The 116538-nt window shown below is 41.1% G+C and overlaps 1 protein-coding gene and 2 non-coding genes across 6 annotated transcripts; 2 read left to right on the top strand and 1 right to left on the bottom strand.

The window, feature by feature from the left end:
- Positions 1–8826: 8826 nt before the first annotated feature.
- Positions 8827–100658, bottom strand: SGMS2 (sphingomyelin synthase 2). Of its 4 annotated transcripts, none has more exons than XM_043438273.1 (7): positions 100404–100658; positions 62183–62272; positions 33261–33960; positions 29646–29763; positions 20521–20674; positions 15358–15524; positions 8827–13603 (listed from the first exon to the last, which is right to left on the bottom strand). In XM_043438273.1, exons 3-7 carry the CDS (start codon positions 33713–33715, stop codon positions 13400–13402), a joined length of 1098 nt encoding a protein of 365 aa, XP_043294208.1. In that variant the 5' UTR covers positions 33716–33960; positions 62183–62272; positions 100404–100658; the 3' UTR covers positions 8827–13399. The 4 variants fall into 4 exon arrangements, with proteins under 4 accessions (XP_043294208.1, XP_043294209.1, XP_043294207.1 ...); XM_043438274.1 differs by lacking the exon at positions 100404–100658 and adding an exon at positions 99916–100044; XM_043438272.1 differs by lacking the exons at positions 62183–62272; positions 100404–100658 and adding an exon at positions 34773–34981.
- On the top strand, positions 47536–47608 carry TRNAG-CCC. Its single transcript has one exon. It is a non-coding gene; the product is annotated as a tRNA-Gly (tRNA).
- Positions 76897–76968, top strand: TRNAC-ACA. Its single transcript has one exon. It is a non-coding gene; the product is annotated as a tRNA-Cys (tRNA).
- Positions 100659–116538: the final 15880 nt, after the last annotated feature.

Below are 116538 nucleotides of genomic sequence, written 5' to 3'. Positions count from 1 at the left end.
GGTGATGGAGTAAAGCGCTTAGAACTTGCGGTAGACAGTGGTAACATCTCTTTTGTGCGGAAAGTGAAAGCTCAGCGTGCTTTTCAGCGTGTGGCCGAGGTAAAGCACGAGACCTAATCCAGAAATTTGCTTGGAGGGTTTAAGTAGCTAACAATATAAACAGCAAATTGGGCGAGGAGTTGTGACAGTATCGTTCTCGCTATGACACCGAACCAGAAATGCTGAGGTTGACATATTAAGAATTGTGTAATGCTTTCGAAGTCTGTCTTTAATTTTCCGTAATTATGGCTCCTCCCTTTTCTCTGACATCACACAGGATATAATTGCATTCACGTTGTTTTCCTAAGTAAGTCTCTTGTTTCTGTGATGCAGATAGGAAGTATTATGGGCTGAATTGTGTTCACCTGAAATTCATGTATTGAAGTCGTAGCCCCGAGTACCTCAGAATGTGACTGTATTTGGAGACAGGGTCTTTAAAAAGGTAGAGTAAGATGAGGTCATGTAAGTGGACCCTAACCCGGTGGAAGAAGAAGAGGTTAGGACAGCGACAGACACAGAGGGAAGACCATGGGAAAACACAGGAGGAAGATGGCCATCTACAAGACAGGGAGAAAGGACTCAGATCAACCCTACCAACACCTTGATTCTTAGATTTCTAACCTCCAGAACTTGAAGGAAATAAGTCTGGAGTACTTTGTTATGGCAGCCCTTGCAAACCAATTCAGAAAGGCACCTTGTTCATAATATATACTATGGATAAATTATTTTAACATGAAACATAGCTCACCCAGTGCTTCTTAAGGATGAATTTTCCCAAATGATATTCAGGCCTTTCTTGTCAGAAAAAGGAATACTTTCTGCATCATCCATCCTATTTTAAATAGAGGAATAATATAATAATCAGTGGCAGTAAAGGAAAGGAATACCAAAAGATCTTTGGGGGTGGGGAGAGAGGGAAAGGAAGAGGAGAGTATTAAGGGAAACACTTTTAAGTAGAATCCCCAAAGATCATTTAAACCACTCACCTTCCCACTGGAATCCTTCTTGCTGGATTTCAGCCAGAATTGTTGGTAACAGTATATCCAAAATATCTAAGTACTATTATTTTGTTATCAAGAGTGGCGTTAAATCTTTAAAAGAGAGGTGTTAAATTACTCTATTTGTAAAACTACAATTGTCCAGCTGGTTTGTAATTCCCTGGGAGGTAAATGCTACACTGGATACCCATCCAGAGTCAGTGAGCATGAACAGAGAGAGCTTATGGCTTACGAAGAGTTTGCAAAATGCTAATGAAAGGAAAAGTTGAAATGCTAATTATATTATTTAGTTGCACAACTCTACTAGCCATTTAAAAATTAATTCCTTCATTTCCTTTAAGTTCCTATGATTTGCTTCATATATACTCCTTCATGCATACTTCCACATATAGTATATAGGTACTTCTGTGCACATTCTCTGAGCATCCATTTGCCCTACAGGAAACTGGGTTAACCAATGTGCCTACATCGAGTGCAAGGATTACATGAAGTAATTAGCACAATGTCTAGCTTTTAGTTCAGTCTCAATGAGTACAAGCTGTAATAGTAATAATTATCTCTGGGCCCTGACTCTACAGGTTAGTGGTATTGCCTTCCTTTTTCACGTCTTGCAACTTTACCTGCCTTTTTCAAAATTAGATTGTGAGACTGGCCAGTATATTAACTTGTTTTCTATATTCAGCCTTTCAGACTTGTATGATGAATAAATAAACTGGCCCATCTTCAATATTACCTGTATCATTCTTCTTTAGTTGAATGTATTATGCTTTTCCTGGAGAGGAGATGAGGGGAGGGAGGACCCTGAAAGGTATTGATAGAAGGCAGAATCTCAATAGTAACAAAATCCAATTCTCAAAACTTTTTAAAGTAGGATCGGAGCATATATTTTTGTTTAATGCCCAAACCGGTCCAGATGTCCAGATGTCCTTCAACAGAAGAGGGGCGGGGGGGATTCCATCTCTTTGTAAAATAGACTACTGTACTTAGTTGCTCAGTCGTGTCTGACTCTTTGCAACCCCTTGGACTGTAGCCCACCAGGCTCCTCCGTCCATGGGATTCTCCAGGCAAGAATGCTGGAGTGGGTAGCCAAGGGATCTTCCTGGCCCAGAGAGCGAACCTGGGTCTCCTGCATTGCAGGTAGATGCTTTATCATCTGAGCCACCAGGGAAGCCCAAAATAGACTACTACTCATCAGTAAAAAGGAATAACCTATGGTACACCCCACAGCATGATGATTCTAAAAAAAAAAAAAAATACTATTCTGAGTGAAAGAGCCAGACATAAAAGACTACATACTGAAAGAACTCATTTATAACAAGTTCTAGAAAGGCACACCTAACTCATGGTGATATAAATCAGGGCAGAGGGCAGGACTGACTGAGAAAGGGACATGAAACATTTTTCCAGGGGGTGAGGTAGAAATGTTTTATGTCTCGATTGGGGTATTGGTTACCTTGGGCATACACATTTGTCAAAACTGAACTGTACATTTCACTGAAGGTAAATTTTGTCTCAGTAAAACAAATTTTAAAAAAAAATGAAATCCAGTATCTTGGAAAGGAAAGACACAGGTGAAGTAAGAAGACTTATCTACCTATTGTGAAATGCATGCCCAAGAAACGTTATGTGATGTATTGTTATAACAAGAGTGACCAGTACTTTAGTATGTAAATAGAGATAGGAAAGAAAGTGGTTAAATAGTAACATTCCTCTTAAAAAATAAACATAACCTTAATTTAATTAGCCTGGCCATATGGTTACAGACTGTGGACTTTGACTTTTATGTAAGCCAAAGCAAGCTGGAATCCCTGTTCCTCTTTTCTCCCTCATTTACTTCCATTTATCTTGCAGAACTCAGCATAGAGTCTGCCTAGATCTAAACGGGCTGCGTGGACAACTTGTTAACCTTTCTGACTTCTTCACTGTAAAATGAGGGAGCTTAATCCAAGGCTCTAAAATGCCTCTGGTCCCTAAGATTCGCCCTCTTAAGTAGATTGTCAGGACCTTGAATTTGGCCCTTGATTAATGACATGTTTAGTTAATAAAACCTGAAAAAAATAAAGTGCATTCCCAAGGTCAAGTATAAGCCCTTTGCCTCAACACAGCATAGGGCTTTTACTTCCCGGTGGCAGTCAGCATGCTTTGGCTAATAATGAAGCCTCTAAGTTTCTAAGTCTCGTGTAGAATCATGTTTTAGGAGGGACACGAGTGGGTAAAGAATCCACCTGCAATGTGGGAAACCTAGGTTCAATCTCTGGGTTGGAAGATCCCCTGGAGAAGGGAACGGCTACCCACTCCAGTATTCTGGCCTGGAGAATTCCACGGACTATACAGCCCATGGGGTCGCGAAGAGTCGGACATGACTGAGCAACTTTCACTTGAAAGGTTACCTACTCTTTCCTTTAAGCAAGAACATACTTACAGCAAATCAGATATTTGAAAGTCGATAGTTTCATTCTGATTTTAAAAATGGCAAAACATCGTTTTGTATAAAATTTGAAAATGCAAGAAACTGTAAAGGAGAAAATAATAATCTTTTTATTTTTTCCACCGAGGGTTAATTTATTATATTTCTGTATGTATCCTTCCAGTCTTTTAATTCATATATCTATGATATTTTTAATCTTTATAAATAAATATGTATATGTCATTAACATTTTTCATGTTCTCCCACAAATTATTTTTAATTACTCTCTTCTAGCCCAAGGATTCAGCAACGCTTTCCTGTAAAGGGCCAAACAGTAAATGTTTTTGGTTTTGTTGGCAATTTGATCTCTGTCACAACTCTACAGTTGTGCTGTGGGAGCTGGCTAGTAGCCATAGGCAATAAATAAATGGTCATGGCCATATTTCAGTAAAACAGGCAACCAGCTGGACTTATTCTGCAGGCCATTATCTGCTGACTTCTGGACTTTTAAAAATCTTGTTCATTGTTTAGGAATTTTTCAAAATTTATCTGACCAATATCCTATTGTCAACATAAGCTATTTTCAATTTTTTTGCTATTATGAACAATAATGTGATATATATACCTATGATTATTTCAGTAAGATAAATACCAAGAAATAGATTGGTACTAAGACCAAAGTACCGATAGAACAAAGTACATACACACATATACACACACATACACCCATGCACTTTGTCCTTCTACCACTGAGAGAGAATCTCTGTGAAAAGTGGGATGTATTTCCTCTGGGATTACTTATATGCTTACATAGATTCCCCCTGCTGCCCCATCAATGGCATCATACTGTGTTTTTGGTTTACTAATCTGCTCTTACTTAACACTGATGTTTTAATAGAATCATTTTGACTGTTCTCTAAAGGGGCAGAGATGAACAAGACTACAGGTATGTCACAATGTTAGTCCAATCCTCTGTTAAGAAATACCTAGTTTATTTCCGATTTCTATTAAAATTATACCGGAATAAATACGGGGGGGCTTGTTTTTATCTAGTGTGGTAAATGTGGGGAAGGTAGGTGGAGTGGGGACTTTAGAAATATAAGCTCAAGCATCTGACATTGTTCTCAACTGAAATCCAAAAAGCATGTACAGCATGACAAACATCTGTATCTTGTATTAAGCAGAAAATTATTAAATCTCTGCAATTTAAAAATTCTAAAACTTCCAATAAAATTTTAAAATTCCATGGTTTATTTTCTAATTAGGCATTATTATATATGTCTAATATATAATAGATGTATATAATCAGGCAGTATCTACTGCTTTACATTACTTCCAATCTGCAACATGATGTTAGAAGGTAGAAAAATATCATTCAACAAATACTTGCTGTGGTAAGAACTTTATTAGACACTGGGATGAATACTAAGACAATTCTTTCTCTGAAGGAACTTTAATTTGATATATTAACAGGGCTTGTCTTTTAAGATCTTAAACCAGTGAGTGTATCTCACATTTTGACAATTTTTTTGTATGTATCTTTTAGGGAGGGATTCAGATTCAGAGAAGTAAGGCAAAGCTTTCAGGAGACGAGACTTCTGCTGAACTTTCAGGACAAGCAAGATCTGGATATACACGAATAATTTCAGAGCTAGAACTACTGTACCTAAAAGATTTAGCTGCATCTGGCTAACACTGAATGTGTACCTTGTAACAACCTCTTTCATTTCTTTCAACAGTTCTGAGAGACAGGGACTGTTATGATTTCCATCCCACAGATAAAGAAACCGAGGCGCAGAGGTTTCTTGTTTCAGGTCTTCACCTCAGCCAGTGCTGGAAGCAGCGATTCAAACCCAGGGAGCACAGGGCCACCGTGTCCCCTGCCTTCTTCTGCAGACAGGTGACAGGCTGTCTGGGGAAGCACCAGTTGGATGGGGCGCTGCAGCGCAGCAGACCAGGATGAGAGCAGCCTGGCCAGGACAGAGGGCGCTGCTCCCTGAAGCAGCGGAGAAGTGCCCTGCATCCATCAACAGGCTCACAGATCAGAGACTCGGAGCCCAAAGAGCTTCAGAGCTTATAAAAAGTGCACGTTGCTTTCAAAAAATGTATTTGTATAAAATCAAGAAACCCAGATGTTATCGACTACATGTTTGTGTCCCCCCCGCCCACCAAAAAAAAAAAAAAAATCCATCATGTTGAAATATTAACCTCTAGAGGACCGTATTCAAAGGTGTGGTCTTTGGGAGGTTATTGGGTTTAGAGGAGGTCAGAAGGGTAACGAAAGGAGGGTCCTTAGAAGAAGAAAAGAGATCAGAGCTCTCTCTACGTGCCACGTCCCATGTGAGAGGAAACAGGGAAGTCGGGCCTCACCAGAAACTGACCACGCTGGCACCCTGGCCTCCGACTTCCCAACCTCCGAAACCAGGAGTTGTGTTTGTTGTTTAAGCTACTCAGTTTATGGTATTTTGTTAAAACAGCTTAAATGACTAGGACATCAGGGAAATGTCTTTCCCCTGGTGTCAAATGTAAACATTCCCTTCAAACCATGGACTAGGAAATTGACCAGATGTAATACAAAGTATGTTCAAAAAGTATCGCTTCCTCCCTGCCAAGCCCTGTGTGCCTGGGGACCCTGGGGTGTGTGCTCTGGGGGTGAGTCTCCTTGCAGACCCCGGGCTCCTGCCATCTGCCGGAGGCAGGTGTGTGATGAGGGGAGAGGGAAGATGCTATCATTGCACATCGGTTACAGGGCAGGGGGTTATAAATAGGAAAAGAACATATAGATGAAAGGAATAGAGTTAACGTGGAGACAGGACATCTGCAGAATGTGGGTCATAGCATCTTACAGAGCTAAAGGTCACACACTCCTTTACTTTGCTCTCAACAACACAAAACTTGGTTGTCAAAAGATTTCTGCAAGAGGCCATTCTTCTTCATTCCTCCCACATGGGGTGGTTCTTCCATCCCACTGGTGCAATGGGAAAATTACAGGCTTTGGGCAGTCATGTGCCAATCAGCAGGGCTCCTTGCCCCATTTATCTCTCTAAGTCAGAATTCCTTCAAGCGTAAAAGGAGCATAATGAGATTTGCCTGGTGTTAAACAAGAGGACACCAACTTGCAATGCCTGATCCATGGTAGCTTAAAGGCACTTAGGTAGAGAAAGAGGTAACTTCTTGGATACAAGAACTGTGGTAAAGTGTGCTCAGACACTTGGTCAGATGCAAGCACATGTGTTGGACAGATTTTTAGTACGGAGAACTCACCAGTTCACACTAGGGCCAAACAATCCTATGGCTTCACTTTGGTCCCTTGGGGAGTCCAGAATCAACCCAGACTACTATGTGTCCCAAGACTCCGTTCCATTTCCTCAGAGCTTTGCTGTCCTTTGAAAGCAGGTCACTGTATCGCTTCCTCCTTTTGATTTCCCCTAGAGACTAATCCCTGAGAGTCATATTTAGAGATAAAGCCTTATGCACTCCCCAACCAACCCCCCCCCCCAACCCCGCAACCTGTGTAAGGCTAAGGTGCATGACAGTAATTATGTTCTATTGGAGGAAATGGCAACGCACTCCAATGTTTTTGCCTGGAGAATCCCGTGGACAGCGGAGCCTGGTGGGCTATAGTCCATGGGATCGCAGAGTTGGACACAACTGAAGTGATTTAGCTTTAGCATCCTATAAGGGATACTTGTAATAACTGTTCTATTGTAACAAATTGGTAAGCTCAAACCCAGCGATTCCTTTGTTTTCAAGGCCATTTTGCACCAGAAGAGTTGACTCTTCTCCCCTTCTGAAGTGTAGTAAATCCAAACTATGAGAAAAATCAGCAGCATCTGACAAAGAACTTGTTCCAAGGATCAGTTTCCCTCTCAACAAACTAATTGGCTAATAAGAGAATAAACTTTTCTAAAAACAAGCAACAACAACTACAAAAACAAAACCTCTGAACAGTGATGGTAACCATAGTAATTATCACAGGGAGGCAGAAAAACAGAAACCAAGATTCAGTTTCCAGCTGTAACACTTCTTAGCTCTTTCATCTCACAAAACGAGGTCACCAACTCTTTGCTTGTCTACCTTGTGGGATTTTGTTAACGATTCAAGAATGTATGTCAAGCATAAAAACTGTAAAATGAGATGCATTCTACATCTGCCACATATAAATCAAATATGCTTTAGGCACACAGTACTGCATAATCCACTATTCTAACACGCATTATTCCTCATGATTTGGTGAGTAATCTAGTATTATGTTTCCGATAGTCTTATATATTTTATTAGAAGAAAATGAAATGTAAGGACTTTTCTGGTGGTCCAGGGTTGAGAGTCCTCCTGCCAACGCAGAGGACATGGGTTCAATTCCTGGTCCAGGAAGATCCCACATGCCACAGGGCAACTGGGCCGGTGGGCCACGGCTACTGAGCCCTCAGCCTGGAGCTCGTGGTCAGCAAGAGGAGAAGCCACAGTGCAATCAGAGGCCTGTGTGCCACAAGAGCAGCCTCTGCTCTCTGCAACCGGAGAAAAGCCACGTGCGGCCAAAAACAAAAAATGTTTTAAGGAAAAGTTAGGTGTCAAGGTTTGTCAAACATCACATTAGTTCCTTGTATAATGCATTCTAGATTTTAAAAAAGGCAATCTTTGAGGCTCTGGCCAGCAAAATCAGCAAGCCAATATTTCAAACAGAAGGATGAAACAAAGTTTTTCACCCAAAACTGGGGTGGAGGTGACAAAAGACTACTGTGATTTAGACTCACTCTATCATCTCCAGATAATCCAAAGAAACCTGAATTATCCAACAATTTGATCTTTGAACCATATTATCTTAACCCTTGTCCCCTCATCCCACTGAGGTACTTTGAGGGTCATGCCTTCATCTTTTATCAGGGGGCCCAAAAACAACTTAAAGCAAACCACTGTTGCAGTGACTACTGAACTCTGGCTAAGGACTTTACCCTGGGGCTCACTTTGTGAAAGAAGAGGGTGATAATTTCAGAACTGAGCAACAGAAAGGACTCTGCTTTTCTTGAAGAATTAATGATTTATCATCTTGTTATTTTTTACTCTGTGAACAATGAGAGTCTGAATTATGATTTTGTTCCTCTGTGAACAATGAGAATCTGAACTATGGAGCAGGGAACTGATTTTATACCTCTCCACAAATGACCTTATACTGTTGTAAATCATTTCTCACCTTAAATCCAAGGGCAGGAAAATAACACACCCCAGTTTAATTAGTATGCTGTTATCAGCTTATTTTAAAAATAGTGCTTGAAGAAAATAACCCCCCCTGTGGTTTTAATAACTACTTAAAACTAAATAATTTTTACAAACATTTAAAGAAAGCAATAATCTGTTTTAATTGAAGAAAACCCATAATACTAATTTTGAAAAGACTGTTGATGTCACGGTGGTTTATTGGGTAAATACAAAGTATAGGCTCTTGCTTTTTTTTTTTAAGCAAAGCCAAAGAGATTAGAAACCAAGTAGACACATTCTTTTTAAGAGTAGAAACATAAATTAGTTTTAACTAACAATTAGGCACTTAAAATGTAAATGTAAAACGGCATTTTGAAGTACAAACTATAGTTAACATGCCCAAATTCCTCCTGAAATGTTTTTACAAACACAAAAGCACAAGCCTGGAAAACATATTTCTAATCTAAGAGAATTTCCCCTTTTGAAAAAAAGAACCTGAATTCAAATCTGTATGACAGACCAATGATTAAGGTACCAGTGGGTAGGAGAAAAGAGTTTCTGAAATTTACATATTTAATTAAAACGTAAGCATTTAATAAATCTATTACAATAATATACAGTATATATCATAATGAAAAATATATGTCAGGAAAATAATGAATTCTAGACTTAGAATTTTGCTTTACAACAAGGCACTTAACACATTGAAACAGTACAGTAAATTTCCAAAAGATGCAACTGGCTACCTCTCAAACCTTGTAATAATATTTCTTTTGTGAATATAGTATAACATAACCATACATTTTGCAGCATTAATCATTGCATAGGAGGTAAACTAAATAATGAATTCCAACTTGGCAATTAGATTAGCTTATAGCTTCTTCTTTTTCTTTTAAAGGACAGTTTTAAATAAATCCACAATAAAGAACTATTCTTACTCATGATTCATTCAGAACACAACATAGTTAGATTAATGAGTAACAAAATCAATCAGAACTTACAAGGTGTGTATCTGTATAAAAACTTATCTTTGGGTACCTTTCGACATGATTTTCAGTGTTTAGGTATTGAAGTCAAGAGCACTTCTTAATAGAAGAAATATTTTTAGCAAGTAAGTCAAAGGAGTTAAATTATTGCAACACAATGACATTAAAAAAGGACTCTTTATACATACAAATAGAAAAGCCTTCAACATATGGCATATTAATTATAATATGTCCAATTTAAACATGTAAACTCATTTATTAAGAAATTCCTTCTCACACTTCCTTACACTACAGGAGTGAGTGTGTTAAGACTGGCTTATATTTGAAATCAGCTTTACAGCGCAAAACAAAGTCAACAATATAAAAGAATTTTAAGAGAACTATTCAAAATATTCAAGGAACAAGATGTTAACCCTCAAAAAAGTAACTGCATGAATTTTAGCATGTAAAAAAAAAAAAATACACGAGAAAGATGGCCAACTTGGTGTTTCAAGGTAAGCAAAATATAGGGAATTATAAAGGGAGACATTAATGATTGTGATAGTGAGAGGTAAAAATGGTTTGCAAATTTTCTTTGATCAGATGGATAAAAGACTAGAATTATAATCCCTGTGATCTAAGCACATTTTCCCTTTGGAAAAGGCTTAAAATGCCTTTAAAATAATTCTTTTTGAAAAAGATAATTACTTTTGCATGATGCTTTCATATTACTGGTAAAAATAATTTTTAAATGCCTTTAAAACCTTGGAAATGCACTTGTGTCTATTTTGTGTTCCAAGTCATATAACATATTTCCACAAGGGGGCACTGCGGTACAGCAAAGAACCCCATGCACTGTCATCCATCAACCAGCTCATCACAACCGCCTTCCCACCTTCCTTCCATAGCAAAACTTGTTTCCCAAGATGCCAGGAAATTAAATACCAAATTCCAAATTACCTTGGGTGGAACTGAGTGGGTAAGAAGACTTTATTTTCAGAGCTAGTGTAGGAACTCAAAAAAAAAAAATCTGAAAGGAACTCATTTTCACTTGAAAGATCTTTTAAAAAATGTGGCATCATTCATAGAAATTATATATTAGAGAAATATTGCACCAAGGACTTAATTACAGAAAAAGCTTCAAACCAGAGCACTGGCTTACAAAAACAAGGATAATAGACAAGATCTTATGTTGTTTCAAAAGGCAAGCTTGTAATTACGTTTTTTTCCAATCGAGGTATAATTGACATAAAACATTATATTAATTTTAGGTTTACAATGTAATGATTTATTTGTACATATTGTGAAATTATCACCACAGTAAGTCTAATAATTGTTTACGTTTTATATCCCCAAGTGGCATATTGGGTTGGACCTCAAGTTTGCTTTCCTAAATGTAAATGGGTTTTGCTATTTCTCTTATTTTCCCATCTAGAAACTCTGATGGGACTACAAACTCTAGAAACTCTCCCTTTATTTTCATACCGCATGCTTCCACAGCATTTTTTAAAGAGCAATGGCATATACATGTAAACAGCATCGGGGCAGTAGTGTCCATACATGGGGTCAGAGATGTTTTTAAAGTTCTTCAAAAGGTGATGGTATTTAAAAAAAAAAACAAAAAAACTGGATTATTTGACTAAAATGCAAAGTTTATACTGTTTTCAAGGTTGTCCAATAATCAATACACCATAATTTTTAAAGCTTAAAACCTTTCCTCAGTTAATTTGAAAAAGAGTGGATTATACCAGATGTAGTTGAATGAGGCTCTAAGGTATAACAGGTTGTTTTATTTGAATTCGAGGCTCAAGGAATATATCAGTGTTAGGAGAACAAAGCTCAAGTTTCCATGTCAGACACTTTTCCTCACAATTAGACAGGAGAAATTTAAAATCAGTATTTTCAAGTAGAATACATTGTCTTATCGCAAGCATCAATATTTAACAAATGAAAATAAGTGAAAATTATGTAGAATTATAGCTAAATACACCACATAAGCTGTACATATGGTTCTTATTGACTTAATAATAAATACTGGAAAGACTTCTTGCATTTCAAAACCTGCCAAGGATGTACAGGGTTTCAATTTGTGTTTTAAATAAGTAGGTTAGTCTTTTTGCCTTCTGATTCAACCTTTAGTGTTTCTCTTTTACAGAAAGAATCATACTGAAACATACACAGAATTTTAGCACCAAAGGATGATGACCCTTCTGAACAGAATTGTTTTGTGCTTCTCTTAGACAAGTTAAAGTCCAATTTTGTGTACCGAGTCAAGGCTGACTCATTTACAATGACAAACTTAGGGATGGTTTTCATTCTAAGTGGGGAGAAATCTTCACCATCAATATAAATGTAACTGCCTCCTGCTACCCATACTGACTTCTCCCCTCTCTGACTAGTGTGGATGATTTTGTAACCTTAAATTTTTTTCCATAATTACTAGAAGTTTAAAGAAATCAAGCCAAGAATTATCCAAAAGATTCAACAGCATTAAACAATGCACTGAATCTGGCCGGATTTTTAAAAAATCCATCTTGTTTTTTTCTTTTTTTTTTACATCACCTGAAAGAACTTCAGAAACAACTACCCCGCTTTACTGAGTAGCCGTCATCATCTAACACACCCATTCCAACCGTAGATTACAGTGCAGCACCGTGGTATAATTTCAGGGTCAAGGTAAAATTACTCAACTGCGGTATGTGTCCTTAGGACCAGTACATAAGAAACGAGTCTCTTGCTAAAAGGCAAGGATGCGATAAACTTTTGGACTCCATCTTGGTTTTTCCATAAAGCACAATGGAACTTAGGAAGAAATGGTTTTCAGTGACATGTGACCAATTGGATTTCTGAGTTCCAATTCACAGCTCTATGACAGATTCTCACCCAGGGTGTGTGTGACCTGGGCGAAGAACACAGGCTTGTTCCCCACAGGGCCGGAGTGTGAGTTCACACAACCTGTGTGTGTTCAGCCTGTGCTACACCGCTGACTGCCTTGGGGGGCACAGGGGCGAATTTACCAGGTGGAGAACAAGCCCCCCTCATCCGCATACACAGCCCCATGTCTCCTGGATGTCCATCATAGGGAAGCTCAAAATGAAATATTTACACACATGTGAAATCTGTGGGGTGTCTCAAATACGTCTATACTGACTTAGTTCACTTTTTAAGTTATAAAATTATCAGTTAAAAAAAAAAATAAAGTGAAAGTGACACGTGGTACGTTGGCCGGTAGCAGCAGCATGTATTCCCGGGCCTGACCCTGACCTCCCCTCAGGCAGGGCAGAAACTAGGTTCTCCCAGAGTTCACTCACAACCCACGGCTGGGAAGCCTAATGCTAAAAACCACTCTCAACATTTGGAGATTTTATTTACACAGTAGCTGTCTATATCCAGATATTTTTATTTATTTAAAACTTTAACAAATTCTTTTGACCTTGGAGGGAAAAAAAAAAAAATCCTGAAAACATTCTGAAGTAGAGAGCTTTCCTGGAGAAAGAATAAGGAAGTAGTAGTATGTTCTTTGGCACCTCTTTAACAAGCTCATTAGTAAAATCCCAGTTGGAGGGCTTGTCACCAATGAATGAAGAGCCGAAGGAGAATATAACTCTCAGGATGAATAAAAAAAAAAAAACCAGTCAAAGGGTAATACTTCGTTCATCTTTCTAATCACTTGCACAAAACTTGGTCCGCTTCTTCCTTTAGTGATCAGTTCTCCTAAAATAAAAATCAAAACTATACCTTTGGTTACAGCGATAACTCTTTTGGTGTAAGAGCCGATGCCTCTGCTCTGCTCCTCAGGTAGATTTCTCATTATCTTCCCCGATCTTCTGAACCCGTGAGTACTTCTTGCAAGATGATTTGAAGCAGCCAGGAGGCCAGGACAGAGGCCAGGAGAAGCAGCAAGGGATCGAGCCTTGTACATTTTTCTCAAAAAAATAAAAGATGGGGAACCACCACGCTCGAGACAAGAAATTAGTCTGTGAAGAGACCTTCAAGTTCTGTAAAAGGTAAAGAACAGGAAAACGGGACATATTTTTCACGATTTGCATCCTGCTTTGCTTCTTGATTAAGCTGTCATTTGCTATAGCTGAACAGGGAAAGCAGCAGAATCTGGATCACAAGACAACAGTCATCTTTGCTCCTTTCCCCAACTCTGATAGGGCTTTCCAGGTGGTGCTAGTGATAAAGAACCTGCCTGCCAATGAAGGAGACATAAGAAACACAGGTTCGATCCTTGGGTTGGGAAGATCCCCTGGAGAAGGGCATGGCAACCCACTCCAGTATTTTTGCCTGGAGAATCCCCATGGACAGAGGAGCCTGGCAGGCCACAGTCCATGGGGTCGCAAAGAGTTGGACATAACTGAAGTGACTTAGCACGCATGCATCAACTCTGACAAGGCTCTGGCTCCACCCTCGAACCCCTCCCCTCTTGGTGGCTCAGGCAAATCTGCCTGTGATTCCAGGAAGAATGGAGACTCAGGAATGGCTATGAGAGATCTCCAGCGGGAAAAATTTTCAGGATGTGTGAGTGGTCAGATCTATGGCTCAAGGAAGGTGGAAGAATGAAAGGAGAGCTCATAAGGTTAACAGTCTTTAAGGGGAAAGATGAAGATTTCGGTTCAGTGGTGTCAGTAGATATCTAGATGGGACGGGAAGAAGGAAGATGGAAGTAGGAAACAGGGCCACAAGGTAATCCGTGGAAAGGGCATTTATTAGTGGGCACAACACTAGCTGAGAACTGGAGCTAGATCCGTGGGGAATAGCATATTTCATTGTTCACAAACTCTCGCAACACTGTAGGCATCAGACAATATGGACAACATGGTATCAGACAATAATCAGACTATCCCAGGATAAGTGGGCTTTGCTGGAGGCTCAAACAGTAAAGAATCTGCCTGCAAAGCAGGAGACCCAGGTTCAACCCCTGGGTTAGGAAGATTCCCTGGAGAAGGGAATGGCTACGCACTCCAGTATTCTTGCCTGGAGAATTCCATGGACAGAGGAGCCTGGTGGGCTACAGTCCGTGGTATCACAGAGTCAGACACGACTGAGTGACTAACACTTTCACTTTTTTTCTCACATCCCCAGATAAGTAAGTCATGGCACGCAGACTAACTCTATTAACACCAAGGACATACACTAAGGCTAGGAAGACACAGTGAAGGAATCATTCTATCTTGAGACTAGGGGCAGAGAGCAGGAGATAGGCAAGGCTTCTCAGAAGAGATGACATCTGAGCCACCTCTTTCAGAATGAAAGGGAGAAGAAAAAACAGTCATCTGGGAACAAGAGGCAGCAGAAATAAGGAAGGAAAGATAAGGGAAGTCGGAGAGCACAGTATCACAAAAAGATGTACGAAGTCCAGTTATTCATTAGTTACTCATTTTTGCCTGACTTTAAAACAGTTGGTGTCTTTTCCTCAAAATAAGTTCTCTGAGTGCAAGCAGTCTCACCTAGCTGCACAACAAAGCTTCTACAGAGAAGGCTCCTAAATTTTTATTCAATTTTAATTCTCCTATACATTACCTGATGAGTAAAACACTGTGTTCTACAATTACACAGGATTTTACCCTTGTCATTTATATTTGCGACATTCTTTAAGAGGCAGTCATTCCTATCAGTCAATTGACCTCAACCACACATTTAGGTGGCAACAGCAGTTACTCCCATTAAGCTACATGAAACCCCGCTGTGTGAAAAGGGGTCCCCTGCCTTTAAAGATGTTATCCGAGGATAATTTCACTGCTCTCACCTTTTCGTTGGCCATGGAATGGTACCACCAGAAGAGCCGAGTTGTGATGTAATAGGCAACGATCACGTCGACGGTGTAGTGTTCGTGTGCTACCAGAATGCAGATGATCCCAGCAGCGCTCAACAGCCAGCAGATTAAGTGATACCACCAGAAGTGGCGGGGCGAATCTGCACAACAGGAAAGTGGCAGAGGTAAGCAGCATTCCCCGAGATGAATTGAATGATGACAGTCTACCCCGACGACCTGAGAAAAGTCTTTCTAAGGCCAAGAAGTCACTGGAGGAGAACATGGATCACCCAAAGTTATCAGTCACTGTGAACCGCCCAGGATTGGCGCAGGTTGGGGGTGGGGGGAGCAGGGGAGGCTGCTGGAAGCAGGTCTAATAGTCATTTCCCTGCGCAGGTTGGTGACACTGCTCTAGGTTTTGCTCACACAGTTTAATAATAACGAAGAGAACAGAAATATTTCACATTAGGTTGGGACTGGCTCCTACTGGCTCCCGTAGGGACCCCACTGGAAAGAAAAAGGGTAGAGGTCAAAAGAAAAAGGTATTGTCTATGAAAACGAGGAATGAGAAAGCAAGAGTGATTTTAGCTCTTAGACATAAACTTATTTTCATTTCTGCAGGGAGAGAAAAATGGCATTGGTGCCTAGAAATATTGTGATTCTCAGAAATTTTATACTGTTACTGTCAATAGCAACTACAAGACAGTCCCTATGTAAAGCTTGGGCTTCCCAGGTGGCTCAGTGGTGAAGAATCCACCTGCAATGAAGAAGATGTGGGTTCGATCCCAGGGCTGGGAAAATACCCTGGAGAAGAAAATGGCAACCCACTCCAGCATTCTTGCCTGGGAAATCTCATGGACAGAGGAGCCTGGTGGGGCACAGTCCGTGGGGTTGTAAAAGAGTCAGACATGACTTAGGGACTAAACAGCAACAGCAAAGTAAAAGCTAAGGATTCTTGCTAATTCACTGATGGGTTGGAGCCTTACCTTGTGAGGCCACTAAGTTCATTACACTGATCAGCTTTAAGAGAGAACTGAAGCCCTTCGCAGGTTAAACATGATCCTGCGCCCCCAACCTTCCCACACAGGCGGCAATGACACAGGTATAAAGGGAACCAGCACTCATTTCTAATAAGTCTTCTTTCTCTAGAATAACTTTTTTTTTCTATTTTAAAGCTTTATTAGCTCACAAAGATAATAATACTGAAATTTATTTCATATTTAACTGTGATTATTTTTATAGTGATATTTACTTTCAAGTGTGGAAGAATGGTTGAATAGCAAAAAGATCCATTTCCACAACTTTACATGGCACATCAAATCAGGCATGGTTCAAATAAAAAATAAAATAGCTACTGCTCTTTAGGTCCAATGTGGAACAGTAAGATGATAAACCTGTATTTGTATTTGAAAGTCTGATTTTCTACTTCTGAATGTGCAACTCATTAATTCTTACTTGCTTCATCCTGCCACTAGGTTTCAGCCAATAGCTCAAGGAATCCGAGAATTTTATAGCTGGGAGAAGCCTTACTTCCATAATGTGGGGGGCCAGATCCAGTCCCCATAACTGTTCTGTTAGGCTCTGAATGTTAAAAACTGAAGTAACGTTCAGAAACCTGGAGCTTTCACTAAACATGCATTCTCCAGCACCACAGCCCTTACCCTTCCCTGAAATCTCACACCAGCCTTGCTTCCTTCCCATCCTCACGGGTAACCTGCTATTTACATTAAAAGTTCAAAATGCTTGAGCAAACCAGAATTACTTTGTGTTGGTTTATTCACAAGAGGGGCTTCCCCGGTGGCTTAGACGGTAAGGAATTTGCCTGCTAATGCAGGAGACCCTGGTTCCAGCCCTGGATCAGGAAGATCGCTTGGAGGAGGAAATGGCAACCTACTCCAGTATTCTTGCCTGGAAAATCCCACGGACAGAGGAACCTGGTGGGCTACAGTCCATGGGGTTGCAAAGAGTCGGACATGACTGAGCAATTAATACTTATCCACAAGAAGCAAAGCTGAAGGAGGTAGGGAGTAAAGAGGTGGCCCAAATGATCATTTTACTACTCATAGAATTGAAAATCAGGCTTTAGGAATATCTGGATGCCCTAGCACCTCTCTCCCATAAAAATGTATTCCCTACTAGCTCCTACACTGGAACCTCTGCTCATTAATTGAGAACACTTGTTGACCCAAATAAAAAATTTAAAATAAGCTATTTTCAAACAGAAATGGCAATCCTCTCTGCTCTCTCATTCTACCGCCAGGGATAACCTTGAGCTGAGAGATGATGACACAATTCTTAATGAACTCCACTGTCCGTGGTGGGATCCGATCCCTGCTTGTCAATGACTACCAGGGACAATGGACTTTGTGTAGTAGCAAGGTGAAAAAGAAAAAGAAAGAAGAAGTTTTCTCAACTAGTAAGACATTTGGTACTAAGAGCTAGGTGGATTTCTCCAGGCTAACTTTATAAGGAAGGAACCTAGGTCCCAATGATAATCCACTCATGACAACAGAATGTCAAAGAAGGAGTGCCCAAAACAATCAAAAGTCAGGAAAGCAAAAATATACAAATGATGCATCTAACTCTAGAGGCGAAATGGTCAAAGAAACCTCTGGAACCACTGCTTACTCATAACAACAACACATGGTATAATTTAGAAGGTGGCTGTTTCCTCTAATTGCATAGGAAGCGGACTTAAACAGGGGATACTTGGTTTACATACAGAACGGATCCTAAAGTTGGGTTCGTATCCAGTATTACAGATTTGCCCTTTTGTTTCTCACCAAAGCTTAGAGAAAGCAGAATGTAATTCTTTCCTTGGTATATGTAAACTTACACAAGTTTAAAGATCTCAAGCCCAAACCATACCTGGGGAAGAAAATGTGTCTACGTACTGCACTTGCCTTTATTAAAGTAGAGAAGTTGCCCTATTGCTCTGAGGTAAAAGAACAACAATAAGCCAACATCCAGGCTATTTCTTAGCAATTCTACCAGATCAGACAACTTGGGTTTCCAAAAATTCTAAACAGAGCCAAGAAACTGATAGTGGAACTGCTGAAGTTAGCCTCCAATTACTAATTGTGGACTGTGGCTAATTCACTCACTTTTCTTATGCTTAAATTTCCTCTGAAAAAATGGGGGAAAACATTCCCTCCTGGGGTGGTTCCAAGGATTAAATAAGCCAATCTGCACCAAGGGCTTAGAATAGTGCCCAGCACAGAGTAAGTATTCTGTCCCTTCGTTGTTATTGGTAATGTCATTTGGTCTTCAGTTATCAAACTGACCCTCAGTTTCCTGGGGTATTTTCTCTTCATTACCTTGTTTTCCACCCACAGTAGCTTCACTCCTAACTTGTAACTCCTCCCTGCCATCATCCTCACCTTCTATGTTTTTATGATACACAGATTACAGAGAAGATTCTACCACCCAAATGAACCTCTAAACTGGAAAGTGACTGGCCTTACACAGAGATGGGACCTTTCTAGAGCAGAAGTTACAGTGAGAACCACACACAGCATAAATTGCTCTGCCCGCCACCCAGAACCCACAACTAGGTATTAGAAATTTCTGAAGACTGAAGTTGAATGAGATATTGGTGCACAGACAAAGCTAGGTCCCTGTCTTCCACCATTTCCCCAACAGTGTAAGAATATAAAGAGGAGGGGAAAGGTGCCCAAGGCCCTCTGCCTTCAAGACAGACAGTATGACAAAGGTCCAACACTTAATAGACTGTTCACCCTACTCAAGGCTTGTATGCAGCAGTTAGAAAGAAAACAATTCAGAAGATATACAATTGCCATCAAAAAACAAAAAGACTTCATCTACTACAGAGACTCTCATCTCTTTGTCATAATGCCCTCAAAGCAGAATTAAAACCTATATGTCCCAGGCAATCTAGGGGCAAGAATTCTCCTCTGCTCCACTGGAAGATAAACCTTGATGGGTCTAAACCTGTTTGGATTGATGATGGCTAAAAGAAGAAGGGAGAGAACTGAATAAAGGGGACAGAAAGGAGGTCTCCTTCTCCTGCTTTCTGCCCAAAGACCCTTATGATATGCTTTGCGAGTGAACAGAATTGAGATAAGGCCCCAAAAGAACACTGGCATGGGGATGGGGTATCTTGCAACTGAAGATGAAGGGTAATACTGACCAGCTGGTAAAAATGGAGGAAAAAGCATCACTACTTCAAAAGAATTTTGAGATAATGGGCCCAAATACACAAAGCCTCAGAAATCTACAAGAGGACGTGCTGGCAGCTAAAATCAAATACAATCCCCACCCCTCCCTCCAATGAACAAGGCATTATCCTAGACCCCCTTCCCCACAAAGTTATTGGAATACACAAGAATTTTGTATAATGAGAATTAAGCATATACATATGAAAAGATATTTCACATTCTCATCTCCATGTTTCTTTTTAAGAAGAAAATGGTCAGAATTGGCAAAATGTTTCATGAAGATGCCTATTAAAGCATAGAAAGCTACTGGAAGTGACAAAATTAGAATAAAGTGGGACAAGGAAAAGTTAAAAAAGAGGAAAACATTAACTAAAGTATTGGGGATGATGAAATGAATCCGTAAAATGGAAATTTCACTCAAAATTCCTTCCCATTTGGCTCTGGAGCACATTGATTTCTTTTTGCAATAAACTAACAACAATTCCTCTTAATTCCAACATTAAAACAGCCTTTCATACCTTGGTAGCACTAGTGGTAAAGAATCCACCTGCCAAAACAAGAGACTATAAGAGACTCTGGTTTGGTCCCTAGGTTAGGAAGAGCCCCTGGAGTAGGAAATGGCAAGCCACTCCAGTATTCTTGCCTGGAAAACCCCAGAGACAGAGGAGTCTGGCGAGCTACAGTCCATAGGGTTGCAAAGTCGGACACAACTCAAGTGACTTAGCACGCGTGCACCTTAAGAAGTACTAACCAAGGAGGGAGACATTTTGGAGGCATGCTGAATGTTAGCAAGAAGGCAGGGCTAAGATTTAACCCTTCAGTGTTCATGACTGGTTGAAATGATTTTTAATACACACACACACACACCCCCCTCCTCCCATGGCTCTCAATTTCAATAGAATAAGCGCTCATCAGTCTTAGGGCCCAGGGATCCCGCTTGCTGCAACAATCAACAAAGCAGGAATGAGTTGTCACTTACATTCTTTGATGAACAAATAAGTAAGTGTCAGCACAACTGTGTGGCCGCTGAAGAGGAAGTCCCCGCACAAGATGTGTGACCCCGTTATGGACAATCCGCCGCCGGAAATCAGCCGCAGAATCCGCTGTACTTTGGCCTGAGAGTCTCCGTTGAGCTGAAGGCACAAGAAGATCAGGAAGAAAATTCACAAGTTGATAAATCAAGTTTTAGCCTAATTTATGTGACATTTACAAAGGTCATCAGTTGTGATTTTTTTTCCTTTTTAACTTAAGTCAAAAAGAATCCAAGGGGGAAGCTCCTCAAACTGGGTTTTATTCATTGCATTGGCCAGTTTTAGTGACACATTTTAAATTATTCAGTATGTTACTAATAATACGTCTTGGTGGTGGTGTGTCCTTGGACAAAGCTTTTAAAAATATTAATAACCAATGACTTCACCACAGTTACGCACTGAAAAGACCAAAGCTCCTCTCTTTCCTCTTTGCAGGGGAAGTCGGGGTTTCGGATAGTTAATATTTGATTCGGCTGCCCTCCACATTACTGATACTCTATAGAGTATTCCTACCTTGTGTTAAGTGGGCAGCCTAGAGGGTGCATGTAGTTGTATTAATGTCTGACCCAAACATCTGCAGTTAAAAAGAGCTGCAATATGTTAAATAATTTAAATAGGTTTGAAAATGATGGATTAGGGATGTACTGGTTGCTTTAAAAGAGTGGCTTGATCAGGAAAAACATCCTCAGAGCAATAACCTGTGTGCCGTGGCAGGGGGTGAGTGAAGGGCTCCCCTGGGCGAGGGTGGAGAAGCCCAGAAAAGCCATAATGATGACACAGGAGACAATGGGTTTGATACAATAGTCAAAGGTTTATAACCCATTAAAATGACATCAGATAGAGATCTCTTACATGTAGAATCTACTGCAAAATGCAACAAACTAGTGAATATAACAAAAAAAGCAGCAGACTTACAGATATACAGAACAAACTAGTGGTTACCAATGAGAAGACAGAGGTGGGGAGAGGCAACACGGGTTGGAAAGTGAGAGGTACGAAGTCCTGGGTGTAAGAAACGGAGACGCACTTGTGGACACAAGCCATCATCAATCCAAAGGTTGAGACCCATCGAGTTTTATCTTTCAGGGGAGCACAAGTGATGAATTCTTGCCCCTGGATTGCCCAGGGTTACAGGTTTTACTGACGGACTTGCGGACACAGCGGGGCTAGGAGAGGATAGGGTGAATTGAGAAAGTAGTGGGAAGCTGCTATATAACATGGGGAGAGCAGCGGGTGCTCTGTGATGATCTAGAGGGGTGGGGACGAGAGAGGGGAGGGAGGTTCAAGACGGAGGGCGTTTACATATAATTTTGTCTGATTCCCATTGTTGTATGGCAGAAATCAATACAACATTGTAAAGCAATTATCCTCCAATTAAAAAAAAGTCTCAAGGATGTATTATACAACACAGGGAATACAACCAATATTTCATAATAACTGTAAATGGAGTGTAACCTTTAAAATTGTACTAAAAACCAACAACAAAACCCAAACCTTAGGTATACAGGAAGGAATAGTGGATTGAGTGGGAATACATAAGAAATTGGAATACTGAAATGCTGGGCCACCAGCTGGAAGACTTCGGATCAGCCTAATATCAAGTGAATAGGTTTAGAAAATCAAAGAATGAGACTCAGAAATAAAACGAAGTAAGAGTAGACAGGAGAAGAAAAATACAGAAAGACCATCAGTGACTATTCACTTGGGGCCTGCGGGCACAGCTATGTGATATGCTGCCTTTCATACTCAGTGACGATCCTTCTAGGCAGCTGGCCCCGGAAACGCAGCCAGGCCAATCGTGGTGGTGGCTCAAGTCTTTGGCAGTGTAGACAGGCATTGTCTAGTCCAAGTAGACGTGCGATGGTGAAAGAAGGTAAGATGTGTACAGACGGGTGAGAAGACAGTCCAGTCTCCAAAGCAGGTGGAAAACCATCCTGTTCAGTACCATAGGAACTGGGGCAGGAATCTTTGTCTAAAAATTTTCCAGTGAAAAGCATCTTATGGATCTGCAAAGATTTCTGGTACTCAGATGACCCCTGTAAAAAGGCAAACACACTATGCTGGGGTGATAGTTAAGCGTAGGGCTCTGCGGCACAAGATGATGGGAAATAGGATTAGAGGTCAAGGTAAGAAACTGGAGGTTTCGAGGAAACTTAACCTCCTTCCAAAATTGGCTCAGGCCAAGCCCAGGAGGCAGATCCGAGAGAACATACAGGTTTCATTGAGTTGACAGTCCTTCAAATAAACATGCTACGTAACAGGTGACCCTGCCTTGAAAAGATAGATCTAGAAGGCAGTAAAGGATCCACAGGGGATTCCCAAGGAGTGCTAGTGATAAAGAACCTGCCTGCCAATGCAGGAGACACAAGAGACACAGGTTCAATCCCTGGTTTGGGAAGATCTGCTGGTGAAGGGCATGGTAACCCACTTCAGTATTCTTGCCTGGAGAATTCCATGGACAGAGGAGCCTGGTGGGCTACAGTCCATGGGGTTGCAAAGAGTCGGACACAACTGAATTACTAACACTTTCACTACTTTCTCGCTTTTCAAAGGATGCAAACCCGGGGAAGAGAAGGACTGTTGACAGAGTTGCAGGACTCACTGCAAACCACATGAAATGCTGTGGAAGCCCTTGATGTGCAGGATAGAATCTAGCATGCGCTTTATCAGATCTGAGGTAGACCTTCAGGAATTTCTGGTTGTGCGGTTGGTACAAACTGTCAACACTGAGATCAAATAAAAAGGTATGTACACTCCACCCGACCATTGTGTTCTCAGTTTTAAGAACACATTATTCTTCACTTCAAAACCATAATAATTTTTTTTTAAATCCACTCACCCACCCCAACTCAATGCTTGGATTTTCTAAGCACAAAAACACTTAATCCAAAAGTATAACCAAACCAGGAGCTAAAATAGTACTGCCGCCCGTTCTCTTCTCCCCCCTCCTTTCAGCAGCATATTGAGGTATGGAGATTTCCAACAGCATTTCACAGAACAGAGGAAGGACTCTCTTCCGCTCCTCCCGTACTTTCTCAGCTCTTAATCTCTCAGTCCTGTCACTGCTATCTTAGATGTCAGAACATGCTTAGCATAAATGCCAAATAGAATTTCAAGAAAGGAAATTTAAAAAGAGGGTGGAAAGAAAACAGGGGAAGGGGTGGGTAACCGAGTTGAGATTAATGGATTATTTCCTGTGTGTGTGCATCCTCAGTCACTTGAGTCATGTTGGATTCTTTGCGACCCCATGGACTGTAGCCTGCCAGGCTCCTCTGTCCACGGGATTCTCCAGCCAGGAATACTAGAGTGGGAAGCCACTCCCTCCTCCAGGAGATCTTCCTGACCTAGGGATCGAACCTAGGTCTCCTGCATTGCAGGCAGATAATTTACCTTCTGAGTCACCAGGGAAGCCCTAGATCTGTTCTCTTTCGTTGGGACCTCCATCATACACCACTTAAAACTCTAGTTCCTCTTAATTTCCTCATTTTTTATACCATTCTATGCTATTTCTGGATATAGAGTTGAAGATGTAAAAAAACAGAAAGAGAAGCATTGATCATAATAGCCAAAACAGACAAAACTCAGTGTTCTCAAGGGTTCCTCCAACTGTGACCTCCACACATCATCTCCCACAAAAATAACAGGTACAAAAGAGATCAACTTGGCTGCTGCCAAACCAGAAACGTTCCCATCCATACATTCCCTTCAATTTAAAAGAGAAGAGGTTCTCTGGACCTCTACAGCGAGGATGAGAGGGCAGCTTTCTCGGGAAAAGGAAAGCAGCTGTTTAAGCCCAACATTCCTGTGGAAAAAGGGATTTGAAAACCTAAAGCATCTGATGCGAGTCCTGATAACTAGGCCAACATTCATCTAAACACAATGGTCAGAACTCAGATTTTGTGCCTGCAAACCAAAGCCTGGGTGGGTGGGATGAAGAAAATCATAACCTAAGGACTTAAACCCCAAGATGGAAAAGGAAGGAAGGCAACCAGAAAACTTCAAGTCAATGATTCTACCAAAGGCCTTTCAATGCAACGGCTTCTGGGATCACACCCAGTGAGTAACAAGTGACATCAGGCATCAGTGACCAGTCAGACTTTCTCCCAGAGCAAGTGGTTTCAGTACACACAGTTCTGTCATTGCTCTCAGTCACTAAGGGCATTCTACAGAGTCAGCAACAAAGGAGACAGGTATATTATCTAACAGTTTTATAACCACAAATCTAAGGAGCGCTGGAAGCCAGAGGCTGGACCACATTTAAAATACAATTCTGCTTCCTGTTCTGTCAAACCACGTCATCTCTAGTCAAACAAACTGATGTGTGTTTGCTTTACTGAGCCACTGTCTAGGCACCCACAGCCTGCTGATGCTTCAGAAAGAGGTTCTGGGTCTTGACAACTGAACACAGGGGCTGATTAGCAAGGATGTCCCTAGACCTTCCTCGTGAGTCTCTGCACCTCAGCTATTCAGCAGTACATTTGCTCTTGTGGCTTCTGAAAATTGTATGTTTTCCATAGAAGAGAATCTCTAATTTACTTCTTTCTGTAATCATAGCAATTCATCCCTGTAAATCAAACCTTTTGCTAGGATGGGCTTGCCTTCTCTCCTGTAGCCATTTCCTCATTTAGCCTACCACAATAACCCCTTAGAAGTGTTTATTATGCTTCTGAACTTCTCCCATGCCTTAAATTAGTTTCACTAGAAATCAGCCAATGTTTAAACTCAATATGTACACTGTTTTAATTATACACACTTTCTGCCTTGATGGCTTTAGAAAATTAGAGCTTCTCAAACCACACCTATATTTGGTGAAGGAGACTGTTGGCTTCTTTAGAACAACTCTATTTTTTTCCCTCCACCTTGGACATCTGCTTAGTGTTCAGTAAAAAAATGTTAGGCTTTACTCCCTTGTCCAAAGCACATGATTTGCACGTTTCCTTTTTTATAAACCAGGGCACACTGTAGTCTAAGATGATTAACAGCTCTCTTGAGAAATGACTCTACCTGGAGAAACTATAAATCCTGCTTACAACAGTCTCAGTATCCATTCTCACACTCTGTCTCAGCAAATGGGTGAATTAACTCAGATGACCATTATATCTACTACTGTAGGCAAGAATCCTGCAGAAGAAATGGGAGTTGCCCTCTTAGTGAACAGAAGAGTCCAAATTGCAGTAAGTAAGTAAGTGTTAATCACTCAGTCATGCCCGACTCTTTGCGACCCCTTGGGCTGCAGCCCACCAGGCTCCTCCGTCCATGGGATTTTCCAGGCAAGGATACTGGAGTGGGTTGCCATTTCCTTCTCCAGGGGATCTTCCCAACCCAGGGATTGAACCTGGGTCTCCTGTACTGCAGGCAGATTCTTTACCGACTGAGCTACAATACTTGGGTACAATCTCAAAAATAACAGAATGATCTCTGATCATTTCCAAGGCAAATCATTCAATGTAACAGTAATCCAAGTCTATGCCCCAACCACTGAGGCCAAAGAAGCTAAAGTTGAATGATTCTATGAAGACCTACAAGACCTTCTAGAACACCAAAAAAATACATGTCCTTTTCATCACAGGGGATTCAAATGCAAAAGTAGAAAGTAAAGAGATACTTGGAGTAACAAGCAAGTTTGGCCTTGGAGTATGAAATGAAGCAGGGCAAAGGCTAACAGAGTTCTGTCAAGAGAACAACACACTAGTCATAACAAACACCTTTTGTCCAACGACACAAGAGACGACTCTCCACATGGACATCACCAGATGATAAATATAGATATCAGACTGATTATATTCTTTGTGGCCAAAGATGGAGAAACACTACACAGTCAGCAAAAACAAGACCTGGAGCTAACTGTGGCTCAGAACATCAGTTCCTTATTGCAAAATTCAGACTTAAATGGAAGAAAGTAGGGAAAACCACTAGGCCATTCAGGTAGGACCTAAATCAAATCCCTTGTGATTATCCAGTGGAGGTGACAAATAGATTCAAGGGATTAGATCTGGTAGACAGAATGACTGAAGTTTGTAACACTGTATAGGAGGTGGTGACCAAAACTATCCCAGAGAAAAAGAAACGTAAGAAGGCAAAGTGGTTGTCTGAGGAGAATTTAAAAATAGCTGAGGAAAGAAGAGAACCAAAAGGTAAGGGAGAAAGGGAAAGACATACCCAACTGAATGCAAAGTTCCAGAGAATAGCAAGGAGAGAGAAGGCTTTCTTCAATGAACAATGCAAGGAAATAGAGGAAAACAACAGAATGGCAAAGGCTAGAGATCTCTTCACGAAAACTGGAGATAACAAAGGAATATTTAATGCAAGGGTAGGCACAATAAAGGACAGAAATGGTAAAGACCTAACAGAAGCAGAAGAGATTAAGAAAAAGTGGCAAGAATACACAGAAGGACTATACAAAAAACATCTTAATGACCCAGATAACCACAATGGTGTGATTCACTAACCTAGAGCCAAACATCCTGGAGCGTGAAGTCAAGGGGGCCTTAGGAAGCATTACTACCAACAAAGCTAGTGGACATGACGGAATTCCATCTGGGCTATTTAAAATACTAAAAGATGATGCTGTTAAAATGCTGCACTCAGTATGTAGCAAATCTGGAAAACCGAGCAGGGGCACAGGACTGGGAAAGGTCCGTTTTCAGGCCAATCTCGAAGAAAGGTGATGGCAAGGGGTGTTCCAACGACCGCACAACTGCACTCATTCCACACACCAGCAATGCAATGGTTCAAATCCTCCAAGCTAGGCTTCAGCAGTACGTGAACCAAGAACTTCCAGAAATACAAGCTGGGTTTAGAAGGAAAAGGCAGAGGAACCAGAGATCAAATTGCCAACATTTGCTGGATCACAGAGAAAGCAAGGGAATTCCAGAAAAACATCTACTTCTGCTTCATTGACAATGATAAAGCTTTTGACTGTGTGGATCAAAACAAACTGTGGAAAATTGTTAAAGATATGGAAATACCAGACCACCTTACTTATCTTATCTGTTTCCTGAGAAACCTGTATGCTGGTCAAGAAGCAACAGTTAGAACCAGACATAAAACAATGGACAGCTTCAAAATTGGGAAAGGAGTAGGTCAGGCTGTATATTGTCACCCTGCTTACTTAACTTATATGCAAAGCACATTATGTAAAATGCCAGGCTGGATGAATCACAAGCTAGAATCAAGGCTGCTGGGAAAAATACCAACAACCTCAGATACGTAGATGATAACACTCTAATGGAAGAAAGTGAAGCGGGATTAAAGACCCTCTTGATGAGGGTGAAAGAGGAGAATGAAAAAACTGCCTTAAAACTCAACATTCAAAAAACTAAGATCATGGCATCTGGTCCCACCACTTCATGGCAAATAGAAGCAGAAAAAGTGGAAGCAGTGACATTTTACTTTCTTGGGCTCCAAAATTACTGCACACAGTGACTATGGCAATGAAATTAAAACACACTTGCTCCTTGGAAGGAAAGTTGTTACAAATCTAGACAGTGTGTTAAAAAGCAGAGACATCACTTTGTCGACAAAGGTCTGTATAGTCAAAACTATGGTTTTTCTAGTAGTCAGATAAAGATGTGAGAGTTGGGTCATAAAGAAGGCTGAGTAGGAAAGAAATGATGCTTTTGAACTGTGGTGTTGGAGAAGACTCTTGAGATTCTTTTGGACTGTAAACAGATCAAACCAGTCAATCCTAAAGGAAATCAACTCTGAATATTCATTGGAAGGACTGATGCTGAAGCTGAAGCTCCAATACTTTGGCCACTTGATGTGAAGAGCTGACTTGTTGGAAAAGACACAGATGCTGGAAAAGACTGAAGGTAGGAGGAGAAGTGGGTGACGGAGGATGAGATGGTTGGATGGCATCACTAACTCGATGGACATGAGTTTGAGCAAGCTCTGGGAGATGGTGAAGGACAGGGAAGCCTGGTGTGCTGTAGTCCATGGGGTCACAAAGAGGTAGATATGACTTAGTGAATGAACAACAACAACAATCTGTTGTTCAAAAGGCCAGTCTATCTTTCTAGTTATAAAAACTTTGAGTTCACCCTTGATTTCTTTCTCTTAAACCCATGTCCAACTTATTAGCATATACTGTTTGCTCTGCCTTCAAAATACATCCCAAATGGAATGACTTCTCACTTCCACAGTCACCACCAAGGTTCAACGGGCTAAAGGTCCTGTGAAATCTGTGGCTGCGTCATCTCAACTTTTCACAACTCTGTTCAGCCACACAGGTCTTCCTGCTTTTCTGGAATGCACCATGACTGTTATTTCCTTGTCCTGGAGTTCTCACCCCATCCACATGGCTCACTCCCTAATCCTGGTTGTCTAAAAGCTTTCTTATTGAAGAAGTTTTCCTGGCCACTCTATAAAATAGTGTTGTTGTCTTTTAGTTGCTCAGTCATGTCTGACTCTTTGTGATCTTATGGACTGTAGCCCACCAGGCTCCTCTGTCCATGGGATTTCCCAGGCAAGAATGCTGGAGTGAGTACCCATTTCCTTCTTCCCGGGATCTTCCCAACCCAGGGATGGAACCTGCATCTCCTGCATTAGCAGGCAGATTCTAAACCACTGAGCCCTGGGGGAAGCCTATATAAAATAGTACCTACCCTCATAGTCCCTTTCACCCTTACTCAGCTTTATTGTTCTCCAACTGACTTGACCTACCAACATATAACAAGTTATAACTTTATTTATTTATTGCCATCCTTCCATAAGAATATACATTCTCAGAGGAGGAGAACTTCATTTTGGTCACTGCTATTATACAGTGCCTGGGATACAATAGGAACTTAATACTTTCAAAATGAACGGATGAATGAGAAAATGAGAAGGCAAAAAAAGCAGAGTCCAAAATCCGGCAGTAAGTTCCGGATAGGAGAAAATAAAAGTTTTATGCACAAAGACATACATTTTATGACTACATTTTCATTTCTCCCCCCAAAATCTAAAGCAAAGCAGAAAATGTTGTAGATTTCAGTTGACACATATGAACGTGTGTAGGAGAATGAACAACAGAGAGTAGGTGCTCAGTCACTGCTTAACGTCTTCTAAAGCGTAATTCGGAGGGGCTTACCTTTGGAGCACACTGGAAATGCATTCCAGGCACCGGGAGGGTAGTAACATACATCGTGATACAGCGATACAGGTATAAAGTTCCAATGATAAAAAAGAATCTGCGCCCCACTATTGACCTAAGGGAAAAATAGGGATGGGAAAAAATAGGTTTACTGGGGCTTTTTGATCCTAAAGGCAATAGAAAATAATGTTTAACAGAATAAAAAAATATCTGCAGTTTTCTGAACTAAAGATTCACATACTGTGATCAATCGAGGTGCGCTGGGCCCCAAAGGTGTGATGCGTCTCTGGTGAGTTAAAGTAGTTTAAAGGTTAAATAACCACCACCCGTTAAAAGAGCACTCTTTGCCAGAGAATTCAATGAACCTCTCTACATTGTCAGTCAACCCACTGCATTAATAAAGCCCTCTCTCGGGAATACAGCAGAGGTATAAGCGAGCCAGGGTCACAGAGGAATTTAGTAATGAGCTAAGGTGATACTACATAATTGGGCACACAGGGAAATGGGACAACTCATTTAACCTAAGTTATATAAGCAAGGGTTATTTGGGGACCATCCAAAAATATTCTGACAACTTCGGCATGAACTATTTTGTCTATGACTACACAGATTTTCAGAGAATTATATTTTGAAGACGGTCAAAGGGTCCTCGTGCATTTCAGGATATTTAAGAGTGAAGCTGTAAATTTCACCCTTATTTTATGCATTCTTGATCAAAAGAGGCAAAAAAATAAAAAAATCCACAAGTCCTTTTTCACTTTGTCTGTTTTGTTGGAGACAGCTGTCTTGACTAACATTAGTCCTGTCCTTTGCCCTCTGAGTCCTTAGTCTAAGGCAGTGGTCCCTAGCAGCTGGCTCTGAGCACAATGTCTCCAAAGGGAAAGGTTTTGCCTGTCTGCACCACTGCCTCATGGGTTCCTGAATGGGCATGCGAAGCTCTGAAGATAGGACTTCTCTAACGGTCCAGGGACTAAGACTGCTTGCTCCCAATGCAGAGGGCCTGGGTTCGATCCCTGAACTAGATCCCACATGCTGCAACTAAAAATCCTGCATGCCACAACTAAGACCCAGGACAGCCAAATAAATACTTTTTAAAAAAATAAAAAAAGAGTTCTGAAGATGGCCCTGCTATGCAGTCAGAGATGGGTCTATAAACTCTGGGCTCTGGGGATTAAGACATGGGTGAGACCCACAAAGCCCTTAGAATTACTAGTTGTAACTTTCCTAGTACATAAAATATATTACTCCAGGTCCCCCATTTTCAGAGCTCTCAAACTTCCCAAACCAGTACTGATCAAAGATCTCTGGAAAAACAGACAGTTCCAGGCATGTGGCATATTTTAAGTTTTCTCTGAGACTGCAGTCTGCTGTGGATCAAGGTCTAATTCAGGTAACTGTTGGGACTTCTAATTTAAAGAATTATGTACAAATATAATTTTAGCTGTCTGTCTCCAAGAGCTATTTTAAGAAGATTTCAGGGTTTCTGGGGTCAAAATATAGAGAGAAAAACCACCTTGACTAGTTGATGAAAGCATTTATTTATTGCAAGGCATTGCTTTCAAAGGCTTACTATTCTAGCATTGCCTTTTCCAATACTGAAAAGGAACAGGTGCTAAACATTGCTGACTGTCTCCATCTGGTTAAGTGAAAAACTATTCTCCCTCTGATTCAACCCCAGGCTGAAAAGGAGTGCTGAACTGTGCTCCACTCTGTTAGACAAGGTGAAGTAATAAGCAGGAATTATGATGAGTTGATTATATTCACTCCAGTATTCACAGTTCAGCAGTACTCAGAACAGAAAATTAACTTAAGAGGTGAAATATGCACTCTGCAGTCTTATTGAGTTTGAGAACCACTGCCAATTATTTTTTCCCCCATCGCTTTGAAGGTGCTCTTAAGTGAGAGAGAGTACAAAGAGAATTTTTATTCAGTTGGAATGTGCAAAACAAGTTATAAAAACTACTCCACCGGTTACTAAAATGTGAGACCCAAATCTACCTGAAAAAGGATGCAATTTCCCCCAACAAGTTTTTGCTGGTGGACTGTGACCAAAACAGTGGATGCTATTAAAATGCATAGGTGGCTTGTGTGACTACAAGTTTTGATGTGGTAAAACCGAAGATGGCCATGGAGAGGCAAACAATCCTCTGGGTGAACATTCAAACACACCAAGACGGTACTTCAGGCTGGAAGCCAGCTGCTTACCAAACCCTGGAAAATTTCTATTTTCACGGACATATACGAATAACACTTTGCTCTAAAATAAAAGAGAGCAAATACCTTTGGCCTGAGCAGTCTCTCTTTATTGTGTCAATTCCAGACACTGAAAAGGAAAATGCTAAAAGTTTTTTAGCTTTCAGCATGAAGCGTGTCATAACTAACACCTTCTGTAAAAAGTTCTAAGACAATTGACAGCTATGTGATTCACTTATACATAATGAAAGAGAGATTTTATTCACAAGAAAATGCTCAGGAATGACTTCAGTTTGTGGAACAAGTTTTCAAAATTGCAAACTTGACATGGAACTCTTCAGCAAAGATAGATTGAACTCTTCAAATCTCAAAGCAACAACCAATTGAGAAAATAATACAGCAAAAATTCCCTCTTCAAAAAATGATCTTGTGGCATTAACACTGAAATCCTATTTGACTCCAAAGTGTATTGAATACATTAGCATATATTATACTTTCAAAAGCCCTATTTGTGGGCAATGTTTTGATCAAATTTATATTCGTGACTTAATTACTAGAATCTTAGCAGAGAAAAAAAAATCTGAATGCTGGCTGAGAAGAAAAGAGGAACTGAGCCCCCCTCCCTTTTTTTAATGGGCTAGCAATCTGAATTCACAGGGAAACAGAAATAACCACTTCAGAGCTATGTCCTATTTTTAAGTTTCTTCAAAGCAAAAGTACCTGGCTTACTACACTTCCTGATTTCTGCTATTCTAAAAAGGGAAGACTGAAGCCAGTGAACTAGATGCTCCTTTGTGATGGCGTGAGGAAACTAGAAGGCATGTTCACTACAGGTATGTAAAACCCAAACTGCATGGACCCAGGTCTAAATGCAGTTTATTAAGCAAACTCTTGTGGTTGAATTGCTAATAGGCAAATGGAAAAGAAATGTAAAATCTGAGAACTCTTGGAGAGAGGCAAACCTCAAAGCCTGCTGTGATTGACTGTAGACCAATATAGTCATCACATTCTGAGTAACAGCCGACTACTTTCCCCACCTGTCAAGAGCCTGGAATAACACAAGCATGATGAAGTGAATGTATTCCTTTCCAAGCCTCTTAATGTATCATGCAAATACCATAGTGCCAAGTTGCTTGAAATCAGAACTGCACCTTAAATGTACAAGCTTTGAGTCATTCACCACAGCACTTCTGCACCTTCACACACACCTGCCACTTTCATACAGTTGCTCAATAAACGCTGATGGAATAATGACTAGATTTACTCAAGGTTGTAGATCTTTCTTTCTCTTTTTTTTATCAAGTGCCTGGATAAGACTGAATTTATCAGATAAAACCAAGACAGATCATTTTGATCACACATCTACTCACTTAAATAAACTCATGGCAAACCCCCCAAAACATGTTAGACCTTACTTACTTGTATCTCAAAAACAGCCACTGGGTGATCCATAATCCAACTAATATAATCCCATTTATTTCTGATACAGAAAATGCCCATTTCACCCGATCTATGTAATCAAAAAACTTGTCTGGGAGTGGAGGGCTGAGTTCCTTGGGAGGGACCCTCTCGTGCACAACCGTGATCATGACGGTTGTCAGGACGAGGTTGAAAAGCGCGTACACGAAAGCAATGCCCGTTTTCCACCACTCGAGGGGAAATTTGTTCCTCGATTCTGTGGGCATAGCAATTTGGATATAGTCCGGGTACTTTTTGGTGCCCTTCCGCAACCCATTGGATAAGCTCTTAGCTTTACTGTTGCCATTTTTGTTCTCTTCTTCAACAGGCTCAGCAGGTCTTGTGTAAGTGTTTGCAGGATCATTGGTTTGGTTTTCCATATGTTCCTCGAGTTTTGCTGTCTCTATGATATCCATTGTCCCCTGGTCTTCAGGTCAAAAAGGAGATGGTAAAGTTCTTGCTCTTTGTGGAAACTCGACTTTTTTTAATCCTTCTATTTCCAAGATCAACATGGACTCTTCAGACTTATCTTGTTTCCTAGTACAAAACATAGACGGTCTCCATCTCTCTAGGGTTCCTCCTGGGCCACCGTCTGCTATACGTTTACCACTTTCAGGAAAGGAAGCCAATTTTCTTTCCCCCAAAGATGTTACTATCCCACCTGGAAAAACAAAACAGAACTCTGTTCAGAAACCGTGCTTGTCCACTTGTCAACCATCCAAAACAAAAACAGTATCAAAATAAGGAAATAAATACCAAAGCCATTTGCTTTATAAATATATCATCAGAACATAGTTAAAAGCTGCTGAGATGGAGTTTATTTATAAAACACTGAACTGTTTCATCTCGGAATTCTTCTCTTTTTGAGCTGATTTCAGTATAAATAGGAACATTCTAATAAACAATTCCTTTTAAATTTCTTTAAATAAAAGTCAGCACCCAGCATTGCAAACACTTCAGCAGACACTATCACTTGTTGCTAACCATGAAGTCATAATAAGCCAGAACCTCCCCAGAGATCATATCATTCCTTCCTAAGACTGCATCTTCTCTATGAATCTTAAAGAATAAAAAACTGTGATGAGTTGCTTACATGTATGGAATAATTGTTACTCTCTGAATCTGCCAACTTTCTATTTTCATAGTAAAAAACTAGAATCTTTAAGTGACTACTTTTCAGAACATATTCAAGATATTTTAAACGGTACTAACTCTGTTTATCCTTTTACAGTCAGAGATTCACACCATACAGAAGGAACGCTGACAGCCTACAAAATAACACAGTGAAAAGATACCAAAGCCTTACTAGCTATCTCTCATTTAGGGAGCAAATTCTACTGGTTTCTGGAAGAAGAAAATAATTTACTACAACCAACATGGTGAATTAGTAACCGAGAACATTTCCACGCAGCCACCACAATTTCTATCGGACAACAGAAGCAGGCACCCAGAGGACCAGCTCAGAGAACTTACCCACCAGGACATCCGGGACGAAAGGTGCCCTCTGCTTGAAGCTCCACAGGCTCCAAAGAGCAGAGACCTCTCCCCAGCACAGAGTACCAGCACCAACTCTTTTATACGGGCCAGCAATACAGCCCCAGCTGTTCTCAATTTAGGAAAGCAGTATTTTCGTCCTGCTGTAGATCCCAGCCACCTGAAGAGGTTTCCAAACCTCATAATTAGTCCCCACGCAGAGGACACTGCACAACTTAAGCACAATCCTTTGCATTTTAAAGACCTCCCTTTCAGAGTAACCTCAGGGGGTGGAAACTGGGAGGAGGAAGAACTCAAAGTGATGACAGCCAAGCCTTTATTTAACAAAAGGACAAGGAAAGAAAGTTAAAATGGCACAGACAGTATGGACAGGCAATATTTGTTGACAGTTGTGAATGGCAAACAGATCAACCAGAAATGTTTATTGTGCATCTAAATGTCCCGACACTGAGGGATGTGTAGGGGCAAATAAAAAGAAGTTAAAACAAAAAAAAATACATGCCAACCAGAATGCCACCCAAAGAGCTCAAAGTCTAACTGAAGAGGCAGAACCGAAGTGATGAAACTTTGAAGACGGACTGACATATTGGAAGAAGAAGAATGAGGTGGATGGCTAGCTCAGAATGTAGCTCTAGTTGTGTCCCCAAAGATGTGTCCACAGAAAGGCACTGTCCGTTTCCGAGGAAGTGAAAGCAAGAGGAAAGTTAGCCTAGCAGGGCTAGGAGGTTCACTAAGAGATGGAGATCCGCTAAGAGCTATTAGCTAAAGTTTCGGGCCCCTCACCTTTCTCCTGGCCCTGGGAAAAGCCTCCAGATACTCAGGCATCAGAGCAGAGTGAGAAAGGACCTGGACCCCTCTCTGTAAAATAGGTCTGACAGAGACTCTCTGCAGCGCCCTGGCTCAGTATTGTGGGAAGGGTAGGTCTAACGAAGAGGTGACTCAGTAAGGTATTTTCCAAAACAAACCATCAACACCATAGGCAGCTACTTCTAATGGAGGTACCAAAGCACTAAGTCAGCCATCACTTGTTTCTTTCTGCCAGCTTCAGGCTGCACCGCTCATAGCATCTTGCCAAACTATCATCCAAATTCCATCCAACTTCACTACTCCACAACTGCTCTGAGTTTGGTGTTTGTGGGTGAAAGCAGCTTGTAATTTTGAAACCCAGGTCCACTCTAGTAGACATACAGATGGTCTTTAAAAGGTAGCTACCTAATTCTGGAACATGGAATGTAGAACAGAAGAAAATAGTTGCCTTTTTTTTAATTTTAAAGAGGAAGCATTCAGCTATCTACCTACTGGGACAAGTGTTAGAATGACTGAAATAATTAATCATAAAGAGCTTTGTGCTCCTGGGAGGAAGAGCACTCTGTGAGCACAAAGCCCATTTATTGTCATTAGTGGCAGGATTGATGTTTTCCTTGGGGTTTCATTAAGAAGATTAAACATACCAAGCACATCATCATGTGTCAACCAATCTTGGGACGCAACGTTCATCATCACGATGATCATTACAACATACTCATTCCCACGGTGAGACTTTCCTACAAGCAAGTATCTGGAAAATGGCAAAAGCCACAGCAGTTCCTTCTGAGGCTGGCAACCCCATTAGGTCATTTGTTTAGGGTATGTTCTGCCAGAGCACAAGCAGATGAAAAGCTTCCCAGGTCTTCTTACGTTGCAAAATACTGGAAGTTAGTCTAGATAATATTTTAAAAGTTTAAGATCCCTATAGACTAATCTTGCTTTTGAAGACAAGTGCAAAATTCAGAAACTGTTAATACAGTAACACTGCTTTGCTAGGGCTTTTTTTTTTTTTCTTTTTCTCTTTAAGAACAAAGAATGATTTACTACAGAAATACAAGCTTGCAAATTAGGAAATGACTATAATTTGTATTTTACTAAATACAAAGAAATGTAAACCAAAAAGATATGATCACCTTGAGTGATGTTTAAAAGGCATTGATAAAATTCAGTATCCACTTTATTTGGGGGAGAGAAAGCACTCAACAGTAGGAACGAAAGTATATATATATATATATACAGCTATGCTCTTTCAATGCCAATATCACAATTTTAGCTGTGTAATATGTGTTCTAATGTCTAGTGGGAAAAAAAATCCTATACTTTTCATCCCTAAGGGAACTTTAGGATCTTTCTGTCAAATTACAAGAAAATACATAATTTTGCTTATGTTTTATTTTACTTCTGTTACACCATAAAGGGTTTGATCTTACCATGTTAATATACATTAATCACTTTCTCTTAATAATCCCAATAGTATTTTTACTGTAATTTGACAAAATGCTCCTACGGTTCATCAAGGAGTAAAAATGGGAGCAGCAGAAGCTTTGTACCAGTAGACAGTGCATCACACAACTTATATTGAGGCAATGGCACCCAGTTACGCAATTTTGGGAATTTATCCCAAGGAAATAAGGATGTACATAAAATATTTCTACAAGTATGCTTTCAATACATTTATAAGCAGAAATTGGAAGCACTCTAATATCCAACAATAGGGAATTAAATAAATTACAGCCATCATAATACACTTAATGTACTGTATTTGGATACAGTAACTAGAAAACTGTGAGACAAGTATATAAATACCATATAAGAAGGATGCAGTATCAAATTAAGTGCAGGTTTAGATCTGGATAAGTGTAGAGGGCTTCCCTGGTAGTTCAGATGGTAAAGAATCTGCCTATAATGCAGGAGACCCCAGTCGGATTCCTAGGCTGGGAAGATCCCCTGGAGAAGGGATAGGCTACCCACTCCAGAATTACTGAGGTTCCCTAGTGGCTCAGATGGTAAAGAATCTGCCTGCAATGCGGGAGACCTGGGTTCGATCCCTGGAATGGAAGATCCCCTGGGGGAGAGCGTGGCAACCCACTCCAGTATTCTTGCCTCAGTAATTGCTATCAGAGGTTATGGTCTACCAAAAATGGAAAAGGAGTAATGTGACAGAGGCTCAAGGCTTGAAGAAAGGTGCAAGTGTGAGGCTCATGACTCACCCCCAGTTCTGATCTGAGGCTTGTGGCCAGCATTCCCACAGAGGAGACTAAGCGCAGACATGAGCTCCAGTCAACAGGCTAAGAAGCACTTTGCTTGTTAAAGTTGTATGTTGACCTGGTTGTACATTTGGAGTGGTTAAAAAGATAAGATGTATTAAATGTGTAAATATAGTTTAAAAATTAAGGAAACTTACTGAAGTCTATATGTGGGTTTCAATGTTTAAAAAGATGTAATCTGTTGACGATCGATGTTAAACACTGACCAAAGAGAATGTGTTGCTAACATCCACAACTGCAATTATGAATGAGATTTAGACGTTGCTTTTTAAAGGCTTAAGAAAAACAAGGTCCTGAAACAGAGTTGAATGACCAATGGAAACAAAAGAGCTGATGACCCTACTAAATGACTATGTGACTCTAATGACTAAATGACTCAATGACTCTACTGATGACTACTAAAGCTTTACCAGCCCTTAAAAAAGAAAACCCAGGGGCTTTCCTGGTGGTTCAGGGTAAAGAGGCTGCCTTCCAATATAGGAGACACAGGTTCGATCCCTGATCCTGGAAAATCCTACATGCTGCAGAGCAACTAAGGCCCTGCCCCACAATTACTGAGCTTGTACTCTGGAGCCTGGGAGCTGCAACTACTGAGCTCACATGGGCAACTACTGAAGCCTATGCACCCTAGAGCCTGCATTCCACAACAGTGAGAAGCCCAAACACAACAATTAGAGAGTAGCCCGTGCAGCAACCAAAACCTGGCATGGAAATCAATCAATCGATAAAATCAAAAAAAGAAAAAGAAACCCAACTGTCACAATAAAGCCATGAAAAAGCCAAGTTGTAGAATAAAGTGGACACAACATAATAGTTCCCAAATATGTGTCAGGTACTCTGCTTTGTCTATTATATAATTAACCCTTAGGACAACATTAGGAAATACTTTCAAATGTTTATTTATTTAGCTGTGTCGGGCCTGAGCCGGGGCACACAGCTCTCCCTTGCATCACTCGGGATCTCTCAGCACCGCACACGGACTCTCCAGTGAGGGCAGGCGGGCTCAGGGGCTGCGGCCAGCGGCTCCAGTGAGCACAGGCAGCATCCGGGCTTAGTTGCTCCAGGCCACGTGGGATCTTAGTTCCCCGACCAGAGAGCGAACCTACCGAACCTACCCTGCATTGCAAGGCGGTTTTCTCAACCACGGCACCACCAGGGAAATCCCAGGAAATATTTTAAAGAGAAGAAATTGAGATCATGGGAAATGCTCAAGGCCAGACAGGTAGGAAGCGGCAGAGCTCAGATCTGAACCAGGAATTTGATCGCAGGAGTCCCTGTTCTGTCATAGAGGTCAACAATATAGTCAGTGAAAAAGATCGAGACCATCAACTACAAGTTCTTTTAAAGAAAAGGAGAGATGCATAAACACATAGAAAAGTCTCCAGATAATATAGGCATTTTAAAATCTTTATAATTTTGAAAAAACTAATATAAACTTAGAAAAAAATTTAATATATAAATCACCTCTCTTGAGGGGAAAGGGGAGGAGCCGGTAAAGTATTTCCCTGTTACCCATATTTCCCTTTTAATTATAATTACTGTAACACACCATTATATTAAATTTATAATATAGATATATTGCTATGTTAACAGGATCCCAGTTTAGCTAAGAAATTTTACGCCTATAAAAGTTTTTTCAGAGACCAAGACATCTTAGCTTTTCCTTACTAACTTTCTTAGAGCTTAATTTACTTGTAAAAATCCTCCTGCCTAAAATGGATAGGTGTTAGTTGGTATGATTACAGAAACAAGGGTGCCTTATGAGTCATGGCATTCTATTCCAGAAATGCCCATAAAATTTGCTAAATAGTTTCACTAACAAGTTCTTGAAAACTGAAAAGAAGACCCACTATTTAATTAAAAAAAAAAAAGATCATGTATATTTGTGAAATACTTCCCCGACAAAAGTTACATGGAAAAACATCCTTGCCAGACCCTTACAGGTCCCAGATCTGTGTAAGTGTGACAGATTTAAATCAGGGAAAGAGGCAGGCCTGGAAGGTAGCTTTGTGACACTATTCTGAGAATGGACTGGGAAAAAAGACTTAATTTAAAAGACAAGAACTGAAAAAGCAGCTACTGTGATGACTGTAATTCTGAACTCGGGGAGTGTGATACTTGGGTAGAGAATAAACATTTTGATTTCTGGTACTAATTTGCTATCCCACACTAAGATAGACTAGTTACTTTAGTTCTGTAACTAGTTATTATAAGAGGAAGACTCAGCCTATCAATAGTGGTTGCTGGTGGGAATGGAGAGAGACTGCAAATAGGCTGCCATTTTCTTTTTGGGGTGATGGAAATGTTCTAAAATTATATCATGATGGTGGTTGCACAATTCTGTAAATTTACTAAAAATCATTGAATTATATGCTTAAAACACATAAATTTTATAGGATGAAAGTCATAACTCAATTAAGCTTTACTTTAAAAAAAAAAAAGCTATAGCCCATCAAGACACATAGTTTCTAAAGAATTAGAAACCAAAGACTAACCCATGTTCTGTTATTATATATTCCAGGCTCACTTATCCCTTTAAAGTGTTGTTATTTACCAGCTGAGCACTTCCTTAGTATGAAATAACATACATTTTAAAGTTTTCTACAGACAGGATCAAGAACCAGCAAATAAAATGAAAACTGTTTAACAAAATCTGTGTAAATTGTGCTCCAAAAATAAACTTGTAAGTAAATAAGATGAAGTGACAAAAAACAGATGGGTTTTCTAACAGAACTCATCAAAATTTACTATGAGTTGGATCTCAAGGGGAAAAAGTGAGGGTCTGTTTTCTTTCTCACTGTTTAAAAAAAATCGGTCACTTTAACTGGCGAGGTAGTTTAATACTTGTTGAAATGAATATTTATTGACACAGAGCAAATATTAGCTGTGCAAATTTGAAAACAATTTGGACTCGGAGTATTTCACAAGAAGTGATCATCTGGGGTCTGTCCACAGGGCGGCGCCGCACTCGGCCAGCAGTGACTGTTTCTGATGTCACCAAGTTTGATAAAGTACCTTCGCTAAAATCTGCTGTGCAGAGTGTTCCATAGGATGTTTTCAGTCTTGTCTTCTAGTCCTTGTTCATCTGGAGAATTCCAAAGATTAGCTCCAATTTCAGGGGAGGAATCTTAAAGAGAGGTGGAGTCCCAGGGAAAGACAATTTTAACAATCCCTGGTACCATGTAGAACATGTGGTAACAAGGCAAATGAACGAACAAATGCATAAATAACGGAATGAGCAAGTAGATGGACAGATTAGATAAGTAATCAGACAGACAGACAGATGAGACCCTGAAGATAGAAGAGGGCTATAAAACAAGGTCCGAAGCTAGGGAACATTTTAAATAATCCTTTACGTTTCTTGGGGACATACTCTAAAGCAGAGGTTCTCAGAGTTAAGGGGTAGAGTGGGGGAACACAGGTTTCTCCCAGATACTGGATGATGTCTGCCCCAAGCCCCTTTCCCCGCCTCCATTCCTGACACATCTAGGAGTTGAGAGAATTTCTGGAGGGTGAGGAGGGGTGGGCTTTCCAGGTGGTTCCTCCCTCCTTTGCCTGCATGTTTGCAGGGTTTAGAAGAAAGACCAAGGCAGGAAACTTCTACCTCCCACCCCTCTATGTATTTACAGCCAGCATGATAAACCCACGACCCTGGAGAAGAAGTAAAGAGGGTGGAAGTCTGGTATTTCTGGTAAAATGCTTACATCCACTGCAGCAGGCAAGCAAAAGACTTTCCTGATAATTTAAACAGACGTTTGTACCTTTAACAACCTGAACTGTGATTCTATTAATTTCCAAGCAACCCTGTCCAAGAGGTGTTTGGTCAGAGAATTATTCCGCGCTAACTGGTACCACCTGCTCCCTGTTTAATGGTCAAACAAAAGTCGCAGGTTTAGCAGAAACACCCTGGGGGCTGTATCAGAAAGGTTAACTCTAACAGCCTAACTGAACAACAGTGGTAATTATCTGCTTCTTCATCTCTAGCTTCCGTATATACCCCAAAGATTTACACACCTAGAAACTGATTCCCGTAGGTTTTAATAATTATTACTCTGTAGTAGGAGTCTGCACAGATTACCTACTCAAGTGAGAGGTTTTTAAAAACCATAAAAAACCACATTTCATTTAATATTTTCAAAAGATAGTGGAACTTACAGTTTCTTCTAACAGTGGCTGGTCTGAAAGCAAAGCAGAAGCTGTATCTAACAGCTTAACATTATACTCTCTAAAACATATATTTTCTAAACCATATTAGAGATCTCATTCTAAATAAATAAATAGATCACAAAGTCAACAGCATATTTCTTCGTCAACATCAACAACAAAGTTTCTAGATTTGGGAGCGTAGTCTCTTACTCTAGGAAAACCATGAGAAAGAAAAAAAGAAGTTTCTTCAAAATAATTTCATAACTCTTTCCTTTAATAAAGCTCCTTTACTACATGCCTTCAGATTATTTTAAAATATACCTTTTGATTTCTCCCTTTACCATGTTGTCACCAAACTTGGTGTCTGTTTTATACAATTTCAAAAAGTTTGCATAAAATAATATTAACAGGCTATTTAAATGAGTATTCAAAAAAGTGACATCTTGGAACTTTGCTTGATGTTTACAAGTACATTAGAAGAAAGTCCTAGCAATCAGAGATTTGAGTGAAGTCATCTTTAAGCAAGAATCTACAGGAAGGAGTTAAATAATCCTGCTCTAGGGTGGAGGCAAAGGCGAAACTTCAGGACAAACATTTAACCTGGGGCTGTGGTTAGCACATTTTATAGTCGTAAACAGAGGCAAATGCCTAAGAACAGGAAGCTTACTCAATCCCCAGGGCTGCTGTAGGAACGGCACCTAGGTACACCTGAACACAATTTCCTTGTACAGGTCTAAAGTCTAGAATCAGACATTTCAATATGTATTTAAAATACAATGGGTTCCTTGTTACTATATTTCTGCTTACTGCACTGTGTCAACAAAACAAGAAATAGCTTAAAACCACCTCAGAGACGAAGGGGAACACTTCCTGTTAGCAAGAATTAAAACACTGAAAAATGAAGGAAAAGGGAGGTTCTGGAGTCTGCACCCTCAGCAGGTTAGTCCCATCTGCTTGCTGCATTTGAGGTGTGTGTTCTCCAGGCTTTGGCAGAGGGCAAAGAGAGCAGGAAGGCTAGACAGCTCTTCAAGTCGTGTGCTGCAGCCCATCTGGCATCCTCAAGGCAGAGCACAGTTTCATATAAGGGAAGGAAAAAGTAGGAGCGGAAAGGAGGCATGGAAGAGCCAAGAGAAGCCTGTATAAAGCCTCCATTTCTCATTCTCTTATGCCAACCACAAAAAGGTTCTTTTGCATGACTGGCTGAATAAGCCACTGCTTTCAAATGGTATGAGGCTATAAAAAGGAATACTTTCTCCAAAGCCATTAAGGTCACTACACTTGGCTTCCAGAACTTAAACTACTATGTTGTATTTCAATAAATTATTTCTTGCTCAAAAGCACTTATTTGACCAATGTTTCCAACCTTGGCTTTGGCTTCTGCAAATAACTCCAACACAAGGAATGGCACACATAGAGAAAAGGCAGCAAGAATAACTTAAGAGATGGAAATCCTGAGTCTAACAACGCCACTTTCAACAAGTTTGAGGGATACGAGTGAATGTTAAAATTGGAATTTGAAACAGATCTCTAAAGTATTTACCTATTGAATTTTTACTTATCCTAATAAATGAAGGAAAAGAAGAGACTGTCACAAAATATTTATTTCTTTTTCACCAGAAAGTTTGCATATTTAAAAAAAAAAACTCACTTGAAGAAAATAAAAAGACCTTTGGTTTATACATCTTAGCATTTAAATACTATTTTAGGAAATATTAGTAAATACTTGGATATTCAGAATAACTGCCAACAGACATGATCTGCTAAGGAAAATGAGGCTGTTCAGAGGTAAACCTCAATGTCTTTAGCAAGAACAAACGATCCAGGAATCTTCAGCTGTTGTCAAAACGTTTTGAACCACTTCTCTCTCAAGACAGAGAGAGTAGGCTCCCTCAAGAGTTTAATTTCCTTTTGTGACCAACTGTGCTGGTTCACAAAGTTGCGAAGTCTCAACAAATGTGTCTTTTGTTGCCTGTTCTACTAAATATTCCCTGTATGGAGCTTGAACCCTCTACCACAAAGCATAAGTGGCTGTTGGTATGATAAAGACCATATCTGACTGACTATCTACACACCTTTGGTTTTGCAGTGATCCTTAACCCTTAGCCAACTGCCTGTTCCCCTTAAACAAAAATCCAGAACAGAATACACAGTTCTATTTTGTCTTTCTCTTAGAAATACCATAACATGGGAAATTTTGTTCTATGCCCAAGCTATCCCTCCAGGAGATAATTAGAAAAAGAGAGAAAAGAGTTTGGAAAGAAAGATACAAGAAAATGAGTCAGAGTTTTTACAAGGAGCCCTGAAAAGAGAAAGCCAATGTAGAAAAGTATAGACATCAGAGCTGATTCAAATGGCTTCTAGGGGCCCAGAGTGTGTCCCATAAAAGGGCACTTACAGATCGGGGAGTGCAGAGGGGCCCTGGAGGTAGTGAGCATCAGTCCTTTTCATCAAAACCAGGAGAGCTCCAAGGAGGTGGACAGAAAACCAAAGAAGTGTGGTAGGGATGGGGGTGAAGGGGGCGTTGACACTGTTAAACAGTAACATAACTTTGAAAGCATGGGGACTGCCTTTACTGAAACATTTCTATCTGAGCAATAGTAAAGAAAGAAAAGTGAAAGTGTTAGTCGCCCAGTCGAATTCAACTCTTCGCAACCCCACCGACTACAACCGGCCAGGCTCCTCCATCCATGGAATCCTCCAGATGAGAATACTGGAGGGTGTTGCCCTGCTCTCCTCCAGGGGATCTTCCCAACCCGGGGATTTAACCTGGGTCTCCTGCATTGCAGGCAGGTTCCTTACCATCTGAGCCACCTGGGAGTGAGTGAGTGAAGGTCGCTCAGTCGTGTCCGACTCTTTGTGACCCCACGGACTATACAGTCCATGGGATTCTCCAGGCCAGAATACTGGAGTGGGTAACCTTTCCCTTCTCCAGGGGATCTTCCCAACCCGGGGATTTAACCTGGGTCTCCTGCATTGCAGGCAGGTTCCTTACCATCTGAGCCACCTGGGAGTGAGTGAGTGAAGGTCGCTCAGTCGTGTCCGACTCTTTGTGACCCCACGGACTATACAGTCCATGGGATTCTCCAGGCCAGAATACTGGAGTGGGTAACCTTTCCCTTCTCCAGGGGATCTTCCCAACCCGGGGATTTAACCTGGGTCTCCTGCATTGCAGGCAGGTTCCTTACCATCTGAGCCACCTGGGAGTGAGTGAGTGAAGGTCGCTCAGTCGTGTCCGACTCTTTGTGACCCCACGGACTATACAGTCCATGGGATTCTCCAGGCCAGAATACTGGAGTGGGTAACCTTTCCCTTCTCCAGGGGATCTTCCCAACCCAGGGATCGAACCCAGGTCTCCCACATTGCAGGCGGATTCTTTACCAGCTGAGCCACAGGGAAGCCCTGAGCAATAGTAGATACAACCACAATTGAGTCAGCATATGAAACAATCAGATAGTCTATTTAGCAGAAATGGTTAGTTATCATATGCAAATAAACAAAAATATATCATTTAGCATGTATTTATATGATCTATATTGTGTCTATATCTGGCTATATGATTCATTATAGACAGACTCACTACAAGTGACATGTAAAATCCTTCAATTATGATGATCTATTTAATCAAGGCTTTCACGTAGGGCCTTGGCTTTCATCTTTCTTTCTTTGCATATTAAATCGGCTTTTCATTTCCACAATCTTTGCAGTAAGGGCAGGTGATTTGATGAACCCAACCCCTAAAATACACCCTCAAAAGCCACTAGAAGAACTTGGAAAGAGACAAGAGAAAAGGAGAATGATTTCTGCTGGTTTATCCATGCAGTGAGTGAAGAATGATCAGGAAAGGAAACAGGAGTCGAAGATAAAATTCTGAGGCTCCATCTCATAGCCAGAGTTCATTTCCTTATCTTCTACACCTCCTCTGACAAATCCTAAGAAAAGAATTCCTATGACTAAGTGTCTCCCAATTACTAATAACAAAAATTTCCTACAGAATGTCTCACTGACAGATTTAAATACACAAGTTTCTACTCTATTGTAACGTGTGGATAAGAACACCGGAAAGTTACCTTGAAACAAAGCCTATTAAAATGTAATTTAAGCTGTAATTGGAAAGAAGAATAAAAAATACAAGGATCATAAACTGTACAATTTTTATGAAAATCTCTCTTTTTAAGCACATGAGTTTTAAAAATGCTTACGCTACTTGACATATTAACTACTACTGAGAATTTATTTTGGAACAGTTTTAAATACAGAAAAAAACATTATCCAAAAATATATTTGGCTAAACATTAAAGCAACCTAAATGTCTACAGCAGCTATTTTGAAGGATTCAAGAAAAACATCAGGGCTTCCCTGGTAGCTCAGACAGTAAAAAGTCTGCAGTGCGGAAGACGGGGTTCAATCCCTAGGTCAGGAAGATCCCCTGGAGAAGGTAATGGTAACCCACTCCTATATTCTTGCCTGGAAAAACCCATGGACAGAGGAACCTGGCAGGCTATAGTCCATGGGGTTGCAAAGTCAGACATGACTGAAATATATTATACTTTCTGTTTAAAAAACAGCATCATATTTCATTTTCATAAAAATTTAAATGCATGACATTTGAAAAAAACAAGTTAATAAATACACTCTAAAGAAGGTAAGGTGTTACTGTTGGTTGTGGGACTTATCAATTATTTTTTTTTCCTTTGGCACTTGCCTACTTTCTCCAAATTTTCTGTGACAGAAGTATTCACCCATATATCTATTAATAAATACAACTGTATTTTCAGTTTATAAATATTATATTTAAGATTTTTAATGATGAGGAAAATACAATATGATTTCAGCGATGTAAAGATGTATGTTACATATATATTTTTAAAAGTCTGAAGAAAATATACCATATATTAATACTGCTTAATGAATTTATGGGTGATTTTAATTTTTTTCTTTATTTTGGATTGTATTTTCTAATTTTCCACATTAATTATTGTTGGTTAGATAGCATCACTGACTCATGGACATGAATTTGAGAAAACTCCAGGAGATAGTGAAGGAAGGAAGCCTGGAGTGCTTCAGTCCATGGGGTCGCAAAGAGTTGGACACAACTTAGCAACTGAACAACAACAACAAACAATCAGGAAAATGCTAATGGTTATTTTAACTATAAGAGTATTGACAGAGTTAACAGGGAAAATGTGCTTCTGTTCTTTAAAAAGGTGTTTTGTTTTGTATAATTTCAAGTATGCAAAAAATGCATCTGTAGAAAAGCCGGAGCACAACCACACTAAAATATTAAGAATGGTTGTTCAAGTGGTAGGAGTGTGAGATTTTTTTCCTTCCTACATCTGTGGATAATCCACATTTAGAAATATTTTCATTACCACTGTGTCATTTTATACTAACAGCTAAAAGTATCGGAAACCATGTATAGTTGTCGCTGTCATTTTCACAGAAATATTTATCCACTGAAATCTTTATTTCATGTCGTCACTCAGCCTCAATTAACTGCAATAAAAAGCATATGTTTAGGGACTTCCCTGGTGGTTGAGTGGCTAAGACTCTGTGCTCCCAATGCAGGGGTTCCGGGTTCGAATCCTGGTCAGGGAACTAGTTCCCACAAGCTGCAACTAAGAGTTTAAATGCCGCAACTAAATCCTGGTACAGCCAAATAAAGACTTTTTTAAAGTATATGTTTGCATTTTGGACAAGTCTGCAGTATTGCAGCTGTAGAGAAAGCCTGGTAACCAGTGACATTTTGGATGTTACAATCCTAACTTGAAGTAAACACACAATTAAATTAGTCTTCACTTAGTGTTCAACTTTCAGAAAGAGACTTCACTGTACTAAAGAGTGATATCTTCTGCAGGGTTTATTCCCAAGAAGCGTGAAGACTGCTTTATAAATTTCCATATAATGGATGTCATTCATTCTCTCACAAAAGAAAACCAGCCAGCCATTTAGCAAATCTCCAAGCCCTCTGGGTGAACATTGGTAATTTTTGGGCACCACAAATGTTTTAGGAAGCCTGTGTATATAAGCACGTTTGAAAATCTTTTTCCTGATATTTGGTGGAGTTTGGCTTTGTTGTGGTCCTCTCCAGTGGCTCAGACATAAAGAATCCACCTGCAATGCAAGAGACCTGGGTTTGACCCCTGGGTCAGGAAGATCCACTGAACCCACTCCATATTCTTGCCTGGAGAATCTCACGGACAGAGGAGCCTGCTGGGCTACAAGTCCACGGGGCTGCAGAGAGTCAGACACGACTGAGTGACCGAGCACATACATAGAGCACATATTAGGTCATGTGGCTCACCATGATCACCGTTCTGGATCTGGAAAACACCAGATACTCAAACATTAATATATCTGAATGAGACACAGGGATATATTGACACCGACTTGGGTCATCAAGAGGAGGAGGGAAGGAGGGACCGAAGCACCTTTTATTTTTAGAAGTTTAGATTTTGAAATTGCAGATCAGTGATTCTGAACCTATACAACTCAAATCACAAATCATCAAGATGGGACTAGTTATATTATAAATATTACTTGTACAATAAAATTGTTGCTGTTCAGTCACTAAGTCATATATGATTCTTTGCAACCCCACGTACTGTAGCCCACCAGGCTCCTCTGTTCATGGGATCTCCCAAGCAAGAATACTGGAGTAGGGGGCCATTTTCTCCTCCAGGGATCTTCCCAAACCAGGGATCGAACCATATCTCCTGCATTGGCAGGTGGGTTCTTTACCCCTGAGGCACCAGGGAAGCCCATACAATAAAATACCATCATACTAATACAATGTTAGGTGAAGAAAGTTACAAAATGGTATATATAGCACAATTTTTTACTGTGGGGGGAAAACTGTGCTATGCATAAATAAACTATGTAGTTACTAGAAAGGTGATATTATATGGAACATTTACTTCACTTTTTACCTTTTTGTGTTGAAAAAATAAGTAAGCAGCATATTTTGCTTCTATTGCCTAAGAGCAAAGATAACTGTTAATTCAACAATATTTAGTGAGTACATACCCTGTATTAGGGTCTGTTGTAGGGACACAACAGTTTTTTAAAAGTCACTCCTTTCATGGAGGTTAAATTCTGCTAATGCTGTGCTACAACAGCAATAAAAAAATTTCAAGTGCTATGAATAGAAATAAAATAAGAGGGATGCTTAAAGTAAGATCACCAAGCTTATGAAGCAATATCCAATTTTAAATTTTTAAATGAATACTCATTATGTGGGAAAAAAATCAGTACCCCATCAAGTCAAATGAATATCAAGAACACCTATGTTCCAACTTGCTGAGACTCATCACAGTAAACAGCTTCTAGAAACTCGTACAAATAAAACTTCTTGAAACTAAAAAGGAATTCCACTGAAGATGCTCCTCTACATACTCAATTGTAGATTTTTGCCTTTGAGTTCTTTTCCATTTCTAATAGATTAAAATAGTGTGTATATGTGTAAAGTATTCTAGTTATCTTGGTCATAATAGACTTTTAAAAAACTGACCACCCCAGTACACTCTTTAAAGAAAGATTTAACCCACATGGGGCTTTTGAGAAGAAAAGGTTAAAGATGCGATATTGTAAACACAGGAAGATTAAAAACAAAAATATTATGTAGGAACAGAAAAGTTGAAGCTGTCATATAGCTAATAAGGATTCAGAACTCAATTTGAGTTTTGATGCAGAAATTATATTTCATCTTCAATAAGTAGGAGAGAAACTACAGATATCAAAAAACTTATAAAGTTATTTAATGAAACGGTGACCAATCTCAAGGTAAGCAATACTTGAGGGTTAGATATATAGTAAATGTTGTCCGCACTGCTGAAAGCTTAGATGAGGCAGATGAATGGCTGGCAATTAGAACAGAGAATTATTTCTGGCTTTCTGTCCTGTGTGGATTTCGGCTGTAAGTGCTCAGGATGATAGCAGAAGGCTGGCTCCTGTCCTCAAGAGATTTTTGATTAAGTAACTCCTATCCTCCGCCCTTCTACCCAGAAGCCACTTAAAAAGATGAATGAGCAATAAAAACAACTTTTATAAATTAGAGAAGAGCCTCAAACACATATAAAATTTAGTAAAACCGTGTATCAGATAGAAGTAAAAGTCAAAAGAAAACTCAAATAATGAACATAAAATGGGAGATGAGGGAAGACATATATATATCTTAGAAACTTTAAATGTCTAGGGTACACAGATGAAAACTGAAAACAATTTTTTTTTAATGTAGAAGTCTTTTTTAAATGCCAAGCTCCACAGATCAGTAATGAATAGAAAATCATTCTATTCAGTTTAGCACTGGTCTATCCTTGGGAATGAACTATGGTCAGACTGTTTTCTACAGAGTGAAGCAGGTTTAGAAAAAACACAAGATGATTAAAAGCATTGTCTCTAAACCCAAACCTCATGCTAAAAAGCAGTCAGGAAACGCTATAAACTCAATGCTCAATTAGCATCCGGAAACCAAAAGATGTAATTACATATTTAATCTTATTTCCATTAAATGCAATTTTCATTGATGATTCTACATAAAGATTATTCATTTGAAATTGTCTTTTAAAAACATGCTATCAAAGTGAAAGCGAAAGTTGCTCAGTCATGTCCGAATCTTTGCGACCCCATGTACAGTCCATGGAATTCTCCAGGCCAGAATACTGGACTGGGTAGCCTTTCTCTTCTCCAGGGGATCTTCTCAACCCAGGGATTGAACCCAGGTCTCCCCCATTGCAGGTGGATTCTTTACCAGCGGAACCAGCTGATTCTTTACCAGGGAAGCCTAAGAATACTGGAGTGGGTAGCCTATCCCTTCTCCAGCAGATCTTCCCAACCCAGGAATCAATCCAGGGTCTCCCACATTGCAGGCAGATTCTTTACCAATTGACCTATCAGGGAAGCCCTAAAATATTTTTTAAAAATTGAAGCAAAGTAACACTCTAGAAGTTTTTCATATTCTGATTTTGAAGGTTTTTTGGTTTTGTCTTTGTTTTTTTCTTCTAACATCTCCTGTAGCATAATATGCAGTAATAAAGATATTAGAAAAGTGGGAGCCTGTTTCCAAGGCTTGTACTGAACAAGAGTAAAAATGACATTCCAGTTAATATGTTTCTATACTTTCGAGGCACATCTTAAGAATGTCAAAAGGGATGATGGGCTGATGAGGGGTATCTTTAAAGGACATGAGTGAATTTCATTTGTGGGTGGGGGGACCTTCCCTGTGGCTTAGCGGTAAATAATCCGCCTGCAATGCAGGGGACGTGGGTCTGATCCCTGGGTTTGATCTCTGGGTTGGAAAGATTCCCCTGGAAAAGGAAATGGCAATCCACTCCAGTATTCTTGCCTGGGAATTCTCACGGACGGAGGAGCCTGGCGGGCCACAGTCCATGGGGTCACAAAGAGTCAGACATGACTGAGCATGCATGCAGGAGGGTTTTTTACAGGATAAATAAAACCTTAGTAATCCTCTCAGCTTCAAATTCCCTCCTCTGCTCCCCAGGCAGTCAGCCCACATCCCATCCACTTTAATCCTGAATCTATCTTACCTCTTATCTCTTTAGCTTAGTTCAGCTCACAAACACCTTTCCTTATAGAAAGCATGAATGAGTCCAAACACATCAATAGCCACAACAAATTTCTAATGGATTAAATTTATCTACCAGAAAGACACATTAAAAAATACTTTTTAATAATAATAAAAGCTGGGACTTCTCTGGTGGTTCAGTGGTTAAGACTCCGTACTTCCACTGCAGCGGGCCCAGGTTCTATCCCTAGTTGGGGAAATAAGATTCCGCATGCTGTGTGGCACAGCCAAAAAATAAAATAAAAAATAAAAAGAAAGCCGAGTTGGATACTAGTTATATAGAGCCCTACTAGTACTTTGGACTGCTGGGTAAAAAGTGAAAGTATTGCTATTTAGAGAAGTGGACAAGCGAGAACAGGCTACGAAGAAGACATGAATAATCTTGCACAAGGCAAAACTGAGCCCCACAGACAGTCACTGTGGGAAAAGGAGTGAACAGGTACTTAACGCAGCACTCCCTCCCTCCCTGGTTTTGTTCCCAGTCCATTTCCTGCTTTACTGGCTCCTTTAAAGCCCTTGAATGGCTTCTATTGGCCAAAGCCCATTGCTTATTTTCACTTAAAAACAAAAAAACCTTATAATAGAAATGTTTCAAATTTTGTATTAAAAGCAGAGAGAAGAGTATAGCAAGCCTCATCAGTTACCATGATCATCATGGGAAATCTATTTCAACTATCCTCTACCCTGAGTTTTTTTTTTTTTTTTGGAAAGAATCCCAAACATCATTTCACTTGTAAATATTTCAGTATGCCTCTTTGAGGCTATCTCTAAAAAAAAAAAAAAGAAAGAAAGAAAAACTAATGCCATTATAGGTAAACAAAATAAATTTTATTTCCTTAGTAACAAATATCTGGTCAGATCACCTTTCCCTAATTATCTTTTTTCTCTGGACTGCTTCTTACATGCTGGTGTGTCCTTCTATCGGGTAACACTGCTTAAAAGGACCTTCATAATCTGGCTTCTGCCTTCATTTTCAGACCCACTTTGAGACTCACTTTTTTCCCTTCCCCTAAATCCTGTTTCCAGACAGAGTTGCTTAATTTCTGTTAATGTTTAATGCTTAATGTTCCCTTCCCATGCAACATCCGCTTTCCATATAATTTTTCAGCAGCCCAAATCTCCTTTTACTCCCACCTTCATGCCTACATATATGCCAAGAAATCTTTCCTGCTACAGTTCCTGGACGCAGAAATCAACAGTCAAACACTGCACTCACCATCCAGGGAGGTTACAAAACCTAGTGCACCCTTTCTTCAAGTCCCCACTGAGACACCAATGCCAACTTACAACTACAGCCTGTCAGGACAGAAACCAACCTTTACCTCTGGGGTGCTTTGCATCTGATAATTTCACCATTTTTTACTTCACCTTTTGACTGTATATTCCTGTGCAATCACTAAACCTCTTATAAATGGTGTTCTGGAGGTCAAAGAAGACTTTAGTGCAAAGACTTCAGTAGTAAGAAAATGCACAGAGTTACTTAAACATTATATTTAATAATCATGAAGCTTTCAAATGAGAATTAGATGTTTGGCAAATATCTAGCTGTTGGAAGTGGCAGGGACAAAAGAGCTAGCGGCAAAAGAAGACCCCAGGGCTTCCCTGGTGGCTCAGAGGTAAAGAGCCCACCGGAGGTGGGAAGATCCCCTGGAGAAGGGAATGGCAGCCCACTCCAGTGTTCTTCCTGGGGACTCCCATGGACGGAGGAGCCTGGAGGGCTACAGTCCACGGGGTCACAGAGTCAGACTCAGCGGAGCACCCATGCCGTATTTTAGGGCAGCATGTTCTGACTCCCATGATATAAACTCCTTGACGCAAAAAAAAAAAGAAAGCCTCTGATGCACAGCATATAGTAAGCTTTTAAGAAATGTTTCCTTCCTCTACAAGGACCTATTGTATAGCACATGGAACTCTACTCAATGTTATGTGCCTGTCTTGCTGGGATGGAGGTTTGAGGGAGATTGGATACATGTATATATATGGCTGAGTCCCTTCCTTGTTCACCTGTAAATACCACAACATTGCTAATCGGCTATACACCAATTCAAAATAAAAACTTTAAAGCAAAAAAATAAAATTAAAAAAAAAGTAAAGAGGCAGAGAAAAAAGACTTCCTTCATCTAATTACACTGGAAACACCTAGTGTTGTAGGAGTACAGAGAAGCACAGAGGAAGGAATGATTAACTTTTCTACAGGTGACTTGGTGTTAAAGGGAGCTGGACCAGTATTTGAGCCGGTCCTTGAATTTACTGGGCTGGGGGAAGGACTTTTTAGGCAACAGGAATCACGTCATCAGCGTAGGGGGAGTTTCCAGCATTTCAGGTGTGACCTTACCCAAGCTGCACCAGTTGATCAGTGCATTGAAAGAATGAAAACAGAGACCTCCAAAGGCTAGTGTGCTGCTTTGAAATAAACATGTAAACAATGTTTCCTTAACTTTTGATTAAATAAATCATTGGAACATAAGGGAAGGCAAGGAAATGTGTTGGCTAAGGTGAAAATTACTAAGCTCAAATCTGCACCCTCAATAAAGTGAGGTAATTTATTTAGTTAGAACTTCAGTAATCAAGATAACAAATTCCTACTGCAGACATTTTTGCAACAAATAGACAAAATAAACAAAATAAGTGAACTCCAAAATTTATTTGAATCATTTGAGACATTTATGGCTTCCTCTGTTTTTGAAAAGAAGTTATGTATGTTCAGTAACCTTTTATGAATAATGGCTAATAAAGTTTTCCATCAAATAACATAAACATTCCTGATGAAAGACTGAGAATCTAAATTAATGGGAATTAATCCTAAAAGAAATCAACACTGAACATTCACTGGAATGACTGTCACTGAAGGTGATGCTCCAGTAGTTTGGCCACCTGAGCCAACTCACTGGAAAAGACCCTGATGCTGGTAAAGACTGAAGGCAAAAGGAGGAGGGGGCACCAGAGGATTAGATGGTTAGAGAGGATCACCAACTCAATGGACGTGAGTTTGAGCAAATTCTGGGGGATAGTGGAGGACAGAGGAGCCTGGCGTCCTGCAGTCCATGGGGGTGCAAATGGTTGGACACAACTTAGCAACTGAACAACAACAACAAAATATCAGTTATAAAATAAGCTACAAGGATATACTGTATAACAGAGAAAATAAAGTCAATATTTTATAATAACTATAAATGGAGTGTAACCTTTAAAAATTATGAATCACTATACTGTACACTTGTAATTTATGTCATATTATTGTATATCAACTATCCTTCAATAATTAATTACTTTGGTTCTCTTTAAAACAAGTCAAACTTAAAAGCATTTGCCCCAAGTCAACATGCTACACTCAGAAAATTATTCAAAGTATAAGACTGCATATAAAATAAAGCTACCTTCAATGAAAAATTCAGTGAATGAAGCACTGTATAGTGTGGCTTTAGGGAAAGTGAGAAACTTTATAGAGCTAAATGGGTTTTTCTCTTACTTTTTACAGAGATCCCAAAGCTAACCTTGGTTGCTTCCCTGATGGCTCAGATGGTAAAGAATCTGTCTGCAGTGCAGGAGACAAGGGTTCTATCCCTGGGTCAGGAAGATCCCCTGGAGAAGGGCATGGCAACCCACTCCAGTATTCTTGTCTGGAGAATCCCATGGACAGAGGAGCCTGGTGGGCTACAGTCCAGGGGGTCACACGGAGTCAGACATGACTGAGTGAATAACACTTTCACTTTACACACACTAATGTCCTACCATGGACAATGAGGATGAGCTCTTGAGCCAGCCCCGAGAGACACTCCTCTAATCTCATTCCTCCTCTTGACTTCACAGCGGATCCTTCCCTGGGAAACTCCTCCACCTGACAGAACCAGACTGCAAACTCAGGAAGAAGAATGACTCCTAATTTCACAACTCTCTCCCAACCACTGCTGGGCCAGCAGGCCACTGGACAGCAACACAATCCAATCTGCTAACATTCTGCTTTCCTCTCAAAAAATAAATTCAAGAACGCTTAAAAGATCAGACTGGGATTTGATGTCAGGACTTTCTCGCTTTACCAATGCTTCTCCCGTTTCTTTCATCCAGCCTATGGGTTTGTAGTTTGCAGCCTACACAGGGCATCCCCTCTGCTGGCTTAGAAGGTGCAAGCACAGTTCACGTCTGATGTGCGTCAACGTCGCCGGCCACCGGCCAGGTGCCTGGTGTTCAGAGGCACTAGAATGGCTGTGAATGAACGTGTCATCTCACACACTGAGAGACTCCAGCCCTGTTGCAGCCTTCTCCACAGTACCATAGGCACCTTTCTTTTTCTAATGGACTCAACAACATGTCTGCATAATTATAATTTCCATAGGGGATACAAGACCCCAAAATTTCACCCAACTTAGAATGCTTTACTTTGTATGACTGCATCTTTACAAAAACATTTGTTTATTTATTTGGCTGCTCCTGGTCTTAGTTGCGACATGCAGGATCTTGAATTTTCACTGCAGCATGTGGGGTAGTTTAGCTATGGCTTGCGGGATCTTTAGTTGTTGCATGCAAAATCTTAGCTGTGGCATGTGGGCTCTAATTCTTTGAACAGCGATTGAACCTGGGTCCCTGCATTGGGAGAGTGGAGTCTTAGCCACTGAACCACAATGGAAATCCCTGTGTGACTACATTTTTATTTTTATTTAATTTTTTGGCTGTGCTACAAGGCCATGGGAGATCTTAGCTTCCCGACCAGGGATCGAACTCATGCCCTCTGCATTGGAAGGGCAGAGTCTTAACCACTGGAATGTCAGGGAAGTTCCCTGGATTTTTAATTATAGTGTATCTTACATAAAGAGGAGGATAAAACATAAGGTATAAAAAAATAGTAAAGCAAAATCACACATAGGTTCAGATACCCTGGAAACTCCCAACCAATCTCCATGATTATATCCCCCTGCACCCGCCTAATCCTGCAGTAGTTTTTTGATATATAAATAATTTCCTAAGTAAGAAATGCTGAAAACCCTTGGAGAGCTTTCTTAAATGGGGCTACAGTGTCTATAATTGCAGTTCTCAACATGATAAAAGAATAGATAAATCCCTAAAAAGTCCTCACCTATCGTTGGGTGTTCCTTCATTCCTACACAGTTCTACCTTTCCCCACTCTCACCCCACCATGCCCCACCACTTACTTAGGGAGTTGCCTGGAGGGTGGAGGATGTGATTGGAGCTTCCCCAATATTAGCTTGTTAATATGCACAACCACTTGTGGAGTAGGTATCATTATCACCTCCATGGGAGGCATGAGGAAGTGAAACCCAGAAATCAAGCAAGTGGTGAGAGGTGGGATTTTATTCCAGGCAATTTTAGCCACGCTGCTAGATTTTCTGAGATCTAGATCTGTTTTTACAATTTAGAATGTGCTGGCTTTTTTTTCCCCTAAGAGCAGTGGATATGCTTCCGCATGAGTCCTTCTGGGGAGATTTCACCTTTTCTTCCTCCATGTTTTCTCCCCACAGTTACCAGTATTAACAGATAACAGTGTGTTTGCCCTAGGAGGTGCGTCCTCCCAGATGTTAGCAGGCCCCACTGTCTAACACAGCTCCCAGCTCCGGGTCATCTGGTACCTTCAGTGCCTGTGTGAATGTCTGTCGAGCTCCCCAGTGACCTACAAGAGGGACACTTCCTGGAAATCTGGCCGATGGACATTTCACTGGGGTGAAGTGTTTAGAGGGTCTGAATCACTCCTGTTGCCTGGTAACCTGTTTGCATTTGGCAGGAGGAAGGTGACTCAGGCACAGGTACAGTCAGACGCAGGACAGATATTTATTCAGTGCAAACTCCTCCTAGCACTGGACTGTTGATTTCATGTTTAACCTTGACACTGCTCTTTCTCATGTCATGGGGAAGGGGGAGAGGCACTTTCAATTCTTTTTAAGTCTGTGCACAGATTCAACAGATCCCTCGCAGCTGAAATACAGCCTGCTTTATTTCTTCTACTGAGTTCTGAAGAAAAGCTTTAACAGAGAAAGCAATTACAGGATTCTAACACATACAAGTGAACTGGAATTATAGGCTGTCATGGAACTTACCTGCCATCCCCATAAAAATTCTCTCATGAATTCATACTTGATATAACACATTCCTAAACAGCCCTGAGTCACTAATTCTGACCTCAGAGTCAAGAAGGAATTTTTTTCAGGCAACCAGAGGGTTGACTCATTTGGTGGGCCACATTCCAGGTCAGAAACACTATTACACCTTTACACATATCTGTCTTTTTAACCTGAAAGAAGTGGTACCACAACACAAGTAGCTTTAGGACTGAAGAGGTTCACCCTCAAACACCACCATGAATATAAATCAATGTCACTGGCAGCCTTAGGTCACCTCTCTGAGCTTTGTCTTTAAGCATAAATTAGCACCCATGCCTAGGTCACTGTAGGAGCCTAAACTCTAGAATAAAACACCCTGGGTTTGCATTTCATGACATTTCTCCACTGGTTATTACTAGTTCCCTAATACTTTATGGAACCACCTTTCTTCCTAGTCATTGCTACGCATGAAATATTCAAAGGGGGAAAGTGGTTTTGAAAAAGCCACACACATGCACACATATCAGATACTGTGTGGCCTTTTGTTTTGTCCTTTTCATCCTTCAGAAGCCATCTAACTTCTTTTTTTAAGTAGTTTAAAGACACAAATCTTATGTTTAACACTTTTTATCAGTTTTCCATTCGAAAAATTTTAAACAGGATGTTAATATAATACAAAAACAGCATGCTAATATAATACAATGCTAATATAATAGAATAAAGCAAATAAAAGCTTTATTTCCATCTTTAGGCCTTATGTCCTATTTGGGCAAAGATCTGCTGTCCTAAGTGATGCTTCTAGGACTACTGATTTGCAGTTAAGCTTCAGAATCAGAGTATATTTAGGGATGACACTGTCTGGCTAAAATTCTGTGGCTATGAAGCCAAAGGAATTTGAGTAAGTCCATTTACCTAATAACCAAAGTACAGAAAGTTAAAGCAGGAAGTTTTTAAGCCTAAGTATAGGCACTGGGAAGACCAAATAACCAGCTGTGGACTCATCCATTAAACATAAAACTCTCCATTCCCAGCACCCATCTTGTTGCCTCCATTTGTTAGATATAAATGCTAAATCACAGAAATCTAAAGCATTACACACTTTACAATAGAACACAGACTATATGTCAAGACACAATATCAAAGTCAATTCACTGCATGCTAAAAATATCTGTGTCACTCACCACTAATACCAATACAGACAGAGAATGTTAGTCTTTCCAAGCTGTTTGGGGCAGGGTCCCCAAGACTCCCAGTTTGATGATTCACTAGGACTCACAGGACCCAGTATACAGTCGTACTCATGGCTGTTTGTTACAGCAAAGGGATACAAAGCAAAATCAGCTAAGGAGAAAGGTATGTGGGGTAAAGTCTAGAGACGACCAGGAGCAAGCTTCCAAGGGCCTTTTCCCAGTAGGATCACACAGGTGGTGTTTAATTTCCAGCAAGGAGTTGTGACAACACCTGTGAAATACCGTCTACCAGAGAAGCTCATTAGTGACTCAGTGTCTGGGGTTTTTATTGGGACTGGCCACGTAGGAAACTTCTGCGAGGCACATACCTAAATTCTATACTCCCGGAATGCAAGCAGGTATTCAACAGAAACCAATACCGTTTGCACAAACAGTTCAGGCCCGGTGAGCCATTCTCACCAGGAAGTGGTGGGAACCCCCTCCAATCTACGTTACCATGTGCCACCCGTCAAGGGCTAACCTTGCAAGCACTGTTTCTAAGAAGGGCAGTCTCAGGCATGCTGTGTTAGCTCATCTTTGTACACTGTCCTAGTTCAATCAACTATCATACAGGACCAAACTATGTAAGAAAGGTCTTACTCATGGCAGGTCACCTAGGTATATCTCGAGCCTAGAAGCACTTTTACCTTGTATTATTTTCAGTATTTAAAAGGTAGCATTTTCAACAAGAACAAACTTACCTTACATAATAGAAGATCTAAGATGGCCTTTAGTGTCTTTTTTTGTACAATAAAAAGAGCTGAATTCTAGCCTTGTTTACATTTCTGAGCACTTTCTTTTTAAAAAATATACCACTGAAATTTCTGAAAGAATAGTATTCCTAAACTGAAACTCTGAGAAACCATTTAACTTATCAGACTGACAATCCAGACCTAAATAACAGCTAGCCTCACAAATTTCTAGCAGGGTTTGAGAATAAGATAAACCTTCTCTGGAGGCAATTTGACAAGACAGCTATCAAAATTACACACATCCTTTATGATCTGCAATTCTACTTTGCAAATTTATACACGTATAATTGTGTACATGTAGAATAACCTACACACAAAGTTATTTGTTGTGGCATTGTTTAAGAGCAAGGACTGGCTACAACCCAAATCTCCATCAATAGGTCACTATTTAAATTGCGGTACATCCATACAATGGACTACTCTGTGATGAGGGGGAAAAAAAAAAAGTAGGAGGATGCCCTCTTTGTACTGATTTGCTAAACCCTCCTACATATATAAGGAGAAAAAAAAATACATTGCTCAGAAGTGTAGTTTGCTATCTTCTATTTTACGAATGGGGCAAATATGAATTCATACTATGCATAGAGATAATCTGGAAAGCTGCGTTAGACCGAGGCTGGGAGGGGGCCGTGAAGGCAGAATTGGGGCAGAATTTGTAAACCTGAAAAAAAATGACTTAAAATGGTATATTTGAAAAGTAATCCTTCTTTCCTAAGCCTAGGTCAAATCACCCTGGCACATGGTTTTGGGGTTTATTATTTTAATAAGCTTCTCTATTTTGCAGTGGTTAAAACTAAAGCATTATACGATGGCTTTCTCCTATTTTCCAAATCAGGTTCCATCTCTATCCTTTGCATCTTGTGTCTGTCTGCCATTTTGAAGGAGCTTTCCCCAGAGACATCTGAGAGCAAGTCAGTTCTCTGCGCCTCCTTTCTCCCCCTTGTTTGCTGAGGATGTTTGGGGCTTTTAAAAGAAATCTCCATGAAAACAGAGGTTTTACTTTGTTCACTGCATTCACGACACTGAAATGAGCGCCTGGCACACAGAAATCATTCAGTAAGTATTTATTGAACAAATGAATTCTTTTCTTTACCCAGCTTCAACGGGACAGACACTATCAGACAAAGGGAGAGATATTACTGTGGTCAAATATTCAGAAATAGCTATCATTCCTAGCATTGGCCCATTATAGGCATTCTAATCCTAGCAACATTCTTAGAACTATTTTGAATTTTACAGAAGACAAACAAGTAAGCCTATCGAGTGCTGTGCTGAACAACTTAAATGCTCATAAAAATGTATTTTTAATTAACTTGGGATTATATGGCCCTGGGGTCCATCTTTGGCTGAAGACTTTTTAGGCAAACATGACGCTAATGAGTAATGATGATAAAGAATGGCTATCGTCAGAAAAAACAGCCCCAATCGTAAGGTGCCCATTGCTGTAGAGAAGAAAGAGAAACCCTTCTGTATTAAAGATGCAACTGCTATTTTTATTTTCAAGAATAAAACTATCCTAGGAATTCAATCCAAATTACCAATACTCCAGACAGTGGACCAGTTGCACAGTGTCAACCAAGGGCGTGAAAACTTCCTTCCTTCTCAGTGGGCAAAGAATGTGTATAATTACCACATCTCTCTCTTTTTTTAAAAAAAGATAATGGTTTTAATTGGGTTAATGAGATGAAAAAATCGTGAAGCCTTATGTGCTACTTACAGGAAAGAAGATTTTTAAAAAAATAATCACTGCACCAAAATACAAAGGGTGGGGTTATGCTGTGGTATTAAATTTCTCTCCATTATGTTTTTCTTGACTGTTCAAGAGCAAACTAAAGTTTCCACATCTCTTCGACCTTAGTTTAAATACTACAGAAACAGAGTAACTTTGCTAGTAATCATTTCAGTAATGTTGTTAAACAGTTGCACAGCTGACTGATGTTTCTCTGAAGACTTTTAGTACCACTCATTTTTCTCAAAGCACACTTGAGGCAGTCACTGAGTGCCCTGTCTGTGGGCATTCATGCAAAGAGGTTAGGAAGTTTTGGTATCACCTCTATTTCTCTTGCTGTCATTTAAGACAACAATCCAACACATGAGGAAACATCCACACACCTGAAACAGCTTGAAATCTAAGACTCTCCTGAAGATAAAACAGAAATTCTCAAAGCGAAGGCATTTTTTTCTTAAGGTATTTTTGAAATGTCTTAACTAGGAAAGCGAAGATAGCAGAGAAGTTGCAGGACAACCGGTAGGCATCCAAGATTCAGCAGATGCGAGTCATACTTGTGATCTAGCACCAGGAAGCACCCAACCTACTGTTTGCAGACTTCCCTGGTAGCTCAGTGGTAAACAATCTGCCTGCCAATGAAGGAGACGTGGGTTTGAACCCTGGGTCATGAGGATACCCTGGAATAGGAAATGGCAATCCACTCCAGTATTTTTGCCTGGAGAGCCCCATGGACAGAGGAGCCTAGTGGGCTACAGTCCGTGGGGTTGCAAAAGAGTCAGACACAACTTAGCAGCTAAACAACAACAAAAACAACAACAATAAATCCCACCATGGTCCGTGATCCTCGCAGCAGTCAACACTGTTCAGTCTTGTCAGAGATCCTTTCCGTGAAGAGTGGGAAGGGCAGAGGATGGTAGCTCTAAAAGAGAAAGTGAGAGCGTAAGTCAGAATCATGCTTTGTTATGTTTTGCTGGTTTTCTTGGAGTGAGAGTGAAATGATGAGTTCTAGGATACTGCCCTCCCACCCCCTGGAAGAGTCCCTGGGAGGACACTGGGTACCAGCACTTCAGGAGGAGAAAGGCAGCTTGTGTTTCCCACCAGCATTAACAACACCGGATGGAACTGTTCAGAGGTAGAGCAAGGGAGGTAGGCAGAGTCCCACCCCCATGATGCTCAACGGCAGATAAACAAGAAGACTGAGAAACGCCATGAGAGAAGTTAGAATCAGTGAGGCTGGCGTGGCTGACTTAGGGATTAGTGGTTAGGAAATGAGCAGACAGTACCGGGCTGGTGATGTAATGGGAAAACCCGAATGAACTTTTTGGCCAACTCAATATTTGCATTGACTTAATAATAACGGGAAGGGGGTGGGGCATGGAAGTCAAGTATTTCAGGTCACAGAAGCCGCTGGTTCAGACCCTGAGGCAGGAATCAGCCAGGCAGATGCAGAGAATGGAAAGGCAATGGGGCATTGACACCCGGGAGCAGAAAGGTGCAGAGGCCAGAGGCCAGGCCCTGAGGGCTTTCCAGAGCAGGCGAGGAGCCGCCAGTACCCAGGACGCTCAGTATCACTGAAACCCAGGCTGCTGTGGAGTGCGAAATGCATCACATTCCAATAAAACGGTGAACGATTCCCTTGCAATACGTACAACTGCTATGATATTTTAATGGATTTTTTTTTTTACAGACTTTATTTTTTAGAGCAGTTTTAGATTCACCCAGAGTCCACAGTTCACAGTTAAGGTTCACTCTTGCTAGTGTACGTTCTGCGTGCTTGGACACGTGTATAATGACATGTATCTACCATTAAACTATCAGAATAGTTTTGCTGCCCTAAAACTCCTCTGTGCTCTAATTATTTACTTTAACTAAAATTTGACTTGTAGATAGAAGTAAAATGTACACCATTTTTCAGAGGTTTACAATTCATAGAACCACCTTATATCCTAAGAGTATATAGCTCAATACACACACACACAGACACACACACACCGGATTTAGTATTTGACGTATATATATCCTTTAAATGCCCAACCAATATCATTAAAATCTATGTTTAACAATTACAGGACATATATGCATCCACAACCAGAAACTGATTTTCAACTGAGATCCCACTTTCACCCAAAATACTCAACTGTTGGAAAAGACTCAAGAATGAATGTGTCACTCCTAGATATATATCCAAGAAAAATGAAAACCCTAGTTCACACAAGACCTTGTATACAAATGTTCATTCTGCATTATTCATAACATCCGAAAAGCAGAAACAATCCAAACGTCCAGCTGATGAATGGATGAACACAATGCTCTACACCCATATAATATTATTTAGCAATAAAAAATAATGAAGTGGTGATACATGCTAAAACACAGATGAACCTTAACAACACACACATACTTCATGATTCCATTTCTATGAAATGTGCAGAAGAGGAAAATCCACAGAGACAGGACACAGACGAGTGCTGCCAGCGACTGGAGGCAGAGGAGAGTGGGTAGTGAATATCAGTGGGTAGGGGCTTTCTTTGGGGGATGATGTAAATGTTCCAAATTTAGGTAGAGGTGATGGCTGCACACCTATGTGAATGCACTAAAAGAACTGTGCTCTTTAAAAGGGTGAATTTCACAGTTATGAATTGCATCCCAATAAAGTTGTTATAAAAATTAAAGAACAAAGGTATATCTGAAATGCTGGGTACAGATGAAATAAACTTCAACTGGTCAAAAATGCTACATTCCAGTAAGGCCCATAATAGGAAGAGGGCAACTCTGTGCTCATTTCAGATACCATACAATACTCTCAGTGGGACATGTTTAATCCTTTGAAAAGATCAGCCCACCATCAGAGGCTGTTTTTCTCTTTTCACTTGGGACCTCACTCTAGCTACTCTCTCTCTCTCTGCTCTCCCCACCAACTCCACTAACCTGACCCTGTCTATCCAACAGCTCCGCTAACAGCCATACTTCCAGTCACCATCGTATTTCCCCTGGACTGCATTAATCCCTTCCTGTCCCAATTTTCCACACTGACCTTTCTAAAAATTTACTCTCTCATTTTAAACCCTTCAGAGGTTCCCCCTATTGAAGCCATTTCTGGAACACTGAGGTACTATTAGAAAAAATTAATTACATTCATATGCAATTAGGTAGTACCTGGATCAAAAGGGTCACGTGCCTCCTAATACCAAAGTTAAGTGTTAAGTGATAGCTGATCAGTTGTGTCTGTCTCTTTGCGACCCTATGGACTGTAGCCCACCAGCCTCTTCTGTCCATGGGATTTCCCAGGCAAGAATACTGGAGTGGGTTTCCCTTCTCCAGGGGATCTTCCCGACCCAGGGACTGAACACAGGTCTCCTGCATTGCAGGCAGATTGTTTACCATCTGAGCCACTAGGGAAGCCCCTTAACATCAAAGGTGCCTACAAATGCAACCTCAGAGTATCCCCAAACTATGCCTGTCTCTGCCTTCAGGGACACTGGCTGCAGTGCTAATCTCATGGGCTAATCTTCGCATCTGCCAACTTAAGCTACTCTATCAAAAGGATCCATTTAATTACCTATTTATAAGGTCAAGAGTTAAGTTAGCTTAGATAAATACCTGATTAAGTAAGAACTGGGCTAATGAAGAGATTTTTCAAGAAGACACAATGGAAGGTCCAATATTTTTCAGGTACCTACACAAAGCTGTGTATAAAAACAAGCCCAGAGTGTCAAGATGGGAGAAGCTGAAACTTAAAGTAGCTCATAAAACAGGGCCAACATTTTATTTCTTAGGTAGCAAAGGTAAATCAACAAAAGCAGAGGAGAGAGTGGCTCCTGGCCTGTAACATCTGTGGACAATTATAATTGTTTATAACACAATGGTCTTCCCAGGTGATGCTGGTAGCAAAGAACCTGCCTGCCAATTCAGGGATGCAGGAGATGAGGGTTTGATCCCTGGGTCAGGAAGATCCCTTGGAGGAGGGCATGGCAAACCACTCCAGTATTCTCGCCTGGAGAATCCCATGGACAAAGGAGCCTGGCGGGTTATGGTCCAAAGAGTCACAAAGAGTCAGACATGCCTGAAAGGAGTTAGCACAGCACACATATTAATGATGCTGATAAAATCATCAGCCTAGAGTTTTTTTTTATGTAGTCAAACTTAAAATGTGTGCTCTTGTTGAAAAGGAGGTGGGTAAAAGGAGAGAGTGTTAGACTGTAAATTCATGCTGATCATTCCAAACACTCTGTCCACATCCCAAAGTAGTTGAGAAGACCCATTTAAAAGAGTGTTATGGAAGCTCATTTATCTTAATCTGAAGTATATGTACCACACATCACTTCATAAAGGAATAAAATAAAGCATACAACTTACAAAGTAAAATACTCCTGCAAGAGGAGCAATGCAGAACCCAAAGCCAAGTACAGACAGGGTTCTTGATCACAGGAAGCAGTGGGACGGGCAGGGATGTGTTTCCCGTGACTGAATACGTCTCACCGGCTCCCAGGAGGGAATCGCCATGCTCAGCACCTCTGGAGCTCCTGACATGATGCATAACCTTCCGGCACCTCAGTTTCCTTGCCTATAAATAGGGATAACAGCACTAACTTCATAGGGTCCTTAAGAGGGGTGAAGGCATTAATATTTATAGAGAGCTTAGAAATAGCACCTGGCACAGAGCATGCATGATCCATATTTGTTAACTGACTAAAATAGAAATGAAAAGAAAAGGGGTAATAGAGTATACTAGGTAAGTCTTAAAACATGACAAAAACTGGGCTACATATTCAATTTCCAGTTCCTTCGCAGCTAGAGTAAAAGAGAGAAGAAACGAAATTTTCCAGGCTCAGAGGCAGACTGTGGTGTCTCCGTATCTGCATGTACTGGGAGGGGAGGAAGGGGAGTAGGGAAGCATGTTCTGTTTCCCAGGGGAAGAAAAGCTTTTCTTGACACTGAGCTCTAACATGCTCACTGCAGGCCTGTCCACAGGGGCGGTGAGCAACAGCACAGCCCCGGGAGACCACCGCATGACGTCACATGACAGATTTTCATCATATGTATGTTAGTCGCTCAGTCGTGTCTGACTCGTTGCGACCCCATGGACTGTAGCCCACCTGGCTCCTCTGTCCGTGGAATTCTCCAGGCAGGAATACTGGAGTGGGTTGCCACGTCCTTCTCCAGGGTATCTTCCCAACCCAGGGATCGAATCCAGGTCTTCTGCATTGCACGAGGACTCTACCATCTGGGCCACCAGGGATGCCCCTCAATAAATTCTGAAGCATAACTCTCCAGAGTGTTTTTTTTTTTGGCAGGAAACCAAGGCAACGCAATACAAATAAACGGCTCTAATGGTCTGGATCATTTCAGGAACACAACTGCACCAGAAATCCATCCTTTACTTCAACATCTGTCAGTCACACATCTGATTAGAGCTGAAGAGAAGGCAGTTCCAGATTTGTGGAACAAACTCTCTAAATCAGGAGACAGCCAAGATGCAGCCACATAAAAACACTAAGTAACCTGATGCATAGAAAGTGACTTTCCACGGAAGCATTTGTTTTTAGGTCTAATGGACTGGAGAGTCATTGTCTGGCCTAAGAACAGCTATGATCATCTCAGGGGATTAAACAACTCAAAAGAATATTCCTCTCTGTCATAGTCATCTCAGGCTCTACCCAACAGTTAAATGTGGAGTATTTCCAAATACAAGCACAGAAGCCCTTGTGCTTAAGCAGCATTTTATTGTAAGCTGGAAAATAGATGAAATTTTATTTTAAAGACTAGTTGCATGAGTGCTAAGTCACTCCAGTTATGTCCTACTCTTTGCATCCGTATGGACTATAGCCCACCAGGTTCCTCTGTCCATGGGATTCTCTAGGCAAGAATATTGGAGTGGGTTGCCATTTCCTTCTCCAGGGGATCTTCCTGACCCAGAAATTGACCCTCCTGCATTGGCAGATAGATTCTTTACCACTAGCACCACCTGGGAAGCCCCAAAGACTAGTTATAAAAGAGCAAACCTTAGCAAGCAAAGGACCTTTGTTCCCTCAGCTATTCGCATGCTATATATGGAAGAAATGACATCTCCCACGGTTACTCCACAAGTCCTGTGAGTGCACTGATACTCCAGTGATTTGTCAGCTTTATTCCAACAGGCAAAGCGTGTTGTTGTTCTTAAGACTGATCATCTAAGAATGTTTCTTCACATTAAAAGTGTTCACCTTAAAGTTGTTAATCAACTGTAGCAATGCATTCTCATTTCCATTCTTAGGGGGGTATTACCAAAGCTGAGGGCTTCCCTTGTGGCTCAGCAGTAAAGAATCCACCTGCAATGCAGGAGACCTGGGTTCGATCGCCCAGGTTTGGGAAAATCCCCTGGAGAAGGACATGGCAACACACTCCAGTATTCTCACCCGGAGAATCCCCAGGGACAGAGGAGCCTGGAGGGATACAGTTCATGGACTCCCGAAGAGTTGGACACGGCTGAGCGACTAACACTTTCAGTATTTCACTCAGTTACTGGTAAAGAGTTACTGGATCTTTTCTGCCAGACTGTACACCCCACGAGGGAAGGGACCTCATGTGTCAGGTTTCCTGCCATTTTTCTGGCACACAGTTGATGTTATTTGTTCACTGACTGACCCCCCACTTTATAAGACAGTCAGCTGTGTTCCTAAAGAGTCTCATGTGAGCCCCTTGCAAGTAAGACAGGGAAGTCATCGAAGTAATATTACACAGAGGGGAGGAAGGGAGGAAAGCATTTTAATATCACACAACCCGCAAGTCTGATGCCTTGAAGAAGAGTGTCAGAAGCGAAGTCCTTAGAGTATACATGGCAGGTATGAGGGAGAGAGGGAGAGAGAGACGGGGGTGGGCTGGCCCACTAATCCAGTTGGGTGCTATACGAGCAAAATTTTATGATGAGAATGCAAACAGTGTTTTCTAATTATAGACTCTTAAATTTGAAATATCTTGAAAGGTCACTCTGTACTTCTTTCTGCCTAATACAGTAGGCAGCATTCAAGCATCCCAGAAATAGAAGTCCTTTAAAAAAAAAAAAAGCAAAAAAAGCCCAGAGAGAAAGGTTGAACTAACAGATTAAAAAGCCCTGTGTCTCCCCTAACTCTAGTTTCTCTGTTAGGTCTTCCATGAAGAAACAATCAACAATCTAGTTCTTTCCTTTAGGACACAAAGGTACTGTTACATCCCAATTTCTCAACTCCTTACAGTAAAAGTCACAAGAAACAGTATCACATAGTATCATAACAGTGAAACTTCAATAATTACCTGCTTTTAAGGAATGCTTTTGGACCTTTTCCAACCAAAGAAAACAACTGTTCATACTTTAACGCTGAAAGTGAGACGGCGTTTTAAATTCCTGGGTGAGCAAAGAAACCCATATCAAAAAAGTGAGATACCACGTTTCACATATTAAATTGGATAAAAAAAAAACCCACAAAAATATCAAGCCACCCTCTAGGACTACCGTAAAATACATTTCTTATATTTTACAAACAAACAAAGAATGTGACATCACATAGCCTCTGACATCATCAATAAGAGTGAAACACTGCAAACAGCCAAGCGGCCAACACTAGGGGGTTGCTTAAATAAACCGTGATGGATGGATGCAACAAAACACGAAACACTTCTCTACCACGTCATGTGGGCAGTGACAAGAGGTTCATGACACATTCACGAGAGCAAAACAGTGACATGTGATGACCCTATTTATCTTGCATTTTAAAAGTTGCAAGCATAAACACTGGAAAGATCATGCAAGATTTTAACTGGCGATAGATTTATAGATGGTTTAAGTTTTCCCTTTGATTATCCAGGTTCAAAATTTTCTAAAATAAACATGAGCTGTTATTTTTATAATTTAAAAGTTAAAGAGAAAAGGTGAGTCCTAAACTCCCAACATAAATTTCCAAATATTAGCTATCATATTAACAGTCTCTTTAAAGAGTTTATTATGATAAGCACACAGTCTTTTTAAACACCATGTACTAAGGATAAAAATAACAAACCTCTTTTTCATTTTGGTTACTATGTGTGGAGTAGGCAAATAAAAATATTCTGTCCTGGAAACTTAATGTTTTCTTTTTACTAAGATGCCATTTGTGGTGATGTACCACCAGGTAGCCTCTCTAGTTAAATATAGCATAATTATATAGTTCATAAAATTAAAGTAAAATGTACATATTTACTGTGATGATTACTCTTGCTCAAGTATAATCCTGTCTTTGAAAATAAAAATGAAACTAGAAGTAAAAATGAAACCTGAAAAACCAGAAAAATGAAGCGGATAAATATGAATTAAGACAGAGAAACAAATTAGGGTGGGGGGAGATATTATTAGAAAGAGGCTGCCAGACAGAGAGAGGTCACCTCTGGTCACGGAGAAAGGACGTTTGTGGGGGACGCAGAGTAACTCCTCAGGATCTGGAAATACTACAATCAAAACTGCAAGGATTCTGTAGAACAGGTACCTGAGTAGGTTAACAGAATGAGCAGACTAGATACACCTGAGTTACTTAGGGATCAGTAAACGTGTGTGAGTTCATCAGCCCTTGTTTGGAAAGGTTTCTTTACAGTCCTAAATCTCTCCTTCCTGTAATCTGTTACCTTTAGTTCTTGTTTTTCTCTCTTGTAAACTTGTTGTCCTTACTATTAAGATTTCTAAGAGGTTGTTTACTGCAGCCTCCTCACTAGTTATCAGCAGTTTGCTTCTTCTGTTCAGAAAATGAATAACTTGTACTTACTTTAACTCTTATAAGGGGCTTCCCAGGTGGGAAGTGTTTTGTGGTGGATCACAATAAACTGTGGAAAACTCTGAAAGAGATGGAAATACCAGACCACCTGACCTGCCTCTTGAGAAACCTGCATACAGGTCAGGAAGCAACAGTTAGAACTGGACATGGAACAACAGACTGGTTCCACATAGGAAAAGGAGTACGTCAAGGCTGCATATTGTCACCCTGCTTATTTAACTTATATGCAGAGTACATCATGAGAAACACTGGGCTGGAAGAAGCACAAGCTGGAATCAAGATTGCCGAGAGAAATATCAATAACCTCAGATATGCAGATGACACCACCCTTATGGCAGAAAGCAAAGAAGAACTAAAGAGCCTCTTGATGAAAGTGAAAGAGGAAAGTGAAAAGTTGGCTTAAAGCTCAACATTCAGAAAAACTAAGATCATGGCATCGTGGTCCCATCACTTCATGCAAATAGATGGGGAACAGTGACTTTATTTTTCTGGGCTCCAAATTCACTGCAGATGGTGATTGCAGCCATGAAATTAAAAGAACGTTACTCCTTGAAGGAACTTATGACCACCCTAGAGCAGTATTAAAAGCAGAGACATTACTTTGTCAACAAAGGTCTGTCTAGTCAGGCTTGGTTTTTCCAGTAGTCGTATGAATTGTGAGAGTTGGACTATAAAAAAGCTGAGAGCCGAAGAATTGATGCTTTCGAACCGTGGTGTTGAAGACTCTTGAGAGTGTCTTGGACTGTAAGGAGATCCAACCAGTCCATCCTAAAGGAGATCAGTCCTGGGTGTTCATTGGAAGGACTGATATTAAAGCTGAAACTCTAGTACTTTGGCCACCTGATGCAGAGAGCTGACTCATTGGAAAAGACCCTGATGCTGGGAAAGATTGAGGGCAGGAGGAGAAGGGGACGACAGAGGATGAGATGGCTGGATGGCATTACTGACTCAATGGACATGGGTTTGGGTAAACTCCGGGAGCTGGTGATGGACAGGGAGGCCTGGTGTGTTGCGGTTTATGGGGTTGCAAAGAGTCAGACACGACTGAGCAACTGAACTAACCAACTCCCTCCCAGGTGGCACTAGTGATAAAGAATCCACCTGCCAATGCAGGAAATACAAGAGACGTGGTTTGATCCCTGGGTTGGGAAGAAGAGAGTTACCTGGTCTACCTCTGTCTCATGACCCAACTCAAACATCCTCACTCTTAGGTTTCCTTCTAAACAATGTCAAAGCAAATTACACATTAGCATATTTACATAATCTGCTGTTTCACAAAGGGATGTGTATCATGGTCTTCTTTTAAGTCTTGGATGATATTCAGAGGACAAAATATGAGTCAAAAAAGTAAACTCCCAGGGACTTCCCTGGTGGTCCAGTGGCTAAGACTGGCTCCCAATACAGAGAACCCAGGTTTGAACAAGGGTCTGTATAGTCAAAGCCACAGTTTTTCCAGCAGTCATGTATGGATGTGAGAGCTGGACCATCAAGAAGGCTGAAAGTGGAAGTGTTAGTTGCCCAGTCATGTCCGACTCTTTGCAACCCCATGGACCTTAGTCCGCCAGGCTCCTCTGTCCATGGAATTCTCCAGCAAGAATACTGGAGTGGGTTGTCATTCCCTTCTCCAGGTGGTCTTCCCAACCCAGGGATTGAACCTGGTCTCCCACATTGCAGGCATATTCTTTACCATCTGATCCATCAGGGAAGCCCAAAGTGAAAGAAGGCTGAGCACCAAAGAATTGATGCTTTCAAATTGTGGTGCTGGAGAAGACTCTTGAGAGTCTTCATCTTCTGCAAGGAGATCAAACCAGTCAATCCTAAAGGAAACCAACCCTGAATATTCATGGGAAGGACTGGTGCAGAATCTGAAGCTCTAATACTTTGGCCACCTGATGCAAAGAGCCAACTTATTGGAAAAGACCAGGATGCTGGGAAAGACTGAAGGTAGGAGGAGAAGGGGGCGACAGAGTATAAGATGGTTAGGTAGCATCACCAACTCAATGGACATGAATTTGAGCAAACTCTGGGAGATAGTGGAGGACAGAGGAGCCTGGTGTGCTGCAGTCCATGGGGTTACAAGGAGTCTGAAACAACTTAGTGACTGAAGAACAACAAGGACAACAGGAAACTAAATCCCACAAGCTGCAACTAAGAGTTTTCATGCTGTAACTAAAGATCCTGCATGCCTCAACACAGATCAAAGCTCCTACATGCTGCAGCTAAGACCCTGTACAGCCAAATAAATAAAGAAATAGAAAGAAGGTAAACTCTTGGAACCAAAAAGATTTATCTGGTTTTCAAACAAAAGAACAAATAAAATACCAGGAATAACTGGAAAAGGGAAAGGGGAAAAAAAAAGTGAAACAAGGGGCATGCTAGTAGAAGTTTTTGCAACTGAATCTTAAGCGAAAAAAAAGAAAAGGAGAATGAACCAAAGCACCCAGAGCCCAAGGATGATGAGCATGTGTTGAGGATAGGGGCCAGAAGTGAGAATCAAGACGTGAATCATATATCCTGCTGGTAGCACCCAGGCTCTAATGGGCTGGCACAAAAACGCATGGTGATGCCGACCAAGTACATAAATCAGCCATGAGCTTTTACGTTGAGCTTCTAAATCATGCATAGTCAGAGGCTACACCTCAGAGTACACAAAGGAAAAGTCTGAGTAAGCTTCATGAATGTCATTATTAATGACCATCCTAGACTCTCTCTTTGGAGGAGGCAATGGCACCCCACTCCAGTACTCTTGCCTGGAAAATCCCATGGACAGAGGAGCCTGGTAGGCTGTGGTCCATGGGGTCGCTAAGAGTCAGACACGACTGAGTGACTTCACTCTCACTTTTCACTTTCATGCATCGGAGAAGGAAATGGCAACCCACTCCAGTGTTCTTGCCTGGAGAATCCCAGGGACGGTGGAGCCTGGTGGGCTGCCGTCTATGAGGTTGCACAGAGTCAGACACGAAGGAAGCGACTTGGCAGCAGCAGCAGCAGCAGTCTCTCTTGCTATTGAGATACAATCCATGGACTTTGAATACTTTGGATATCACCTTGATTTCTGAATATAGCACCTTCAAGAGAAGGATAGTGTTTAGCACATTGAGAAAGAAGCTTTGAGGTCCCCCTCAATCTCTCTACAGTGTCTAAAGCTTGCTATAAAGAAAAGTGAAAAACTCCTAGTCAATCTTACAGAAAGGTTTAGATAGAAATGTTGTATCACCTTGTTACATCCCAATGCTACATCACATTTCTAAACAAACTTACTAAAATATGTCTAGGAAATGCAAGCATGTGTATTCTCTCCAGTGAGAATATACACATTCATTTTTCATTGTTTCATGGTACTTCAAACTGTAATAATATATTAGGTGGTGGGTCACTCTCTAATTGAGAGCAGTGGGAAATATGATGAAAACAAGAAAGTAAAGAGGCTTCCTGCGGAGAAGGCAATGGCAGCTCACTCCAGTACTCTTGACTGGAAAATCCCATGGACGGAGGAGCCTGGTAGGCTGCGGTCCATGGGGTCACTAAGAGTCGGGCATGACTAAGCAACCTCACTTTCACTTTTCACTTTCATGCATTGGAGAAGGAAATGGCAGCCCACTCCAGTGTCCTTGCCTGGAGAATCCCAGAGACAGCGGAGCCTGGTGGGCTGCTGTCTATGGGGTCGCACAGAGTCGGACACGACTGAAGTGACTTAGCAGCAGCAGCAGCAAAGAGGCTTTCTAAGGGACAGAGCATGCGCAAAGAATACTTTATTACAAGCAGAAGACCTAGTTTGAATCTGGATTCTGATATTTCTAAGTGTGATCTTTAAAAGTCACTTTAACAGATTCAACATGCAGAAAACCAGCAAACTTATAGTTGAACTCAATAACACAACCAATGCATTGGATCTAATTGACATCTCTAGACAGCTTCATCTAGTAGCAGCAGAATACACATTCTTCTCAAGCTCACATGAACATGCACCAGGAGAGACCATATCCTGCACCATAAAACACACCTTAATAAATTTAAAAGAACAGAAAGTCTATTCTATTTTTTACTGTCTCCTTTTATATCAAAATGGAATTAAACTAGGAATCAATAATGAAAGATAGCTGGAAAATCCCCAAATACTTGGAGATTAAATAACACATTTCTAATTAACACATGAGCCAATAAAGAAATCCCAAGGGAAATTTTTTAAATGTTTTGAATAAAAATGAAAATACAACTTATCAAAATTTATGGATGCATCAAAAACAGAGGGAAATTTATAGCAGTGAATGCACAATTCAGAAAAGAAGATCTAATATCAATAATCTAAGTTTATCTACCTTATGATACTAGAAAACAAATTAAACCCCAATAGAAAAAGAGAAATAACACAAAATTAGAGCATTAATCAATGAAATTAAAAACAGGAAATCAAGAGAATTTAATGAAACCAAAAGTTCATTATTGGAACAGATCAATAAAACCAACAGGTCTCCAGGCAGGTTAATCAAGAAAAAAAGAGAGAGAACACAAACGACTGATACCAGAAATTAAAAAAACAGACTTCCAAAAAAAAAAACCGACTTCCCTGGTGGTATCAGTGGATAAGGATCCACCTGTCAATGCAGGGGACATGGATTCATCCCTGGTCTGGGAAGATCCCACGTGCGGTGGAGCCAGGAAGCCCATGCACCAACTACAGAGCCCACTGGCGACTACTGAAGCCCCACACCTACAGCCTCTGCTCTGCAACGGGAGAGGCCAGCACAACGGAGAGCAGCCTCCGCTTGCCACAACCAGAGAATGCCCATGCGCAGCAACAGAGGCCCAGAGAAACCAAAAATACATAAATGAATTGGTTAACTTAAAAAGGAATAGAAAGGAGGACATCACTGCACATCTCACAAATATTCAAACACAATCTGCCAAAACTCAAAGAAAGAAACCATCTGCATAAGCCTGTATGTATTAAATAAATTGAATCAGTAATTAATAACTTTGAGAATTTCCTGGTGATCCAGCGGTTAGGACTCCGTGCTCTCGTTGCCAGGTCCCTGGGTTATATCCCTGGCTGGGGAACTGAGATTACCCTGCAGGCCACGTGGCACAGTAAAAAAAAAAAATAATAATAATAACCTTATAAAATAGAACGCACCAGGCCCAGATGTGTTCACTGGTGAATTCCACCAAGTGTTTAAGAAAGAAATTATACCAGTGTCTTTCAGAAGACAGAAGTAGAGGGAATATTTCCTAATTCATTCTAAGAGGCCACATAAATAAAGTCAACTGATCTCTGGCAAAGGATTAATGACAATATCTTGCAGCAAAGACAGTCTTTGCAACAAATGGTACTAGATCAAGTGGTCATTCACGTGCAAAAAATTAACCTAGACACTGATCTTATACCCTTCACAAAAGTTAACTCAAAATGGATCACAGGCCTAAATGTAAAGAACTAAATTAACTCCTAAAAGATAACACAGGAGAAAACCAATTGACCTTGGGTATGGAGATTATTTTTTCAATACAACAGCAAAAGCACCATCCTTGAAAGAAATAATTGATAAGTTGGACTTCACTAAAATTAAAACCTTGGACTCTGTGAAAGGCAATGTCAAGAGAATGAGAAGACAAGCAACGGACTGGGACAAAAATTTGCAAAAGAATATCTGATAAAGGACTATTCTCCAAAATATACCAAAAGCTCTTAAAATTCAACAATAAGAAAACAAAAAACCCAATTAATAAATGGGTCAAAGACTTGAACAGACCTCATCAAAGAAGATATAGAGATAGAAAATAAGTGTATGAAAAGATGCTTCACATCATATATCACAGGGAGATACAAATTAAAACAACAATGAGATACTACTACAACTATCTGAATGCCCAAAACCTGGAGCACTGACAAAACCAAATGATGGTGAGTATGTAGAGCAACAAGAAGATGCGCTAACGAATGGTCAAAATGCAAAATGGTACAAGCACTTCGGAAGACAGTCAAGCAGCTTCAACCAAACTAAATACACTTTTATCATACGATCTAGCAATCGTGCTCCTTGGTATATACCCAGAGAAGCTAAAAGCTTATGTCCATACAGAAACATGTACAAAAAGGCTTACAGCAAGGTTATTCAGAACTGCCAAAAATTGGAAGCAAACAAGATGTCCTTCAATGGGTGAATGGATAAACTGTGGTGTATCACATTATTATTTATTAATAATAATGGTATATTATTCAGTGATAAAAAGTAATGACCTATTTCAAGCTACAAAAGGGAAAAAAAAAAACATGGAAGAGCTTTAAGTGCAAATTGCTAAGTAAAAGAGCCAATCTGAAATGGGTGCATACTGTATATGATTTCAACTATATGACATTCTGGAAAAGGCAAAACTATGGAGCTAGGAGAAAGATCAGTGGTTGTCAGGGGTTGGTGGAGAGAGGAATGAATAGATGACACAGAGGGGGTTTTGGGCTTGAAGAACCTATTCTATATGATACTGTAAATGATGGCTATGTCATACATTTCTCAAAACCTATAGAATGTACAAGAGTAGCCCTAATGCAAACTATGGACTTTAATGTGTCAACACTGGCTCATCAACTATAACAAATATACGCCATTATTGCAAGATGTTAATGACAGGGGAAAACTGGGGGATGTGGGAGCATAGCCTGTGAGAACTCTGTTACTTTCCAATCAATTTTTCTGTCCATGGGGTCGCAAAGAGTCGGACATGACTGAGCGACTGAACTGAACTGAAAACCACTCCAAAAAATAAAGCCTACTAATTTACAAGAAGGACTTCCCTAGTGGCTCAGACGGTAAAGCATCTGCCTACAATGCGGGAGACCCAGGTTCGATCCCTGGGTGGGGAAGATCTTCTGGAGAAGGAAATGGCAACCCACTCCAGTACTCTTGCCTGGAAAATCCCATGGGAGAAGCCTGGTAGGCTACAGTCCACGGGGTTGCAAAGAGTCGGACACGACTGAGCAACTTTACTTACTTCAATTTACAAAAAAGTACTTCTCATAATTATCTATAAGCTCACTCATTTTAAAGTTATTTTAAGAGAGCAAAAGTTTTTTCAAAAATAAATTTTAAAAAACCCCTCCAAATATTGTGATTTAACCTGTAAAGCAACAGTCAAAAATTAATGTCGAAATAGCCTCCAGTTATGTCCTTTAAGGACAATGACAATTTGCTCAAGCGCAACCACTGATCTAAAACTGCCTTACAATTCAAAAGCACTTAAGTCTTTTAAATATAGAGAACTTTCTGAACACTGCTTAATGTTGATGAAACAACATTTGTGGTTAGGGCAGCATTCCGTTTTATAACTCTGCCCGCGAAGGTTTTCATACTCTAGGTACATACTCATTCCAACAGACATGAAGATGACATTTTGTGTACCAAAGGGCAGGGCAGAGGTTATCCTGCTGAAATGAAAGGTTCCATTCAGGGTGGAGCACAAGCGCGGATAAGGAGGGGGCTTAGCACAAATCTCTAATGTGTTATACGCAGGCGTGTACCCTGTTGAAATTACAACTAAGACTTGTTTTCCTTCTAAAATGACATTTTTAGGACATCCCTTGAGAATATTCTCACAGCCAAAGATGCACTTTAATTGAGCTCCCTGGTGAAGAGTTCCCAAACTGCTTGCCTCAAGGAACCTTGCTGTCAAGAGCTTTGCTATCAGCTAAGAAGACACAGCTAACACAAGCTCATCTGCCAATAAGACAGAAATCTGACCACAGAAATAACAGCCACGTCCCAAAAGATATCTCTTCAGCCATTTGCAAAATTCCAGGGAAGTTTTTATACTGTGATTTTAAAGTAAAACATTTGCGCTTCAAACAGCCTTCTTAAGGCTTCTGTGAGTTACAGTTAAAAACTACACGTGGGGGGGGGGTGGCGGCTGGGCCGCCGGGCATCCCCAGGGGTGCGCCCCGGGGGTGCACCCTGCAAAAAAAAAAAAAAAAAACTACACGTGGAACCACGTGCAGGCGGACTTAGTCGGTCACCCTGAGCACCTGTGGCAAAGTAGCACAGCCCAGCATATAATTCTCCTCTCGGTCCCACCTCAAAGAGGGTGGGATCTTTGCGCCTTTTCCTGTGAAGCCATCCTTAGGATGGAGGCAAACCTAAGGACCCTGGACCTCAGAGCTCCACCTCCAGTTTCCTGCTGTAGTCACACCCTTTGCTCACTGCTGCTCCTGGACAGCCCCGACCCTGGCAGCTCACAGTTGACACCACACCACTTCCACTACTTCCCTTTCCAGACACAATATTTAGAAACTATTAGTAACACTTGTGGTTGATTAGGAAAAAAAAAAAAAACTTAATAATAAAGCTGGCTCATCAGACCACTATATTTGTTAAATTAGTTACATTAAAAGAAACACTCTAAATTCTCATTAGGATATGATCAAATCTCATATAGATGAATAAAAATGTATTTGAGGACAAGTGATTTTTAAAAAATCACTCTGTCAGGACGTTCCTTGGTGGTCCAGTGGTTAAGAATCCGCCTACCGATGCAGGGGGGATGGGTTTGATCCCTGGTCTGGGAAGATCCCACATGGCACGCAGCAACTAAGCCAGGGTGCCACAACTACTGATGCCCATGCGTCTTAGAGCCCGTGCTCTGGAACACGAGAAGCCACCGCAATGAGACACGTGTGCACCAGAACAAACAGAAGTCCCCACTGGCCGCAACCAGAGAAAAGCCTGAGTGCTACAACGAGAGCCCAGTACAGCCGAAACACATAAACAGATGCCTTCTGTCAATATTCTCTTCTTTTCAGGTTTCATGTTGTAAAGGATCAAAGGATTCTTAGATTTCAAAAAGAGCTGATTAATCACTTACATGAGAAAGTGAGTATGTACCCAACCTTAAGATTATTTTTTCAAATAGTATTTTGGAATCTAGGTTCAAGCACATCATTTAAAATAATAATCCAGCCTCATTTTCTTTCATAATATTGGTAGAACAGGGAAGGGGCTCAAGTGTTCAGCAAAGGGGGCAAAAAGAATAGAAATGAAACTTAGGGTCTAACATCATATAATACCTTTAGTAATAGATATAGATGGATATATACATGGATTATATACATATATGCATATATATACACACATAAGCTACATATGTTTTTTCTTTTACTTTTTCCAATTAAACTTATAGTTTAGAACTTGCCAAATATCTCAATACTATAGAAAGATACATATTTGTTGTTGTTGTTGTAAGCAAATCAAAAGACCTGTTGTCTTCCTGATTTCCTCATGTCATATTTTCACTCAGATAAACTCGACTGTGATAACACAGAACCCGACTCCTCCTAGGTGGGCAGGATCTATTTTCAGGGGGTGATATCATCTCCGCTGTCCTGATTTGAAAGGACTTCCTGTATGTCAATTTTTGTTTCCCTCTGTCCAATACACATCACCTCTAGTTCACATGAGACCATCCCCACCCCCTGCCCGGTCTGTGGGATGGGTGTCTGTCCCAGACTATTCCATTGCCTCATCTCTCTTTTAGCAGTTTCATTACTGACACACCCTAAAGTAGAACAACGGTTGCTAGAATAAGAAAGGAAAGTTCTTTTAAAATCTTGGCCACCTTGAAGATAAAAAGGGCTATCTAGATATTCAATCTTGCATTTAAAAAACATGCACATTCCTTCCCTAGTCCATTTCCCTTAATATCAGGTTTATTATTATAACAACTCTGAGAATCATACTAAAGTTTTTATATTTGATCTAAGATCCTTGGAAAAATTTCTGGCCGGTTATGCTCTGGGGTCAAGAAGACCTCACAGTGATTTTAAAAGAAAGTACGGATGTGAGAGTTGGATGATAAAGAAGGCTAAGAGCCAAAGAAATGATGCTTTTGAATTGTGGTGCTGGAGAAGACTCTTGTGAGAGTCCCTTGGACTGCAAGGAGATCAAACTAGTCAATTCTAAAGGAAATCAACCCTGAATATTCATTGGAAGGACTGATGCTGAAGCTCCAATACTTTGGCCACCTGATGTGAACAACCAACTCACTGGAAAAAAACCCTGATGCTGAGAAAGATTGAGGGCAGGAGAAGGAGGCAGCAGAGGATGAGATGGTTAGATGGTATTACCAATTCAACAGACATGAATTTGAGCAAACTCCGGGAGACAACGGAGGACAGGGAAGCCTGGCGTGCTGCAGTCCATGGGGTCGCAAAGAGTCAGACACAACTGAGCGACTGAATAACAACAACAAAAAGTGAATTAGGAGTACTGGAGACCATCTCTTGCAGTTCATGTCTGGAAAGGGTGCTGACACACCCCTCTGTACGTCAGAGGAATAAAAGCTGGTCACAGGGAAGGGTCTGACAAGAACTAGCAAGTGTCTGTTTTGCGGCAGGCAGGGTAAACTCCTGGAAACAAACAGACATGGTCCATCCCTGTGGAGCCTACCACCCAGGGTGGGAGACAGCCTGTCAAAATAAGGAAACAAGCACCTAATTACAAATGGTGAAAGTGGATCAGCAGTGCTGAGAGAAGATAAGAGGAGAGACTAACTTTAGACAGAGGACAAGAAAGGACCCCTTGAGGAAGAAGCATTAAGGTTGAGAAGTGCAGGATGAAAAGATGCTGGCACTTCATAGTTGTTAATTCAAGCAAAAAGCCCATGATTTGGTGGTACAGCAAGGTGTGACTTGGGTTAAATGGAAAAACTCAAAGAAAATAACACACATATCTTTATATGTATGCATGTATGTATATAATCCACATACATATATATATTCATAAATTACATGGATTAAAACAAAAAATATAAAACACTTCGTTACCTCAGTTTCCTATTAAGTATGGCCTTCAGTTAAGGGTGGGCATTTAATTTAACATCCTAACCAGACCAGTTCTGAGTAAAAGAGAGATTTACTAATAATTATACCAGGGGGCTTCCCTGGTGGCTCGGTGGGAAAGAATCTGCCTGCCAATGCAGGAGACATGGGTTCAATCCCTGGTCCGGGAAGATCCCACGTGCCACAGCTAGTGAGCCTGTGCTCCAGAGCCTGGGCGCCACAACTACCGAGCCCTCAAGCTTCAGCTCCTGAAGCCTGGGTGCTCTAAAGCCTGTGCTCCGCTACAAGAGAGGCCACTGCAATGAGAAGTCTGCACTACAACTAGAGAGTAGCCCCCACTTGCTGCAACTGGAGAAAAGCCCGTGAGGCAACGAAGACCCAGCATAGCTAAAAATAAGTAAGCAAATAATTTAAAAAGCAGCAACCACACCAGGACAATATGTACACACAGGAACTGTCCCAGCAGTCAGGACACACTGCATGTATGCATGCTAAGTCGCTTCAGTCCTGTCCGAGTCTTTGCAACCAACCCCATGGGCTGCAGCCCACCAGGCTCCTCTGGCCATGGAATTCTCCAGGCAAGAATACTAGAGTGGGCTGCCATTCCCTCCTCCAGGGGATCTTCCTGACCCAGGGATGGATCCCACATCTACCTACATTTCCTGCATTGGCAGGCAGATTCTTTACCACTAGCACCACCTGGGAAGCCCCATCAGGACACATAATCACCTTAATTATAACAGACTCCATGGAACACGGCAAGATGTCATGAAATACAGATCAGATGAACAATATTAAAATGTATCTCCTTTAATAAAGTTTTTAAAAGAAAAAAAAGGGTTTTAAGAATTGAATTGTAAAAAAAAAAAAAAAAAAGAAATGAATTGTAAAAATCTAAAGTCCATAGAAGATTTTGTCCATGTGAAGCAACATCCTATTAAACTAGTGAGCCTGTGCTTACAAATGAAAGGATACAAATTAAAGAATGAAGAGTAAAGTATTAACATAAGGAATTAACCTCTAATAGGACCAGAAGCTTAAAGTAATATTTTCTTTAATTAAGAAAGCTAATCCTTTCTAAAAACATAAAGCAACCACATACAGACATTTCCGCACCAGAGTCTGCAGTACCACTTAGTCATTGCCGTTACCGGGAGACATTTGCACAAAAACAAGATTTATATCCTTCTCTTGCTTCTATTCTTCCACCTAAAGGAATAATCCTCCATTATTAGCAATGCACTTAATATCTCCACAGCAACTAGTATAATTGGGGTGTTGTGGCAGGAGGATAATGAAGTGGAAAACCAAGTGATGGAAAAAACACTTCCCCAAAGCCTTGGCGGGAAAATAACTACCGAGAAGAAAAAAAGGAAACTTGCTAAAAAGAACCATTTGGGGGTTACTTCAGTCAGTCGCGACTTGTCCTTTAAGATACTGAAGTATGCAAGGAGGCAAATAAAAGCTTTCAAAATGATGAACTGTATGGAGGAAGTGCAGATCACGCAAAAGAACTCTGAGGTAGGGAAGAGATGAGGTTCCTAAAATAGACAAGCAGTGATTTCCACAGGTTTTCACATGTGGCTCCCAAGAAGATACAAGGGTACCAGGTAAAGGGAAAATGCCCAAGAGGGCATTAGAGCTAAGCTAGCCTCCCAGACCAATCACTGGCCACTGCGGAGAATGGGGAGGGGAAGAGGGGCCATCCTGAGCAAATACACCCTGAGCCCAGGCCAGACAGTGGCTGCGGAAGGCTGAGGGCAGCAGGTTGAGAATCAGGAAACCTGGGCTCTTGGCCGGCTTCTGCCTGACACAACACAGGGGTAAATAATGCAGGCAAAAAAGGAGTATTTGAGAATACCCATTAATTTAGAAACCATGTGTTGAGTGCCTACATCATGCTAGGAAATTAAAAAAAAAAAAAGAAAAATTTTGCTCCTGAGGAGCTCAGTCTGGAAGAAACATAGTTTCAGCAGAAAATCATATTGCAGTATGGTTGTCCAGTGACAGAGAAAGGCCTGACTATTCTGGAACAAAGAGGGGACACCTACCCCATGGGGGTGATGGGGAGAAGGGAAAGAGTGAGGAAAGAGTGAGGGGGAGGCTGGAGATCAAGGCACTTCTGCTTGAAATCAGTCCTCTAAAATGTCCAACAAGATCACCACGTAGAGGAATCCTCCACATTGTAAAACCCAATGAACACCATGTTCTCATCTTACTCAGCTCGAGAACTCAGAACAGAACTGATTACTCCATCCTGCTTTACACACTCAATTTTGTTGGCATCTGGAACGCTGCCTTTTTGGTCCTCCGCCTACCTCGCTGGTTACTCCCAGGTCTCCCCCTACTTGATCTATTTATTAACTTTGTTAGTCTGCAGGGCCTAATCTCTGCCTCTCTTCTTGGCCTCCAAAGTCTCCCCAGGTGACTCTAGACTTCCCATCACTTTATACAGCACTCCTCTGCTGACACAGATCTGACACACCGCTGGCCATGATCTTGTCCCTGCACGCAGTTTTCAGAATCACTGCTGGTTGTTTGACAACTCTCTCCACTAGGATGTCAACTGGACAACTAGTTGACCAAAATAGAACCCTATTCGCTACAAACCACCCCCCCACCAACCCAGCAAAAAAAAACAGGATTTGTCCTTGATTTCTCCTACTCTGTCATTTCACCCACCCGAACCTATCCAATCTTGTCAATTCTGTCTCCAAACCTCTCAAATCCATCCACTGCTCTCCATCTCTAATACCACCACACAGCTCCAGCCCACATCGGGTCATGTGTGTCTCCTTCTTTTAAAAAAAATACTTATGGATTTGGCTGTGCAAGGTCTTAGTTGCAGCACGCAGGAGCTTCGATCCTCATTGCAGCATACCATGCGGGTCTCCAGTTGCAGCATGTGGACTCTTAGTTGTAGCCTATGGGATCTAGTTCCCTAACAAGCGATTGAACCTGGGCCCCCAGCATTGGGAGCTCGGAGTAGTAGCCACTTGACCGCCAGAGAATTCCCTGCTTCTCCTTCTTAGATCACTATACAGTGCTTTCTCATTGCATTTGGAGTAAAACTTGTCGCACTTACAAAGCTGGGCTTCCCAGGTGGCATTAGTGGCAAAGAACTCGCCTCTCAAAGCAGGAGATAAGAGACACAGGTTCGATCCCTGGGTTGGGAAGATCCCCTGGAGGAGGGTATGCAACCTGCTCCAGTATTCATGCCTGGAGAATCCCATGGACAGAGGAATCTGGCGGGCTATAGCCCCTGGGGTCACAAAGAGTTGGACACAGACTGGAGCGACTTAGCACACACGCCCCTCCTCACCGGGTCCTGCCTGCCTGGGCACCTTCTTTCTCACTCCTCCCTGCTCAGACACTGTGGCCAGACTGGCCTCCCTGCCTTCCCTTGTGTAACCAAGCACTTACCCTGTTCCCTCTGCTGGCTCCTTCTCGCCCTTTACATCTCCAGTGCAAGTTCAACCTCTTTAACAAAACTTTCCTGACCGTGCTCGGGTAGGATTCCCCAGTCACCCAGTCACGCTCAGGATATCTCCTTGAAAGAACTGGTCCAAGTCTGAACTGATCTTGTTTATTAGTTTCACTTGCTTATCATCTACTCAACCTCTCTTTTCAGCACTTTTTCCCTCTCAACACATAAACTCATACAATCTCTGTTAAGGGTAGAAACTTTGATGATCTATTGCTCACTGAATCTAGAATCAAGAATAAAGTCTAGCAAACAGCAAAAATTCAAAAATAGTGTTGGATGCATTAATCAATTTCAGAACGAACCGAGGCGGGCTTGGGTCTAGTCTCAGCTACCTGTTTAGTATAGGTATTTGATAAAGTCAATATATTTATGAAATCCAAAGCAACCTATCTTGAGACCTCAGTGAGAGCATCAGCTTGCCCAGTGGCTGGGGGAATTTTTTGCCACAAAATCATCCATCATGATTTCCTTCCTCTGCATTTAGGTGATTTTCCTGCACGAACTGTACTCTCTCCTTCCTTCCTTCCTCCCTCGCTCCTTGCTTCTCTCCCCGCACCACCCTCTCGCTTCTTATCCCTCTCTCTCTTCTTCTCTCCTTCTCATACTGCACCTGAGTCCTCTTACAGTCTAATCTTATCTATTCCTGGCAGACTGATATTTGATATCAAGTAATGATTTCTCTGATCTAGGCTTTAGAGTGGCCTTGCTTCCTAAATTGTCACAATAAGCAACTGAACAAGAACACAAATTAGTAAGCAACATCATGCATATAAACAGGGCAAGGAAAGAGTGAAGGCCAGGGCAGATACCACCACATCCCACTTATCACAGCTCACAAAGGTATATATGAGCAGCCATCCTTTCTATACACATGAATCTAATAATCTAAATATTTCATTTATAGGCCGAGGCACACCACTGGCACTGATATTCACAAATTTATATTACAGATAACCTTAGAGAGATATTTCACTGTACCGTTCAGCTGTTCATTCATTCTTGCAAAAGGAACCAGAACCAGTTTTCTCTAGTTACGCCAAGATATAATTCAGTTTATAAAACACAACACACCGAAGTCACGGATGACACCTATTAAGGGATGTTCTAAGGATAACCTCAGGTTCATGCAGGGTATTGTTCCTTAAGGATAAGGCTGGTCAGAGCTTCAGTGCCTGGCAAAGCAGCCACTAAGCCCACGTGACTCCTGAGCACCTGAAGTATGGCCAATCTTCAGCTCAAAGGTACTGTCAGTACAGAACACACACCAGATTTTTTTGAAGATTTAGAAAGAAAGTCAAAATGTCAAGAATGTTTACATTAATATTAATATTAAATATGATAACAGTTTAATATGTTGGTTAAATAAAATGTGTTCTTAGCAAAGTGGCTCCAAATATCCCATCTCCATGGTTCTAACAGTTTCCAATTTTTTTCTACTTCTACACGACATAGTCTATTCCCTCTGGGAGAGAGGCTTCCCTGGTGGCTCAGATGGTAAAGAATCTGCCTGCAATGCAGGAGATCTGGGTTCGATCCCTGGGTCAGGAAGATCCTCTGCAGAAGGGAATGGTAATCGATTCCAGTATCTTGCCTGCAGAATTCCATGGACAGGGGACTCTGGCAGGCTACAGTCCATGAGGTCGCAAAGAAACTGCTATAGATATAGATAACATCATCTAGCTAATGGTCACCCATATTTCTTTAAAATGACCAAAAATCCTTTATTATCCCTTATTTCATTTCTTAAGCAGGAAGATTCCCAAGATTTTAGTTCTTACACCGGTGCTATTTCCACTTTGCACAAAAGAACAATCCTTAACTGATGCAAGCTGTCTCCAAATCGCAATGTAAGACTGTTACTGGGGGATTCCTTAAAAAACAAAACCCCCAAACTAACCCCATTCATTATGATAATTCTTGCTATTTTAAATTTCCATAATGGACATGCTGATTCCAAGATAACTGTCTACTCCAGGGTCTACAACCCTCTAGGTACTTACTACAGATGACTCAATATATGATACTAATTTTTATTTGTTTTAATTCATTACATTTTGAAAAGCCCTTGTATAGAAGTGCTCCTGCTCTCAAAGAATTCATAATAACATTGCTAGGCAAGCAGAGCAAGTAACAGATTTTAAAAATATAAAGCAAGGGACTTCCCTGGTGATCCAGTGGTTAAGACTCCATGCTTTCACGGCAGGTGGTGTGAATTTGATTACTGGTTGGGGAACTAAGATCCAGCAAGCCAAGCGGCACGGCCAAAATTTTTTTAAAAAGAAAAGAAGTAAAAGGACTCTGACCTCACATCTGTCAGAATGACTGTTATCAAAAAGACCACAAATGTTGGTGAAGATATGAAGAAAAAGGAACACTTGCACACTGCTGGTGGGAATGTAAATTGGGGCAGTCACTGTGGAAAACAATATGGAAGATCCTCAAAAAAGTAAAAATAAAGCTACAATACAATCCAGCCATCCCACTCCTGGGTATATATTTGAAAATGAAAACACTAATGTGAAAGGATACAGGGAGCCCAATATTCATAGCAGCATTATTTACAATGGGCAAGATATGGAGGCAACTTAAGCGCCTATCAATAGACAAATGGATAAAGAGGTGAGATAATGTACGTACGACAGAATATTACTCAGCCATAAAAAGAAGGAAATTTTGCCATCTACAACAACACAGATGGACCTGGAGGATATATTATGCTTAGTGAAATAGGTTGGACAGAAAAAGACCAATCTTTTATGTTATTACTTATATATGGAATCTAAAAAAAACAAACTAGCAAAAAAAAAAAAAAAACCAAAAAGAAACGGGCTCACAGATATAAAGAATAAACTAATGGTTACCAGTGGGGAGAGAGAAGGAGCAAGATAGGGATAGGGGACTAAGAAACAACCTACTATGTATACAATAAAAAAGCTATAAGGATATGTTGTGGCTTCCCCAGTGGCTCAGTGATAAATAATATGCCTGCATTGCACGGGTTCGATCCCTGGGTCGGAAAGATCCCCTGGAGAAGTGCATGGCAACCCACTCCAGTATTCTTGCCTGGAGAATCCCATGGACAGAGAAGCCTGACAGGCTAAGGTCCAGGGGTCACAAAGAGTCAGACACGACTGAAGCGACTGAGCATTCACACATGCAAGGGTATATTGTATAGCACAGGGGATCTCTTAAGAAACCTGTATGCAGGTCAGGAAGCAACAGTTAGAACTGGACATGGAACAACAGACTGGTTCCAAATAGGAAAAGGAGAATGTCAAGGCTGTATTATTGTCACCCTGTTTATTTAACTTATATGCAGAGCACATCATGAGAAATGCTGGGCTGGAAGAAGCACAAGCTGGAATTAAGATTGCCGAGAGAAATATCAATAATCTCAGATATGCAGATGACACCACCCTTATGGCAGAAAGCAAAGAAGAACTAAAGAGCCTCTTGATGAAAGTGAAAGAGGAAAGTGGAAAAGTTGGCTTAAAGCTCAACATTCAGAAAACTAAGATCATGGCATCTGGTCCCATCACTTCATGGCAAATAGATGGGGAAACAGTGGAAACAGTGGCTGACTTTATTTTTCTGGGCTCCAAAATCACTGCAGATGATGATTGCAGCCATGAAATTAAAAGATGCTTACTCCCTGGAAGGAAACTTATGACCAACATAGATAGCATATTGAAAAGCAGAGACATTACTTTGCTGACAAAGGTCCATCTAGTCAAAGATATGGCTTTTCCAGTGGTCATGTATGGATGTGAGAGTTGGACTATAAAGAAAGCTGAGCACCGAAGAATTGATGCTTTTGAACTGTGGTGTTGGAGAAGACTCTTGAGAGTCCCTTGGATCACAAGGAGATCCAACCAGTCCATCCTAAAGGAGATCAGTCCTGGGTGTTCATTGGAAGGACTGATGCTGAACCTGAAACTCTAATACTTTGGCCACCTGACGCGAAGAGTTGACTCAATGGAAAAGACCCTGATGCTGGGAGGGATTGCGGGCAGGAGGAGAAGGGGACAACAGAGGATGAGATGGTTGGATGGCGTCACCGACTCAATGGACATGGGTTTGGGTGGACTCCAGGAGTTGGTGATGGACAGGGAGGCCTGGCGTGCTGCAGTTCATGGTGTCGCAAAGAGTCGGACATGACTGAGCGACTGAACTGAACTGAACAGGGGATACAGTCAATACTTTATAATTACTATAAATGGAGTATAATCCATAAAAAATCTGAATCACTACATTGTATACCTGAAAATAATATACTATACCTCAATAAAAAAACTAAAATAAAATAAAAGAAATCTGGAGTCAAAACTCAAGCAATAATGCCCACATCCATCACCAGCATCATATGCGGACCATCATCTTACCCCAAACAAATGCATGGCAATGTGGGGTGCAGAGCCACATTTCTGTAGGCAAATCTGAAGAAAGGCTAAGAGGCTCGACTTGCTCTGGAATCAAGACGACTTCTTTTCTTGTTTTGCTGAAACCTTGATACAGTCTTTTAAAATGGACAGTATATATTTATGTGCTGTGCTGTGTTCAGTTGCTCAGTCATGTCTGACTCTTTGAGACCTATGGACTGTAGCCCGCCAGGCTCCTCTGTCCATGGGATTCTCTAGGCAAGAATACCGGAGTGGGTTGCCCTGCCCTCCTCCTGGGGATCTTCCCAATCAAGGAATCAAACCCATATCTCTGGCAACTCCTGTATTTCAGGCAGGTTCTTTACCCACTGAGCCACCTGGAAAGCCCATTCACTTGTATACCAATATACAAATGCATGGAATTATCAAAAACTAAGTCCCTCTGCCCTAAAGTGGTTCAGTTTACACGCAAACTAAAACAACCTCCGAAGTACAAACACTGCTATACCTGACCTGTCCATATAATAAGTCGTGAGATTAAGCAGCTCTCTCACAGGGCTGGCATAAAGGGAAAAAAATCAAAGCACTGATTGTTCCAGTAACTGTCTGTATTATCAGTTTCCTGTTGCTGCTGCATAAGTTACTATAAATTCACCGGCTTAAAATAACTCAAATTTCTTCTCTTATAGTTTGAGAAATCAGAAGTCCAAAAGGGGACTCCGTGGGTTAACACTGAAATGTCAGCAGGACTGTACTCCTTTCTGGAGGCCCTGGGGGAGAATCCATTTCCTAGCCTTTCCAGCTTCTTAGAGATCACGTGCTTCCCTTGGTCCATGGCCCCTTCCATCTTCAAAGTTGGCAATAGCTGTTCGGGTTTCTCTAATGGTGCCAACTCTCTGATTCTGACTCTTCTCCTTCCCTTTTCCACTTACAAGGACCCTTGTGATTACATTGGGTCTCCCCAGATAACCCAGGATAGTCTCTGTATCCTGTCTGCTGATTAGCAACCTTAATCCCTCCTAGCCAAGTAACATAACAGATTCATCGTTTCAGGGGTTTGGATGTGAACATCTTTGGGGTACCATTATTCTGCCTGCCACCTTGTCCAAGAGTAATCAGCAAACATTTAAAGAAACCTCACATGTTCAAGCTATTCTCTTACAATAAAGATTCTTTTAAATATTTTAATTTACAATAAGTGAAAGCCTAAAACTTAAAATAAGTTATATTAAAGCAGCAGGAATAGGTTCAGTTGAGTGTACTGATCAGGGGACTGGGAGAAAGAATTCACTGCTGCTTTTCCAGACAAAACACCCAACCTGATTGAGCTCTCACAAGCTTATACAGAAAAGTTTGATGATACCATATCATCAACATATTTCAATAGCAATACAAATGTATGACCTAGCTGTAGTCCTCTACATGGTAAATCTTAAGAAGTTGATAGCATATATGGACAGGTGTGATGTTCCTTTGCTAAAACTGCATGTGCAAGGACAAAATTAGACCCGAAGTGTGAGATACACACTAGATTTCTACAAACGACAGTGCGGTGCTTAGACACCACAGCCAAACTGTCCACTTTCAAGACCCAGGCTTGCCTCATACCAGCTGTGTGACTGTAGGCAAGTAACTTGCCTACAAAAGACTTGCCTATTGTGTCTCAAAAGAGGATTCTTAAAATGGGGGTAATAACATCTATCTCAGAGTGTTGAAGGAGGAACAGATGAAGAAGAGTTCTAAGTGTTCAGAGCAAATCCTGGCACATAGTGAGACTTTAAGTATTTGGAAAATAAAACTGTAAATGTTCCTGCTTGCTGCTTATAAACTTTTATACACACATACACACACACACACACACACACACACACACACACACGCAGATGTTAATTTAACAGAAAAAAAAAAAGTGCCCTTTGCTGATACTAAAGTTTGGAAGCAACTACTGGGGCAGTCATAACTGGATGGTTAAAGAATGCAAATCTCAGAAAACAGTAGCAGCTGTGTTAGATAAGCCGTCTCAGGGCCTCCTAAAGAAAGATGCCCAGCATACTGTCCAGGGAGGACAGTAGGGTCTGTGATCCTTAATGGCCTTGGCACTTTCTGGGACAGTGGTGCTCATGGTACAATACTCCTCAGAAGGCTGAGCTCTGAGGGACAGTGGTGTTGTGCTCACCACTGCTACCAGCATCTGCTGAGAGGGCTGGCATATTGTAATGGCAGCTTGGAAGGCTTTTCAGCTTTCACAGCTGATGTTATACACTTCTTATGAAAGTTCTTGAATGCAACGGCAATGCGTGATCAATTTAAAAAATTTTATTTTAACCCCGAAAGAAAGGAAGAGGACATGAGAGATAGGACCCAGACCCTATATTAGAGGCGAGATGTGACAAATGGTCATTCCATTACCTAAAAACATGTTAACTTCATGAGAAATAATGAGAAACAATTTGATCCTTGAGACAACAGGAATGAATCCTTTGTTTTAAAAGTGAAAAATAGAGTCTATATGCAAAAAGTGATGTCTGAGCCACCAAATATTGACAATGAACCGAGCATTATCCTCAGTGTTTTACGCACTTTATAAAGTAGTATGATTCATAGTTACCTCAGGAAGTAAATACTATCTTAGTCCCATTTCACAGCCAGGAAATGGAGATTCATCGCAGGAAGTTGCTCATAGTCACCTAATGGTAAGGGGTGTTTCTGGGTCATAAATCAAAGCTGGCCTGAGTAAGCCTACGGGGCCTTCGTCTCTCTGGCATTACTTCATGGCCTGAAGGCAGCACAGACCAGAGAAACAGTCCAGGAGATGGGGTGGTAGACATACTACCACATATCAAACTAAATCCCCTCAAACCTCAAATCTGTTGTATCTCCAAAGCTGGTAGAGAGATTACAGAACACCTAGGGGGATTACTGGGCAGAGCGTGGGCATGAGAATCACCGGGCCCTGCCCCTCATCCTACCAGCTTCGCAGCCACAAGCACATTAACCTTTCTAAATTGTTTCCCTATTTCCACAGTGGAGATAATACAATTTTTATTGTGCACGGCTGCCTGAAAATAGAGAATGTGATTTAATCTTCTCTAGAACCTAACTCAAGAGTACTCACCACTGTTTAACCATCACTATTTCACTGTACCATCTTCGGCTTCTGTGTCTGGTGAAACTTGGAGAACTAACTTGTTCAGTTCAGTTCAGTCGCTCAGTCATGTTCGACTCTTTGCAACTCCATAGACCGCAGCACTCCAGGCCTCCCTGTCCATCACCAACTCCCGGAGTTTACCCAAACTCATGTCCATTGAGTCAGTAATGCCATCCAACCATCTCATCCTCTGTCGTCCCCTTCTTCCCCCGCCTTCAATCTTTCCTTGTATCAGGGTCTTTTCAAATGAGTCAGCTCTTCGCATCAGGTGGCCAAAGTATTGGAGTTTCAGCTTCAACATCAGTCCTTCCAATGAACACCCAGGACTGATCTCCTTTAGGATGGACTGGTTGGATCTCCTTGCAGTCCAAGGGATGCTCAAGAGTCTTCTCCAACATCATAGTTCAAAAGCATCAATTCTTTGGCGTTCAGCTTTCTTTATAGTCCAACTCTCATATCCATACATGACTACTGGAAAAACCATAGCCTTGACTAGATGGACCTTTGTCGGCAAAGTAATGTCTCTGCTTTTTAATGTGCTGTCTAGGTCAGCATTGGGCATCTCTCTGTCTTAAAGGTTCAGCTTCATTTTCAGCTACTGCTGCCAGGCTTTTCCTGAAAGGTCTTCACTTCTCACTGGAGGTGGGCTGCTACCTAGAGGTCCCTGGCAACCCAGTTAGCTAAGTGATGCCTGATCCAAAACCACTTATTCATTAACACTTTTTCCTACCCCTAAAGGAAAACTCATTCCTTCACACTTTCTCTAGTCAGATCAGACTACCTACTTAAAGTACTCCCAGGTAAGGAAAAGTATCCTTAGCCCATCTGGGAGGGATTCATGTTAAGAGGTGCTTCCTAGGATGGTTCTCATCAGCCGAGCAGGTCAGAGAGGCCCCTAGCATGCATTTTCACTCCTGGGAGGCCAGATCCTCCAGGATCACATGAGATCCCAGTTTCAACAGCAGGAGCTGAATCCCAGCAAGCCTTGGGATTAGGTATGTCTTCCCAAGGGACACAGAATCCGCCTTTGGCACATCTGCATCCTTCTTTCCATATCTGTTTTCCCATGTCCAGGACAACTCCTCCCTCAAGTCCCTCCCATTTATGGGAAAGCTTCTTTTCCAAAGTTTGACTCATTGAGTATTTTGCATTTCTAATCATCTTAATTGAAAAGAGGTGATTAAAGGGACTTCCCCAGTGGTCCAGTGGTTAAGAATCCACCTCCCAATGCAGGGGACAAGGGCTCGATCCCTGGTCCAGGAAGGTCCCACCCTCGGAGGAGCAAGCAAGCCCGTGAGCCACAACTGCTGAGTCTGAGCTCCAAGAGCCTGTGAGCCGCAACTACTGAAGCCCACTTGCCTAGAGCCTGTGCTCCACAATAAGAGAAACCACCACAAAGAAAAGCCCAGGCACCGCAACTAGAGAGGAGCCCCCGCTTACAGCAACCAGAGAAAGCCCGCACGTAGCAACAAAGACCCAGTGCAGTCATAAAGAAATAAATAAAACAAAACCAAAAAAGAGGTGATTAAATTCTAGAGTTGATACTCATCTCCTGTTGTGGTTGCTCAGTCACTAAGTCATGTCCAACTCTTTGCAACCCCATGGACTACAGTATGTCAGGCTTCCCTGTCCTTCACTGTCTCCTGGACCTTGCTCAAACTCACGTCCATTGAGTCAGTGATGCCATCCAACCATCTCATCCTCTGTCACCCCCTTCTCCTCCTACCCTCATTCTTTCCCGGCATCAGAGTCTTTTCCAATGAGTTGGCTCTTCATATCAGGTGGCCAAAGTATTGGAGCTTCAGCATCAGTCCTTCCAATGAATATTCAGGGTTGATTTCCATTAGGATTGACTGGTTTGATCTCCTTTGTGTCCAAGGGATTCTCAAAGAGTTTCTCCAGCACTGCAATTCAAAAGCATTAATTCGTCAGTGCTCAGCTTTCTTCATGGTCCAACTTTCACATTCATACATGACTACTGGAAAAACCATAGCTTTGACTATACAAACCTTTGTTGGCAAAGTAATGTCTCTGCTTTTTAATACACTGTCTAGGTTTGTCATAGCTTTTCTTCCAAGGAGCAGGTGTCTTTTAATTTCATGACTTCAGTCACCATCCACAGTGATTTTAGAGCCCAAGAAAATAAAGTCTGTCGGTTTCTACTTCTTCATCTATTTGCCATGAATTGATGGGACCAGATGCCAGGATGTTAGTTTTTTGATTGTTGAGTTTGAAGTCAGCTTTTTCAGTCTCCTCTTTCACCCTCATCAAGAGTCTCTTTAGTTCCTCTTCCCTTTCTGCCATTAGAATGTTATGATCTGCATATCTGAAGTTGCTGATTATTTCTCCCAGAAATCTTGATTCCAGCTTGTGCTTCATCCAGCCTGGCATTTCACATGATGTACTCTGCATTTAAATTAAATAAGCAGGGTGATAATATATAGCCTTGACGTATACTCTTTTCCCAATTTTGAATCAGTCCTAGTTTTTCATAAATATGATGCCTCCAAGTCCACAGTTTCAATTGGACTGCAATTTGCCCTTATATAGGTATTTATCAAGCACTTTCTTGTGTAAGCAAGTCCTGTCAGGTAAACTTAGATTTAAGGATATCCTACAGTGAGTATTTCAGCTCAGTTTCACAATTTTGCCTGAGGCCAAGCCCTAACATTTGGGTATCTCCCTTTCCGCCCTAAATGAAGCTCCTTTGTTGGAAGGACTGTTGCTGAAGCTGAAGCTCCAGTACTTTGGCCACCTGATGCAAAAAGCTGGCTCATAGGAAAAGACCCTGATGCTGAGAAAGATTAAAGGCAAAACAAGAAGGGGGTGGCAGAGGATGAGATGGTTGGAGAGCATCACCAGCTCAATGGACACGAATCTGAACAAACTCTGGAAGATAGAGGACAGAGGAACCCGATGTGCTGCAGTCCACGGGGTCGCAAAGAAGTCCACGGGGCCGCAAAGAATTTGACACTCCTTAGTGACTGAACAGCGGCAGCGAAATGAAGCTCAGCACAGGCACGACCAGGCGGAGACACACTGACCTGAAGGGCGTCTCCAGTCTTTTACCGCTTTTGACTTTTAGTAACTCGCTGTCTTTTCCGACACTTTGGCTTCAAAATTCTCTTTCATCTCCTTTTATGCCCTCCCCTTTAACACTTTTATTATGTGGCTTTACTCTTTTTAAAGAGTACAAGGGATTCACTGAAAGAAAACATATAAACATAAGACAAACACTCAATCCAGCTAATGTTGCTTTAAAAAAGAAACTAAGAACATGTACAAGTTTGTTTGAAAGTTTCAAGTGACACTATCAAGCTAAAGACACAAAATTCTGAGGCTGAACTTTAAACTGCAAGCAAATGATCATATATGGTTTTACAGTAGGGAAAACCAATCATCAAATAACTGATTATCCTATTTATACTGTAATTTTATTAGCTGTTTCTTTAAATTCTGCTTTGAATTAATAATTATTGTTAGGAATTAGTAAATTGAACTGATCTGAGTTTCTATATAAAAAGGCTGAATTGAATACTACTCATTTTCCAACATCCTTTATCAAAATCATGAGGATGAGGTAATGTGCGTTGGATATGGAAACATACACCCAAAAGAAAAAAGCATGACTGAGAGTAGCAAAGACAGTATGATATTATAATAAAACTTGAGAAATATTTAAATGAACATATGCTTTATACCTATAATAAAAGCTAGCTAATAGATTTTTGCGGGGGGGGGGGGCACTTGGATTAAATCAACTGGAAAATGTCTTAGCAACGATACACTTTTTAAGAAATCAAAGAACAAATGTCTAGGATTTTCTTTTTTTGGCCACACAGCATGTGGGATCTTAACTCCCCAAACTTGCACCCTCTGCATTGGAAGCAGGGAGTCTTAACCACTTGACCACCAGGGAAGTCTCTAAGATTTTCATTAAAGATGACCTATTTAAAAATGAAAGAGCTTATTCTAAACCTGGTGATAAATCTGCCTAATGTAATATCTGCAAAACGTAATCTGTCTATCCTACTAAGTACCAATGATGTAAATTGTAGAAGCAGAGTTTCTTTTCTGAGATACACACAGCAGCACTACTTACAATAGCCAAGACATGGAAACAACCTAAATGGAATGGCTAAAGATGTGACACATATTTACAGTGGAATATTACTCAGCTATAGAAAGAATGAAATAACACTATTTGCAGCAACAGAGATGAACCTAGAGATTATCATACTAAGCAAAAAAGTCAGAAAGAGAAAGACAAACACCGTATGATACCACTTATATGTAGAATCTAACACAAGATGCAAATGAACATAATATCTACAAAACAGAAACAGACTCAAAGACATAAATTACAGATTTGTGGTTGCCACAGAAGGAGGTAGAGTAGGGAAAGGAAGGATTAGGAGTTTGGGATTAACAGCGCAATTTATTACGTATAGGACAGATAGACAATAAGGTCCTGCTATATAGCACTGAAACCTATATTCAAAATACTGTGATAAACCATAATGGAAAAGAATATGAAAAAGAATATATATGTATAACTTAGTCACTCTGCTGCAGAGCAGAAATTAACACAACACTGTTGATCAACTATACGTCAGTAAGTTTTTTTAAAATTCTTTTCTGTCTGGCAAAGTCAGTACTATTCCATTCTGCTATATTTCCCAATAAAAGAAGTTCAGCTTTCTGTCTAATAGCAATAATACAAACACAAATAGTTCTTTAAGAAAGCCTCTGTGTTCCATTTTCGTCAGATAAATCCCTTGTGTAATGAGCTATGGACCTATTGTGCAGCTCCACAGAGAATGTTGATCCTATTGCTGAAATCTTATGAGAAACACTAAAGGAACATAGAAATTAAAACAAAGTTTAAAGAGAAAGGAGAAAGTTTTCTAATCCTGAATATGGTGGGGGGGGGGGAAGGGCACATAAATTAAAGATAAAAATTCACTTTTTAAAATGCAAAATGACTAAAATAATCATGAGTTGCACACAGATACAGCCAGAAGAATATTTACTGCAGAGCTGTTTAAAATAGTGAAAACTGGAAACTTAACTGTCCAACAATAGGGGACTGCTTGAGATGCAGTCATTCAACTGAAAAATATAATAGATGTCGTTTAAGCAAATATTTTAGTGATATAGAGGCATCCATATTTGGATGGGGATTTTAAAAAAAAAGTTAGAAAACAGTATGTAGAGAATTCCGTAGAGAATAATTTTCTAGCTGTGTAACTTTAGGAAAGTTAATTTCTCCAAATCAGCCTTTTCCTCCATAATCACACCTAACTCACAGGGCTGGGGTGAGCATAACAGGGGATCCTAAATGTATACACTAACTGGCACATTGCCTGGATCAGAGTAAGCACAATACAGGTGAGAAAGGATTTAAGAATATAACACTAAGAATTTTCTGGGTGGTGGCTGATTTGATTACCTGGTACTTTTAAACCTCTACAAGTAACATACTACTTATTTTTTTTTTTTTTTAGTTATATACTACTTATGAGGAAAACTAAACTGAAATACTATTCACACACAGTGATTATTCTCTTAAAATTTAAAACGGTGCTTTCTTTCCTCACAGTAAGTGAATCTTGGTTGAACCGATTTTACCCCTCAGATTTCATTTAAACAAGTCTGCTCTGATATGTTTAAAATTATTTAAGGGCTAAATTTGTCTATAATATTTTTACTGGGTAAAGCAAAGCATATTTACATTGTTCATCCTCATAGCTTATAAGCCCCAATTCAGCATACTTTAGATAGCAATGGACCTCAAATTATCAGTGGGAGGCAGTCTATCATGGCCTAGTCACTTCTGATTTCCTTCCAATTCCCTACTTCTCTCCTTTTTGACTCTTTCTTCCTCTCCATAATCAAAGCTTAGGGGCTATTTCTACCAGACTGAAAGCCAGCTACAGTGCCTCCTTCATCTTAGCACTGCTAGTACCTAGCACAGTGGCTGGAATATAGTAGCTGCTCACTAAACATTCACCAACTGAACAAATACCTGATAACTGTAGTTCAGGATGGAGGCTTCAGGGGAATTGGATAAAAGTGAGTAGGCTACTCTAGTCTGAAACTGTCTAGAAGTCTCAGTAATTCTTCCTTTTTTAAAAAGAAAACAAACAACATCTCACTTCAAAGTATCACTTCTTTAAAAAGTTCTCATTTGTGAAGAAGGAAACGGCAATCCACTCCAGTATTCTTGCCTGGGAAATCCCATGGACAGAGCAACCTGGCAGGTTACAGTCCATGGGGTCGCAGAGAGTCGGACATGGCTTAGCAACAAAACAAAGAGTAAGTGCATAGCTTCCTATATCTGATGTCAAAATACCGATCGTAATAGTTCTCTATTGTTATAAATTGCAAACTTTTTAAAGCTTCTTGAAATGAATAAAGGTTAAGCATGAAAAGAAAGTTCTCATTTGTATTTGTATATCTATGAAAATGTCAATTTTCATAGATGTAAGATTATTTCTATTTTTTCCCTGTATTTCGTTTAAATGTCCCACAAGAATTCCAGAGAGTTTAAGTAAATTGCTCAAAGTAACACAGCCAGTAAGTTACCACCCACATAGCCTTAGGTCTTCTGGATTCTGATGACCAGATCTTTACCCATCACGGGTTGGGGGCGGGGGGGGGGGGGGGGGGGGCGGGGAGGTTCCCTGTGACCTTTGACCCTAAAAGTTGTAGATATGGTAAAAACAAATGTTTTTAATATAACACCTGAACAAAAGCTTCTATCCCTCCAAATATTTCCTAGAGACTTTTATAAAATTCTGTGAAAAGAGAAACCGAGGAAGAGAGGCAATAACCCAAAGGTGTCCAAGTGTTTCTCTCCATGTTCATAAGTCAACCAGCTCTACTTAAAAATGAAACTAGAGAAATCAAATTAAACATTAACTCGTTTAAAAAAAAAACAACACTTCAACCAGAACTCTATTGTGAAGTGAGACAAGCAGCAAAGCAAGGAAGGAAAGGCCTATATTTTTGTACTGATTATTTTTTTTAAGGAAAAAAAAAAAAACAATTAAGGGTAAAGTAGAGAGTTCTCCACACATCCAATCTAACTCCAAATTCCATTTGTCACTTTCAGCCACTGCTCTGACTCTGTTTAAAGAGTGAATGGCAGTTTCCCTAATACGGTGTGGGAACCCCAAATCTTTCTGGTATCCACAAGGAAGCATTTAACTTCCTGAAAACCACCTGCAATGCCGGAGACCTGGGTTTGATTCCTGGGTCAGGAAGATCCTTTGGAGCAGGGAAGGAATGCTACCCACTCCAGTATTCTTGCCTGGAGAATTCCACGGACCGAGAAGCCTGGCAGGTTATAGTCCATGGGGTCGCCAAGAGCGGGACACGACTGGGCCACTAACACACACACACACCAAATCTTCCGGGTGTCCACGAGGAACCATTTAACTTCCTGAAGACGTCACCACACTCTGAGGAGCCCGCCAAAGGATTTCACACGCTAAACCTCAGCCCACCGGGTCTATAAGTGGGAAATTTTGTGGAAATTAATGGATGATTACCTATGCCAGCTGGAACACACTATTTATCCATAAACAGTTAAAATGTGTTGAGGTCGGCTTCATGCCAGACATCATGACAGGTCTTCTGAGCTTTAATCCTCATTATTATCCTCTGAAGTAGTTACAGTCCCGTTTTGCTGGTTCAGAGTGTTTCATGTAACTGAGAACCCACCGATAATAGATGAGACTAGGAGTGAAACCAAGGATTTGAAAAGTTCAAAATCCACGCCTACCCAGAGACACTAAACAACTGAATCTCTTCAAAAATTTAACATACGTGTCAAAACGATTTTATGGTCTTTTTAGAGCAAGCAAGACGAAACAGAATGGTAAAGGTTGACATAAAAAAGAGATGACAGAACCTAACATTAGAGTTGTTTTAAGGCGTTGCCGCGGGCTATTAACTGTCCGTACCTCAAAGTAGGAGGCAGGTCCGCTCCTACGTGCGCTCAAACACCAGACCTCCCTTTCCCAAGGAGAAACTCTGGAATGCCAAAGGTTGAAAGGTTTCAGTGCGGGCAGCCCGGACCTGGGCTCTTTCTGTTCACACATCATCGGTAAGTGCCTCTCAAAAGAGCTTCAAGGCAGTCCCTCCTCCAGCTCCGGAACTTCAGCACTGACCTCCAGAGTGGCTCTGGACAACCCACGGTTCAATCTGGGTCCTTTCACCGGCAGGACCGAGTTACCCGCAATGACTGCAAATGAATGAGTAGAACGCTCGGGGCAAGGAGACGAAGACACACGTCCATCCTCTACCAGGCAAAATCAAGGAAGGATGCCCTGGGGCGGGGCGACTGGGGGCCGAATTAGAGCCACGTCCGCGTTCGCAGTCCACCCTCCCTTCCCCGCGCCGCGCCGCTCTCCAGCCCATCCTCCTCCCCGGCCCCTCCGGTGCTCCTTACCCGCTCTCAGCCCGGGCTCCAGACCTTCCCAGCCCGAGGCACTAGCTCCCGGGCCGGGGTCCGCTAGGGGCCGGAGCTGGCTGCCGCAGCCGCCCCCGGCTGAAGCCCCTGGAAAGTTTGCTCGGGGGTCGAGCCCTCTCCCGCCTCGGCCCACCAGGCAAGCCGCTCTCCGGGTCGCTCGCGCGGCTGCCGCCTCCGAGGCCGCTCTCGGCGGCGCTGCAGCACCGGCCGGGCTCGGGCGGCCGAGGAAGGCTCCGTGCGCGCCGAGGGCGGGGTCTCCCCGCTCGGCCCGCTGCGCGGCGCTCCGTGTTTACCGCGGCCCCGCGGCCCGCTCTCCCCGCCCGCCGCCCTGCGCGCTCCTGACATCATTCATTCTCTCACACCCTTGCCCGCCCACTCCATTTCCAAACAGTGACTCACTCGGCGGCGCCCGCTCCCCGCGGTCGCGGCTCCCCGGGCGCAGAGCGGAGCTCGAAAAACCGGTGCGACTTCTTAAGAAGGGAACCTCAGCCGACTCTCTCTTCTCCTAGCCCTTAAAGGTGCAGGGCAGGAGGGGCTTGGCAGGCTGGGCAGATTGGCTCAGGCAGGGAAAGCTGGAGCCGACCTCCCTGAGCGGCGACACGGAACGATCTGCCAAAGTTCTTGGGGTACCACTCCCTGCAACTTTCAAGGGTGGGGCCGGGAAGACGTCCCCCACCCCCGCACTTCGCCTTTTTCGGGAACTGCTTCCTGTCCGCGCGAGTGGACTTGGGGCACCAGCGGTTACTCACGGGGTATTGCCCGGGCCTAGGTCAAAGAGGTGGGGTTTCCGAACGTCACAGGATTGCCCGGCAGGGTTAGTCGTGGGTCCGTCCCTACGATGATTAACTCTAGATGGGAGCTGGAAGGATTCTCCAAGTTAATGAGGCTAATAATACTTTCCCTTAGGTGACTAACTACAGTGTCATAAGTCCTGTTAATTGATTTGCTTCTCGTTAAGGATGAAAAACAATAACCAAAATAAACAGTGGAAGAGTATGTCTTTGCTCAGCTGATCACCGCGCTTTTCGCAGGTTTTTGGAGCACAAGGCACTGGGTGAGGTTTCTTCGATGAACTCAGCAGTTATGTTTTTAGCAGGGGTGTTGCCTTCTTTAAAATGGTCAAGGCTCTGCATTTTTTGGAGTTGCTATTCATACACCTGCTGGGCAGTTTTCAGAGTAAACGATCACTGCCTCAGATTCCAAGTAGGATGAAATCAGAGGGAATTTGGCCAAATCTTTATTGAATTTAATTGACAGCTATGTTTTATGTTAATCTCTACTTTAGGACAGGGTGATTATGTTTCGGATTTGCAGTGGCTTATGGGTGATACCATATAATCAACAAAAATAATCCAGAGGCATGTCTTAGTGGCCAGTGTAGAAATCGTGGAGATAAACAATCATCTGTTTATGATAATTAAACAGGATGGTAACAGAAAACCAAACAAACAAACTATGCATAGCAGTCCCAAAACAGACAACTGTATGATGTTGTCACTAGTGGAGTTTCCCTGAAATGAAAATGCTCATGAAATTAACCAGAAGTTCAACATCACTGTTGTGGAAAATGTACATTTCAAGGTACAGAAAGGTAAGAACTCCAGAAGAAAACACCAACAATCGAAATTTATTTTCCTTGGGCTTATGTTTCCTTTTCAATAGGAATTTTTTTTTTTTTATAAAACCCAGGCATTTTGCCCAGAAGGCACTAGCAAATGGATTGGTTTGCTAGGATGCAAAGTAAATAGAAATTCAAACCAACAGATTTTACAGACAATCACAGATGTAACCAGAGGCTTGCATGTCCTGTCCACTGATAACACAGAAGGACTAGATTGAAATGTGTAGCCACAGGCAAAGTTTGATTAGTAGTCCACCTATTCCCTACTTTATGACCCAGATATTCAGACATTATAGAAATATGTTTAAATAAGTTTTTCTACAGATCTCAAAAACTAATGTTGTGGACTTTGGGGTCTATGTACATGGGTAAAGTGAAAAAGCTCAAAAGAAGGCCTGCCATCCTATGTGTCTTGTTGCAGATGTAAATTCTGTAGCTCTGTCATACGAAGGTCACTGAATATATGGGAGACTGTTTAATGGGTGCTTTTGCATGTGTAATTACTATTGTGTCTCAGTTTAAATACTGTGAAATAAATAATTAAGTGATTTTATTATACCACTTCAGTATCCTCTAGTAAAAGTAATAATATAATTGTGATACAGTTCCATGAAGTTTTTCCATTATACTCTTTATCAACATATGAAAGGACTTCCCTGATGGAACAGTGGATAAAAATGCCCCTGCCAATGCAGGGGACATTGGTTTGATCCCTGGTCCAGGAAGATTACACATGCCTCAGAGCAACAAAGCCCGCATGCCACAACTACTGAAGCCCGCATGCCCTAGAGCCCTCACACCACGACTACCAAGTGATGTAACTATCAAGCCTGGGAGCCTTCATGGATCACTGCCTTGTTGTGGTGAAGGTGCTTGCATAACTCAGTGAAGCTATGAGCCATGCCATGCAGGGCCACCCAAGACACACGGGTCATAGTAAGAAGTTCTGACAAAACATGGTCCACTGGAGGAGGCAATGGCAAACCCCTCCAGTATTCTTGCCATAAGAACCCCGTGGACAGTATAAAAAGGCAAAAAGATATGACACAGAAGAAGAGCCCCACAGGTCAGACAGTGTCCAATGTGCTACTGGAGAAGAGTGGAGGGCAGATACTATCAGCTCCAGAAAGAATGAAGTGGCTGGGCCAGTGGTAGTGATGCTCAGTTGTGGATGTGTCTGGTGATGAAGGTAAAATCCAATGCTATAAAGAACAATACAGCATAGGAATCTGGAATGTTAAGTCTATGAATCAAGGTAAATTGGACATGGTCACGCAGGAAATGGCAAGGGTGAACATCAACATTTTAGGAATCAGTGAACTAAAATGGACCAAAATGGGCTAATTTAATTCAGATGACCATTATATTTACTGCTGTGGGCAAGAATCCCATAGAAGAAATGGAATAGCCCTCATAGTCAACAGAAGAGTCTGAAATGTAGTACTTGGATGCAATCTCAAAAATGACAGAATGATCTCAGTTCGTTTCCAAGGCAAACCATTCAATATCATGGTAATCCAAGTCTATGCCCTAACCATTGATGCCAGAGAAGCGGAAGTTGAGCAGTTCTATGAAGACCTACAAGACCTTCTGGAACTAATATAAAAAAAAGATGTCCTTTTCATCAGAGGAGATTGGAATGCAGAAGCAGGGTGTCGAGAGATACCTGGAGTAACAGTCAAGTTTGTCCTTGGAGTACAAAATGAAGCAGGGCAAAGGCTAACAGAGTTTTGCTGAGAGAATGTACTGGTCATAGCAAACACCCTTTTCCAACAACACAAGAAAGGACTCTACACATGGACATCACTAAATGGTCATCACCAAAATCAGATTGATTACATTCTTTGCAGGTGAAGATGGAGAAGCTCTAAACAGTCAGCAAACACAAGACCTGGAGCCAACTGTGGCTCAGATCATCAACTCCTTATCACAAAATTCAGGCTTAAACTGAAGAAATTGGGGAAAATGACCAGGCCATTCAGGTATGACCTAAATCAAATCCCTTATGAGTATATAGTGGAGGTGACCAATATATTCAGTGGATGAGATTTGGTAGACAGAGTGCCTGAAGAGTTATTGATAGAGGCTTGTAATCTTGTGCATAAGACAGTGAACAAACCCATCCCCAAGAAGAAGAAAGGCAAGAAGGCAAAGTGCTTTTCTGAGGAAGCTTTACAAATAGCTAAGAAAAGAAGAGAAACAAAAAGCAAGGGAGAAAGGGAAAGATATACCAAACTGAATGCAGAGTTCCAGAGAATAGCAAGAAGAGATAAGAAGGCCTTCTTCAGTGAACAATGCAAAGAAATAAGGAAAACAATAGAATAGGAAAGACTAGAGATCTCTTCAAGAAAATTAGAGAAATCAAAGGAACATTTTCATGCAAGCCTGTATGATATATATTGTCACCCTGTTTATTTAACTTATATGCAGAGTACATCATGCAAACTGCCTGGCTGGATGAATCACAAGCTATAATCAGGATTGCTGGGAGAAATATCAACAACCTCTAATATACAGACACCATTCTAATGGCAGAAAGTGAAGAAGAACTAAAGAGCTTCTTGGTGAACGGTGAAGGAGGAAAGTGAAAAAGCTGACTTCAAACTCAACATTAAAAAAACTAATATCATTGCATTTGGTCCCATCGCTTCATGGCAAATAGAAAGGGAAAAAGTGGAAGCAATGATACATTTTCTCTTCTTGGGCTCCAAAATCACTGCAGATGGTGACTGCAGCCATGAAATTAGAAGACACTTTCCTCTTGGAAGGAATGCTATGACAGACCTAGACAGAGTATTAAGAAACAAAGACATCACTTTGCCAATAAAGGTCCATCTAGTCAAAGCTATGGTTTTTCCAGTAGTCATGTACTGATGTGAGAGTTGTATGATAAAGAAGGCTGAGAACCGAAGAATTGATGCTTTCAAATTGTGGTGATGAAGAAGACTCTTGAGCATCCTTTGGACTGCAAGGAAATCAAACCAGTCAATCCTAAGAGAAATCAGTCCTGAATACTCATTGGAAGCTGAAGCTCCAATATTTTGGCCACCTGATGTGAAGAGTCAACTCATTGGAAAAGACCTGATGCTGGGAAAGATCGAAGGCAAAAGAAGAAGAGGGCAGCAGAGGATGAGATGGTTGGATGGCATCACCGATCAATGACATGAACTTGGGTGAACTCTGGGAGATGGTGTGGGTCAGGGAGGCCTGGTGTGCCTCCTGGTCCATGGAGCTGCAAAGAGTTGGATATGACTTAGCAACTGAACAACAACAACATTATCAACATATGAGAGGACTTCCAGGGTGAAACAGTGAATAAGAATCCACCTGCCATTGCAGGGGATACGGGTTTGATCCCTGGTCTGGGAAGATTCCACATGCCTCAGAGCAGCTAAGACCACATGCCCTAGAGCCCTCACACCGCAACTAAGTGTGAGCCTGAGTGATGCAACTACTGAAGCCTGGGAGCCTAGAGCAGGTCTTCTGCAACAAGAGAAGTAATTGCAGTGAGAAGCTGGCACACAGCAAGAAAGAGTAAGCCTGGCTTATTGCAACTAGAGAAAGCCCATGCAAAGCAAAGAAGTCCCAATAAATAAATAAAAGAAGACAAAAATAAACAAAAATTTTAAAAAGCATATGAGAAAGTAATTTATTCATCTTAATTTCTGTGTTTTGAAAAACATTGACTTGACCATCTCACAGAAAGAGCAATTTTTTTTCAACTGAACTTTGTTGTTCATATAAGTCAAAGTTTACTAAGTCCTTGATTTAATCACCTTACAAAACCAATAATGCTGAATGCTCTAAAGGAGAGACAGAACTAGCAGTTGTGTTCCTGTCAATTATTTTTTCTAAACCAGTACATACTATAAATCAAGTTTTACAGATATTTCTTTGGTATGATAAGACATACCAATTAAGTTAGGAAAACATACATATCTGTAGTACTTATCTGCTCTTATAATAACTCCTACTCTGGATGTGCCTAAGTCATTGACTCAAGCAACAAATATTTATTGAGTTCTCACTTTGTGCCCACATTGTTTATCTAAAAATCACCATGTGCAGCTTCTAAATATATGACTCAGCAATGGGAAAGTCTTCTTCTTTAAAAAAATTACATAAGGGTGGGGACGTCCCTGGTGGTCCAGTGGCTGACTCCATGCTCGCAATGCCGGAGTTAAATCCCTGGTCAGGGAACTAGATCCCACATGCCACAACTAAGACCTGGCCCAGCCAAATAATTAAGTAAAATTTTTTTTTAAATTACATAAAGATGTTTATAGCAGTACTGTTTATAATTTTCCCAGGATCCAGTACCTGGCATATAATTATTCAATGAGCGTAATAAGTGAATGAACAAGCTTTAGTGAACAAACTAATAGTGAAGTAATCCCATGTTATGAGATAATGTATATATAGGCAACAGAAAAAAAAATTAGTTTCATAGGCTCTGACTTAGAAAACTGTCCTTGTTAAGTGAAAAATACAAGAACAATACAATGATGGGAAATACACTCTCTCTCTCACACACACAGACACACACATATGCACTATTTTTAATAAATCAAACAAATATACCTTATCCTCAAAATATCCAGAACCAAAGTATATATTACCTCTTGCAATGAGATACTGTCAGCTCTTTGTATCTGTAGCCTCCAATTCAACCAACTGCAGATTGGAAATACTTAGAAAAAATGTCTAGGAAATTCCAAAAAGCAAAATTTTAATTTGCAGTGCTAGCAGTTATTTAGAGAATATTTACATTGAATTAGATTCTATTAATATAAGTAATCTAGATTTAAACTATACAGGAGAGTATGCATAGGTTGCATGCAACATCTTTGCCATTTAGTATAAAGGATTTTAGCATCCATGGATTTTGGTATCCATCAGGGTCCTGAAACAAATACTCTGCAGATACCGAGGGCAACTGTAAAGAAGGGAAGCATGTGAGGAGGAAACTTGCATTTCTGGGATAATTTTCAATCAGCCATACTACTTTTGAAATTAAAGACAACAGCACAAGCAGTATTACAGCCAAGAAGGCAGTAATACGAATCCAAGACATAAGGAAGCTTACTGTCTAGTTGGAGAGACAATAACACCCAGAACAACTAGAGATTAAGGCTGATCACTCTCTGAATTTGGGGTTTCAGATACTTACTCTGTGCCAAGCCCACCCAAAGAGCAATTACCTACCATTTATTGAATACTTGTTATATGCCAGGGGCTATGCAAATTGCTTTATCTATAATATCTCATTTAATAATTTAAGCAACAATCTGAGATAGGTACTCATAGTGCCCTCTACATATGAGGTAACCAAAGAAAAGAGAGATCGTCATTGTCCAGAAATCACATTCAAGTAAGTGGCATCACTGGGGCTTAAAACCAGGGTCTTCCAATCCCAAAGTTCATGCTTTTGGCCACTATTCCATAAATTGTATCCACATTGATATACCTGTCTTGATGTAACAATACTCTTACTTTGGTTTTTAAAACATGTATTTTAAACTTTGTTTTTAAAAATATGAAGTAATAGTATCATATTTTGGAGCAATTGGAAAATGAAGAAAAAATATAAACACTATTAACATTTTCGTGTCCAGCCTGCTTCCCTTAGATTTCCATATCTTAAGATAATTTCAACAAACATCATAGAAATGATTCTAATTCTGATTTTTTAAAAATGTAGCACTATAGCATATGTTCTTTCCTCAAGATTATTGTTTTAGTGTCTGGGAAGTATGCCTGTATATATACATACATACATATATATATGCTTGTGCATGTATGCATGTGCACTGAACTTGTACTCTCTGAAATCTGGTAGTCTCTTGATTAGGGAGCAATTTATTCTAATATTTTTGTTTACCTTGGGCTATTTTTTTTAGACTTAGTAATACTATACTATATGTATTTATACAGATGTTCTATATTAAAGGAAATGGTTTGGGTATTCAGAAAAGTAAATGAAATGTACTATTTGCCACATCTTATTAACTACTATCCTTGCTATTTCTGGACTAGAGGAAAATGGAGAGGGAGTAGGGACAGTAATGAGCATCTTTGCAGTAGTCCAGGTGAGAAATGGCAGTGGTCTGCCTTAGGAAAGGAGTGATGGGAATGTAAAAAGTAGAGTAGATGTGAAGTATAGTGGACAAAACTTGCGAATCAATTGTATATAAGGAATGAGCCAAAGACAACTTCTACTTTTTTTGTTTATTTGAGCACTTGCTGGATGGATGGTAGTACCTTTTACCAAGACAAAGAATGCCAAGGCAGGAACAGGTTTGCAAAGGAGGATGATGAATTTTATTTAAACATGATGACCTTGAGATATGAGATGTATGATTGGAGATGTCAGGTGGGCAGCTGATGACAGTCGTCTAGAACTCAAAGAGCCAAGAACTGCAGATATAAATTTGAGAATAGTCAGTATGTAGATAAGAAAGTCATAGGCGCCCTTGGTGAAGATAGTGGAGTAGGAAGACCCTGAGTTCACCTCCTCTCATGGGCATAACAAAATTACAAATATTTAGAGCTCAACTATTGATGAGAAAGATCAGAAAAGATCTCATACAACTAAAAATGTAAAAAAAGAAACCACAACGAAGTGAGTAGGAAGAGTGGAGTCATGGTACAGTCAAGACCCATATGCTGGTGGTTGACCAGTCCCGGAATCTCTTGGTCCCAACCCCACACAGAAGCAAGCAGTCACTTGCCCCAGGACCAATGCATCCCTACAGTTTGCCTTTTCAGGACCCATTCAACACACCAGCATCCAGACACCAGGCCCAGAAACTCCCAGGCCCCGGCCATGCCCCCCAGCTCTGGGACACCTTGGACCTTTTAGCCAGCAGCCCCAGGATCCAGCCCAACCAGTCAGACTGAATCAACAGACTGAAACCAGCTTTGGAGAATCCAGGGCCTTATAGCTAGAGACCCTAGGACCCAGCTCCACATACCAGCAACTTGGAAAATGAGCTGACAGAGGACAATTGCTCCAAATGAAAGAACAAGATAAAGTCCCAAAAGAAGAATTAAGTGGCATGGAGATAGTCAACCTAACTGATAAAGAGTACAAAGTAATGGATGAGCAGAATGAGAAATTAGGAGATTTTAACAAAGAGAAAATATAACGAAGAACAAGAGATAAAGAATATAATAGCTGAAATGAAAAATTAGAAGGAATCAAGAGTAGATTAAATGACACAGAGGCTGTAACAGCCAGCTGGAAAACAGAGTTTTGGAAATCGCTGAAGCTGAAGAGAAAAAGGAAAAAGAATAAAAAGAAATGAAGACAGTTTAAGAGACTTCTGAAGGCTTCCCCAACGACTCAGAGGTAAAACAATCCACCCGCCAATGCAGGAGACACAGGAGATGCAGGTTCAGTCCCTGTGTTGGGAAGATCACCTGCAGGAGGGCATGACAACCCACTCCAGTATTCTTGCTGGGAAAATCCCATGGACAGAGCAGCCTGGCAGGCTTTGGTCCATGAGGTCGCAAAGAGTTAGACATGACTGAATCAGCTGAGCACACGTGGGACAACATCAAACACAGTAACATTTGCATTATAAGAGTCCCAGAAAGGAATGCAAACTAGTACATACAAACTATGGAGAACAGTGTGGAGATTCCTTAAAAAACTGGAAATAGAACTGCCATATGACCCAGCAATCCCACTCCTGGGCATACACACCGAGGAAACTAGATCTGAAAGAGACATGTGTACCCCAATGTTCATCGCAGCTCTGTTTACAATTGCCAGGACATGGAAGCAACCTAGATGCCCATCAGTAGACGAATGGATAAGGAAGCTGTGGTACATATACACAATGGAATATTACTCAGCCATTAAAAAGAATTCATTTGAATCAGTTCTAATGAGATGGATGAAACTGGAGCCCATTATACACAGTGAAGTAAGCCAGAAAGATAAAGACCAATACAGTATACTAATGCATATATATAGAATTTAAAAAGATGGTAATGATAACCCTATATGCAAAACAGAAAAAGAGACACAGTTGTACAGAACAGACTTTGGGACTCTGGGAGAAGGCAAGGGTGGGATGTTCTGAGAGAATAGCATTGAAACAAGTATACTATCAAGGGTGAAACAGATCTCCAGCCCAGGTTGGATGCATGAGACAAGTGCTCAGGGCTGGTACAATGGGAAGACCCAGAGGGATGGGATGGGGAGGGAGGTGGGAGGGGGGATCGGGATGGGGAACACATGTAACTCCATGGCTGATTCATGTCAATGTATGGCAAAAACCACTACAATATTGTAATTAGCCTCCAACTAATAAAAATAAATGAAAAAAAAAAGTCCCAGAAAGAGGAGAGAGAGAGGAAAGGACTGAGAACATATTTGAAGACATAACAGCTGAATACTTCCCTAACCTGGAAAAGGAAACAGGCATCCAGGTCTGTATCCAAGAAGACAATGGAAAGATTTCTTGAGGAAAGTGGAATGGCCATCTGTATCAAATTCTCCTGAGAGAGCAGGTAAAATAAAGATGTAAAGGTCCATTGGATTTGGTAACATAGAGGTCTTTGTTAGTTGTAACCAGAGGGTTTGGTTATGCTCTGGTGCAGTGGAATCCTAGTTGAATGGGAATGAGAAAGAGCTGAGTTCAGCAGTGGGTCAGGGAGTTGGCTTCCTGGAGGGCCGATCTATAAGGGATGCTAAAGCATTACCAGAATAAATTTATAAAATACAACTCGGGTTGGGGAAAAAATGAGGACTGACTATAAGTTATAGTTTCTTTCTGAGGTAAGGAAAATATCACTGAAGGCTGACAGGAAAGAGTCTGTAAAGGGGGGGAGGATAAATAGTCAACATTCAGGAGCAGTCAAGAGGTATCCAGAGCACAGATGGAAGGGACGGCCTGAGGCATGAGAAAGAACAGCTAGACCAACACAAGGGGGAAAGAAAAAAAGGGGAGTGCGGGAATGACACAGTTATGCTCGTAGACTGTCTGTGGAAAGTTGAAATCATCCCTTCAGCTGCTTCCGTTTTTCTGTGAGTTATGAGGTATATTAGTCTTCTGTTGTTGCTATAACAAATTAGCACAAACTTACTAGTCTGAAATAACACAACTGTATTAACTCACAGTTCTATAGGTCTGCTGGTTTCTCTGCTCCAAGTTTCAGGAGGCTGAAATCAAGGTGTGGCTCTCTGGGCTCTTATCAGCAGTGGCAGACTTCCAAACTCCTTCAGGTCGCTAGCAGAATCTAGTTTTTTCCTGGTTGCAGAGCAAAGGTTTCTATTTCCCTGCAGGCTGTCAGCTGGGAGCGATGGGGGTCGGGGTGGGGGGCATCTGATGCCTATGACAGCAAAGGCATCTGTCCCAGAGCCAGTCACAGCTTGTTGAATCTTTCCCACAATTGGACTCTTGCTTACATCTCAATCTGCCACATCTCTTTGCCTCAGTTGGAGAAAATTCTGTTTTGAAGGACTCACGTGATTAAATCAGGCCCATCTGCATAATTCAGGATACTTTTTCTATTGTAGGCCCCTAATCTTAATTAAAATATAAAGAAGAACAGCAAATAAAGACTATAATAACTGAAATGAAACATAAACTAGAAGGAATCAAGAGAAGATTAAATGATGCAGAGGAATGTATCAGTGAGTTGGAAAACAGAATTGTGGAAATCACTGAAGCCCAATAGAAAAAATAAAGAGAATAAATAAAAGAAAAGGAATAAGAATAAAAGGAAATGGGGACAGTTTTGCCATGCGATGTAACATATTCACAAGTTCTGGGGATTAGGGCATGGCTATCATCGGAGGACCCATTCTGCTGAGCACAAAGTAACATCATTAACTGCGAATAAGAAGTGAAAGAGGTGGGAAGTTTTAGAAAGAATAAAAACAGTTTGAAATAGCCATGCTGGAGAGCAAGAACATGAACTGATCAGAAAAACTCTGTAAATCTGACAGACAGCACTAAAGACTGAACTGAAGTTGGGGCCATAGTGATACCAAGAGTGACTTTTTCTGGCAGCACTCAGCCCGCTGGGCAGGGCTCAGAGAACCGCGGTAGTGATGGAGCAGGCAGGCAAAGGAGAGAGAGTAGTGCCCGGGGTCGTGTCAATGAAATGAGGGACTAGGGAATAAAAGATGGTCAGGGAGACAAAGAGAAGAGCTGATGGGTCAATAGCCTAGAGATCTTGGACACACTGCAGAACGGGTGAACTAGGGCTAATAGATGGAAGACTTTGGAAGTACAGAGATCAGGTGATGAACCTTTTATCTGAGCTGTTTGCGCTGATGGCAGGGCGTGGATGTAGGATGTGGCTGTGAGTGGATGAGTGAGGATGTAGGGAAGGAAGAGAAGAGAATGAAGTCACTTCAGAGTTCAGGGCATTGGAAGAGTAATTCTCATGGATGCTAAAGTTACTCAGAATGATGACCAGACTAGAGGTAGGGAAGAAGATGGTAAAGCAGGTGCCAAACCAACAATGATGGGTTGGAAGGAGGAGAGGAAGAGGGTGGTACAGAGGACATGAATGCCTCAAAGGAGTGGGGAGTTTCACAAGAACCTGGTATAATCTTGGTCCAGAAGTAGCTCTAGAAATCAAAGGGATGAAGACTTTACCTTTCAGCTTCAAGGACACAGAGAAGGTCATCAGACACCCTTGACCGGCTGCAAAGTGTGTCCTCTGATTTCAGTTAAGACAAAAATTATAGGAAATATTCAGAGATGCAATTGAGCATATAGGAGAGTTTGTGATCATAAAGTAGGGATTTCAGAGGATATAAGAGAAGGTTAGGTAGTGATGGGAAGAGTTCAGGAGAGCAGGGGAACAAAATCACAGAGCATTATGGAGATAGATGTATGAAGATGAAATAGGTATGTCAGTAGGAAGGGGGAAATTTTCTCCCTAAACCTAATCCTACCTTTTTTGGGAGCTGATAGCCTGATTCTTTGCCAAAGTCAGGGTAAATAGAAAATGGGCAAATAGCAATGTAACTCAAGGCTCAAATGGAGACATACTTATTTAGCAAAATAAAGCTCAGGAGGTGCATCAAGAAGAGATTCATCTTAGTGCAAATGGTTTCATTTTATGGCAGCTGTTTCATTCAGAGGCCAGACTGCTGTGAGGATCCCTGATCCTCCACTTGCCCTCCCTAAGGATCCCCAAACCACTAACTTTCCCCTAACCACCTGCTCTCACATGCACCTGCTAATGAATGACAAATCATGGCCATATTTGGGGAATAGGCAGGAGAAAATTGGTTTAAAGCGCTAAACAACTCTTTTTGGGGAAAGAGAGAAAGTGTTCCGGCTAGGGGTGGAGGTTGCAGGGACGAGAGCGGGCAGCCTCTGCTGACCAAGATAAGAAGCCATGAGTCAATCAAGAGAGTATACAGCTGTGGATGGAGCAGTAAATTGACTGGGCTAGAGAGAATAGTACCAAACAGCCATCATTCGGGGGAATCTGGTTGGTTGAAATACAGTACTTTAACCAGAAGGGCTGATCTAACCTCTGGGGTCTGCGTATATTCTTGACTGGCTAGTGTTGAGATTGCCTTGCTTTTACTGTCTGACTCTCAATTCCATAATAAAGGGGTAAGTGTTGGGACCCCATGAGAAATGGCGGATACAGTTCTGAGAATCTCCGCATTGGGCGGCAGGCTCTTTACTGCTAATGCCACCTGGGAAGCCCAGGGAAAGTTTAAGTAGGCTTCAACAGATTCCCTGGAGACACAGGCTCATTCTCAATAGGAGGGGTTATCCCCCACCTCTCCACTTCCAGCCTCGTCCCCTGTTTAACAGTCATGGGTCTAGACTCTAACCAAGAGAAAGGGAATTCACTAATGAGTTTAATAGTGATATTCTAGTTAGAGCGTTCTCTGACATAATTTTTGTCAGCCAGTCACCTAGAAAGCCAGTCATCTTGCTATTCTAGCAAAGTTGAATTTCAAGCCTATCAAACTAAAGACTGGACTTCACAGACTGGTGCCCATACCAGGAAAATTACTCTCTGTAGGTCGGCTAGCCTCCCAGGCCACACTCACTTCTTCATTAGCTGGATCTCCAATTGTTTCCCTGGTTATATCCCAGTTAGAATGTGTGTGTGCGCGCGCACACACACACACACACACACACACACACACACACATCTTCCTCCATAGAGTTTATTAGGGCACCGAAAATGATTAAATGGATGGGACTTGAATCACAAATTAAAACAGACATTTCCCCCAATTTAAAATGTGAAGGAGGATGATATTGCTGAAGGACGTGGAACCCTACACAGCCCTGACTTTTCAGCCGGTAGCTCAAACTAAAATGTTTAATGAAAGTGAGAGCGAAAGTCACTCAGTCACGTCCAACTCTCTGTGACCCCACAGACTATACAGTCTGTGGAATTCTCCAGGGCAGAATACTGGAATGGGTAGCCTTTCCCTTCTCCAGGGGATCTTCCCAACCCAGGGATCAAACCCAGGTCTCCCTCATTGTAGGCAGATTATTTACCAGCTGGGCCACAAAGGAAGCCCAATAATACTGGAGTGGTAGTGTATTCCTTCTCCAGCGGATCTTCCTGACCCAGGAATCAAACTAGGTTCTCCTGCATTGCAGGCAGATCCTTTAAAAACTGAGCTATCAGGGAAGCAAGAAAGGTACAAAGTCTACCTGTTTATCCAAGCCTTTCTTTAAGGATATAACTGTAAGTAATAACTGTATCTTGTTGTGTTTTCTGTGTAAAGGTATTAAGTCAACAACCTCAAACATGTAATATATACTATATCAGTCATCATCTTTATAACTTTCTAGTAGTTAAATATTGTCAGGGAGAAAGATGTAGAAGATGAACATTAATAGGCAAAAATCTTTGACTTCCCAGTTTCTTCAACCCTTCTAATCTTAGGTGTGTTCTCAGATAGTGGCCATTAGAGTATCTATCATATGTGCAATCTATAAATTTAACATGACTTAACATCTTGCTTTTATACTAATGTTGCTGTTGAAAACAATCCAGAGTACTTTCATATCATTAACTCATTTATTATCTCTTTAAAACATTCTCTTAAATTATGATGGCTCCTTAGTCTGTGCTCAGTATTTAATATCAAATGCTTTAAGATTCAGAAGAAAGTGAATGCTTATAATAGTTTCTAAAAACCATTTTTCTGTTTTCTTTTGTGACTTTAAAACATTGTTTTCCATTTAATTTCTTGTCCTTATATCACCCCTACCCACACAAGCTAGCATTCTTCATTCTCTGCTGCCCTTGCACTTGCTAAGCTAGGTCTCATAAATTAATTGTGTCCTTCTTTTAACTCTCTCTTCCTCTAGTCTGGTTTCCCTCATTACACAGTTGAGACAATTAGAGGGTTAGGGATGTCAACCCTCCCCACAGTTGAAAATCCAAGTACAGTGACTTCTCTGGTGGTCCTAAGACTCAGTGCTACCAGTGCAGGGGGCCTCAGCTTGATCCCAGGTCAGGGAACTAGATCCCCCATGCCACAACTAAGAGTTCAAATGCCACAGCTAAAGATCCCACATGCAGCAGTGAAAATTGAAGGTCCCATGAGATGCAACTAGACCAGTGCAGCCAAGTAAATCGATAAATAAATATTTAGAAAATCCAACTACAGTTGGTAGTTGGCCCTCTATTTCCTAGATTCCTTGTATCTGCAGGCTCAACCAACTGTAGACCATGTAGTACTGTAGTATTTACTACAGAAAAAAGACTGAGTTTTATAAGGGAGACAAAAGTATAGCCTCTATTGCTTGTTTCAAAATGTTCTCAATACGGTTGGGAAAACACATTAGAGTTAAATTTATCAAAATGTGGTTATATTTCACCTGGAAATAACCTAAATCTTAATATACTTATTTCACATTTGTTTTCAAAGGTTTTCAACTCATGGGTGACATGCCATGCTGTCTGCGTGCATGCTCACTCAGTCGTGTCCGACTCTTTATGACCCAATGGACTGTAGCCTGCAAGGCTCCTCTGTCCATGGGATTTCCCAGGCAAGAATACAGGAGTGGGTTGCCATTTTCTCCTCCAGGGGATCTTCCCAGGGACTGAACTCCCCAGGGACTCCAGGGGATGTTTCCAGGGACTGAACTCTCGTCTCCTGCGTTGGCAGGTGGACTCTTTACTGCTAAGCTACCTGGGAAGCTGCCGTGCTATTTAGGACCCACTTTAATTGTATCTACCAGTGCCAGCAGCTCCTGGCTTTCCAATGCCCCTCCATCTCTAGGAGATTTCAAATACCCTTTGAAACATGCTAGGGAATTAAAGTCATAGATAACTAAATTAATAGGAAAAATCAAGAGAAAAAATGTAAAATAACAATAGTAATTATATTCACTGAAATGCTGAACCGTAGGCATATGGCTATACATGTCTTCATATAGTTAGGGTTGTCAACTAAAAAACAGATACACAGCATGAGAGTTGTGGCACTTCCCGGGTGGCGTTATCAGTAAAGAACCTCCTGCCAATGCAGGA

This window comes from Cervus canadensis, chromosome 19 (assembly GCF_019320065.1).
Source record: "Cervus canadensis isolate Bull #8, Minnesota chromosome 19, ASM1932006v1, whole genome shotgun sequence".
In the NCBI taxonomy this organism is placed as follows: domain Eukaryota; kingdom Metazoa; phylum Chordata; class Mammalia; order Artiodactyla; family Cervidae; genus Cervus; species Cervus canadensis.
The sequence above is the reverse complement of the archived record's forward strand: the minus strand, read 5'-3'. Positions and strand labels throughout refer to the sequence as shown.

Excerpts from the sequence above, each read along its gene's own strand:
- SGMS2 (XM_043438273.1), bottom strand. The coding sequence starts at position 33,715 with ATGGATATCATAGAGACAGCAAAACTCGAGGAACATATGGAAAACCAA. Across the intron at positions 20,675-29,645 it reads ATTTCCAGTGTGCTCCAAAG|CTCAACGGAGACTCTCAGGC; the intron begins GTAAGCCCCTCC and ends TTGTGCCTTCAG. Across the intron at positions 13,604-15,357 it reads ATTCCATGGCCAACGAAAAG|AACTTGAAGGTCTCTTCACA; the intron begins GTGAGAGCAGTG and ends TACCTTTTACAG.